The following is a 125,826-nucleotide window of genomic DNA, read 5'->3' as shown; positions in this document are numbered from 1 at the left end:
CCTTCTCCTCCCGCCCCCAACCTTTCCCAGCATCAGAGTCTTTTCCAGTGAGTCAACTCGTCTCATGAGGTGGCCAAAGTATTGGAGTTTCAGCCTCAGCATCAGTCCCTCCAATGAACATCCAGGACTGATCTCTTTTAGAATGGACTGGTTGGATCTCCTTGCAGTATAAGGGACTCTCAAGAGTCTTCTCCAACACCACAGTTCAAAAGCATCAATTCTTCGGCGATCAGCTTTCTTCACAGTCCAACTCTCACATCCATACATGACCACGGGAAAAACCATTGCCTTGACTAGACGGACCTTGGTCGGCAAAGTAATGTCTCTGCTTTTTAATATACTATCAAGGTTGGTCATAACTTTCCTTCCAAGGAGCAAGCGTCTTTTAATTTCATGGCTGCAATCAGCATCTGCAGTGATTTTGGAGCCCAAAAAAACAAAGTCTGACACTGTTTCCACTGTTTTTCCATCTATTTCCCATGAAGTGATGGGACCAGATGCCATGATCTTTGTTTTCTGAATGTTGAGCTTCAAGCCAACCTTTTCACTCTCCTCTTTCACTTTCATCAAGAGGCTTTTGAGTTCCTCTTCACTTTCTGCCATAAGGGTAGTGTCATCTGCATATCTGAGGTTATTGATATTTCTCCCAGCAATCTTGATTCCAGCTTGTGCTTCTTCCAGCCCAGCGTTCCTCATGATGTACTCTGCATATAAGTTAAATAAGCAAGGTGACAATATACAACCTTGACGCACTCCTTTTCCTATTTGGAACCAGTCTGTTGTTCCATGACCGGTTCTAACTGTTGCTTCCTGACCTGCATACAGGTTTCTCAAGAGGCAGGTCAGGTGGTCTGGGATTCCCATCTCTTTCAGAATGTTCCACAGTTTATTGTGATCCACACAGTCAAAGGCTTTGGCATAGTCAATGAAGCAGAAATAGATGTTTTTCTGAAACTCTCTTGCTTTCTCCATGATCCAGCGGATGTTGGCAATTTGATCTCTGGTGCCTCTGCCTTTTCTAAAACCTGCTTGAACATCTGGGAGTTCACGGTTTACATACTGCTGAAGCCTGGCTTGGAGAATTTTGAGCATGACTTTACTAGCGTGTGAGATGAGTGCAATTGTGCGGTAGTTTGAGCATTCTTTGGCATTGCCTTTCTTTGGGATTGGAATGAAGACTGACCTCTTCCAGTCCTGTGGCCACTGCTGAGTTTTCCAAATCTGCTGGCATATTGAGTGCAGCACTTTCACAGCATCATCTTTCAAGACTTGAAATAGCTCAACTGGAATTCCATCACCACCACTAGCTTTGTTCGTAGTGATGCTTTCTAAGGCCCACTTGACTTCACATTCCAAGATGTCTGGCTCTAGGTCAGTGATCACATTATCGTGACTATCTTGGTCGTGAAGATCTTTTTTGTACAGTTCTTCTGTGTATTCCTGCCACCTCTTCTTAATATCTTCTGCTTCTGTTAGAGAAATGTAATTGGCTTTTTAAAACATTGATCTCATAGCCTGAGTACTGGCTGAACTCATTAACTGGTTCTTTTATGTTTTATTTATCTATTTATTTTTGGTGGGTTCGCTAGAATTTTTGAAATGCAAGTTCATATTGTCTCTCAGTAATACCAGTTTTCCTGTTTCTTTTGGAATAGTGTAAAGAGTAAAAACTTAAATAACACCAATTGCTCTCACTCCTCCCTTATATGGGGTCACCATCCTGTTAAAGTCAATACAGGGTTGATTGGTCGAAATCCCAAGCTGCCTCAAATTCGTTCACGACTAGTGCCCGAGTGACAGTTGGTTTTGCTCCTGTGAGTCAGACCCTACAAAGCCATAGGAGGGCAGTGCTTGCAGCAGCCCATGTGGGCAGAAAATTCTGGCATTATTCATGTGCAGGTGTTGACTCCAGAGGCACTGTTTCTTGTAATTCCACACACACAAAAATAACCTGGAAGATTTTGATCAGTTCAGTTCAGTTCAGTCGCTCAGTCGTGTCCAACTCTTTGCAACCCCATGAATCACAGCACTCCAGGCCTCCCTGTCCATCACCAACTCCCGGAGTTCACTCAAACTCATGTCCATCGAGTTGGTGATGCCATCCAGCCATCTCATTCTCTCTCGTCCCCTTCTCCTCCTGCCCCCAATCCTTCCCAGCATCAGAGTCTTTTCCAGTGAGTCAACTCGTTGCATGAGGTGGCCAAAGTATTGGAGTTTCAGCTTTAGCATCAGTCCTTCCAATGAACACCCAGGATTGATCTCCTTTAGAATGGACTGGTTGGATCTCCTTGCTGTCCAAGGGACTCTCAAGAGTCTTCTCCAGCACCACAGTTCAAAAGCATCAGTTCTTTGGCGATCAGCTTTCTTCACAGTCCAACTCTCACATCCATACATGACCACGGGAAAAACCATAGCCTTGACTAGACGGACCTTTGTTGGCAAAGTAATGTCTCTGCTTTTTAATATGTTGTCTAGGTTGGTCATAACTTTCCTTCCAAGGAGTAAGCGTTCACATCTCCTTTAATTCAGCAGGTGGCACTTAAATTTCAAAAGGAATGTGATCTCTATTATTGTAAAAGCAGCAAAACTGATGTGGCAGTGAGAGGCTATGATCTGCAGAGAGGTATAGAGCTTGCTAACAGGACACGGTGTTCTTGGGGTCAAGAGAGATGGGCCATTCACAAATCTGTGCCTTAATTTTTATAAGCGAAAATGTTCATTTCTCAGCCATGTCTGACTCTTTACGACCCCATGAACTGTAGCCCTCCAGGCTACTCTGTCTATGGAATGTTCCAGGCAAGAATACTGGAGTGGGCTGCCATTCTCTTCTCCAGGGGATCTTCCCCACCCAGGGATCAAACCCAGGTCTCCTGCATTGCAAGCAGATTCCTTACTGTCTGACAGACAACAAAGATGAGTGAGCAGGAGGATGCAGGAGAGTGCTCCAAAAGAGTCATGACGTCTTCCCCAGTTCCCAGACCAGAGTTAATTGTCAGACACAGAATCCATTGACCAAAGGGAAGGAGGGATCCTTATGATTAAAAACTCTGCAGCACCCTGGCAGATATATGCAGCCATCATTCCCCAAGTCTGTCCCACAAAGAGACCCACATCGTTCACCTTGGTGACTGAACGCGGGCAAGAGAGGAAAGACGCAAACACTGTAAGGATGTCTAGAAACGGGATGCTGTGGGAAGTGATACTCAGGCCTTCACTCCGTCAATGTCACCAGTGGAGTGGGAGCATGTGTGCACCAGGAACATATGGAGTTCTGGCCTAGATCTGACCAAGAGAACTCCTGCCTGCCACCTCCAGAAGTGTGATTAGAACAGATGGGCTTGATGATGGGCACAAGCCCTGAATGCATGCAAGGCCATTAGTATAGACACTATCAGAGCAGGGGAGACCAAGTGCACTCCCTGCACCTTGACTGTGAGAGTAAATACAAACCAAGATTTCCTCTGGTTTGGGAGATGTGAAACATCAATGACACCCTTAACACCAAAAGGATGCAGGGAGGTGGTCCCCACCATACCTCCTCAGCGGTCTGGACCCTCCTCAAACCTATAGGCTCCTAAGGAGGACTGTGGACCACCACCCACTCGATAGCAGCTGCTTTGCCAGGTTTGTTATCTTTGCAGGAACACATGGCCACCTCCTCGCATACAGCATGCAGCCACTGGTCCTCATGAGCTAGGTTCTGTCAGAGCCACAAAGGGAGGCGACTGCAACAGTAATCCACCACAAAACAGAAGTGGCGTCTCTGAGGAGATCAGACCCAAGCAGGGCCATAGATTACAAGAAGGTGAGCTAAACCCCAATATGACCTGCAGATGTGACACAAGCACCTCTGCTGCAGTTTATTCCTGGAGATTAATGGACCAGGAAGCTCTTTCCTGACCAGCTGCTTGGGGTGTAGAAATGCTGAGCATAGATGAGGGATGGTTTTGATGAACTGAAAGTGCAGGTGGAAATGGACTCCTGCTGCAAAGCACCTCCACCACATGTGGCCATAGAGACAGTGGTGAGCAGATATCCGCTCCCAGTGGAAGCAACTTCAGATGATGCCTCTAGGGATCCACTATATATGGATAAAGAAAATGGCCCAAGCCAAGAATAAACATGGGCTTAAAGACGATGGAAAATGGACTGGACAGTAGGTCAGGTACTTAGAATGAGAAATTTTGGTAGGTTACCACTAGTAGGTTTGGAGAAGGGGTACATCAACGAACCTATAGGAAGGGACACCAAAAAGGAAGATATTTGCATTGCCTCTTACTACTCACAAAAGCATGCAGCACTCAAGAGGCGAGGAACGTCGACAAAGACCCAATGCCTGAAGAACTGAGAGCGCCCAGCCTCTGTCAGTGGTCCCTCAGGGCTGCACAGTGCTCTCATGTGTGGAGGAGCCATGGGGCCGAGGATGAGGCTGCATCTGGGCTCAGCAGCACAGGCGCCACCTGCAGGCCAGATGAACTATGGCACCTACCAGGTGTTTGCCCTGCCATGGACAGAGAGTGATGCTGACCCCTCAGTGGCACCGTCCCTCCAGAAGGTCATTGAGCCACTAATGGTGAGTTGATCACTACATCTCACTTCCATCCTTGAAGGAGGAGAAGTTTATTTTCACTGAAATCGATAGGTACACGTTCTAGATGTGGGTTTCGCTTTCCTGCTTGCAGCACCTTGTCTGGCACCACTATTTGAGGGCTCACAGAAAGCAGAACTGACTGACACAGGATATTTCACAAAACCATCCAAGACAGAGAGACCCTCTAACAGCACACCAGGGGCTCAGAGGGCAAGTGGTCATGGGATCTAAAGTCGGTATCTCAGCCCCCACCATCCAGAAGCTGCTGATCTTCTGGAACAGTGGATTGGCCTCTAAAGAGCACATGTAGCGTGCACACTGGGATATGAGAGCCCATGGTACTGGGGTGTCACCCTCCAGGGACTGGACATGCTCCACATCTGTCATCCTTAGTTCCCCATGAGGTAAGATGCATGGTCCTTGAACCAGAGGGTAGAGTGACCCCACTGATTACCACTTCCACTGACCCATGACCCCACCTTCAACCACTCCCAGAGATCTATGACTCCCCGTACAACCACTCCCAGTGACTCATGACCCCACCTGCCACCACTCCCAGTGACCCACAAGGGAAGTTGTGCTTCCTGTTCTTAAGAGTAAGTTCTATAGTTCCACAGCAGGGAAATCCACATTAGCCACATCTAGCAATTTACATTTGACTTCACATTATGTTAAGTAGAAGGCCAGGCCCTGGGACACACTAAGCACACTTGAGTTCACAATACCCAGGCTCATGTGGCTACTGGTTACCCTACTGCTGGTGGTGACACACGACAGGCTGTTCCCAAAGCAAGAAGGTTCCCCCAGGAGACACGATAACAGTCCTACTGACCCATGAGCCATGGTTCCCATCTGGGCACTTTGGGCTCCTCCTGCTAGGGGACCAGCACACACAGAGAACTGTTCCCGTCCTGGCAGGCAGAGCTGACCTTGATCCCAAGGAGTGTGCGGGTTACTCTGGCACAGGGGGAACAGCGAGGAAACATCTCTAACAGCCAGGTGATGTGTCTTGGATTCCTGCCCCATTTCTGTGGTGAATTGACAAGTCCAAGAACAAGGGTCTGAGAAGGGCATCGGGCCCAGGGCTTCAGAACCCTGAGGGACACAGTCTGTATAACCTCACCAGGGAAGCCACTGGAAATGGCCGAGGTCCTGACTGAGAGTGCAGGGGATTTAGAATGGATCTCAGGCAAGAGAGAGTGATGGTCATTTGTGGTGCAACACCTGCTGCAACTATGAGGGCCCAGCATTTGTCTGGTCTTTCTCTCTGAGCTTCTTTAGGAGGGTAGGAGACCAACAAGAATCCTCAAGGAGCTGTCCTCAGATGAGGCCATCTTTCCAGATGAAGGGAGTGTATGTCAGTGTTGGGAGGGGTGGATTATAGTGGATGCTGTGGTGCCACCCAGATCTCCTCTTTGTCACTAGCCCACTCATTTGCCCAGGGCCACCGGTGTTGGTGGATGAGGACTCAGAGCAAAAGTTACCCTCCACTGGAGGGGCTGCCTCCCTGGGGGCAGCTCGTTGTGAGAGACTACTCATGGGATCAGTGTGGGCGGGATACAGCAGCCTGACCCCCTCACCTTGATTAGGTTGATCTCTGTAGGTTCTTGACTTTCTGAAAATTACTATGACCACTGTGCTCTGAAATGGCACCAGAGGTGAACAACAGAAAGAAATGCAAGTTAGATATAGAGCCTTAGCCTTTGGAGGTTGAAGTCATGGGCAGGGGGATCCCTGTGCCCTGTCAGAAGTTCCAGGAGTATGACTCCCAAGTATTTGTGTTGGACCTAATCACAAAGCTGTATCTCAAGACTTCTGTGCCCTGATGGTTATTTTGGCAAGTCAGATCATCTTCTTGACCAAGTGAATGAACGGAACAGAACTAGTAAGCATTTCCCATTGCTATCATGATTGGAATATTTGTACATCACACAGTAATGCGGAGGAGTATGAACAAGCACTGCACTCTGTATTTCAAATGCCAGGGTTCCTTTACCGCTCCAGTGAGGAAACGCCCGAGACCCACATGTGGAAGAATAACACTGTGATGAAGCCAGCTACTTCCCATCCTCATTTGAGTCTGGGGATGATGTGGTGGGGAGCAGGCTGGTGACCACACCTGTCATCTGCTACAGCCTTTCATCTGCTCCACCTGTCTGTTTGTGGACACTGAGGTCCTCTCTGGCTCTGTGGTGGCTGACACACTATCCCGGCAACGCTCTTCTGGCTAAACCTCAGAAAGGACCATCTTCTACCACCCAGACTCACTGATCATTTTCATCAAAGATTGGGAATTAAGGAATCATTTGAATAGTCATCCATAATCATAACCTTTTGTCATTATTTACATTGCACAGAGTTGTTATTTACTAGACACCATGACACTCTCCAAAAGCGACCTCAACTGTCCACTTATCTGAATCACAATAATTGTGACAGGGGACTATCATCTCGGGACCTTCACACACCGACTTGCAAGGGAATGCCAACACTACGCCCATCTTGGGCTGGGAGGTTGTCCGGACAGGGACAGGAAGAGTAGAGCCCCGAGATGCAGAGAGTGAGGCCAGGTTGGGGACATTGGGTGCAAGGGGTCCACAGTAGGGGTGGACGGCTGCTTGGCTTTTCCTAGCACCCTGACAAACCTCATTTTTATTTGATAGTATAAAGCCTTCCCTGATTTTGAGGTTAGTGCCCTCACAATGATGAAAAAAATTTGTTTCACTAGATATTAAATTGTAGCTTTGTTAATTAAGGTCTGTGTTGGCCAAGGCTCACTTCCCAGTTCATTCCTTGCTGTTGTGTTACATTGTCAAAAAGTTTAATTGAGCTATTAACAGACACTCTAAGTTTGTTCCTAAAGCTTAACTCATTAATCTATCTTTGGATAAAGATCAGATGCCCTGTGACCTGCAACCAGAGAATTCTGAAAAAGACATAATTCAAAAGACTATCACCGACCTGGACAGACAGAGCCTTATCAAGGTCCTCTTAACTTAAGGTGCTCTTAATAACCTCATGCACATTATAACTCAAGGGAATTAACTCTTCAATTAATTTAAAATCACAAAGATTCCCTGCAATGGATTGGCCTATAGAGAGGACTGCTGATCTCAAAATCACCTTAAAACAGTGCTCAGAGGAAAAACTACACTCACATGAGAAAAAAAAAAAAAAGATGACATCAGAAGTGGACAACTTACCCAATATCCTCGACCTGCTTTGTATGGGTCTCATACTGTTTTCTTGACTTCTTGGACCTTTGTATGTGAATCAGATGTTTTTATATCATAAACATGACCACATGCTAGTTTTAAAAATCAATCCAATTATTGGGTTTGTGTCAGTTATCTGTGTCTAGCATTTCTGGGTTACTTTGGTGGGTTTATCCTCTCCAAGGCTTTAATTGGTTGACTCTTGGGAAATCTATCTCAAATGAAAAAATATATATAGTCATGTTCAGGCTACTATTGATATTATAAGACCCCGTCACCTTATCAGTTAATAATGCCAGCTCTGACCTTGGTGTTAAATATAAATTTTCCTCTATTGCGCAAGTTCAATCAGAGCAACAAACAAAATTTCAACCAAAGAATAAAACCTCTCACAACTACGGGATGGATTTATGTAGTTAACATCAGGCTATGGTAATTTAAAGTCTCCTCTATTCCTCTATGCTGGGAACGACTAAATCATACTAAAGATAATCAGTCTAGTAACACTAGAAAACAGGCTGGGTGCCTTATGGACAATGCCAATATATAGTTTCCCTAAGAAAGAAAGATTGGTACAGAACAGTCTAAGTCAGATGACTTAGGTACATACTGGGCTACAACTAATGGAGGTTCTTGACTTAAGTTCTTACTAATGATCTTACTATTGAAAATTGAAAGTGTTAGTTGCTCAGTCGTGTCTGACTCTTTCCGTCCCCATGCACTATAGCCTGCTGGGCTCCTTTGTCCATGGAATTCTCAAGGTAAGAATACTGAAGTGAGTAGCCATTCCCTTCTCCAGGGGATCTTCCCAACCCAGGGATTGAAGCTGGGTCTCGTGCATTGCAAGCAGATTCTTTACCATCTGAGACACAAGGGAAGCCCATGACCTTACCATTACTGCCAGCTATATTGTTTTCTATATTGACTGTTTAAAAAATTGTTGCCCCTTACATTACAAGTGTGTGACTGAGCACTGATAAAATGATAGTATACATGTTCACGTGAAATCAGTGATTGCAAAGGTGTAACTGTAGATATGGGGAAGAAAACAAAAGGGAATATTTTTGTGGACCAAGAGGCTAATAAGTACAGGCATTTCAGTGAATTTTAAATACTGTTTTGAACTGTTCTGAATTTTGAATACTGTTTTGAACTGTGCCTAATTCAGTAACAACACATTGCCTGTTAACATCATCTTCACAAGACCTGGGAATGAGCATTCCTAGCAACATGGGGAAATACGGTCATGTAGTGCCCCAAACCCATGGTCAGATTCATGACTCTTAAGGGACTCTGCCAGTTGGAAGCTGGCACTTTTGATCTATCTCTACAAAAGATTAAATCATGTCCACTGAAGCTGCTGATCATCAAAACCCCCTGAAAGCAATTCAGTGTGGAAATTAGGAACGAGGCACTCTGTGCTCTGGAAAAACTGGAAGAAGAGGCTTTCAGATAGACACTTTCAGGAGATTTTTATGAGCCTTTATTCTTGCACATTCTCATACCTAGAGAAATACTGACATCATTGAAGGTGACAGTCACTTAGGCTATTAAGGGAAAATTATGATTAAAGTCAAAATAGAGTAGCTGTTGTTGTTCAGTGGCTCAGTTGTGTCTGACTCTTTGTTACCCCATGGACTGCAGTAGACCAGGCTTCCCTATCCTTCATGCTCTCCTGGAGTTGGCTCAAACTCATGTCCATTGTCTTGATGATGCCACCCAACCGTCTCATCCTGTCACCCCCATTTTCCACCTGCCCTCAATCTTTATGAGCATCATGGTCTTTTCCAATGAGCTGCCTCTTCGAATCAGGTGGCCAAAGTATTGGAGTTTCAGCTTCAGCATCAGTTTTTCCAATTAATATTCAGGGTTGATTTCCTTTAGGATTGACTGGTTTGATCTCATTGCAGTCCAGGGGACTCTCAACAGTCTTCTCCAGCACCACAGTTCAAAAGCATTAATTCTTTGGTGCTCAGCCTTCTTTATGGTCCAACTCTCACATCCATACACGACTACTGGAAAAAACAAAGCTTTGACTAGACAGACCAGCAAACTGATATCTCTTCTTTTTAATAGGCTGTCTAGGTTTGTCATAGCTTTCTCTCAAGGAGCAAGTGTCTTTCAATTTCATGGCCACAGTCACCGTCCACAGTGATTTTGGAGTCCAAGAAAATAAATGCTGTCACTGCTTACATTGTTTCCCCATAGATTTGCCAAGAAGTGATGGGACTGGATGCCATGATCTTAGTTTTTTGAATGTTGAGGTTTAGGTCAGCTTGTTCATTCTCCTCTTTCACCTTCATCAAGAGGCTCTTTAGTTCCTCCTCGCTTTCTGCCCTTAGAGTGGTGTCATTTCCATGCTGTGCTGTACTTAGTCACTCAGTCATCTCTGACTCTTTGCAACCCTATGGACTGCAACCCACCTGGCTCCTCTGGCCATGGGGAATCTCCAGGCAAGAATGCTGGAGTGGTTTGCCATGCCGTCCTCCAGGGGACCTTCCCAAACCAGGAATTGAACCCACGTTTGCCCCATTGCAGGCGGAATCTTTACCGTCCGAGCCACCATAGAAGGCCTCATTTGTATATCTGAGGTTATTGATATTTCTCCCAGCAATCTTGATTCCAGCCTGAGTTGCATCCAGCCCAGCACTTTGCGTGATGTACTCTGCATATGTTAAACAAGCAGGGTGACAATATACAGCTTTGACGTTCTCCTTTCTCAATTTGGAACCAGTACGTTGTTCCACATCCAGTTTTGACTGTTGCTTTTTAATCTGCATAAAGGTTTCTCAAGAGGCAATTTTGGTGGTCTGGTATTCTCATCTCTTTCAGAATTTTCCACAGTTTGTTGTGATCCACACAGGCAAAGACATTATCGTAGTCAACGAAGCAGAAGTAGATGTTTTTCAGGAATGCTTTTGCTTTTTCTATGCTCCAACAGAGTTTGGCAATTCGATCTCTGGTTGCTCTCTGTTTTCTAAATCCAGCTTGTACATCCTGAATTTCTCAGTTCACACACTGTTGAAGCTGAGGTTGGAGGATTTTGAGCATGACCTTGCTAGCATATGAAATGAGTGGAAATGTGCGGCAGTTTGAACATTCTTGAGCATTGCCCTTCTTTGGGATTGGAATGAAAACGGACCTTTTCCAGTCCTGTGGCCACTGCTGAGTTTTCCAAATTTGCTGGCATGTTGAGTGCAGCACTTTCACAGCACCATCACTTAGGATTTGAAATAGCTCAGCTGGAATTCTGTCACATCCACTAGCTTTGTTCACAGTAAAGCTTCCTAAGGCCCACTTGACCTCACACCTCAGAACATCTGGCTCTAGGTGAGTGATCACACCATTGTGGTTATCTGGGTCATGAAGACCTTTTTTGTACAGTTCTTTTCTGTATTCTTGCCACCTCTTCTTAATCTCTTCTGCTTCTGTTAGGTCCATACCATTTCTTTCCTTTATTGTGCCCATCGTTGCATGAATTGTTCCCTTGGTATCTCCGATTTTCTTGAAGAGATCTCTAGTCTTTCCCACTCTATTGTTTTCCTCTATTTCTTTGCACTGTTCCCTTAAGAAGGCCTTCTTATTTCTCCTTGCTCTTCCTTGGAATTCTGCATTCAGATGGGTATATCTTTCCTTTTCTCCTTTGCCTTTCTCTTCTCTTCTCAGCTATTTGTAAAGATAGGCAAACATGTGCGTTTATTTTTCTTGGGATGGTTTTGGTCACTGTCTCCTGTACAGTGTTACAAATCTCGGTCCATAGCTCTTCAGGCACTCTGTCTTTCAGATCTAATTCTTTGAATCTATTTGTTACTTCCACTGTATCATCATTATGGATTTGATTTGGGTCATACCTGAATGATCTAGTGCTTTTCCCTACTTTCTTCCATTTAAGTCTGAATTTTGCACTAGGGAGTTCATTAGCTGAGCAACAGTCAGCTCCTGGTCTTGTTTTTGCTGACTGTATAGAGTTTCTCCATTTTCGGCTGCAAAGAGTATAATCAATCTGATTTCAGTATTGACCATCTGGTGAAGTCCATGTGCAGAGTCATCTCTTGTTTTGTTGGGAGACGGTGTTTTCTATGACCAGTGCATTGTCTTGACAAAACTCTGTTAGCCTTTGTCCTGATTCATTTTGGACTCCAAGGCCAAACTTGCCTGTACACCAGGTATCTCTTGACATCCTACTTTTGAATACCAATTCCTTGTGATGAAAAGGACATCTTTTTTGGTGTTAGTTCTAGAAGGTCTTTAGGTCTTCATAGAACTGTTCAACTTTAGCTTCTTTGGCATCAGTGGTTGGGGCATAGTCTTAGATTACTGTGATATTGAATGGTTTGCCTTGGAAATGACCCAAGATCATTCTGTCATTTTTGAGATTGCACTCAAGTACTGCATTTCAGACTCATAGTGACAATGAGGGCTACTCCATTTCTTCTAAGAGATACTTCCTCACAGTAATAGATATCATAATCATCTGAATTAAAGTCGTCCATTCCCATCCATTTTAGTTCACGGATTCCTGAAAAGTCTATATTCACGCTAGCCATCTCCTGTTTGACCACTTCCAATTTACCTTGATTCATGGACTTAACTTTCCAGATTCCTATACAATATTATTCTTTAGAGCATCGAACTTTACTTTCACCAGCAGACACATCCACACTGCTTGGTGTTTCTGCGGGGCTGTGTTCCCTCCCTGTAGTTTGACCTGGGACCAAACTATGATTGGGATAATGGCAACCTCCTTCAAGAGGAATTATGCCAGCATGCTGCGCCTCCCAGGACTGCTGCTGTCAGTGGCCCTAACCCCACGGTGGGTCACTGTTGACCCAGGCCTCCACTGGAGACTCCCAAACACTCACAGGCAAGTCTGGTTCAGTCTCTTGTAGGTCCACTGCTCCTTTCTCCTGGGTCCTGGTGCACCCAAGGTTTTGTTTCTGCCCCCCGAGAGTCTCTGTTTCCCCAGTCCTGTGGAAGTTCTGTAATCAAATCCCACTGATCTTCAAAGTCAGTTTCCCTGGAGATTCTCAATCCCTTTGTCAGATTCCCAGGTTGGGAAGTCTGTTGTGGGGCTAGAGCTTTCTCAACAGTGCCAGAACTTCTTTGGTGTAATTGTTCTCCAGTTTGTGGATCACCCACCTGGCAGCCCTATAGTGGGGTTAATGGTGACCTCCTGCAAGAGGACTTCTGGTACAAACAAAATAAAGTAGCTACGGAAATAACTAGGTGACAGTATGGTGTGATTTCAGACAAGTCCTTGTATTGTTAAGAATGTGAGTTTTCTGAGCTGTGTCAGACTTAGAATGCCATCAGCCATTCTAAAAACAAAATATGCCAACAGCAGGTGACAGCAATCTTATTTTTAAAGGTCTTTTGTTGTAACTGTTGTATGTTTAGACAATGAAATTGCTCTGGACCATATGTTGAAAAAAAAAAAGCATGTGTAATGAGCGATAGCCACATTAAAGGTTAAGATTTACTTAGATAAACCTAGACAAATAAATGAAGCTGAAGTTCCAATACTTTGGCCACCTGATGCAAAGAGCCAACTCAGTAGAAAAGCCCCTGAAGCTGGGAAAGATAGAAGGCAGGAGGAGAAGGATATGACAGAGAATGAGATGGTTGGATGGCATCACCAACTCAATGGACATGAGTTTGAGCACACTCCAGGAGGTAGTGAAGGACACGGAAGCCTTATGTGCTGCAGTTCATGGGGTTGGAAGGAGTTGGACACGACTGAACAACAACAGACAACTAGCCAGGCTACCTGGGTGCAAGTGTTAAATCTCAACTAGGATTCAGGCTTAACATTTTCTATTTTGTCTATTAATGTCCAGGTTGCCATTCCTCCAACTACTTCTGAGTCCAAATAGCTCGATTCCTTTGGACAGGATGACCCAAGCACTGACCCTACCAGGACCTGAATCAAAATTGTCATCAAATATAACTTGGTTCTTACTCTTTCATTGACCCCCATTTGCAATAATGCTTTTACTGATCTATGGTCTCTGTTTTTCTTTAAAAAAAAAAAACTGTTAAGTTTTGTCTCCTCCAGATGACAACATATTTATATCAAGATAATGATGATGTGGAGGCTCATGTCAATATATGGCAAAACCAATACAATAATGTAAAGTAATTAGCTTCCAATTAAATAAATTAAAAAATAAATTACTTTGACCAAAAAAAAAAATAAAAAAAATGCTTAAAAAAAAAAAGTAATGATGATATGGAGAGAAAACCCACGCCCCCAGAGAGATTACAGCCACTCCTTCGAAAAGATCATGTGGGAATAACCAAAAATGTCACCTTAGGGCCCCTTTATAAAACAAGGCAAAAGCTGTGTGACCCCAACTAGGCAGAGTCTACAAGTCCTGTATCAGCATTAAAGAGGATACGGAAGACTGAAGATCTGTCCCTCATTCCCCCAATAAAGATTTCTGGGGTTCATGTCTCTCAAGGAAGATTTGAAGTAGGAGATAGATGGGCCCCTGGGCTGAACAGCTGGTAATTGTCAAGTGGAGGAAAACTGAACTTTGTTCCTCCGTCAGACAAGAATGACAACTATTTCCCTCATCCATTAATAAGGAGGAAATAAAATGACAGGCGGGAGTTTGTTGCAGTGAAAAGGAAAAAAATAAAAATGAGTTTTTCTCTATCCCTTTCCTGAGAACAAAGAAGATAAAGAGAACAGTGAGCAGGCCTGAACGTTCCTAGTTTCTTTTCACTTTAACTGCTCCGAACTCTGCATGTCTGTAACTGTTTGCTTTTCTGCCCCCTAACTCTACAGGAGCTACACTTCACACCTAGTTTTCTTCGATTCTATGCTAAGTACATCCCGTATCTGGTGATTACCCTTACAACACCTTTCCCCTTGTAGTTACATATCAGAAAGAAGGTCACTGAGTCACTGAATTGCCAGGCTCAATTAATGGGTTACTGAGCCAGTCTATGACTGACTTTGAAACAATGCAAGAGAAAGGAATCAAGATCCTAACACCTTTGTTCCTCATCACTGACTCCTGACTGGGAGCCCTCATCTTATATCAGCCCCTAGATTCCCTACTTTGTCCCCAACTCTGCGGGCTGAGAATTAAAACGACCTTTCTTTCGCCTGCCCACTCTGTCTCTGTATTTTTCGTTTACCTTCGGTGGGCAGAGAAGGCCAAGATTTGGGCCAGCAACATGATGGAACTTGCCTGAACGCCTGCACAGGTGCCCTTGGGCTCCCTGATGGCTGTGACCTTCGTGAAGGGCAGGTATCAGACAAGAGACAGTGGGAGGACAAGGACAGTGGGGGGTTTCTTTATAAAATCTGGCTAGGATATGCACAGTGCACCACCCTTCACCTCCAAGGAGGATTCTGAGGTGTGTGAATTCAAGTTCAGTGCGGTTTTTATGACTTTGGGGTCTAACCACCTAGGAAAGCCACTCCATCCGTTTAAGAGTCCAACTTCTTTCAAAGAAGATCCCCATTAAAATCCTACAGGGAGACTGAGAGTGGTAACTAAAATGTCTTCAACTATATACTCCGAGACTCAGAAGACTATGTGCCAACCCCAATTCACTCACGTCTCATTTGGATCCTTTCGAGTGTATTTACACTCAGGCAGAAAAACCAGGTGTCTACCTGATCCTGATCAAAGCAGACTTTCTCTTTTGGACCCAGGAGATTCATCTCTGAGTAAAGAGGAACTTCTAATGGACGTGTCCCATTTCAAATTTTCTTCTCACCCATAAGACACCATTGAGAGGTCTGGTTGCTGCCACCACCAAGCCTTATCACGATCACCTCCTACAGAAGGAACCCAGCTTTCCAAAGCCCCAAACCGCCCTGGCTCAGGCACCAACACTCAAAGGATCCTCCTGGAACCCCACCACCCTGCCCCATGTTGCCTTGTTGTGTGGGACTAGGGGACATCTCTCCACCTTCCTCATGTGGCTTCAGCTCTTAGATCATCACTCTAGGTGTAGGGGTGTCCTGCTTCCCCTAGTGTCACCATTGCTAACAAGGCCTGTCACAGAGCACGGGTTCTGTGAAGTTCTGTGGAATAAATGAGCCAGGGAGCAGGGCCTTATTTAGTTGGATTAGTTTTCTCTTACTTTCTTAAATAATAACCTGGGAAAATCCAAATAAACTGAGATAGCTTAGCTATATAAAAAGACAGACAAAAAGTATAAGAAGCAAGATTTCGCTATAATCACATTTTATTTTCCAATTCTTTCACCAAGTACATTACTGCTAAGTAAGTTCACATTCCCAAAATAGTTATAAATCCAATCTCACGTTACCATGTTCAGGGTCACAAAATAAAATGGGAGAGTTCCCAATCTCTTTTAAAAACCAGCAAAACTCTTGTCCTTAAACTGGGTAAGCACAAATACATGTGCGAGCAATGTCATTCACGAAGTTAGATACTGAAATTTATTAAGCCTTAAGCTGAAATACACATTTGAAAAATTCCTAAAGAAAACATAGATCAATCTCCATGCCATTGCAGAGAACAGGAACCTAAAAATTCTACACACCGGGTTCCCCAAGTGGCGAGGCCATCACTCCTGAGAAGGCTGACCGCTCCTTCTTCAATCACAGAGGGAAGGATCAGCCTGGCTGCCGCTCTGGCTCAGGACTCCCCTTCCTCCTCCCTCACAGCCTCTGCAGAAGGGAGTTGGAAGGACCTAAAAGCCCTTTCGTTGACCCTGAGCAGATACTCCGTGAATTTCTCCTTGCTGGTCTCCGCAAAGGCCCGGGGACCCCACAGGAACTCGTAGCGAGCAGGGTGACTGTCAGGCACCTGCCGGTACTCCAGGTACCCCTCCCGCACCCACACTTGGGTCAGCAGCTCCCTGGGCTCCCCAAAGATGGAGTGCTCCCTCCCAACACACACCCCCATCCTGCTGAGTGCTCTCCAGATCTCCTCCTCGGGGCCGCAATCCCTATTCTGGAGGATCAGGCTGAGGACCACCACCAGGAGGCCGGCCTTGGGCAGGCCCTGCCCACCTCTCTGTGTCGCATCACAGGTGAGGCCCAGGGAGGGGACCATGATGTAGATGTGCTTCCTGGGGTCCACCTCCCTCACATCTACGCCAAAGACCAGCAGAACGCACTCAACCGCTTGGCGGAAGACCACCGGGTAGTGCTCCTGGTTATCCCTGAGGACCGTATTCAGCAATTCGTCATCGGATGTTGGCTCCTTGGTCCAATACTTGCGGAGCAAGAACTTCACCATGTTAGCCACCATTTTATTCAGAGCTTCCTGGGGCAAGGCCCCCTCAGGGGTGGATGAGGAGACTGGGGGGGAGGAGGCCAAGAGGGTTGCAGCCTCCCCCCCCTCAGCCCCCAGGAGCTGTGCCTCCTCCAGGCCCTGGGCCTTGCCTGGCTCCTGAAGGTCTTCCTCGGGCTTGCTCAGCTCACTCATCTCGACCACGAGCACGATGCTTGGGATCAAACCACAGACAGGAGTGAGGCAGGGGACATTGGGGACCATGAGCCTCGGCTGGGAAATGCACCCTGGGTGGTCGACACAGGTCACTTACAGGTCTCCTGAGGGGTGCTCTCGGCCTCACAGGGGCCCTCCCCCTGGCTACCCGAAGGAAGAAGGGCAGTGGCTCCCCTGGGTGCAGCCAGCACAGCCAGAGTTTCTGGGGCAGAGACGATGGGGGGATTATGGCTTTGTGGGGTCCCCTCTGTTCTGGGATGGGGAGCCCCTGGTGCTCATTCATGGCACCCTCCTCACCTTGACTCCTGTTAGTGCCTGGACCTCCTCTGTTCTCTGACCTCTGGACACAGGCCTCGGACCTCTGCCCTTGCCTCCTGGTTCCTGAAGCCCCTATGAGAAAAATGGTGGGGGGCCCCTCAGGGGTAGATGGTGGCACAGCCCTGGACTCTGAGGTCCCACCCCAGTTGTGGGAATAGTGGTCCCCTTGTAGCTCCTTGTAGTGCCCGACTGTCCCCTGCCAGGGCATGGACCCTGCCCTTTGGGGGCCTGCAGAGCGCCTCAGAACAAGACCTGAGTCTGAAGGGAAAGTGCTAAGGGGCCCTACATGCGGTCGCACCTGCCTAGGGCCTCCTGAGGGTCCTACCTAGGCTGGGGAGATGCTCGGTCCTCACCTCACGTCCAGCCTGGACTCCTAGCACTGACCAGAAGGGTGGGTTCAGTTGTGTCCAGGGAGGCTACCCTCTGTGGTTCTGAAGCCTCCATCCTCATCCTGAACACCTCATCTCCCGAGGCCCCTAAGCCAGAGGTCGACAAACAGCTCATCCTGCTCAACCCACTCTGGGACCTCTAAGACCCCCATCAAAGGCAAGGATCCCTCCTTGTGTTGGGGTCTAACTACCTCAGTCCTTCCCCGACTGGAGCCTGGATTCCAGGCAGGACCTGGAATTGGCCCGTCCTCCATTTTGAGGCCCCGCCCCTCTCTCTCGGTCCCCAGACTCTCTGAGACCCAATGTCAGGAAATGCGGCACGAGGTCGTCCTGCCTGGGGACTACCAGGGTCCCCTCTGTTCGGGGTCCAGCTCCCCTCACTCCTCCCTCAGGGTCCTCACCGTGACTCTTGGTAGGACCGGGGCTCCGTCCTCCCCCAGTTTGAGGCCCGGCTCCTCACACGAGGTCCCCAGTCTCTCTTGAGACCCGGATGTGAGAAAGTCAGGACAGGCGTAGGGTGCTCTTCTCACCCCAGGGTCTCCCAGGACTGATGACAGGGGCAGGGATCTGTGGGGCCCCATCAATTCTCCCTGAGGGTCCCCTCAGTCCTCCCTCAGGGCCTTACCTTGTCTCCGAGTAGAAGTTCAGATTCTCTCCTCTCCCCAGCTGAGGCCCCGCCCCTTATACCAGGTTCCCAGTCTCTCTGAGACCCGGATGTCAGGACGCCAGACCATGCCCGTTGTTCTCATCCTACCTCACAGTCGCCAAGGACCGACAACAGAGACAGCTTTCTTTGAGGTCAAGGGTCGCCTAGTCCCCGCTCAGGGACCTCAACTTGATACCGCACAGGACCCGGAATTCTCCTCTCTGCCCACCTGAGGCCCCGCTGCCTATACAGGGTCCCCAGTCTCGCTGAGACCCGGATGTCAGGGGATGCGGCGTGTGCTCATCCCACCCTATGTGCTCCCTGAGCCCACTCTGTGATGGGGTCCAGGTTCCCCTCAGTCTTTCCTCAGGGTCCGCACCCAGATCTCTTCAGAACCTACGATCCTCCCCTTCTCCTTCTAAGGCCCGCCCCTTATATCGGGTCCCCAACCTGTCAGAGACAGGGATGCCAAAGGTAGGACACGCTGCCAAGTGCTCATGCCGCCACCAGTGATGCCTAGGGCTGACAGCAGGGGTGGGACCTAAGGGGTACTTGTGTCCTCCTCAGGGTCCTCATCTTGAGCTCCGGAAGGTACAGGATGGCCCTGAGTCAACCCAAGGCTGGGCCTTCACACCAAAGCCCTCATTGCCCTGAGACCACAGCTTCCAGAGCTGCTGGTTTCCTGGAGCAGAGGAATGGCCTCTACGAAGCACATGTGAGGTGCACACTGGGATACGAGAGCCCGTGGTGCTGGGATTTCACCCTCCAGGGACTGGACAAACTCCACATTTGGCATCATTAGTTCCCTCATTGAGTAAGATACATGATCGTGGAACCAGAGGGAACAGTGACCCCACCTACCACCACTCCCAGTGACCCACAAGGGAAGTTGTGCTTCTGATCCCCTGTGTAGGTTCTGCAGTTCCTCAGCGTGGCTATCTAGCCGTTAGCCACTTCTAGCTATTTACATTGACTTTAGAAGAGAAGAAGAGAGAGAAGTCGCTCAGTCGTGTCCGACTCTTTGCGACCCCATAGACTGTAGCCTACCAGGCTCCTCTGTCCATGGGATTTTCCAGGCAATAGTACTGGAGTGGATTGCCATTATATTAAAGTAGAAGGCCAGGCCCTGGGACACACTACGCGCATTTGAGTTCACACTACCCAGCCTCATGTGGCTACTGGTTACTCTATTAATGGTGGTGACAGGACATGCTCTTCCCAAAGGAAGATGGTTCCCCCAGGAGATATCATAACAGCCCTACTGACCTATGAGCCATGGTTCCCACCTGGCACTTTGTGCTCCTCTCCGTAGAGGTTCAGGCACCAGTTCCCCATCCACATGTCTCCTCTTCTCCTGACCCGGACCTGCCATGTGACGAAGGGACAGGCAGAGAAGGATGGACTCCAGAAGGAGGGCAGAGGGCGAGGTCTGTGTGGTTCTCATGTGGTTCTGGCTTGAAGCTCAGCTCCAGACTCCTAGGCTGCATCCCTGCCCCTTGCTCCCAGGGCTCTCCACCCTCCTCAGTCCCTCAGGTCCTCACCGTTGGCCCTGAATGGATGGCGCCTGGACAGAGCTTCCATCAGTCAGGCAGGAGCCTTTCCTGCTTCTTGGGAGCTCAGCCCCACGGATGTGGCACCACCTGCATCCAAAATACCTTTCCATGCCACCCCAGGCATCAACACAAACGGGATGCTTTTTCCCCAAACAACATGCTATTGTTATTTAGATTAACCGGTTTTTTTTCCTGTCTTTGTATTAAAATCGGTGAGTTAATCATGTATTTATTTCCAAATTGTTGTAGGTTTACATAAGGATCCCAGGTTCCCTGTAGGCAGCTTCCAGGAAGCAGAGGGAGAAGAGATGAGAACAAGGACCTGGAGTCTCTCCCCTGCCTGCAGTGTACTCGGGGCTCAGCAGACAGCAGCCAGGGTATAGCTTGTGATGAACACAATTCCCGTCGTGTGTTAAGGAGTTTCTGAGAAGGCCAAACGTGCCTTGAATCTCCATTTCTAGTCACCACTCTGTATCATCGGCACTTGCAAATGCAAGATCTGATTTAGCTTCCAAGGCTCTTGGGAATGTCAGGGAGGGTCCCCCCGGCTCCCTCCAGTGCTCTTTCTGCCCTTCCCTCTGCAGTGATGCTGCCCACAGTCTCAGCGAGCTGAGGATGTGCCCCTGCCTCCTGATGCCAGACACAGTCTCCTGCTGGGAGTCCCGGCTGCCTCCACATGATTGAACTTGCCTGAGCATCTGCACAGGTGCCCACAGGCTCCCCGACAGTCATGACCTTCATGAGGGGCAGGTATCAGACAAGGGACGGTGAGAGGACAAGGACAGTGGGAGTTTTCTTATAAAATCCAGCTAGGATATGAATCTGCATTCACCTCCAAGGAGGATTCTGAGGTGTGTGAATTCAAGTTCAGTGCAGTTTTTATGACTTTGGGGTCTAACCACCTAGGAAAGCTGACCCATCAGTTGAAGTGTCCAACTGCCAGTTTCAAAGAAGAACCCCATTAATATCTTAGCAGAAGACTGATTGTGGTAATCGAAATGTCTTCAACTATATGCCCCGAGACTGAATAGACTGTGTGCCAAACAAAATTCGCTCATTTCCCATTTGGAAACTTTCGAGTGTATTTAGACTCAGGCAGAAAAACCACATGTCTATCTGCTCTGACCAAAGTGCATTTTCTTTTTCAGATCCAGGAGATTTATTAGAGAGAAGATGAACTTCTAAAGTGCATGTCTGATTCCAGATCTTCCTCTCACACATAAGACCCCGTCTATAGTCTGGCTGTTGCCACCACTCAGGTTTGTTACCATCATTTCCCACAGAAGGAACCCAGCTTCCCAAGGCCCCAAACCGCCCTGGCTCAGACACCAACACTCGAGGGCTCCTCCTGGAGCCCCACCGCCCTGCCCCGTATTTTTTTCTGTGGAACTAGGCATCTCTCCACCTTGTGTGACTGTGGCTCCTATACCATCGCTCTAGGCGTGGAGGTGTCCTGCTTCTCCTAGTGTCCCCACTGCTAACATGGCCTTTCACGGAGGCTTGAAGTACTGTGGAATAAATGATTCAGTGAGAAGGGGGCTTATTAATCTCATCAATTTTCTCCTACTTTCTTAAATAATAACCTCGCAAAATCCAAGTAAACAGACGTGGATTAGCTGTAGAAAAGGACTGACAAAACCTAAAAGAAGAATTCACTACAATCGTTTTTTATTTTCCAATTCTTCCACCAACTATATACTGCTAAGTAAGTTCACATATCCAAAATAGTTGTAATTCCAATTCCATGTGATCTTGCTCAGGGTCACAAAATAAAATGGGAGAGTTCCCAATCTCTTTTGCTGCTGCTGCTGCTGCTGCTAAGTCACTTCAGTCGTGTCCGACTCTGTGCGACCCCATAGATGGCAGCCGACCAGGCTCCGCCGTCCCTGGGATTCTCCAGGCAAGAACACTGGAGTGGGTTGCCATTTCCTTCTCCATTGTGTGAAAGTGAAAAGTGAAAGTGAAGTCGCTCAGTCGTGTCCGACTAGTAGCGACCCCATGGACTGCAGCCCACCAGGCTCCTCTCTCCATGCGATTTTCTAGGCAAGAACACTGGAGTGGCTCGCCATTGCCTTCTCCGCCCAATCTCTTTTACAAAACAGCAAAACTCTGGTCCTTAAACTGGTTAATTACAAATACATGTGTGATCAATGTCATTCACAAAGTTAGATACTGAAGTTTATTAAGGCTTAAGCTGAAAAAACACATTTGAAAAATTCCTAAAAAACAGATGAATTTCCATGTCATCACAGAGAAAGATGCTACAGCCCGGGCTCCCCCAAGTGGCCCAGGCCATCACTACTGAGAAGGCTCACCGCTCCCTCTTCAATAACAGAGGGAAGGATCAACTTGGCTACTTTTCTGGGTCAGGGATCCTCTTCCCCCTCCCTCACAGCCTCTGCCGATGGGGGTGAGAAGGCCCTGGAAAACCTTTGATGGTCTCTGAGCAGTTACTCCGTGACTTCCTACTTGCTCGTCTCCGCATAGGCCCAGGGACTCTACAGGAACTCTTATCGAGTGGGGTCGTTGTCAGGCACCTGCCGGTACTCCAGGTATCCCTCCTGCACCCACACTTGGGTCAGCAGCTCCCTGGGCTCCCCAAAGACACAATGCTCCCTCCCGACACACACCCCCATTTGCCAAGTGCTCCCCAGACCGCCTCCTCAGGGGTGGGGTCTCCATTCCACATGATCAGGATGAGGAGGCCGGCCTTGGGCAGGCCCTGCCCACCGCTCTGCATCGCATCGCAGGTGAGGCCCAGGGTGGGGACCTTGATGTAGGTGTGCTCCCTGAGGTCCACCTCCTTCACCTCCACCCCAAAGGCCAGCTGCAGGCACTCCGAGGCTTGGCTGAAGACCACCGGGAAGTGCTCCTGGTTATCCCTGAAGACCTTCTTCAGCATTTCCGCCTGGGAGGTCAGTTCTTTGGCTTGATACTTGAGGAACGGGAACTTCACCAGGCTCCTGCCACCATCTCATTAAGAGCTTCCTGGGGCAAGGCCTCCCCAGGGGTGGAGCAGGAGACTGAGGGGACAAGACTGAGGGGGATGCAGCCTCTCCTGCCTCAGCCCCCAAGAGCTGCGCCTCTACCCGGCCCTGGGCCTCGCCTCTGTCCTGAAGGTCTTCCTCGGGCTTGCTCAGCTCACTCATCTCGACCACAAGCACGGTGCCTGGGATCAAACCACAGACAGGAGTGAGGCAGGGGGACCGATGGGGACCACCCATCTTGGGGAGAGTCAGGGTGTGAGCAGCCTCGGCTGAGAAATGCACCCTGGGCAGTCTGACACAGGCCACTTACAGTTCTCCCCTTGAGGGGTGCTCTCAGATCTCACAGGGGCGTGCCTCCGGAGTGGCCAGTCCCCTGGCTACCTGAAGGAGGAAGTGAGGTTGTAAGGTATAGGCTGAGGCAGAAAAGGAGAGACAACCTCAACGGAAGTAGGTTACCTTTATTCAGGCAAGGAGGGGCGACAGTCGGCCCAACGACCAGGCTGACTGCCAAGAGAGATCAGGGAGGCTCCATATTTATAGGGGGTTTGTAGAAACGATAAGGGAAACGTTAATCAGGCGGGATATTTTGGGTAGAGATGGCATTTGTAGTTGGGCAGGGGGTGATAAGTCTTCTGGGCAGGTGTAGGGGGTGGAAGTTTTCTGGACAGGCTATGATAAGTCCCAGATAGATACAACCGGCCTGGAGTATCAGGGAGGGACCTAAAGTTCGGTTTTGTTTTCTCTGAAGTTAGATGATTCAGCAAGGGCCTTTGAGACTGTTGTTTTCTTTTCTAGGCCCAAAGACTCCTTCAGAGGTGGCTCACTGAGGTGCAAACAGCACAGCTCGAGATTTCCAGGGTGACAAGGTGTGGGAATTAGGCCCTTGTGGGTTCCCCTCTGTTCTGGGATGGGCAGCCCCTGGCGCACACTCAGGGCACCCTCCTCAGCTTGACTCCTGGTACTGCCTGGAGCTCCTCTGCTCTCTGACCTCAGGACATGGACCTCAGAGCTCTGCCTTTGCCTCCTGGTTCCTGCAGCTCCTGTGAGAGAAATGGAGGTGGGTGGCTCAGGGGTATATGTGGCACAGCCCTGAGCCTTCTCCGATGGTAGGAAGGGTGGACTCTGTGAGGTCCCCCAGTTGTGTGGTGGGAGGTCCCCTTGTAGTGTTTACATTTCCCCTGGCACGACCTGGTCCCTCCACTCTGGGGGCCTGCATGGAAACTCAGAACAAGATGCAAGCCTGAACAGAAAGTGCTAAGTGGCCCGCGGGTGCTAGGCTAGGGAGATGCTTGGTCCTCAGCTCCACCTCACATCCTGACTGGCCTCCTAGCACTGACCACAGGAGCGGGGGTCTGCTCAGTCCTCCCTCAGGGTCTGGGGAGTCCACCGTCTGTGGACCTGAAGCCTCAGCCCTCCTCCACCTGATCACCTGTGGTCCCGAGGTCCAGTCAAGAAACTGCTCACCCTCTTCACCCTGCTCTGGGCACTCCAAGAGTCCCCACAAGGGCCAAGATCCCTCCCTGTTGGGGTCTAACCACTTCAGTTCTTCTTCGCATGGGGCCTGGACCCCAGACAGGACCGGGAATTCTCCCGTCCACCATTTTGAGACCCCGCCACTTTCACGAGGTCCCCAGTCTCTCTGAGACCCGCATGTGAGGAAGGCAGACAGGCCTAGTGTGCTCTTCTCACCCCAAGGGCTCCCGGGGCCAAAGACAGGGGCGGGGATCTGTGGGGTTTCGTCAATCCTCCCTCGGGGCCCACTCAGTCCTCCTCAGGGACCTCGCCTTGCTCCAAGGCAGGACATGGATTCTCGCTTCTCCCTAGCTGAGGCCTTGCCCCTTACACCAGGGCCACAATATCTCAAAGATGCAGATGTCAGAAGTCAGACCATGCCTGTTTCACTCATTCTACTCCACGGTCGCCCTGGACTGACAACAGAGACAGGCTTCTCTGAGGTCTCCTCTGACTGGGGTCCACGGCCCCCTATTCCCTCCTCGGGGTCCTCAACTTGACACCTCGCAGGACCTGGGAATCTGCCCTGCTGAGTCCCCACCCCATATGCGAGGTCTCAGTCTGGGACCCAGATATCAGGAAGTCTGACCATGTCTGCTGCACTCATCCTACCCCAGGGATGCCAAGGACCAACAGCAGGGACCGACTTCTCTTAATTCTCCTCTGACTGGGGCTCAGGGTCCCCTCAGTCCCCCCTCAGGGTCCTCACCTAAACTCCTTCAAAACCTAAGAATCTCTCCCCCAATCTCTGAGGCCCCGCCCCTTATATCAAGTCTCCAGTGTCCCTGAGACCCTGTGCTCATGCAGCCAACAGAGTTGCCTCGGTCAGAAAGCAGGTTCCAGGACCTGTGGGGTTCCCTGTGTCCTCCCTCAAGGTCGTCATCTTGAGCCTGGCAGGTCCGGGATGCCCCTTGTGTAGACTGGAGACAGGGCCCTCACACCAAGGCCATCACTTCACTGGGACCCCAAAGGGAAGTCTGTGGGCATGACATCAGGGCTTCAAGCCCAGGGCTTCCCAGAGCTGAGACGATGACCCCTGAGTTCCTCAACCCTCCTCCTGCTCTTCACTTTGACTCGCAGCAGATCTGAGCACCACTGTCTGTCACTGACTTTGCTCCCCTTAGAACCAGGCCCTCCCCAGCCAGGACTGCTGAGAGGCAAGCAGGAGTAGGAGCTCATTCCTACAACCCTGCCGGGGTCTCCCAGGGCTGAGAGCATTGACGACCTGGATGGCCTGGGGTCCCACAGCCCCCCTCAAGTTTCTCCCTTGACTCCTAGCACAGCTGGGCTCCTTCACTCTGCTGACCTGAACCGGGCACCTGACCCAGGCCCTCACTTCTCCCCTCCCATCAGGATCAGTGATGTCACATCTGAATGCAATGCCCCCTGGTCCCCCAGGGCTGTTAGGAGGGCTGCACATGCATCCTCTGGGGACCCTCAGTCTCCTCTGGTCCTCACCTTGAGTCTCCACAGGACTTGGGCCCCTCCCTCTTGCCTACCTGAGACTGTGTCCCAAAGACAAAGCCTCTGACTCCCCGAGTTCACTGAGGAAGTGAGGGGGTGAGGGGTCTCAGCCTGACCACCCGGACTGGGGCCCCCAGGAGTCCCAGTCAGGGTGGAGTTGTATTGCATAGGATCCTCTGTTTCAGGGGCCTCCTTAAGCCTTGAGAGAAAGCTGGTGTCCTAGCTCAGATATTGGATGGGGACTGCTGTGCCCATGACCTTGGGGGGGGAGCACAGGGAATCGCTCACCTTTCCATGGGGGCCCCTTAGCATCACCAGACTTCAGAAGCTTTTGCATAAATGATACAGAAGCTGAAGAGGGTAAGCAGCGGCAAGTGAGTTAGTAAGAACTCAGCAGCCTGTAGATGGTCTTGGCTGCTCACAGTAACTTCACACTCCTGCTCTCTGGGTTATCCCCAAGGTCATCTCCCGGTGGCTCTCTTCCACTGATCTGCATGGATGTCCCCCCATTGGCCCTTTTTGTGCAGAGTGGCCAGGGGGGCTCTTGTGGGCCAAGAACTCATGAGTTGTGGGTTCTAAGCCCCACTGGTTGGGTGAATTTAGACTCTTCCCCCAGAAAGGAGAGACATTCAGGAGGAGGGTGGGTGGCTGACCTGCCCCTGGGACCCCTGAGGACCAAGGACTCAGCCTCACTGCACACTCCAGCCCAGGCCCCACGATGGCCTGGCTGCACCCCAGCCCCCCTACAACTCCTCAGAGCACTGCTCGGAGGCCGGAGGTGCTGCCTGAGCGAGGCTTCGGCATCCCCAGGTTTGCTGAGGGTGGGGGTGTGCAGAGTTCGTTGTCTGGGGGGTTTGCACAGGGCCTTGGGTGGCCCCTGGTTGGGACATCAGACCCTGGAGATGGGGACCCTCCCTCCCTTTCCAGAGGCTCAGTGGACGGCTGAGCACCTTGCTGCCTGGTCACGGGTCTTGCTTGTGGAGTCGGGCGTGGACAAGCCCCAGGCTGTGGTGTCTCGTCAGCCTCCCCTCCAAGTTTGTAGCTCGATCCATCCCAAGGTCTTTCCTCATGACAGTTCCCACGGAGTCCCAGGCAGTTCCTCCTGCAGAGAGCTGGCACTCCAGAGCACTGCCAGCTTTGCTCACCGCAGGCTAAGCCTTGTTTCTGTCATCCAGAAATCAGCCTTTTCCAACCTCCCCACCTCATCCCTGTTTGGCCATGGCACCTCCCTTTGTGAAGGGACAGACCGTGGAAGCCCAGGTGCCACTGAGGACCCAAAATGAGCAATGGACCGAGGGAGGCTCGGGCGAAGCTGGTGGGAAATGAGTTGGCTATGGATCACTGGCTCCCCCAGGTCTGCCCGTTTGGGCCTCCAGGGTCACCCTTACCTAGTTGGAGCACTTGTGAGGCAGGCCCCCTCTCTGAGACACCCTGTCTGCTTGAATTGCATTTCCAGTCTCCTAGACACTGTCGCCTGTGTGGCCCCGGGGACAGAACTAATCCTGGGCCTCTGAAGCCGCCTGGCCTCTCCTCTGGTGACCTGGGCACGCGTGGGGCTCAAGACAGTTTGACTGTCCAGGGCCAGCCCATCAAGGCCATGCTCCCTCCCTCCACTGTTGTGTGACCTTAGGCTGCCACCTCTGCCTGGCCCAGGAGAACGCGTGCTTAGCCACTTCACTCTGCAGACATCAGTCAAAATCTACCGCGGACTGAAAAATGTACCACATGAGTCTCTTTTGATGTCAGGCAGCCTTGACTTTGTAAATAAAAGGTGCCTTTTGTGACAAGCAGATGACTTGAGATTGCAATCTGCACATCTCCGCTTTCTCTATAGATTTACAGGTAAGCAGGTGCCACACATGCTGAGGTTTCCAGGCGTGATTTTTAAATAGAAGCATCTGCATGTGATTCCAGGTCAAGAGGCATATGGAAGTCAAGTCAAAAAGACGAATGAAAACTTCTCAAAAGGTAAGGTGTTGATCAGGCAGCGAACCTTCATAAGGGGCTGCATTTTGGCTTGGAAGTCAGCAGCCTAGTTGGGCGTCACAGCAGCTCAGTGCCGGGGCTGACAGAGGCCTGGCCTGCACCGCCCCAAGGCCTTTCTCAGGGGCCTCCTCTGCCTGCGCCAGACTACCAACAAGAGAGACCCAGCCTTCTAGTTCCAGAGGACCGGTGTGTGCGCTCTCCCCTCACCTGATCTCGGAGAGCTTGTCTCTGCAGCGAGACCCTGGAGGGGTATTTGCTATGCTCCTCAGGACAAACACTTTTAAGAGAAAGCACAGTATAAACTGGACACCCCAGTGAGCAGAGGGTGCTGAGGTGTGACACCCTCAGAGTGCTCAGTTGGAAAAGGAAAAGAAAAGAGAAACAAGAAAATGTTACCAGATATAGGCCCTGCAATGAAACCAAACCTTGGGCCTGCTGTCCAGACACCAGCGAGCCCCCAAACTGAACAGCTGTAGGCCTCAAGCAGGGACCACGGGCTCCAGCCCTGTGCGTCTCAGGACAACAAAAGCTCTTTTGGGGCCCCTGACAAGGGTAGGCCTAACTTCTCCTCATCTGTCAAGTGAGGAGCCTGCTGGACAGTGTCCCTGTGCCCATGAAGCCACTCCACCAGGCTCTTGTCCAGCCTTTGACAGGTCTTCTCAATGAGTGGGTGCGGGGTGTCTGAGGGTCTTCCCCAGGTGTGTACGAGGTGCCCGCATTGTGCCAGGGTGGGCGGCCATCTGTCCTGCCTTCGTGAGCAAGCAGCTGCCTGAGGGGACTAAAATGCTCAGCCAGGACCAGGACAGAGGCGCTGAAGACGTGTGCTGGGCGGGAGATCCCTCGTGTTTTCAGCCTCTTTATCACCCTGCAGTGTTCTGACCACAGGGCCACCTTTATCTGTCTGAAGAGGGTGCATGTTTGGGGTCCTCTGGGGGCCCACCTGAAGGGGTTTGGGGATTACGGGAAAGAATGGCCGGAGATTATGAGAAAGAGGGGCTGCCTGAACAGTAATAGAACGGGTTCTGGGCCTGAGAGGTCAAGGTCAGGTTGTGGTCTGGCCCGGCAGCCACGACTGGCATCCACATGGTGCACAGAGGCACCAGGGTGGCTACTGGGAGCTGCCCAGGGGCCAGCCTGAAGATCTGGGTGGGCACAGCGGTGGGGCCCACCACCACCACGGGAGGAACCATCTGGGCAGGAGGCCAGGTGAAGCAGAGCCTCGGGCTCTCGATGGGCAGGGCCACCTTATCAGGACAGGGACTAGGGAGACTGGCAGCTACATGCCTTTGGGCTGCCAGGCGTCAGGACCCATCAAGGCGGGCAGGGCTGCTGTCCCTGGACCAGCAACAGGGAGCATAGGTCCTGGCCAGGGCGGTGACGGAGGTGAGTTCCAGGTGGCTCGCGGTCTCCTGAGCATCCTCAGGGCAGGATGACAGGCCGTCCTGTGGCTGTGTGGTGCTGGGCGCAGGAGGGACACCCAGGGCTGCCGGCCTGCCCTCCACCTGCCGAGACGCAGACTTAACGGCCCCTCTCCTCTTCATCTTCCCCAGGAGGTGTGGGCCGTCTCTCTTAAACAGGGGACTGCACCAGAACTGTAACTGGGGCTCACCAAGAGAGAGAGAGAATAGCAAAGTCCGAGTCTCAAAAGGCTTATGAAACCAGCACCCTCCTGGCTGGGCCCCTGGGTGCCCTCACCCAGCCATCGCTAGGCTTCTTTGCAGGTCCCTGTCCCACAGGAGGCAGTGCCCCAGCTTGGCCATCCTCGACACTCACTAACTCACCATGGCCTCTCGCCCTTGGAAAATGACTCAGAGTGGCCCAAGAGTGTCTGTACAAGGCCCAGAGAGGGGACTTGGCATGTGCAGAAGCTTCTCTGCTTTCTATGCAGGGGTCGACCCCTGGCCTGCACTTCCTCGGCTGACCAGGACACTTCTCAGGAAAAGACCTGTGCTTCCCTGCACTAAACTTCTGTTCCACAGCTTTGGGAGTCATGTGCTTAGTTGCTCAGTCATGTGCGACTCTTTGCGACCCCATGGACAATAGCCTGCCAGGCTCCTCTGTCCATGGGGATTCTCCCGGCAAGAATACTGCAGTGGGTTGCCATGCTCTCCCCCCGCCACAGGAGATCTTCCCAACATGGGAATCGACCTCAGGTCTCCCACATTGCAGGTTGATTCTTTCTGGTCTGAGCCACAAGGGAGTTATGCGGGCACAGAAGGAGGACAGGCCGCCATCCTCTGGGCTCCACAACCTGTCCACCCCAGGAAGGCCTTGCTACACACATCGAGGTCCCAGGCATGCAGGAGGGGGCAGTCTCCCTGGGCCTTCACACACAGTGTGGCTCCCTTTTCTGTGACTGCCATCCACGGGACCTCCATCTGGCTCTGTGTCCAAGCCATGAAAGCTGCCATTCTGCTCTGGGGCCTGGTGCTCTAGCATCAAAGAGGTGGCCATGCAGGGTGGCCCACATTAGTGGCCCGCCCCAATAATGCCCCTTACCCCAACTCTGCTCCTGGGGTTGAGAATCTTCTGGAGATTTCCAGAATCAGAAACGTCTCTGACCTTGAGGTGTCAGCCATCCGGGGCCCAGGAGCCCAGCCCAGTGGGTGAGAGAGAGGGCTTGGGTGAGGAGATGCCAAGGGGGGCACTGCTGCCTTGTTGATTCCCAGCTGACGCCCAGCTGCCTGGCTCACCCACTCTGAGCCTCTGTTTCCCCACACAGGTAATCCTAGGGGCACCTGCCTCATGGGGTCCCGAGAACTTGGGGGAGGTACAGGAGGTGGCGAGGGTCCTGACACTTAAGTCTGCCACATGGTTAAGGGGAAGCATGCTGTGTCTCACAGCAAGTCTGCATCTAAGGTGCATAAGCACTGATCTCCCGGTGGATCTTGGCTCCATGCTGCAAGCCTCCCGTCACCAGTGAGGGGTGGGCTTCCTTGTCAATTCTTGCAAACTGGGCGCTGAAACACCACCTGAATTAAATGTCTCTAGACACAGCTTGGGCGAGCTAGACAGAATTGCCCAGTGTTTCCCATAGACAGACAGGGCACTACTAAGTGCCCTCCCACATGACCCGGGGATGCCTTGGACCCCTGAAAAGCCGAGTTCCATTTTAGACTGTCTGGGACCCCGCAAACACTCTCGGCTGCCTCCTCAGCTGTCAGGATTGTGGCAGGGTGCTCCCTGTCAATCGCTGAATCCCCCCACTTCCTCTCTATATTCTAGCTGCCCCAGCATACTCCTGAGAGACGCTCACCCACCCCTTCTCCACTCGGCTGTGCATGGCAGCTTGAGGTTCCTTTTTGCTCTGGCCAAAAGAACTCCCAGTGTCCTGGTCCAGAAAACTACTAGAGCTCATTGATGAATTCAGTGAAGTTGCAGTATATGACATTAATATATAAAAATCTATTCGCATTTCTGTACACTAACAGCAACCAGCAGAAAGAGAACTTCAGGATATTATCCCATTTGCCACTACGTGAAGTCAAGTGGGCCTTAGAAAGCAGCACTACGAACAAAGCTAGTGGAGGTGATGGAATTCCAGTTGAGCTATTTCAAATCCTGAAAGATGATGCTGTGAAAGTGCTGCACTCAATATGCCAGCAAATTTGGAAAACTCAGCAGTGGCCACAGGACTGGAAAAGGTCAGTCTTCATCCCAATCCCAAAGAAAGGCAATGCCAAAGAATGCTCAGACTACCGCACAATTGCACTCATCTCACAAGCTAGCAAAGTCATGCTCAAAATTCCCCAAGCCAGGCTTCAGCAATATGTGAACCATGAACTTCCAGATGTCCAAGCTGGTTTTAGAAAGGCAGAGGAACCAGAGATCAAATTGCCAACATCTGCTGGATCATGGAAAAAGCAAGAGAGTTCCAGAAAAACATCTATTTCTTGCTTCCTTGACTATGCCAAAGCCTTTGACTGTGTGGATCACAACAAACTGTGGAAGATTCTGAAAGAGATGGGAATCCCAGACCACCTGACAGGCCTCTTGAGAAACCTGTATGCAGGTCAGAAAGCAACAGTTAGAACTGGGCATGGAACAACAGACTGGTTCCAAATAGGAAAAGGAGTACGTCAAGGCTGTATATTGTCACCCTGTTTATTTAACTTATATGCAGAGTACATCATGAGGAACGCTGGGCTGGAAGAAGCACAAGCTGGAATCGAGATTGCCGGGAGAAATATCAATAACCTCAGATATGCAGATGACACCACCCTTATGGCAGAAAGTGAAGAGGAACTACAAAGCTTCTTGATGAAAGTGAAAGAGGAGAGTGAAAAAGTTGGCTTGAAGCTCAACATTCAGAAAACTAAGATCATGGCATCTGGTCCCATCACTTCATGGGAAATAGATGGGCAAACAGTAGAAACAGTGTCGGACTTTATTTTTTTGGGCTCCAAAATCACTGCGGATGCTGATTGCAGCCATGAAATTAAAAGACGCTTACACCTTGGAAGGAAAGTTATGACCATCTTTGATAGCATATTAAAAAACAGAGACATTTCTTTGCTGACAAAGGTCCAACTAGTCAAAGCTATGGTTTTTCCAGTAGTCATGTATGGATGTGAGAGTTGGACCGTAAAGAAGGCTGAGCACTGAAGAATTGATGCTTTTGAACTATGGTGTTAGAGAAGACTCTGGAGAGTCCCTTGGACTGCAAGGAGATCCAACCAGTCCATCCTAAAGGAAATCAGTCCTAAATATTCATTTGAAGGACTGATGCTAAACCTAAACCTCCAATACTTTGGCCATCTGATGGGAAGAACTGGCTCCTTAGAAAAGACCCTGATTTGGGGAAAGACTGAGGCAGGAAAAGAAGGGGAGAACAAAGGGTGAGATGGTTGGACGGCATTACCAACTCGATGGGCGTGAGTTCGAGCAGGTTCCGGGAGATGGTGAAGGACTGGAAAGCCTGCTCTTCTGTGGGGTCAGTCACAAAGAGTGGGACAGGACTGAGCAACTGAACAACTGAATATTAACACAGAAGTAGCTGACTCACAGACACAGAGAACAAACTAGTGGTTACCAGTTGGGAGAGGGAAGGAGGAAGGGGCAGGTTAGGGACAGGGGAGGAAGAGGTACAAACCAGTACGTATCAAATAAGTTACAAGGATATATTGCAAAACATGGGGAATATAGCCAATATTTTGTAATAGCTATAAATGGAGTATAACCTTTAAAACTGCAAATCACTATAGTGTACATCTGTAGCAAATAGTTCTGTATAGCCACTTCAATTTAAAAAATGAGTTTTCTCAATTGGTTCTGGGGTTTCTAGAATTAGCTCTGTAATTTGATTAGGGTTAAAACTGCTAATGACTCCGTAGTAAACACAGCACCGATAGTCTATGGCAAGAGAGAAATGCAAAATATCTGCTTTGGATATGCCTGATGAACCACTTAAAAGAAGTGCTGGGTGCAAGGTGTTCTGTGACTGTGTATATGATACTTTTGAACATTTTTGGAACACTGATAGATATAACGAGCTTTCTGGTTGCTCCCAATATAGTTGGAAAGAGTGGTGAAAGAAAAGGAGTAGCTCAGTCTACAGTAAAAGACCTAAAAGATTCTATGTGTACCCATAAGGAGACACTTATCTCCTGTAGATTCAGGGTTGAGATTTCTAATGATCACATGCGAACGCTCATCCTGCAACTGGTTGAATTAGACTAGCAGTTATATTCTGTCACTAAGGTGTTTCCTTTTAAAATGAGGGCGCTGACTTGGAAAGAATGGGATTCTGTACATTGTGATAGAGCTGTGTGGGGAGACCCTGATGAAGCTGGGGACACTGAGCCCATCAAGTCTGGTGAGTCATCCTTTCTAGGAGAAGAATCCTCCCCATCCTCAGTTGGGAGCAGCCTCCTGACCCCCAGTGGGATCAGCCTTCCCACATAAAGCTAGATCAGGCCAAAATGATTCACTAAGTATACATTCTGCATTTAGTATCGCAACTCAGGGAGTGAGAAAGGGCTCTTCTAAGTTTGTCTGGTAGGCTGAACTATGGACCAAAACTGGGCCCACAGTGAGTGAGTTGGAATTGTCAGACCTGCTTGGTTTAATACAGAGGAAGGCATTCAGGGGGTTACGGAGATTTGACTGTTAGTGTGGATTTGTCATTGAAGACATACTCATCCATACTGGGAGAGTCCTGAAGACACGCCTTTCACCAAGACTGTGAGGGGAGCCCCAGCACCCTTGAAGAACTCTGTGATTGCCCTTCTCTGCAGGCCAGAACTCACAGTAGGAACTGCAGTCGCTGAACTGGGAAACCTAAATGCAGTGGGAGTATTTAGATCCCCAGATGGCAGGAGCCAAGCGGGAGCACACAACCAGCAAGGGCCAGGTGGGCCTGCTTACAGGAATGGAGAGAAGAGTCAAAGCACCAATCGGAACAGTCTGGCTTGGGCAGCTCTATGGTTTTATCTAGTTGCTCATGATCTTCCTAGAAGTAAAAGAGTTAGGAAGCCCAGTCAGTTCTTAGTTGGTCTGTTTAAGCAGAGATGTCACAGGTCAAATGAACAAAAGTCTACTCTGAATCACAAAAACAGAGAGTCACAGCCTTTTGTTCAGTTCCCAGACTTGAGCCATTAAAACTCTCAGAAGAAAATGCAGAGGTACATTTTTATGACGTTGGATTTCAGAAATGGATTCTTAGATGTGACACCAAATGCTTGAAACACAAAATGTAAAAAGACAATGTAGGTGAACCTTGAAAACATCATGCTAGGTGAAGGAAGCCAGCCACCAAAGACCACATGTTATGATTCCATTTATATGAAATACCCAGGACAGGGAAATCTACAGATGATGAAAGAGAATTAATGGTTACCTAAGGCTGAAACTGCAATACTTTGGCCACCTCATGCGACGAGTTGACTCACTGGAAAAGACTCTGATGCTGGGAAAGGTTGGGGGCGGCAGGAGAAGGGGAAGACAGAGAATGAGATGGCTGGATGGCATCGCCGACTCTGTGGACATGAGTTTGAGTGAACTCCGGGAGTTGGTGGTGGACAGGGAGGCCTGGCGTGCTGTGATTCATGGGGTCGCAAAGAGTCGGACACGACTGAGCGACTGAACTGAACTGAAGGCTGGGGGCTTCCCACATGGCGCAGTGGTATAGAATCCGCCTGCCAATGCAGGAGACGCAGGAGATGCGGGTTCGATCCCTGGCTTGCGAAGATCCCCTGGAGAAGGAAATGGCTACCCACTCCAGTATTCTTGCCTGGGAAACCCTATGGACAGAAGGGCCTGGCAGGCTTCAGCCCATGGGGTTGCAAAGAGACAGACATGACTGAGCGACTGAACACACACACACACACCCTAAGGCTGGGGTGGGCTGGGGGGAGGTGGTGGTGGATACAGTGTCTGTGAATGTTCATCCACTTTGGATCTCAGTGGTGTGCTGGAAATGTTCTAAAACGGACTGTGGTTATGCTTGTCTGACTCTCCAAACACACTAACAATGATTGCATTTTACACTTTAAATGGATGAATTCTGTGCTGTATGAATTTGTATCAATAGATATAGTTCAAAGAATATTTAAAAAGAAGAAGTAGAATATCTAAATAAAACTTAAAAGTCAGGATTTCGGGGACTTCCCTGGTGGTCCAATGGTTAGGAATCTGCCTGCCACAGCTGGGAACACGGGTTTCATCTCTGGTCTTGGAGGATTTCATGTGCCAGGCAGCAAGTGGGCCCATGAGCCACAACTACTGAAGCCCGTGCATCCTAGAGCCCGTGCTCCACAAGAGAGTGGTCTCCAGCAGCTGCAGCTAGAGAAAGATTGCATGCAGCAACAAAGACCCAGCACAGCCAAAAATAAAAGAAATACAATTTTTTAAAAAGTAAGAGTTTCGAATTATGTAAAAATTATTTCTGCAAAAAAAAAAAAAAAAAAGCCCAGGTTCAGATGGCTTTAATTTTGGATTCTACCAAACAGTAAAAGAATGAACACTGATCCTCACACACTGTACCAAAATGTTAAAGAGAGGGGGAACACTTCCCAACTCATTTTACACAGCCAGTATTATATGCCAAACTGAATAAAGTCATCACAAAGAAAGACAATGATAGATCATGACAAATGTACAAAATGCTTAACAATATGCTAATCAACTGGATCCCGCACCACATAAGAGGGACGATACACCATAACCAAGTTGGGTTTATCCCAGATATGCAGTTGTTTTAACATGTGAAAATCAATTAGTGTCATGTATCACATTAATAGAACAAAGGACAAAAACCACAGGATTACCTCAATATATACAGGAAAAGCATTTAGTGAAATCCAACAGCCTTTTTTAATAAAAACTATTCAATGAGCTAAGAATAGAAGCATAATTCCTCAATGAAAACCTTACAGTAAGCATCACACTGAATACCAAGATGCATTCAATGATACACTGAAAATGAGTGAAGAGTGAATTCTCTGGTATGTAGAATATATGTCAATAAAATTGGTAGATCACTTGTTCGTCTTGGTCTCACGGGTGCTATTTCTGATTGGTAGAGAGAAAAAGCACCTACCAGGAACTTATGGCTTGCCTCTCTGGAGAGTAACGGAGCTTGGTAGCTTCCATCACCATGGCACTTTCTCTTCCCTTCACCCTTTCCTACCCACTGCCTGTTTCCACAGGTACCATCTTGGCTGGGTGCTGTGTGACCCTGGGAAAGGAGAGCAGAGAAAAGCAGAGGGAGTCATATGTGGGGGAATGGGGCTGGGAGACATGTCAGTATGAGAGAAAGGATGCTTTTAGCTTTTCCACAGTGGTTGCCAGCCACTTAAAATTCGGAGAGGCAACATCAAAATCTGGATTTAAAGCTCAATTTGAAAAAGAGGGGAAGCACTGACAACACTTGGCCCCTGTGCTGGGTTGGTGTTTCTCCTGCAGCTGGGCAGCTTCAATCATTTTTTTCAGCCACCGAGACCCCACCAGCATCTGCATTTGCGTGTTCCTTTTGTCTTGTCCTGTGCCACAACCTTCTGTTCTGGCCACAGAATAACCCTATTGCGACTTCTCACATAGGACTGCACTTCACATCTCTGGGTTAGCAGTGCATGCAGTGACCTTCCCCTCTCTCTCCTATTGCGAGCTCTTCATGAAGCCTCCTCCTGTTCCGCTATTCTTATCTGACCTCACTCTTCAGTCTCTCTTCTGAACCTTGCTCAGATCTGAGTAGGCAAACCCCACACCTGCCTCTGCCCTAGGTATCTGCATGCTGTTCTAGGGCCTCCACTAGACTCTCATCCTGGGTTCTGTCTTACTGATTGCTGCCTTCACTGCTGTACCCCCTAGATACCCGGTACACAGCAGGTGCCTAATATTTTACAGATTGGATGGTCCTGCTGGCCTGGCCTGATGCTGAGGAAGGAAAGTTGCTATCATCATAGGAAAAGATTCAGCACAGAAAATCATGGTACACTAACTCAGAGCAGTGACAATTTAAGGAATTTAGCAGCAAAGACCATGGGGAAACACTTCTTGCTTGAACGGACCTAAGTCTGTTCAGAGATATTCCAATTCAGAGATATTTCACAACGTGGCTCAGTGGTAAATAATCTGCCTGCGATGCAGGAGATGAGGGTTCGATCCCTGGGTCAGGAAGAGCCTCTGGAGGAGGAAATGACAACCCACTCTGGTATTCTTGCCTGGGAAATCCCATGGACAGAACCACCTGGTAGGCTGCGGTCCATGGGGTCGCAAAGAGTAGAACACAACTGACCGACTGAGCATGCAGGATCTCACCCAAACTGCAAGTGGCCTCACTCCTTCCAACAGCAATGCTCTTCTGACAGTGGCTCATATGTGGCATGTTGGCAGCTGAGGGAGTGAAATGTGATCTGGTCTGTGCAGTCAGTGCTTGCAAGTCTGACAATCATGTTTTCTGACAACTCCATGGGCAAAGCGCTACTTCTCCCTCTCACTAGAACAGGCTAGACTGCAGGGGTGACATGCAGAGCACAGAAATCACTATTTACCGCCTGTCTCCACCTGAGACAGTAGGAGAAAACCAAGAACAGAGGTTTGGAGGTGGGTGGGGGCTGGGAAGAGAAAACCTAACTTCTGTTTTCCTTTACATCATTAAGATCAAATTTTTTCTTCATAGTCCTTGCTCTTCAGTTCATGAAAAAATTTCTTCTCCAGAATGAATGAAATCACGCTCCTAAGGAACTGAGACCAACTCTTGCTAGGTGAGTAACTAACTGGAGCTTCCAGAAAGTCTCCACTGAAGATTACTTCTGAATATGCGTGCTTGCTAAGTCGTTCATGGACTGTAGCCCACCAGGCTCCTCTGTCCACGGAATTTCCCAGGCAGGAATTCTGGAGTGGGTTGCCATTTCCTCCTGCAAGGAATTTTCCAGACCCAGAGATCCAACCCTCCTCTCCTGCAGCTCCTGCATTGCAGGCGAATTACTCACCACTGGGTGGCGGTAGGGGTTAAAGAACCGCTTGCCAACCCAGGACAGAACTGAAGCGACTTGGCAGGCACGCAGGAGCCAATGGGGAAGCCTTTCCTGACTATGAAAGACACCATGACCCTGCATTCACAGACTATACAAGGCAGAGGACCACAGCACAAGTGGCAGTGAACACGTGGTGACTTGCCCCCTCCCCATCCTGAAAGTGAAAGTGTGAGTCTCTCAGTAGTGTCTGACTCTGCGAACCCAAGGAAGCCACCAGTCTCCTCTGTCCATGAAATTCTGGGGTTGCCATTCCCTTCTCCAGGGGATCTTCCAGACCCAGAGATCGAACCTGGGTCTCTCGCATTGCAGGCAGATGCTTTACCATCTGAGCCACCAGGGAAACCCCTCCCCTCCTGGGGATCTCGTTAATATGCAGATCCTCGCTGTGTAGTTGCGTGGAGCCTAAGATCTCAGTTCTCTTCTCTGCACCCAGGTGATGGGGATGCTGCTGGTCCAGAACCACTGGTGGGCTGCAGAGGGCAGAAGTTGGGGTGGGGGTGGGGAGGGTGGGTTGCAATGGAGACAAAGCAGCCAGAGTGGGCCTTGGCTCACCCCAGGCACAGGTGGATGCACCCTTTTGGACCTTGAGAAGGCTCGGGATTTGTTCAAACAGCCCTGGCCCATAGCGGCTACTTTTGGCTCCTCTCTTCTTCAGTTCAGTTCAGTCGCTCAGTCGTGTCCGACTCTTTGAGACCCCATGAATCACAGCACGCCAGGCCTCCCTGTCCATCACCAACTCCCGGAGTTCACTCATGTCCATCGAGTCGGTGATGCCATCCAGCCATCTCATTCTCTGTCGTCCCCGTCTCCTCCCACCCCGAATCCCTCCTAGCCTCAGACTCTTTTCCAGTGAGTCAACGTGTCGCATGAGGTGGCCAAAGTATCGGAGTTTCAGCTTTAGCATCAGTCCTTCCAATGAACACCCAGGATTGATCTCCTTTAGAATGGACTGGTTGGACCTCCTTGCAGTCAGTCCAAGGGACTCAAGAGTCTATTTCCTGGTGTCTCAGAATCGTGGTAAGGCACCTGCCTGCAGTGCAGGAGACCAGGGTTCGATTCTGGGGTCAGGAAAATCCCCTGGAGAAGGGAATGGCAACCCATTCCAGTGTAGCCTTAAGATTTCCACGGACAGAGGAGACTGACAGAGTTGGACACAACTGAGTGACTTTCACTTTTCCTTAAAGATCCACCAAAGGATGGTGACGGCCCTGGAACCGGTCACTGTGTGCAGGAAAATGTCAGTGTGTAGTGCTGGGCACGGGATGGGACGGGCTGGGACTAGTGTATGACCTCCCCAATGTGTCCTTTCCCGAAGTGCCACAGAGATGAGAGGGATGGTCTTTTAGGGATGCCCCGGGGAACATAGGGGAGACCCCCACACCTCTCCCCAGTCTCTCTCCTCAAGGAGACCCCGGGTCCACTCTGGAGGTGCCCCGCAGTGCCTGACAGTTCTCCCTCAGCCTTAAGATTCTTTGATTCCCACCGTCCAAGGGCAGAGCCTCCCGGCTGCACCACGGTGAAGGAGTCGTGGGTTGGGGGTCCAGGGGACCTGGTGTCTCCACCATACCGGGCATGCCCTTGGCCCCAAGGGCACAGGCACCCCTGGGATGCTGGCCCGCAGAAGATTCTTCCCTGTCAGGGCGTCTCTCCACGGGTGCAGGTGGCAGGCCGCACCACTCTCGTCGCTGTCCCTCCTTCAGGACCCCGCGGCGCCCCCTCGGTGAGACCATGCATGCCCTGGTCTCCCCGGTGACCAAGGCCATCTTCGTGGCTCTGTTCCTCTTCACTATTCTGCTCATCCTCTGCGTGATCCTGTGGTACATTTGCCGGGACCTGTAGGACGACTCCATCCCAAGCAGGTAAAGTGCTGCCTCAGCCCTCTGAGGCTCCCGCCCCGCGACCCTGGTTAGTCCCTGGAATCCGCATCTCTTACCATGACCCCGCGCTCTTCCTATGGATTCTCTGTTGATCCCCGGGACCCCAAGTCCTCTCCCAGTCCCGCATCCCTCCCCGTACTCTGGGTGCTCCCATCTCAGACCCCAAGCCTCTTCCTGAAACCACTTGCCCCTCCCTTGTTTCCAAATTCCTTCCCTGGACCCGGCACCTCTCCCCAGATTCCTTGCCCACGATCCAATCCCAAGCCCCACCTCTCAACCCACACGCCCCTCCCCTGGACCCCATGCCCCTTCCCAGGACCCTAGCGCCCTTTCTTAAGCTGGACATCTCTTCCCTGCACCCAGTTGCCCTCCCCAGACCCCCAGAGTCCTCTCAGAAATCCCCAGGATTCCATGTTCTTCCCAAGACCCTGTGGCTCCATCCTGATCTGTGATCCTGAGCCCTCTCCCTGGACGCCCCATCTCTTCCTTGGAGCACTCTCCCTTCCCCCAAGCCCCGAGGCCCTCTCCCCATCTCTGAAATCTGCTTATTGCCCCCACTCCCCACCACAGCCCTGCATCCTCTTCTGACCCCACACTCTGCAGCTTTCTGCAGACCCTGGAGAAACCCAGTGTCTTGCTTCAGAAACCCATAGGCCACCGGCCAGCACTCCTCATCCCTCCCCAGGCCCAGAATCCCCCTCTCTCATGACCTTCCCAGGACGCCTGGGCCTCCTCCCAAGCTTGTGCTCTTCCCGGGGTCCTTTGCCCTTCTCTGGATTCTGCCCCCACCAACTCCTGTCCCTGCTCCCCTTTCTAGCTCCTGGCAGGTGCCCAGGCCCACTTCACTGCCCCCTCCCACTCTACTGTTGGGTTTTGCGTCTGAGCAGCAGGTGACTGAAGGCCAGTGGGGGGACTTCTGGTGGCCAGGGGCCTCCTGTCCCCAACCCCATCCTCACCCGGTAGGCTTTCCACACTGCCCTGCTTGTTCCTGGCATCATCCCTCCCACAAGTAGAACTCCAGGGTTGCTTGAGCGTATACACCAGCAAGCAAATCATCATTTGACACGTCATTCCTGTGTCCTGAGTTGCCTCAGATGAGGTTCAGTCCCACAGAGAAGTTGCTGGAACTGAGGCTGAGCATGACCCTGGAGATTAAAGGGTGCACCAGAGATGAATTCTTTGGTGGACATGGAGTAATAGAGGCTGGTCCACGCTACTTAGCATCAGTCCTTTCAATGAATACCCAAGACTGATTTCCCCTAGGATGGACTGGTTGGATCTCCTTGCAGTCCAGGGGACTCTCAAGAGTCTTCTCCAGCACCATTGTTCAAAGGCATCAATTCTTCGGTGCTCAGGTTTCTTCACAGTCCAACACTCACATCCATACATGACCACTGGAAAAACCATAGCCTTGACTAGACGGAACTTTGTTGGCAAAGTAATGTCTCTGCTTTTTAATATGGCATCTAGGTTGGTCATAACTCTACTTCCAAGGAGCAAGCGTCTTTTAATTTCATGGTTGCAATCACCATTTGCAGTGATTGTGGAGCCACCAAAAATAAAGTCTGACACTGTTTCCACAGTTTCCCCAGCTATTTCCCATGAAGTGATGGGAACAGATGCCATGATTTTTCTGAATGTTAAGTTTTCTGAATGTTGAGCTTTAAGCCAACTTTTTCACTCTCCTCTTTCACTTCCATCAAGAGGTTTTTTAGTTCCTCTTCACTTTCTGCCATAAGGGTGGTGTCATCTGCATATCTGAGGTTATTGATATTTCTCCCGCCAATCTTGATTCCAGCTTGTGCATCTTCCAGTCCAGCGTTCCTCATGACATACACTGCATATAAGTTAAATAAGCAGGGTGACAATATACAGCCTTGATGTACTCCTTTTCCTATTTGGAACCAGTCTGTTGTTCCATGCCCAGTTCTAACTGTTGCTTTCTGAGCTGCATACAGGTTTCTCAAGAGACAGGTCAGGTGGTCTGGGATTCCCATCTCTTTCAGAATTTTCCACAGTTTATTGTGATCCACACAGTCAAAGGCTTTGGCATAGTCAAGGAAGCAGAAACAGATGTTTTTCTAGAACTCTCTTGCTTTTTCCATGATCCAGCAGATGTTGGCAATTTGATCTCTGGTTCCTCTGCCTTTTCTAAAGCCAGCTTGAACATCTGGAAGTTCACGGTTCACATATTGCTGAAGCCTGGCTTGGAGAATTTTGAGCATGACTTTACTAGCGTGTGAGATGAGTGCAACTGTGTGGTAGTTTGAGCATTCTTTGGCATTGCCTTTCTTTGGGATTGGAATGAAGACTGACCTTTTCCAGTCCTGTGGCCACTGCTGAGTTTTCCCAATTTGCTGGCCTACTGAGTGTAGCACTTTCACAGCATCATCTTTCAGGATTTGAAATAGCTCAATTGGAATTCCATCACCCACTAGCTTTGTTCGTAGTGATGCTTTCTAAGGCCCACTTGACTTCACATTCCAAGATATCTGGCTCTAGGTGAGTGATCACACAATCGTGATTATCTGGGTCGTGAAGATCTTTTTTTGTATGGTTCTTCTGTGTATTCTTGCCACCTCTTCTTAATATCTTCTGCTTCTGTTAGGTCCATACCATTTCTGTCCTTTATCGAGCCCATCTTTGCATGAAATGTTCCCTTGGTATCTCTAATTTTCTTGAAGAGATCTCTAGTCTTTCCCATTCTGTTGTTTTTCCTCTATTTCTTTGCATTGATCGTTGAGGAAGGCTTTCTTATCTCTGCTTGCTATTCTTTGGAACTCTGCATTCAGATGCTTATATCTTTATTACATTATTTAGCAACCTAGATGTCCATCTGCAGAAGAATGGATAAGAAAGCTTTGGTACATATACACAATGGAGTATTACTTAGCCATTAAAAAGAATACATTTGAATCAGTTCTAATGAGGTGGGTGAAACTGGATCCTATTATACAGAGTGAAGAAAGCCAGAAAGAAAAACACCAATACAGTATACTAAAGTATATATATGGAATTTAGAAAGATGGAAATGATAACCCTGTATAAGAGACAGCAAAAGAGACACAGATGTATAGAACAGTCTTTGGGACTCTGTGGGAGAGGGTGAGGGTGGGATGATTTGGGAGAATGGCATTGAAACATGTCTGTTGTCATATGTGAAACGAATCGCCAGTTCAGGGTCGATGCATGTAACAGGATGCTCGGGGCTGGTGTGCGGGGATGACCCAGAGGGAGGATAAAGAGAGGAGGGAGGTGGGAGGGGAGTTCAGGAGGGGGCACTCATGTACACCCGGGGTGGATTCATGTCAAAACCAACCAATATAATATTGTAAAATAATTAGCCTCCAATAGAAAAAAAAAAACAGTAAATTAAAAAAAAAAAAAAGATGAGGCCCAGTGATTAGGAGAATATGACTGAGAAGTAGAAAATCCTGAGTTTAGATCCTGGCTCTGTTCCTTTTTAGGTGGGTGACCTTGGGCAAGTTACTTAACCTCTAGAAGCTTTCATGTCTATAAGGCAAAGATTATGCCACCTATTTCACAAGGCTGTAGTGAAGTATAATGTGTACATGGGTATGTAAACACACACATAGAAACACACAATGTTTAACACAGTATTTGGTACACAGTGAGTAGGTTTTTTTTTTTTTTAATAGATGGCTATTAATGACCTTGCACCCCATAGGTACTCCTCTTTGGTCAGTATTTTAAACTGCAAGTGAAGTGAAGTCCCAGCCACTCAGTTATGTCCAACTCTTTCCAAACCCATGGACTGCAGCCCACCAGCCTCCTCTGTCCATGGGATTTCCCAGCAAGAATACTGGAATGTGTTGCCATTCCCTTCTCCCGGGGATCTTCCTGACCTAGGGATCAAACCCCGGTCTCCTCATTGCAGGCAGATTCTTTACTGTCTGAGCCACTAGGGAAGCCCTTTAAACTGCAAAGTTCATGTTAAATATTTTTTCTTAACACACTGTCAAGATTCCATTGCATGTGAAGTTTTATACTACTCATCACTATATTTAGCCAAAAATTCATTTTCTAAGCTACATTCTAGAAGAGTAGGAAAGACAACTTTTAACTTTCAAGCTGTGCCCAGATGCCAAAACTTGGGGTGTGAAACTATACAAGATCAGTTTCACTTCACATACATAACCCAATCCAGCATGATTTTCAGCAACCACCATTTCTTAAATACAGTTAAAGAAGCACTCAAGAATCTTTGGGAAAGCTAGAGTTTGTAAGACAGGATTGCTACAGCCTGTCAGCAACCAGAGCTTAATGATTAGTGACCATGGCCAGCTTCTTCTGGGAAGAAGGGGATAAGCTTCTCCTCAACCAACAGGTTAATTAATTAATGGCTGTAAAAGACATAATGAAAATGTTGTAATCCAGTACTGATCTGTTGGTTGAGCTGATCCTTTTTTTTCCCTAATGAAACATGCAGTCTTTTCTCCTTTGTGCAGTAGGTCAGAGTTTTCCCTAGGTTAAGTCATACATTATTTTTTAAAGTCCTCCTCTAAGGTTCCAGAACTTTCCATTAACAGTATCTGTAATCTTGCAGGAGAGGCTGCCTGAGAGCAGAGCAAGTTAATGCCACTGTCTCCTTTTGTCCTGTCTTGGGCCTCCCACAATGACGAGCAGCCACAGAGCAAATGTCTCTCTACATCACTACCCACAATGCCTCCCTTCCAAGACCCCTCATTATTTCTACACTCCTGGGCAGGCAAATCGCATGACCTTACCACAGACAAGCAAGAATTTCATCACTGCTCTCTTCTGAGTCTTCAATTTTCTGATGAGATCTTTGAAAAACAAAGAATAAATTACACTTTAGCTTTGGCTGCTCAAATTTATTCACTGAGTTATGGGGAATACAGGGTAAATAGTAGCATTATTGCTTCATACATTAGTGAAAGTGACCTGTGTGAGTAACATGGTGACAATAATACCATAGGAACACAATCTGTGGCAGCCCAACGATTTCTTCAAAATCAATCAGCAAGAACCTCTTCCCCACACATCAATTAAATCCTGAGGACTGTTACTGTTCTTCAAATGAATTGAAGAATATTTCCTAACCTGGGTATGCACAGAGAATAAACAGAGGGTGAATATAATGTGGTTAAGTAATGAAATTCCTGGTGAGTCTAAAGTAAATTCAGATTCTGAAAATATGAAACATGAACTTCTACTATATCTGAGTTCCAGGCAAAACAGATTTCTTAGGAAATAGTCTATTATAAGTTTGTCCTGTGACAGGTATTATATGGATCACAATAGCAGAAGCACTTTGCTCTTTTTTGAGACCACAGCCCAACTGAGAAGAAAACTATGCATGTGTTAAATAACTAAGAAGTCAAACAACATTTACACAGCGTGTTATCAGTTTGTTCAAAAAATCACCTTCCTAATGTAACTTATGAAAAATTTTCACCACACAAATGTATATTGCTGCTGCTGCTGCTAAGTCGCTTCAGTCGTGTCCGACTCTGCGCGACCCCATAGACAGCAGCCCACCAGGCTCCCCCGTCCCTGGGATTCTCCAGGCAAGAACACTGGAGTGGGTTGCCATTTCCTTCCCCAATGCGTGAAAGTGAAGTCGCTCAGTCGTGTCCAACTAGTAGCGACCCCATGGACTGCAGCCCACCAGGCTCCTCCGTCCATGCGATTTTCTAGGCAAGAGTACTGGAGTGGCTTGCCATTGCCTTCTCTGCAAATGTACTTTACTAACCCATAAAATCTACTTCAAACAAACCTTATAAAAATTACATTTCTTTTTCCTGACTTGGTCAAAGGGAAAAACCACTGACTAATGCCAACTGAATATATGGAATTGTCTCCCAGATCAATTTCCACAAGCGATTCCTTTGGGGACCTTCTGTGGATTGGGAGGGGTTGGTGGTAATTGCTCTGCAGAGCAGCACCACAGCGCCACAGTCCGCTGATGGATTTCAATCTCAGAAACTGCAGTGGGCCACCCTGAGCCCAAGCCACGAGGGGCAGAAGGGCTTCTCCTGGCTCCTAGGAGAGCTAGCAAGAGGCTCTTTGAGAAAGGAAAAGCAGTCGGATCAGTTCTGGCACTGGCTTCCAGTTTCTGTAAATGTTACTAAACCCTTTCAAAGGAAAAATGTCCCACCCTTCAGGTCAGAGGAATGAATTACTAACTACCACCTTTACAAGAATTGCATGTCACAGGTATGGAGCAGTGTGGGAATGCTGTCCAATAACTTAATTCTTGGTGCAGCAAAGCCTCTGAAACATGACCTTGATAATGAACATTTCAAAGAATAAGCTTTATTATTAAAATGATCTACTTACAAGGTTTCCATGCAGATGAAGTTACACTGAGAAGAGACTGGAAACCTGTGTAACCTAAGCCACCAAAAAAGGTTTATAAGATTATGCTGGGGCGACAGAACAGATCTGAGAGGAAATTAGAAGCTGAGAATGTTAGACATAAGAGCACCACCAAGGATTTTCAAGGCCCTGTCGGTATCTGTAGTGAAGTGCACCTGGTGGTGTCGCCTCTTGCTCAGCCCCCAGCAGACACCTGAGAGCCGTCCTCCAGCCCATGTCCCGATTTTACCCCCTCAATCACCACAATCTATACCCAGAACTCTCAAGTTTTTCTCTAGCCCCCGAATCTTCCCTGAGCTCACCCTGTGCTTCCATCTGCCTTCAACATGGCTCTAGGTGGTAATCTCAGAACACTGTTTCGCTCACGTAGGGATCTTACGAGGCCCTCAGACTCGACATAACTTCCGGTGACCTTCTCCTGCCTCCTGCCCTCAGCGGTACTCCAGTGTCTCTTTCCACTCGGCTTCACATCACCCTGTGGCTGTTCCCTGGCTTTCCAGTCACCACATCCTCCTCTGCTCTGCTTTCCTCCCCACAAGCCTCTCTGGGACGCTCTCACCCCCACAATGTACTTTAACCAGCTTCTAACCAGCTTGTCTCTGCTTCTCCTCCAGTATCTGATCTTCCGTTGATGCCAGGGTTCTCCTTCTACAACCCCAATCTGGTCCTGCCCTTCTCCAGAACCACACCTTCAGGGACTCTCCCACTGCCTACCTGAGAATTCGGAAGACTTCCTGTCTGCTGAGGAGCCCCAGGTCCACCCTGCTCCCACAAGGACCTGCATGGCACCTGGCGCAGAGGAGTGACGTGGGAGACAGGCAAACGGTGAGGAGCGTGAGAGGGGGGATGGAAGAGAGAAGGGCGATGCTCCCCCACTCGGCTTCCCTCCTCACCACTAGCGCCCCTGCCCAGCTTGATGCCAAAAGGCCCAGAAATAACCAGACTCCTTTTCCCTAGTAAGTGTATTTTTGCAAAATAAGATAAATTCTGATGATTTTACAATGTAAATAGCCATTTATGCAACCCAGTGATGGTAAAGTTCTCACATATCGAATCAAAACAGAGATGAAACAGAAGGGGCATGGGAGAATAAAGAACCACCTGTAACACGAATAAAGAAAGAAACACCTGTACCAAGGGAAAGCTGTACTTGCATCTTAAGGGCGCTGTGCTGCTCAGCAAACAAGGGAGGAAGAGAGAAACTCTGGAGAGAGAGGGCACCAGAGAAAGCCTGGTTGGACTCAGCAGTAATGGCAGTGACGAGGTGATGAAAGAGAAAAGGAAGTGACCCTAGGAAGGAAGACCCATCCCTGAGGGTCTATGCCAGCAGGAAGCTCTGGCCCAACTGGAGTCCTTTTGTTTTATTTCCTAAGGCTGCTTCTCAAGGTCTCTGCCTGGCAACAGGGCAAGCCTGATCCCATGATCCTCCAAGGGAAATGCCAAATCCTAGTGCTCTGGGCAAAACAATACAATGGCAAAGACTAGAGACCTCTTCAAGAAAACTGGAGATGTCAAGGGAACATTACATGCAAGGATGGGCACGATAAAGGACAGATACGGTGAGGACCGAACAGAAGCAGAAAAGATTAAAAAGAGGCAGCAGGAGGACGTGGAAGCAACCTAGATGGCCAGTGACAGATGAATAGATTAAGTAGTTGCAGTACATATTAAGTAGTTGCAGTACATATATACAATGGAAATCAACTCTGAATATTCACTGAAGGACTGATGCTAAAGCTGAAGCTTCCATACTTTGGCCACCTGATATGAAAAGCCAACACATTGAAAAAGACGCTGCTGCTGGGAAAGACTGAAGGCAAAAGGAGAAGGGTCATCAGAGGATGAGACAGTTAGACGGCATCACTGACTCAATGGACATGAGTTTGAGCAAACTCCAGGAGACAGTGAATCACAGGGAAGCCTGGTGTGCTGCGGTCCATGGCATTGCAAAGACTCGAACGTGACTTAGTGACCGAACAACAACAAAAGTGCAACGGGCAGATGTCTCTAAGTTTGAGAGGTCTTCGATATCTAAGGGTGCCTTGTCAGGACACAGGAATGTCAAAAGCCAGTGCTCCTCTACCCTTGTCCCTCTAACCATCCAACAGGACACGTTATCATTCCACTCCATCCACAGTAAAAACAAAACAAACGCCTGCCCTCTCTATAGGTTTCTCTACCTTAATTACAGGGAATTCCACCCCTCTATTTAGAAGTCACCTTTGATCACCTCCTCCTTATGGTCTCTTCACTGTATCCATCCCTGAATCCTATCAGCTCCGTCTTTGAGGCATCGCTCCCTTTGGAACACTTCTCACCACCTCTAATCCAACCACTGCTGCCCCAGCCACAAGATCTCTTACCTGCAGCCAGAGTGGTCTTGTTAACATGGAAGTTAGATCATGGTCCTCCTCTGCTCAAAACCCTCAAATGACTCCCCAGCATCCTCGGAATGAAGTCAGAGTCTCCACAGTGCTGCCATCTCTCACTGTCTTTACTCCATTTCAGTCTCTCTGGCCCTGCCTTCAATGCTCCCGTCCTGGGCCGTGCCCTGACTGTCCTCAACCCTAGAACACTTTCCCCCCACACTGCACATTGCCTCTTTCCTCACATCAACCTCTTGGAGAGTCCTTTCCTGACCCATCTCTCTACTGCTCATTTCCTACGTTATCTGTATAAAGTTTTCCACTGCTAACTGACATCAATCTGTTTATGAAATTGTCCTTCCCTCCTATACATCGGAATGGAGATTTCTGCCTCTTTTGTTCCTGGTTACAGCAGACTTCCAAAGAATATCAAGGGGAGATAAGAAAGCCTTCCTAAGTGGATAATGCAAAGTAATAGAGGAAAACCACAGAATGGGAAAGACTAGAGAGCTCTTCAAGAAAATTAGAGATACCAAGGTTCCATGTCATGCAAAGATGAGCACAATAAAGGACAGAAATGGTATGGACCTAACAGAGGAAGAAGTTATTAAGAAGAGGAGGCAAGAATACACAGAAGAATTACACAAAATAGATCTTAATGACCCAGATAACAATGATAGTGTGTTCACCCACCTAGAGCCAGACATTTTGGAGTGCCAGACAAGTGGGTCTTTGGAAGCATCATTATGAACAAAGCTAGTGGAGGTGATGGAATTCCAGCTGAACTATTTCAAACCCTAAAATGCTGTGAAAGTGCTGCACTCAATATGCCAGCAAATATGGAAAACTCAGCAGTGGCCACAGGTTGGAAAAAGTCAGTTTCCATTCCAATCCCAAAGAAAGGCAATGCCAAAGAATGTTCACACTACCACATAATTGTGTTCATTTCACATGCGAACAAGGTAATACTCAAAATATTTCAAGATAGGCTTTACCGGTTTGTGAACAGAAAACTTCCAGATGTTCAAGCTGGATTTAGAAAAGGCAGAGCAACCAGAGATCAAATTGCCAACACCCACTGGATCACAGAAAAAGCAAGAGAATTCCAGAAAAACATTTACTGTGTTTCATTGACTACGCTAAAGACTTTGACTGTGTGGAACATAATAATAAAGAGTGGAAAATTCTTCAAGAGATGGGAATACAAGGCCACCTTACCTGCCTCTTGAGAAACCCGCATGCAGGTCAAGAAGCAACACTTAGAACCGAACATGGAACAACAGACTGGTTCCAAATAGGGAAAAGAGTATGCCAAGGCTCTACTTATCATCTTGCTTATTTAACTTATATGCAGAGTACATCATGTGAAATGCTGGGCTGGATGAAGGACAAACTGGAATATCAATAACCTCAGATATGCAGATGACACCATCCTTATGGCAGAAAGTGAAGAAGAACTACAGAGCCTCTTGATGACAGTGAGAGTGAAAAAGCTGGTTTAAAACTCAATATTCAATAAACAAAGATCATGGCATCCGGTCCCATCTCTTCATGGCAAATAGATGGGGAAACAATGGAAACAGTGAGAGACTTTATTTTTGGGGGCCCCAAAGTCACTGCAGATGATGACTGCAGCCATGAAAGAAAGACGCTTGCTCCTCTGAAGAAAAGTTATGACCAACCTAGACAGCATATTAAAAAGCAGAGACCTTACTTTGCCAAAAAAGGTCTGTCTATTCAGAGCTATGGTTTTTCCAGTAGTCATGTATGGATGTGAGAGCTGGACCATAAAGAAGGCTGAACATGGAAGAAGTGATGCTTTTGAACTGTTGTGTTGGAGAAGACTCTTGAGAGTCCCTTGGACCGCAAGGAGGTCAAACCAGTCAATCCTAAAGGAAATCAATCCTGAATATTTATTAGAAGGGCTGATGCTCAAGTTGAAGCTCTGATACTTTGGCCACTTGATGTGAAGAGCTGACTCACTGGAAAAGATCCTGATGCTGGGAGAGATTGAAGGTGGGAAAAGGGGACGACAGAGGACCAGATAGTTGGATGGCATCACTGACTCAATGGACATGAGTTTGAGCAAGCTATGGGAGATGGTGAAAGACAGGGAAATCTGGCATCTGCCGTCCATGGGGTCGCAAAGAGTCAGATATGACTGAGCAACTGAACAACACCACCAACAGTCCTTAAACTTAGAGCACAACATCGTCCATAGGAAGCATTCAATAGATCTTTGTAGAAGAAATTAACTCAGGACCTTAAATTTCAGGGAGTACTATGCCAACCTCGCCAGATGACTGCTGCACAAGACTTCAACTTGTTCTTTGCAGTCAGCTCAACTAAGGGACCCTGCTTATACTCTAGAGCTACTCCCCTCAACTCTTCCATCATCCTCCGAGCTTCCTGCAGCAGTCCCTCCTCTTACCCCCTTGTCACTAAAATCCAACACGAATAACTTTCTCATATCAAACACTAAAGAGCTGGTGACTTTGCAAATATCTTAAATAAAATAACCAATGGTCACAACCACTCCTCATCTTCCCCTAAGAAATTATGAGTAAAGACCTGGTGACAGTTTTCAACCTGGCCAACTGTTTGACAATCATCTACACAATTCATGCTGCAGCAGAGAAGTAGAAAATTCCCCACCCCAAGAGATCTCCCAACGGAGACTCTCAGCCCTGAGAGGGCTAAACAGTCAGTGGTGTTTAGTTTCAACAAAAAGCCTTAGGCAGCAAGGCACAAGAGACGTTACCTGGATAATAGACTTTGTTTTACACCAGTTAGGTTTAGCACAATTTCTAGAAACTAGAGTTTAACTGCTATCCCTACAGAGGTTCCCAGAACTCTCTTAGTGAAAATTCCTTCATGAGAATTAGCGTAATGGGTTTCCAATTAAGTCTTTTCAAATGAAGTCTTTCAAAATGAAGCTACCATAAATCTTCCATATAAGAGAGAAAACCCACATACTTTACTGAGGTTTTCTCCAAAATACTTGTGCCTCAAGGTTCAAGAGCAACCAGTATCATCTTGGAGTTGGAAAACTCTACTTTCTTTTCAACAGTGGAAGAGGTTTCCTGGAATTTCAGGATGTAAACTGGAAGTATTTCTTACAGAAATATTTTCCAAGTAATACCAATTTACATTTGTATATTGATATAACTTTAAAAATGCACAAATCTTATCTACATCTGTCTCATGAACATGCATAGCATGTTCACCGAGCTGCCAGGAGCTACCTCTCCACACATAACACGGTTCCTAGCAGAAAATGTGTTAAATGCATCCAACAGCCATAAAATAGACAAAGGTTTGGAGTCTAGTGGTTCAAGAGGTGTAGACCATGAATAACTGGCGCATGCCAATCCAGTGGAGGTGCCACACATGGCCTTCCATGCACACGTGAGCCAGCACTATCTTGGGCATGGGCGCGCTGCACCCCACAGAGGGCGCTAACCATGTGAGACGTGGCCTCAGTCAGTTTCTATGTTAAGCTGCCATTAGTGCCACCCCAGGGCCTGTCATTAGCTTCTGAGTGCTTCTTACACACACAGTACACATCAACCTTCCCCTTAAACAATCTAGACTGGGACTTAGTGAAGGTGGTGCACACATCTGTCTCCAAATCAGAATTCGGTCAGGAAGACGGTGTGCCTAGGGAATTGGGGCAAGCCTGTCCCTATCTCCCACCCAGAGCCAGGCTGCCACTGCCCTGCCCTGTTTGGAAGGAGCTGAGGAAAAGCGCGCTTTCAGGTCGAATCTTCAACGACCCCAGCGAGAGGCTGGTGAAATTCTAGGGCATGGAACAAACCAGAACCAAGACAAACTATACAGGAATCTTTCAAACATGACTGCACAACAAACAGAAGATGCACAGCACACACATATATGAAAAGCAAAACCTACAGACTATTGAGTTGGCTTAGAAAAACCCATCGTTGAAATACTCTGCCAAAGCGAGCAAAAGTCACTTAGCCTGATCTGTGATTCAGAGGTGTCTTGGGAGAAGTGATATCCAAGGTGAGGTTCTGATGGAAAAGAAGTGGCCCTGGAACTTCGCAGGATGACCAGCACAGGGAAGTGGGAAATGGCGAGAGGCAAAGCCAAGGCCAGGACAGTCAGGGCACGTCTGCTACTGCTAATGAGTTTGGGTGTTATGCTGAGGCGTTTGGCTGAAAGCGAACAGGATAGAAGCGAAAGTAAGGAGAATACTGACAGGGTGAGGAACTGAGAAAGCAGGCACGGGAAGTCACCAAGGAGGGGCAGAACCTGCAGCCCAGGCAGAAGAGTGAGTCTGGAGCAGAAGAAGGGACTCGTCCCTATCACGTCAGGAAGAAATGACAGGTCAGCGGACAACGCCAGAATCCAACTTCTCCTGAGCAACCCAGAGTCCATTCCATCCTTGTTGAATGTCAGGCAACGAAAAGCACTAGGGACCTTTTTTTTTTTTTTCCAGAAATGTTTCCTGGGCCAGTTTAGTTTTTTTTCCTAAGAAACCATTGCCACCAAGTCCTCGACACCACGACAGAATGTTCTTCAAGGGGCACACAGTCAATCTCTACCACATCCAACACCTACGGCCCCCAAGAGGATATCTGACACTCAAGTACTATCCCACCTAGATCTTCCCGTAACACCTATAACCAGATAGGTTTATTTTGCTTAACAAAGCAAATTCCTATAATAAAAAGAAAAGGGGGGATGGTGGTTGCGTGACAATTGGATTTTATTTATTTGAAATCACTGATATCATGAATACAAAAACCTGTTCAAACTTCTCAAGAGAAGGTGACGTTTCATAGCAACAGGCTACTAGTTATGCTTATAGAGGAAATTTACCAAACAGGAGAAAGTTGTGAATGTGACAGGTTTCATTAAGGGTCCAGGACATATAGATACACATTCCCCTAAAACTGAATAAAATATCACTGATGTCACTTTTTCACACTGAAGATTTGAGAACTAATGTTTACTATTTAATTAAAGAGCTACATTTCAAATGCCGGCCCAAGCAAGCCTAAAAGTTTAATTTTTAAATACCTGTTAAAATACCTGTACTGTTCCTAAACTGATGTACTCTGATAGAGATAAGCAGCCTGTTTCCACACCTGGAGCAAGTCTCATCTGTAAACAACGGAAATTTTGGAGGACTTGGTTTTTCCTTAGGAGACGGAGTGATGAGTAATAACAAAGACTGAAATCGGCTGATTTCATAAGATTTTTTATGCAAACAATTTAGGGATAAATGGAAATTTTTCTTCACCTATGACCCTAATTCACTGCAGATGCTGATGCTGATTGCAACCAGGAAATTAAAAGACGCTTACTCCTTGGAAGGAAAGTTATGATCAACCTTGATAATATATTAAAAAGCAGAGACATTACTTTGCCAACAAAGGTCCGTCTAGTCAAGGCTATGGTTTTTCCCGTGGTCATGTATGGATGTGAGAGTTGGACTGTGAAGAAAGCTGATCGCCGAAGAATTGATGCTTTTCAACTGTGGTGTTGGAGAAGACTCTTGAGAGTCCCCTGTACCGCAAGGAGATCCAACCAGTCCATTCTAAGGGAGATCGATCCTGGGTGTTCATTGGAAGGACTGATGCTAAAGCTGAAACTGCAATACTTTGGCCACCTCATGCGACGAGTGGACTCACTGTAAAAGACTCTGATGCTGGGAGGGATTGGAGGCGGGAGGAGATGGGGACGACAGAGAACGAGATGGCTGGATGGCATCACCGACTCGATGGACATGAGTTTGAGAGAACTCCGGGAGTTGGTGATGGACAGGGAGGCCTGGCGTGCTGTGATTCATGGGGTCGCGGAGAGTCGGACACGACTGAGCGACTGAACTGAACTGATGACCCTAATACAAAACTTATGCCAAATTTCATCATGAAAAAAATTTTGAGAGATACTCAGAAAAGGTTTGTTTACTCATCCAGTATTTCGTCCTCTCAAAGGATCATAAAATGAGAGCCTAACCAGAAAAAGTCAAGAATACAAAGTGCAGTTTGGGGAAGCAGGAATGCAGACTTGCAGTTGATCTTTCCAGTTAGAAGGGGTTAATCTGGCACCATCTCAGAAATTAAGGATGCCAATGGATTTCTCATGGTGCTTAAACATGTCAGATAAAAAAGGACAAGTTGGGCAGGATAAGGAGAATAAAGGGGTCAGAGGTGATGCAGGAGTTGGTGGTGATGCTATTATTGTATATACAGTCCTCAGAGAAGACAGGGATCTGACTTATGGGAGTCATCACTGTGGAGCTGATATTAAAAATATGACTGAGTGACGGTGCATCCAGAGAGAGAGCAGAAAAAAGAAGACTGAGCTCCAGACACTCCCTGCTTAGAGGTCAATGTTTCTAAACATGGGTTTTATATTATGCAGGTATAGCGAGGGCAACAGGGCAGGAGATGACAGCCATAGAAGTGATTGGTCAATATGGGGAGAATTAATATCTAAACAATATTGAATCTTCCAATCCATGAACATGAATAGATCCCCTACTTAATTCCTGATTTTTTACAATCAGGCTTATGAAGCGTGTGACATACACTTTCATAAGACTTGCACCTAAGCATTTCACAGGTTCTTTTCTGCACCAGTACAGAGAAATGGGATTCTGTACATTGATCGTACAGCCTGTGATCTTGCTAAACCATTTATTAGGTCTAGTGGGTTTCTCACGGATTCCTTGGGATCGTCTCTGTATATAATTTATGTTTATAATTAGGTCATCTACAAAGAAAGATGGCTTTATTTTTTTCCTTCTAATCTGTATACCTTTTCTTTCTTTGTCTGGCCTTATTGCACTGGCTCATGTTGGAAACAGCGATAAAAGGCAATATATTAGCCTGGTTCGCAATCTTAGTGGAAAAGTATTCAGTCTTCTGCTGTTAAGTATGATGTAAGCTATATGTTTTACGTAAGGTTATACCAGATTGAAGAAATTCTCTTACATTCTTGGTTTACTGAAAATTTTTTATCATTAATGTTGAATTTTTAAAAATGCTTTCGTGCATCTGCAGAGTTTGTCATATACTTTTGGTTTTCTTTTTTGGACTGAATATGGTGGATTATACTGTGATTTTTAGATGTTGAATCACCCTTATATTCCTGGGATAATATCATTTTATGATGTATTATCATTTTTATATATTGCCAGATCCCATTCAGTAATATTTGTTACAGTTTTCATGTTTACACTCAGTTTCCTTTTCTTAACTTTGTCATAATAACACTGATCTCATAAAAGGCCTTCCATTACTTATATATATGTGGTCACATTTCTTACAAGGCTTTAGCACAGTTATTAACACAAACCTGAAGGTACATAAATGCTGTTAAGTAAGTCACTCAGTGGAAAGTCTTTGTGACAAGGGGGTGTCTTCTCTTAGACTCTCTATTTCCTGTCCCTTTTCCCTACCTGAAAACTAAGAGGAGCAAATTCAGTTACCTAGAAAGTCCCTTTCCAGATATAAATGTTTATGAAGCTAAATTTACAGAATTTCAGAAGTGTCAGCCAACTATGACAGGTATCATGCTCAATAAAAATCTTTATGTCCTGATAAAATTAATCTGGCTTCTTTACATAATATTTTGAGACTGTGATTTATTTATTTATTTGTTGTTGTTGTGAGACTGTGATTTAATTAACCTTCACATCCCCTGCCATTTAGCGGAGCTCTTTCTTTAGGACTAATGTCATAGAACAATGGATTTCAACCTTGGTGTGCCTCAGCCTCTTCTTAAAAAAAAAAAAAAAAAGTACTGACATCCTTGTCTTATCTCTCTAACCCAAACTCGATTCAGTAGATCTCAGGTTATATCTGCTTAATTTTTACGGTATCATGGTTGCAAACCATGGTTTGCTTTCTGCCTTCAGTTCACGTTGCTGCCACCAAGTACAGAGGTCTGCCCTTTGGGCAAGTTACACAATATTAATAATTCCTCGTCTGTAAAATCAGAACAGCTCCAAACGTTGTGAGCATTAAATGAGTCACACGTAAAATGCTCAGAATGTGGTAAGTACATGTAAGTGTTAAGTATTACTGCTATTTTATTATTATTGTCACCGCTTCCCTGGTGGCTCAGAGGTTAAAGCGTCTGCCTCCAATGCGGGAGACCCGGGTTCGATCCCTGGGTCGGGAAGATCCCCTGGAGAAGGAAATGGTAACCCACTCCAGTATTCTTGCCTGGAGAATCCCATGGACGGAGAAGCCTGGTAGGCTACAGTCCACGGGGTCGCAAAGAGTTGGACACGACTGAGCGACTAAACGGAGGTTAGGTTAGCCCAAGCCATTTGTTTCCCATTTTTAAGTAGTTGTGTGCTGTGCTCAGTCGCTCAGATGTGTCTGACTCTTTGTGACCCTATGGACTGTAGCTCACCAGACTCCTCTGTGGGATTCTCCAGGCAGCAATACTGGAGTGGCTTGCCATTCCCTTCTCCAGGGGATCTTTTTCACCCAGGGATCGAACCAACATCTCCTGTGGCTCCTGCCCTGGCAGGCGGATTCTTTATCACTGAAGCACTAAGATGGGAAGTCCATCTTATTAGAGTGTGTGTGTGGGGGGTCCCCTTTAGCATAGAAATAGATCAAAGACACATAAACTCTGTACCTGTTGACCAAATATACGACCAAAATATTACCATGAATTCAAGTAAATTGTATCTTACTTTTATCAGCAGCATCTATATACAGTTAAGTCATTCTCTTTATTCAATACAAAGATAATGCTTGGCTTCCCTGTAGATTTTCAGACCCCTGTAACCAATCTGAGTCTGATCCCCACTCCTCTTAAGGTTCTGAGTTCCACTGGTTGTGACCAACCGCTCCAGACATATCAAGCTGCCTTGGATTGTCTCAACATGCCACCCATCTTCCTGACTTCCTGCTCTCCTAACTGTACCATCTACCTCAAACACCCACCCATCTGCTTCATATTTAGAACATGGAGTCATGAATATCGACAAAATCCTCTTAACCCACTGGCCTGAGCTTTCCCTACAGTTGGTTAGTGAGGAATTGAAGGTGCCATCCAATTAAGTGCTCTGCTCACTAACAGGAACAACAATGAACAGGCATGGTTTTTTAAACAGGACAGAGGGAAGGTCAGGGATAGAGAGCAGAGGGTAGGTGAATGAATGGAGGTCTGTGGGCCTCAGGAGCACCAGAATGCCAGCACACATCCAGGAGGGCACATTGGCCAGGACCATGGGGCACTGATAAAGCCCAGAGAGACAGACCCAATGCCAGGCCCTGGCTCCACAATAACAGCTTACCCAAGTTACACTCCAGGGTCACTAGGCAAGATCAGTGGGCATGGGAAAGGGCCACCCTGACAGGAGATCACAGGGTCAAGGGCCCACAGCACCCACCATATCCCCAAAGGCTGTCTTGCTGAGGAGCAAGGAGAGGGCATAGACAGACTGAACATTTTAACAAACTATGCTCTGGAGCTAATCAAAGAAATGTTTTAAAATTCCCTTGCTAGAATAATTTTACTTACTCGATTAGGTTAAAATTATGGGGATTCACTTTTCTTTCTTTCTGGTGATCCAGCAGGACGGAGGCTCCTGTGGGGAACAAACAACAGACCGCTTAGAGAAAAACAAAGTTACATTTATCTTTACCTGCCTGAGTGCAGCATGATTTAAATTTTAGCAGTCCTCTGTGACTCTTTTAACAGCAGCATAAATGTTAGCTGCCCTGTAATTGGTAGAATACAGTTTTATGTACCATGATTCACAGACTCAGTTATTCAGAGCACCACCACTCCCTCCTCTGGGCAAGCTGGGAGGGTTGTAACACAGGTGGTTGAATTCAAACAGCCAAGATCCCACACAGCCTAAATTCTGCAACAAGTCAGTGTTAAGAGAGAAACATGTCTTAATTGTCCTGAAGGAATTATTAGGCTGCCTTTCCCTACACTGTGACTTCAGTATTCCTAAGCTCCCCACTCACTTTTCCTCCCCCCACACCAATAAAAAAAGAGTTATAAAAAAGTACATTCTGGATTACTTGATTTGGCTTTCAGTTTGAATAATTACCACAGTTGTTCTTTCTTTCCCCAGAGATTACCCTTGATAACCAATGCACTCACTTCTTCCAAATGATCTACTCAGCTTAGATACAAGAGTTATTTTGTATAGAAGAGGAATTTTGTTTCTTCACATAAGCCTAAAATCCTGCAAGAGTTCCATTTTCCTTCCTGATTTAAACATTTTATTTTAAATGGAAAAAAATCTGTTTTTTTTTTTCTTTTTAAAAATGCATCCTTAAAGAACAGAATCGTATTTACAAAGAGACAGGAGGTAGTCTCCTCACATAGTGTTAAAGGGATTAGAGAGAAGACAGCAAATTAGACTCCAGTGTGGAACTACACAGGCAGAACTTCGCAGCCTTCAGATATCAAAAAAGTTATTAAAAGAACCACAGGACTGGGTTTTCAGCTTGTGAACAGACAATGTGAGTTAATGAGTCAAGAGGACTTTAGAGGACATTTCACTAGAATGGGTAAAAATGAATGGATAATGTAGTGTAATGGATACTACACTATACTGAATGGGAAAAAATAATTTGATACAAACAGCGAGAGCAGTAAAGTACTAAAAGTGAGGACTTTCCTGTTGGCTCAGATGGTAACGAATCTGCCTACAATGTGGGAGACTCAGGTTCCATCCCTGGGTCAAGAAGATCCCCTGGAGAAGGGCATGGCAACCCACTCCAATATTCTTGCCTGGAGAATTCCACAGACAGAGGGGCTGGTGGGCTACAGTCCATGAGGTCAGAAAGAGTCGGACACGACTGAGTGACTGACGCACACACTACACTACACGAGGCTGCCACAGACTGCAGACATCACGGAAGCTCTCTGGTCAAGGCAGGACTTGGGCTCCCCCTTGAGGGGTGGGAAGAACCTGACCAGACAAGGAAACCGCAGAACCTCACAAGGACATGAGGGAATAAACAGCTGTGGGGTTCAGGCTACAACGAACGGACATCACCAGATTAGAACAGAAGTTATGATGGGATCATGTGCACTGAACCTTAGGAAGGGCTGTGACAACACAACTGGAAGAGGATGATGTTCCTGGACACCTTCCTTTTCTCTGACCATAGCTGATTCCACATCTGGAAAGATTACGTTAAAAAAATTTGGCCCAACACATTTTACCAGAGCTTAGAAGTTTGTTTATAACTCTAGTACAGAGGGAAAAAAAAAAAAGATATATTCTCTCCAGAAGAGACTTGCAGTGCGTTCAGTCATTCTGTCTTTTCATAGTTTGTACTTATGCTATGGGATTAAACAGGTCTATAGCTCCCCACTGCCAGTTTTCCCAGAGGAACTGTCACTCCCAAATGTGCACAATCACACCGAGAGAGAAAGAATGTGCTGACAAGGCACGCTACAGTGACTGTCAACTCCAAGGCATGGCACTATGTACGGTGACTGGAGTGACAAAAGACTGCATGTAATATGCAGTTAATATTAGGAACCAAATTTTTTCAAAGAGTTTCATTTTTAGAACCTGCATCAGACCTAGGGTTTCCCTGTAACAAGGTCCTCTCACTGGCATTCCAATCTGCTTCCTGCGTAGGGGAGAAAGGAGTGGAGCTAAAACCATGAGGACTGCTTGCAAGTTTACTGCAGACCCCCTTATGCCCCCATTACTCTGGGTACACCCATCAGGACTGCACACACTTCTGAGTTCAGGAAAGGAAATGGTTAAGAAAAGCTGCCAGAGAATGCCAGTCCATGGACTCACAGAAAGTCACAGCCACCTCTAGCTTACTCAGAAAGCTTTTTAAAGTTTACTGAAATGCTCTTTGACTTTTCCTGGGAAAGTTGTGGCATATATGAAAAGTATATTTCATTAGGGGACATTTTCCCTACTTAGTCGAATGACGCGTTCTATTTGAATTTGCTTTACCATGACAAGGTCCTCTATGAAAAGCAGCGGTGCCAGAGGCACTGAATTCATAACCATTTCAGAGTCAGTCTAACATTTTTATAGCTTCTGATTATCACATCTCAGAAGGGAAGCTAGAATGACCCCCATAACTCCTAGGCAAACACTCTAGCAGGTGTTAACAGCATGGGTGTGACAGCCAGACAGACATGGGACATGCCACACACCACGTGTGTGACCTTAGATAGGTTACCTGATCTGTATGCCTCAGTTTCCTCACTTTAAAATAACAGAAACTGCTTTATACAAGTCATCTGAAGATGAAATAACAAATATAAAGCATGTTGCATAGTTCCTGACACAAAGTATATTCTCTACAATCAACCTGTTAGTGTCTTATCCTGATATTTCTAACTTTTCTAAAAGCCTGTATTAACTGTTCAATATTGTTTTTTTGAATCAAGAGTAATTCATCTTTGCCATGGTTGTAGGTGTTTCTCCCTGAACCTATCTTTCTTACTCATGAGGATAATACCTCTTGCCCTCTAATCTCAATGTATTCTAGAAACTGAATATACAAAAGTTACTAAATAAAATTTTAATCTGAGATTGATTATACTGAATTAAGCTTGTCATGAATGCTGTCGATAAACAAAGGCATGTCAGATTCATCATATCATGACTCAGGTCCTGTTCCCAAACCTCCTCTGATGAATTCATTTTAATCATATAGTGACTCAGCATCTTCATGTGATAATGGTTCATGGGTTTTAATTTGCCAAATGTTGCTTCTAGATTATTTGCAGAAATGTCTGCTGAGCTCTTTCTTAGGAAAGTCATGACCTAGCTACAGGATAAGATGTTGGTTATTATTTTATTGCAACTTCAGCTAAATCATGTTTATTCCCAACTTGGATCATCTACTCATACAGCAATGATTAAATTAGCAGCAGTATGGTGCAGCTGGCAGGGTGTGGACTTCTGGGGTTTGAACACTGAACAGTCATTTACTAGCTGGATTGAATTTTCATCACTTTACCTTTCTGAACCGACATCTGAGAAATGGAAATAAAACAATTACTTTTTAAATGAGATGGTCTTAAAAAGCAGAGCACAGTTCTCGAAGTGAGAATAATTTTACAATGGAACAAAACAGCATCTACTTACAGTTCACAGATGCCAGCTTGACTGGGAATGAGAGGCACAAACAAGCTGCAGTAAGAGTCTGACACCGGTCTGGCACGCCTCTTCTCCTTCAAACTCCCAGTACGAGTAGCTACACTCACCAGACGAAAACGGCTAGAAAACATAAGTGTCCTGAAAGTATAAATGCTGGCCCACTGTTGGAAGCAAAAAAGGTGAGGATCAAGCAAAAAAGGTGAGGATCAGTTTTCTAAAGCATATTATTTAGAGAGTCACAAACCAAGTAATAAATTGAAAGGCCTACTAATTACTAGGGAGAAGCTAGGGATAGGACCATAATGAAGTCCATTCATGCTCACAATCACACTGAATGAAAAGGGACTTACTGACCAAGCTATTTTTATTATTTGAAACTTCAGTCAGCACATTCACATGGAGTTTACAACTCTTCTGCTTCAGGGACAGGTGAAATCAATAGCAATCCCAGGGAAGTATAAGCAATTTCTTTCTGTTTTCTTTAGTGTCCCAAAGCAGTACATTTCATTACTTAAATGGTACACAATATAAAACTATGCCACGTTTCAGATAGGTGGTTCTCAACAAGGGGCAACTGTTCCCCTCCCTAAGGACATTTAACAACGTCTGGTGACATTCTGAGTTGCCAAAACTAGGTGTTACTGGCATTGGAGACTGGAAGAAAGGGATGCTACTAAACATCCTATCATGTACAAGACAGCCCCCCGCCCCCACAACTAACAATTATCTGGCAGAAACTACCAACACTACCAAGGCTGGGATCAAGAAGTGGAGACGTTTCCTAAAAATACTAATATAAAATGTTTTGCAAACCAGAAACCTGAACCTCACAAGCAAGCTGATAATTATAATCCTCAAAGGCAGTTCGGAGAAGGCAATGGCAACCCACTCCAGTACTCTTGCCTGGAAAATCCCATGGACGGAGGAGCCTACTATAGGCTGTAGTCCATGGGGTCGTGACGAGTCAGACACTGAGCGACTTCACTTTCACGCATTGTAGAAGGAAATGGCAACCCACTCCAGTGTTCTTGCCTGGAGAATCCCAGGGACGGCGGAGCCTGTTGGCTGCCATCTATGGGGTCGCACAGAGTCGGACACGACTGAAGCGACTTAGCAGCAGCAGCAGCAGCAAAGGCAGTTAACCGCTTTTCTAAATAAGAGCATCAGGTGCTAGGTATGACCAACTAAGATGATACCCACATCCCCATCTGTACCACTTTCCCACAGCAGGACTTGGGTATGCCTTTCTGCAACTTACTTTGTTCTCTGACCCTCAATATGTATAACCTAGAGAAGAAAAGAGCTTCCCAGTGACCCAGCACCTGTGTGGTAGAGCTAAATAAAGAATCCAGGCTGCTAAACTTCTAATTCTTCAATTCCCTGGACTCAACAAAGAAAAGAGATATTCGCCATCTATTTTAGTGTCTGTGCTAAGTCACTTCAGTCGTGTCTGACTCTTTACGACCCCATGGACTGCAGACCGCCAAGCTCATCTGTCCATGAGATTCTCCAGGCAAGAATATTGGAGTGGGCTGCCATTTCCTTCTCCAATTTTAGTGTCTAGTTAACATCAATTTTCTATTTAAACAGTTTATTTTCATAGATCCTATTTCTAGCTGTTCATGATTCCTTACACAATTAAACCGGCATACACCTTCTATTCATATAGTCAGTTTCTGATAAGTATTCTAAGGATAGCAAGACAAATCACACATTTAGAGCAACTAAAGATGTCCACTGATCTTTTTTAAAAAATGTGAGCATCATTCTGAGTAGAGAAGAGATGGGGTAAGGGAAAGACTCTTACAGGTTGTAGTTAATGAATCAGCAAGTACCAAAAGGTGTAAGAAATAACAAAAGATGACCTACCACTCTCACTTATAAGAGAACACAAATATTTACCAGCAAAAACAATTTCCATCTAGATTACAATATAATCTAGAAAATCAAACACATTTTGGTCAGGCAGCTTAAGAGCTTCAGGATTCTGTGCCCTGAGAACACAAAATACTAACCTGATGACAGAATTCCCATGTCCAGCAAGAGCTGCCAGACCCCTATTGGCATAGATCTACATTGGATGAAAGGACAGAAGCCAGTCTACCAGTTCTGATCCAACTCAGCTTCTAGACAAAAGCAAAGCCATTCACAGTAAGACATGGTTGGCACCATTTGTCAAAAAAAGAAAAAGAAATTTAATACCATCCCTTTCATGTGCCTTTTAGACAAGCAACTCAAGAATAAACGACATGCACTTCTTATTCATGTTTCAGATTTCAGCTCAAATATCACTTTCTTACAGAAGCTTATCCTTTTATACTTTTTCTTTACGTCACCTAACATTTAACAATTACACATCTTTCCAAATGAATAATACCTGTTTTCTTCCTTTGAGAATAATTTTCAGGAGAACAGGGATTATGTATATGTAACTGATGAATAAACCTCAACATTAGAACAGTCCAGGCACACAGCAAGTTCTCTGAATACATTCAGTTCAGTTCAGGTAAGTCACTCAGTCTTGTCCGACTCTTTGCGACCCCATGAACTGCAGCACGCCAGGGCTCCCTGTCAATCACCAACTCCCGGAGTTTACCCGAATTCATGTCCATCGAGCCAGTGATGCCATCTAACCGTGTCATGCTCTGTTGTCCCCTTCTCCTCCTGCCTTCAATCTTTCCCAACAGCAGGGTCTCTTCAAATGAGTCAGCTCTTCACATCAGGTGGCCACAGTATTGGAGTTTCACCTTCAACATCAGTGCTTCCACTGAACACCCAGGACTGATCTCATTTAGGATGGACTGGTTGGATCTCCTTGCAGTGCAAGGGGCTCTCAAGAGTCTTCTTCAACACCACAGATTCTTCGGCGCTCAGCTTTCTTTACAGTCCAACTCACATCCATACATGACTACTGGAAAAACCATAGCCTTGACTAGACGGACAAAGTAAGGTCTCTGCTTTATAATATCCTGTCTGGGTTGGTCATAACTTTCCTTCCAAGGAGTAAGCGTCTTTTCATTTCATGGCTGCAATAACCATCTGCACTGATTTTGGAGCCCAGAAAAATAAAGTCTGCCACTGTTTTCACTGTTTCCCCATCTATTTGCCATAAAGTGATGGGAACAGATGCCATGATCTTAGTTTTCTGAATGTAGAGCTTTAAGCCAACTTTTTCACTCTAATCTTTCACTTTCATCAAGAGGCTCTTTAGTTCTTCACTTTCTGCCATAAGGGTGGTGTCATCTGCATATCTGAGGTTATTGATATTTATCCCAGCAATCTTGGTTCCAGCTTGTGTTTCATCCAGCCGAGCATTTCTCATGATGTACTCTGCATATAAGTAAGCAGGGTGACAATACACAGCCTTGACATACTCCTTTTCCTATTTGGAACCAGTCTGTTGTTCCATGCCCAGTTCTAACTGTTGCTTCCTGACCTGCATACAGGATTCTCAAGAGGCAGGTCAGGTGGTCGGGGATTCCCATCTCTTTCAGAATTTTCCACAGTTTATTGTGATCCACACAGTCAAAGGCTTTGGCATAGTCGATGAAGCAGAAATAGTTGTTTTTCTGGAACTCTCTTGCTTTTTCAACGATCCAGCATATGTTGGAAATTTGATCTTTGGTTCCTCTGCCTTTTCTAAAACCAGCTTGAACATCTGGAAGTTCACAGTTCACGTATTACTGAAGCCTGGCTTGGAGAATTTTGAGCATTAATTTACTAGCGTGTGAGATGAGTGCAACTGTGCGGTAGTTTGAGCATTCTTTGGCATTGCCTTTCTTTGGGATTGGAATGAAAACGGACCTTTTCCAGTCCTGTGGCCACTGCTGAGTTTTCCAAATTTGCTGGCACTTTGAGTGCAGCGCTTTCAAAGCATCATCTTTTAGGATTTGAAATAGCTCAACTGGAATTCCATCACCTCCACTAGCTTTGTGCGTAGTGATACTTCCTAAGGCCCACTTGACTTCTCATTCCAGGATGTCTGGCTCTAGGTGAGTGATCACACCATCATGATTATCTGGATCATGAAGATCTTTTTTATATAGTTCTTCTGTGTATTCTTGCCACCTCTTCTTAATATCTTCTGCTTCTGTTAGGTCCATACCATTTCTGTCCTTTATTGAGCCCATCTTTGCATGAAATGTTCCCTTGGAATCTCTGATTTTCTTCAAGAGATCTCTTGTCTTTCCTATTCTGTTTTTTTCCTCTATTTCTTTGCACTGATCACTGAGGAAGGTTTTCTTATCTCTCCTTGCTATTCTTTGGAACTCTGCATCCAGTTGCTTATATCTTTCCTTTTCTCCTTTGCTTTTCACTTCTCCTCTTTTCACAGCTATTTGTAAGGCCTCCTCAGACAGCGATTTTGCTTTTTGCATTTCTTTTTCTTGGGGATGGTCTTGATCCCTGTCACCTGTATAATGTCACAAACCTCCTTCCATAGTTCATCAGGCACTCTTGTCTATCACATCTAGTCCCTTAAATCAATTTCTCACTTCCACTGTATAATCATAAGGGATTTGATTTAAGTCATACCTGAATGGTCTAGTGGGTTTCCTCACTTTCTTCAATTTAAGTCTGAATTTGGCAATAAGGAGTTGATGATCTGAGCCACATTCAGCTCCTGGTCTTGTTTTTGCTTACTGTATAGAGCTTCTCCATGTTTGGCTGCAAAGCATATAATCAGTCTGATTTTGGTGTTGACCAAACCGGGGTTGCCTTCATGGCAGGCAGATTCTTTACCAGCTGAGCTACCAGGGAAGCTTCTTTATACATACATTTGAATAAGCAAAGGAATAAATTTAGCAGTCCTTTACTGAAATGTTTCTTCCTTGATAAGACAAGTGGTGATTAACTTTGGTGCAACCATTTACACATTTTTATCTCATCTCTTTGAGAACAAAATAATTCCAAGATTAGACCAAGTTATACCACAGTGAGGGGTATAATGTTTTGTTTTCTACTCTTCAAACAGAGATTAAGCCTAATATTTGTCTCAAAAAAATAAATTTGACTGTTATTATAGTCTGAGCAATCCACCAAGCAGCCTGCATCATAAACCCACAAACCTGGATGACAGATTCTGCTAACCACCTGAAGAAATACTTTCTGTAATCCATCTTAAAATACACAGCTGAATTCAAAGAATGCCCTAATCTGGGTATTACACACAGTATTTTTATGCCTACCTTTCCATCTGTATCAGCCTCAGATGAAAAACCAAATGAAGAAAACTTTCTGAAATAAGGTTCTTCAATTTGCAGAAATTTCATTGAAACCCACTCCCACATGAAAAAAAGTCACACCAAAATGTTTTTTTTAACACTTGTATCATGTAAATGACTATCTTTCTCTTATATTTTTTATTTAAGGACCAAAAGATGCCAACATTTGTTTGTATTTTTAGAACAGAAAAGACTGCCTATCTTTTATGACTGGAATAATCACAAATACCTAGAAATCACCCAGTAGCCAACAAAATGAAGAAATGTCAGGAGATGTTTTATTTTCATGGATAATGGAAAAATAAGGTAGTAAACATTTCTGTTGAGATATCTGAACAACTATTCTAGCTTTAGTTAAAAGTTTAGTTTCTTGGGTAAAGATTTAAAAGATACTCTGAGGTCATTAAGGCAATTCTAAGTTGTACCAACTATACAATTCCAGTTGCAGGTTAGCAGTAAGACAAAAAAGAGATTAAGAGTCAAATAAATGGATTTTTTTTAAAAACAACACAAGAAAACAGATTGCAACAAAACAGGCAATTAGGCCAAACAGTCAATACTGACTTCTAACTCTACGGGACAACCTTCATTAGTGAATGCTCAAAGTGTTAATTCCTCAACACCTCCACCTATTAGCCAGCATCTTTGGGTTTGTAAAGCACTTTTATCATCTTCATCCTCATTCTCAGAGCAATACATATGGCTTCCCTGCCTGTTCTGTGTCTGACACCACCTGGAACGTGGCAGGATACAACAAAACATTTATTAAACAGACTAAACTTTCAAAATGCAAATGGTGACTAGACAGATGCACTGGCGTGTTTCTTCACAGGTGATCAGGAAGACGTTTCTCAGAACAGGGCTTCCCATGTTTGTGTTGAGTGGGACTCACCTGGGTGACCTTGTTAACATGAAGATTCTGGTACAGCCTCAGAGCCCTCACTTCTAATGGGCTGCCAGGTGAGGTCAGTGACCCAGCCCTACCTTCTCAGTGGGAAAGACTCGCTCTGTCTTGGGGGTGAGGAGGAGAGGGTGGTGGGCAGGGCTGAGTCGATTTCCTAAAACACGGTGAAGCCATGAGTGCTGTCATGTGTAGTTATTACTTAGTAATCATGCTCCTGCTCTCCAAGTAAGCTACTGTTTCAGTTGTGCACGCTTTTTCTACCCCCACTTGCAATTTATCATATTGTGTTTCGAATCCCTTTCAACAATCCATTTGCACCGGGCAAAACATCACTGGGATAAAGATAAACGCTATCACTAATACCACCAATTCACCCACTCAATGGACATGAGTTTGAGCAAACCCTGGGAGACAGTGAAGGACAGGGAAGGCTGATGTGCTGCCGTCAACAGGGCCACAAAGAGTCAGACAAGACTTGGCAACTGAACAACAATACCACCAAAGCAAAGAAAATGAGGTGAGTGGCCACTGCTGTTAACCAACAACCTCCTTGACTCGTGGACCAGGTCAGCAACAATCCACTTAAAATCCCTGAACCTACAGGACCGAGAGGAGGGTGGTGGAGAAATCAGAGATGCCTGGAAGGGAGGAGTGTGAACACCCACAGCAGTTCTTACTCCCCACGTTATCTTCAGTCTTGTACTGAATGTAGAAGCTGTTCTCAGGACATGGGGATCTCACCAGTGCTGCGATGCTAGACAGGAACATTATGATATGGAGGTGATGGCTCCAAGGCCAATGTGACTGCCACAGCCAAACACGAATTTTACTAATCTCTCAAGTTGAATACTTGGTTTTTCTTGGCCTCCTTCCATCTCCGGTTACAGTTTAAGTAATCAGTTCATAGCAGTACAGACAGACCCTCATCTCACGCAACGGGACAGTGGTACTTAGATAATTACATGAAAGCTCAAAAAAGTAGTATGATTTTTCATATAGTACCAAATGAATGGAAAACATATCAAAACTGTGAATGTAATTCTCATGTGATACTCAATTTACTACCAGACAAATGAAAATGACCCAGCCTAGGCTATCACGTTGGCACTTTGTCTCTCAACCCAGAGCATTAATCAGTCCTTAGACTATAAACCCACGCTGTTGCCACATTCTACTCCCGATAAACCCAAAGTATGCTCTTGCTTGGATGGATGGTTCTTTTCCATGAATCTGACTAATGGACATCTTCCAATTCTTTTTTAGTCTATATCAATAAGCAAGAAAACTGATAGCAAAGACCAGTCCAACACACAGCCTTATATAGGATTAAAAAAGAATCCTATGAGTCTGCTCACAAGTAGGTCCAAAGACTGACACAGGCAGACCTCGTTTCATTGTACTTTCTTTTACTGTACTTTGCAGACATTATGTTTACTAACTGAAGGTTTGTGGCAAGTTGAATGTAGCAAGTCTACCAGTGCCATTTTTCCAATAGCACTTGCTCACTTTGTTTCTCTGTTTTTGGTACTTCTCACAACATTTCAAACCCTCCACTAACAAAAAGATGATGACTTGCTGAAGACTCAGATGATGGCTAGCAAGTTTTAGCAATAAAGAATTTTTAGTATTAAGGGATGTGTATTATTTTTACATATTTTCTCCAACTGTGGTGTTGGAGAAGGCTTTTGAGAGTCCCTTCGGTTGCAAGGAGATCTAACCAGTCCATCCTAAAGGAAATCAGTCCTGAATATTCATTGGAAGGACTGATGTTGAAGCTGAAACTCCAACACTTTGGCCACCTGATGCAAAGAACTGACTCATTTGAAAAGACCCTGATGCTGGGAAAGACTGAAGGTGGGAGGAGAAGGGAATGACAGAGGATGAGATGGTTGGATGGCATCACCAACTCAGTGGGCATGAGTTTGAGTAAACTCCGGGAGTTGGCAATGGACAGGGAGGCCTGGTGTGCTGTAGTCCATGGGGTCGCAAAGAGTCGGACACGACAGAGTGACTGAACTGAACTGCACTGATATTGTTTTTAGACATAATGCAATTGCACACTTGACAGACTACAGTGCAATAACTGTTACATGTACTGGGAAACGCAATAATCCATGTGACCCACTTTATTGTGCTACTCATTGCACTGGGGTGGTCTGGAACCAAACCCACAGTATCTCTGAGGTATGCTTGTACAGGCAGTTTTAGCTGTTAAGGAAAAAACAAATTAGACTTGTCTAAAGTTGATACCATCATCTATTAAAGAACAAAAAAGAGAGAGAGAGGTTCTACGTGATTAATGCAACTATCATCACAGCCCCTATCCCAGCCTGTTGCAACTACTTGACCCGGGCCCTAAGCTAGTGGCTTTCAGACTTAGGGGCTTCAGTTCCTTATGGGAGGATGTGGGTAGAGGTGATCTCGGAACTTTTTAGAGAGATTCGCAATTCCATGTACACAAAAGCATTGTTTCTCGACAGAATAAATCATGTCTAACCTATGTGGAAGGCATCAAAACCTACATAAATACTAGTAAGATTAATTAGACACGGGATTTTAAAGTGTTAATTCATTGTAGTTCTCTCATCTCCATTACGGACTTGTTCAGTGGTGCCTAAGATTACAGATCCTGCCAAGTTTTTGATTAGAAACAAGTTGTCAGCCTGAGACAGTGACTGATGTGGTTGGGACATGAAGACATCATCTGATCCCCTAGATCTTCCTGTAGGGAGAAGTCACATGAAAGTGAAAGTGCAAGCCACTCAGTTGTGTCTGACTCTTTGTGACCCCATGGACTATACAATCCATGGAATTCTGCAGGCCAGAATACTAGAGTAGGTAGCCTTTCCCTTCTCCAGGGGATCTTCCCAATCCAGGGATCAAACCCAGGTCTCCTGCATTGCAGGTAGACTCTTTACCAGCTGAGCCACAAGACGTATGTATAATAATTAAAAATTCATCCAGCTGTACCCTTAGATTAGTGCATTTTACTGTGTGTAAACTATGCCTCCGGAGAAGGCAATGGCAAGCCACTCCAGTACTCTTGCCTAGAAAATCCCATGGATGGAGGAGCCTGGTGGGCTGAAGTCCATGGGGTCGCTAAGGGTCGGATGCGACTGAGCGACTTCACTTTCACTTTCACACATTGGAGAAGGAAATGGCAACCCACTCCAGTGTTCTTGCCTGGAGAATCTCAGGGACGGGAGAGCCTTGTGGGCTTCCGTCTATGGGGTCACACAGAGTCGGACACGACTGAAGTGACTTAGCAGTAGCAGCAGCAAACTATGCCTCAACAGAAAAGGGCGGGTCTTCTTACTCAAATAGGTTAGGAAGCACTATCCCTCCAAATCCAGGCCATGATGAAAATTTTCCCATCTTTGGCAAATGGAAAAAAAGAAAATACCATAAGGAGATGGTGATAAAGCTATGTTTAGTTAACTCAAATAAATATCTTTATCCTGAGAATCTTTCCTACTTTTTTTGGCATCATTTGTTCTGAATATTCTTTCCTATATTTCATGGTATTGTAATCTCACTTCTGTAAGAACAAACAATGACAATAAATCATAGTGTTTTTTTGTTTATTTTTGTAGCTTTAGTATTGTTTGCTGTGATTGAATACCTTTACTTGGAAAAATATTCATAAAAAGCTGGTCATTCACTTTTGTTATTTCTTTAAATGACTCCATGAAATGAAGACGTGTGCCCTGAACTTTCTCCGTGACCATCTTCTTGGTCCAGATGTACTTTAAGCTGACCATACGCCCATCCGTTGACTCTAACACCTCCACCCTTATTCACCTGCCAAGGCAGAGAAGTGCCACCCCTATGCCCACCTGGCCCTCCCCACCCCCACCCCTGCAGCTCCTGAAGGGGCAGCTCACTCGTACCTGGAGAGTCAGAGAAGTGGCCCTCTCCCCCAGGGAGCTCCAAAGGGTCCTCACAGAGTTCTGATAGAGGGGACCTGTATTTACAGAAGGCCCAATGCAGCACACACCCAATAAAGACATTATAAAACATCACGTCTTGGAGGAAGCAGAGCGGAGACTCTCAGGAGCCCACACACACCTGCAGCTGAGCATTCCTTGCCTGATCTTCAGACCAGGAGTCCAGTTGTCCACCACTCGGCTCCTTAAATTACGAGAGAAGTCACCGCCAGTCTCCCAAGCAGACACTTCAAACCCCACACCCCTCCTATTCCTGGTAATAGCCCAGCTCTCTGTGATCAAGGTTATGACTTTTAACACGTTTTCAGGTTTCTTTTTTGTTGTTCCTCAAGGAGAATTTCTGACTAGGTGGTTGGAAACTGGTACCTATAAAACCCCTTGACGTTCGCTCTGTCCTTTATCAGGTCAGCTGCCTGAACGATGATAATATCCCACAACGCCCTTCCTGGACAAGAAGAATTCTCTCCGTAAATCTACATAGAAAAGACAGAGACTCACTGAGAACACAGAACAATGTGACAATTTGTGAGCTGCCGACGACACACTACATAGAAAAATTACGGCCAAGTCCCTAAGTTTAAAACACTTATATCTTAGCATATGTAGCTAAGATAATAGCTATGTAACTACCTATTCTATTTATTTATGTGTTATTGGACCACTTAAGCTATTAAGTTATAGTAACTACTTTCCAAATGCTAAACTGCTTTAACTGTAAATAATTTCCTTTTACACAAAATTTCCAGGCAAAATATCTGTTTGTTTTTTTTTTTTTTACATACGATGTTTCTATCAATACAGTAAACTGAAGAACATTTTTATACGAATTCGGCCATACTGATAATTATACATGTCAACGTCTAGGAAGATTGGAAAATAAAATTTTTCCTATCTGGTGAGCATCTCGCACCATGATACAATTTGATAGCAGGTTGCTGTCTGCTTTGCTTTTAAGCTTCACTCAACTGCAGAGTTCACAGTTAGTTCCAAGCATCCTGGGTTCACCTACTTCATGATTCCATCGAGCAGATAAAAATTTCATATAGCTTCTTTTTTTTAATTTTCTGATTTGCCCATATGCATCTCTCATTCTTGGAGGATGAAGGAGGGTGTCCCTTAGATCTGTAGAGGCCTATGTCCCAATTTGTAAACTACCTCCTTTCTCTGTATTTGGAAACTTCATCCACAGGGCAATGTTGCCTCACAAAGGAAATGAAATGAACTCTCTTCCTAAGTAAAGGCTCATAAAAATGAAGATATATTGAGGGTGCATGCTTACATCTGTTTGCTTGTTTCTTGCTGAACTCTTTTTGCAGCCACAAAGTTTTGACAGAATATTTTTATCTTTTCCCAATATTGACTATAACTTAATCCTGAATTCTTCAACCCCATCCTTATACTTCCTTAATTTTTATACTATCACCTCCTGAACACAACCTAGTGAGAAGATGAGAAGGACAGGAAATGATTTTATTTTTAACATGCTGCTGCTGCTGCTGCTAAGTCACTTCAGTCGTGTCCGACTCTGTGTGACCCCACAGACAGAAGCCCAGCAGGCTCCCCCATCCCTGGGATTCTCCAGGCAAGAACACTGGAGTGGGTTGCCATTTCCTTCTCCAATGTGTGAAAGTGAAAAGTGAAGTCACTCAGTCGTGTCCGACCCTTAGCGACCCCACGGACTGCAGCCTACCAGGCTCCTCCATCCATGGGATTCTCTAGGCAATAGTACTGGAGTGGCTTGCCATTGCCTTCTCCGTTAACATGCTAAACCCATGAAAAAAATAAAGTCAGACAACAGAAGGTACTATTGTAAAAGAAGTGTGAGTCAGCTGACACTTGACTGGTCCTGACAGTGTTCATTCACTCAGCCATTCAAAAACACTGAGCAGCAATCAGCCCCATTCTAGATGCTGGGCTACAGTAGCGAACAAGACCAAAGGTTCTGTCCTCCAAAGCTCACAGTCTCCTGTCTTCATAAAATATGCAACCCGGTCAGCAGATTTTTTTTTTCTTTTAGTCAGCTGATTTTTTAACAACACAATGAAGGGAGCCCCACCTTCTTTCAGTGAGCATCTGCGGATATTCTACTACTAGATACCTATGAATAATCCCCCTTTTCACAAAGTTTGCAGAGTAAAACATCCCCTATTTTTTAAATACAGCATTTCTATCATTCAACAAATTGAAAATACTTCTATTATATACAAACTCTGCCATATTCATAACGAGTTCATGCAAAGGACTTGGAAAATGGGGGAACTTTTCTCCCCTTATATAGTGAACATCTTTCTCCATGATAACAGTTATCAAAGCATTCCAAACACCTTCGGCCATGTCATTCCACATGAAGGAGACGGCATGGTTATGAGCAAAGGGCAGATTCCTAACTAGCAAGCACTACGCCAGGATTTGAGAACTATCGTTTCAGAAATGCTGTAAGGCAGAAAAGAATCATACTTGGGAAGGAGTATGTTCAAGGTGTGGATTGGAAATTCTTCTTGATAGAGTCTATTTGGAAGGAAAGAAAAGGGAAAAATTAGAACCAAACAGTTTTTTGGTACCACTGTACCATTAAGAACACAGTACACGCAACCGTAGCAAGTCCAGCAATTGTCCGAACCAAAAAATGTCAATGGCCACCGAGGATTAACATCCTTATTCTCATTCGAGGTAAATATCTGATCAACATTCACTCCAACGGGACAGGATTTTCTACCAGAATGGCTTCCACAGCTTTAAAAACTGCAACAGGACAACGGACATTTGTGTCTGTGTCACTTTATTCTCAATGTGATTTTGATTCCACTTTTCCTTTCCCTTCATTGTCACCTTTCACCGATCTAATTCCAGCTCTCATCCCTGCACCCATGGACTGCTGTTTCAGCCTCTCAATGGATTTCCCCAGGCTCCAGTCACACCCCCTCAGGCCATCCTGCAAACCTCAAGTGAATAAAAGTCCCTGTGTAGCCTCTTCAACTGAGGGTGGGTCTCTCCTTGCTTATAGGAGTCAATGAAAAACCCCTGCTTGCCCTTCTGGGCCCATCAGAGTCGGCCTCCAGAAGATTTCTAGTATTCTCCCTCTACCTCCCCACGTGGCTTCTGTGATTCAACATGAAATTCACTTATCAGAACACATACCTGCCTCTGCTCATACCCTTCTCCACATCAGAAAGCCCTTCACCTTCCTTGACACGGCCCTGCACCCCAGTGAAGCCCAGGTCTGTACAGTCACCTGCTGGGTGAGGCTCCGTCCTCCTCCACTGGGGTGGTCGCTCTTTGGAGCTCCTCGTTTCTGGCTATTTCCGGGGCAGCTCCTGGGTGCTCTGCCTCACTGGCTGTCCTTCCACATGTGCATTTGCCCACCTAATCCATCAGCTCCTTGAGGGAGAGCTGGCAGCTTACCCGGCTTTGCTTTCACAGGCTCTAGCACACAGCTGTGCACAACAATGTTGAATTTTTCTACTCATCTATTACAGATTATTTATATCTCTGTATCAGCTGAGTATTTGCTGGATGATTTGAATTGTAGGAACTCATTTTCCCTAACAATCCAGTAAGCGGCACCATCACCCACGCGTGTTTAAACACAATAGAAAACTATTATCATTTTCTGTTGCGGTTTAGGAAAAAGAAGAGAAATGAACATTTGCTGAGCTTCCAACCCTATGTTTAAAAGCTCTTTACACTTCTATTCTGAAGCTTGCTATCTTTTGAGATCCCACAGATTTTTGTCTGCTGCTTCCACTCTTAGACACACTTACTAAACATCCCCTGCCATTCAGTACCTTCCAGCCTCTGAACCTTCTACCAGACTTTATGGCAGAATTTCCATTTTGCCTCTGGCCTACTCCACACAGCTCCCATATTACTTATCTTCTAATTAAACTGAAATAAATATATGGACTCTATATCCAGAAATGTCATTTGGTATATTCTGCCAAAGACATGCAATGGCTCCCCTGCACCAACCCTAGAAACTGTTTCAGTCAGTTCAGTTCAGTCGCAGTCATGTCCAACTCTTCGCGATCCTAGGGACTGCAGCACGCCAGGCTTCCTTGTCCATCACCAATTCCTAGAGCTTGCTCAAACTCACGTCCATCTAGTGGGTGATGCCAAACAATCCAGAAATTGTTTAAGAAATGCCATTTTTAATTTTTTAAAATAATTTTATTTATTTTTGGCTGTGCTGGTTCTTCACTGTTGCAAGGGCTTTTCTCCAGCTGCAGCGATCAGGGGCTACTCTGTAGTTGTGGTGTGCGGGCTTCTCATTTTGGTGGCTTCTCTTATTGCAGAACAGGAGCTCTAGGGTGTGCAGGCTTCTGCAGTTGCAGCTCCCAGGCTCTAGAGCACAGGCTCAATAGTTGTGGCACACAGGCTCAGTTGCTTTGGGGTATATGGGACCTTTCCACACACCAGGGACCGAACCCGCATCTTCTGCATTAATAAGTGGATTCTTTATCACTGATCCACTCAGGGAAGCCCCATTTTTAATTGCCATGTATTAAAGTAAAACATCCACTCACCCCTTCTGGTCTGCTGCTGCTGCTAAGTCACTTCAATCATGTCCGACTCTGGGTGACCCCACAGACGGAAGCCCACCAGGCTCCCCCGTCCCTGGGATTCTCCAGGCAAGAACCCACTGGAGTGGGTTGCCATTTCCTTCTCCAATGTGTGAAAGTGAAGTCGTTCAGTCGTGTCCGACCCATAGCGACCCCACGGACTGCAGCCTACCAGGCTCCTCCATCCATGGGATTTTCTAGGCAAGAGTGCTGGAGTGGCTTGCCGTTGCCTTCTCCACCCCTTCTGGTCTAGTCTATACAAATTCCCAAAAGGCCCTTCTGAGGCCTTTTGTCATCTGAGCCTAGGCTTTTGTACTCACTGAAATACTGAACAGTGTGAAATTTTCGTCTACACCAGATTTATAATTCGAAGATGAATCATCATGATAAGTGATTTTTTCCCCCCAAACAGACCTTTAAAAGACAATATGGCAGGCCAGGATTGACCATTTTTATTACTCATCTAATTGCCTAGATCAGCTCAGAAAAGCAACTATGTCACCTGATCTAGTTAAAAGGAAGGCTTCCAGATAGAAACAAGCTCTGAAGAATTAAGTGAGGGCACTTCCACAAAAGAAAGCAAATGGCTTCCTTTCTCTCTGCTGCCAGCCCCAATCTAGCTGTCTCAACACTAGTGTTATACTTGCACAACTCCATTTCACAGAAACTTCCCCCGTGGGGGGCTTGTTACAAAAGATTGGTAAGGTGAGTCAGTAAAGCCATGGGGTCCTTCCATGCCGACTAGACAACAGTGTTAGATGAGCTCCCAGCCCACGGGGAATTGACCAGGAACTGCCTTTGCAGCACACAATACCTAGGCTTGTTGTCAGAAATGCCTTAGGAGCCTGCTCACGACTGGTCCCCAGGGAACTGTGTTTCCTAAACGTTCCAGACAGCATCTCTCAAACAGTACCAGAAAGGACTGATTTGTTCAACTGAAAATAACTACCATAAGCCTGTGCTTTTTCTGAGACCACTTTATGTCAACTGTTGGGACTGCCTAAAAATTTCAAGTGCCAACGACTTATTTAAAAAGAACATCGAGGGACGGAGCATCCATCACCTCATTTTTTCCACAGACCTCGTGAAAGGATTGTCATGGAATTTTACTGGGAGAATGCCATGGGTCAGCTTACAGGACTCCAAGAACCACTGCTCTAAAGCACCTCACAAACTTGCTCTCCCAGCCCTTCCCTGAAAGAGGAGCACAAGAAACCTTGACGATGCACCTTCTCCATTCAACATTCTTTCCCTGATGTTCATCCCATCCTGGACTCCCTCGGTTTTGTTTCTCCTCTCAGCATTTCTGGGTTTCATCTCACCACTCCCGTGACAACTAACTTCCCTTACATTCCTTATGAAGCACCTTTTGAGCTCCTAGTCCGGCAACTTGTCAGGTCCAGAAACAGACATGTGAACAAGATACCATCCTTTAATTTAGAAATCAATTTACTGAAAGACACAGTATCTAAACAACACTTTAAACCCACAAGAGAACTCTTCCTTCTTCCCAATGTCCTATCAATTTTCTCTATAATCTTGGGTGGCTGGTCCAATTCATGCGGTGTCCTCTTTTCAATGTTCTCACCATGATATCTCAAATAGAATGCCCAGATGAGATGATTCTTTTCTCCCCTTTATTTTCAATTTCCTAGAATTACTTAAGCTAGATGCAATGATTCTTTTACACAGGACTTTATAGGGACCATAGAGAGAAGACTAGTACAAACAATACAAATGAAATTGGATTTTAATTCAAATTTATTTCTTCTCCTTTCCAATTTAATGAACCATAGAAAATGATTCCCTAAATGATTCCCTGCAAATCTCATATTTTAAACATGTGTTAGAAAATTGTAACCCTTTAATAGTCACAAATGAACTTCCAGAAAATAAACAATGGCACAACTCAGAAGGATAACTGGGAAGCAATCATATATTACTTCCCATTTTTTCTAAGCTAAGTGCCCACTAAAGTTGAACTATAATAGACTGTGAGGCTGGGTCTAAATCAAACACTTTAGTGTCACTGGACTTAACGCACACTTTTTAATCAGCTCTTAAGTGACATGTCTTAATATTCTCCTTGGATTGAATTAAAAAACTCAGGCTACAAGGGGAGAGAGAAATGAAAAGAAAAAGACTGAATCACTTCAATCACCACAGAAGTATGATCTGCTCTATTACAAACAGGAACCAACAAGAACTATCAAACGTGTTGATAAGTTAAGAGTTCAGCTCACAACACAACTTTCTGTCATCTTCAGCCACCATCTTCTACTCATTCTGGCTGACAAAGTAGAAATGAAGATGTTAAAATGGGTAAGTATACTTCAGTTCAGTTCAGTCGCTCAGTCCTGTCCGACTCCTTGCGACCCCATGAATCACAGCACGCCAGGCCTCCCTGTCCATCACCAACTCCCGGAGTTCACTCAAACTCATGTCCATCGAGTCGGTGAGGCCATCCAGCCATCTCATTCTCTCTCGTCCCCTTCTCCTCCCTCCCCCAATCCTTCCCAGAATCAGTCTTTTCCAGTGAGTCAACTCGTCGCATGAGGTGGCCAAAGTATTGGAGTTTCAGCTTTAGCATCAGTCCTTCCAATGAACACCCAGGATTGATCTCCTTTAGAATGGACTGGTTGGACCTCCTTGCAATCCAAGGGGCTCTCAAGAGTCTTCTCCAGCACCACAGTTCAAAAGCATCAATTCTTCGGCGATCAGCTTTCTTCACAGATTTCTTATAATTCTAAGAAGCCAGAAAGTTCCATAAGCAACTAGAGGGTGCATGTGTTAGGAGACTAGGGACTACAACAATAGAGGCTGTGCAGTAGAGTTCTACGACCTGGGGTGGGGGTCCTGTTTAAGCCCCAGGATACCCTTGTATCTCAGGCAAAGCTTGACTCAGGTAAAAAGGACAGAATCCCACCCAGCCAGGATGTTGGCTTAAGAAGAACAAGGCCATCCCAAGTTCAGCATAATGCACACTGGAGACACGAGCCAAGTACTGATATGGAAGTGCAAGACAGGGCAACCCAACTCTATCTGCAGACTCTGGTCCAAATTCAGGCCTAACCATCCCTCAGGGCTGCAAGGGTCATGCTCCCAAAGTCAGTCACAGCCACAAAGGCCATTTCTGACAGTGTCTTCTCCACACAGCCTGGCCAAACCAAAGTCAATGATTATCTCAACATGAGATTTTTCCACTGCCTTGTGATGAAATGAGAAAACAGAATGAAAGGGAAGGTGGCAGAAATACTTACTGAGCATCGCCTTTGGGCTTAAGCACTTTCCCACACTAGGATGTGCACCCACCTGTTCATACAGCTATAGACAAGAGCCCTGAGGGTCAGAGAAACCAGGGAAAATTCTTCCAGATATGGGAATACCAGATTATCTGACCTGCCTCTTGAGAATTCTGTATGCAGGTCAGGAAACAACCGTTAGAACCGGACATGGAATAACAGACTGGTTCCAAATAGGAAAAGGAGTACGTCAAGGCTGTATATTGCCACCCTGCTATTTAACTTATACGCAGAGTACATCATGAGAAACACTGGACTGGATGAAGTGCAAGCTGGAATCAAGATTGTAGGGAGAAATATCAATCACCTCAGATATGCAGATGACAGCACCCTTATGGCACAAAGCGGAGAAGAACTAAAGAGCTTCTTGACGAAAGTGAAAGAGGAGAGTGAAAAAGCTGGCTTAAAGCTCAACATTCAGAAAACTAAGATCATGGCATCTGATCCCATCACTTCATGGCAAATAGATGGGGAAACAGTGGAAACAGTGACAGACTTTATTTGGGGGGGGGGCTCCAAAATCACTGCAGATGGTGACTGCAGCCGTGAAATTAAAAGACGCCTACTCCTCGGGAGAAAAGTTATGACCAAACTAGATATCTTATTAAAAAGCAGAGACACAACTTTGCCAACAAAGGTCCATCTAGTCAAGGCTATGGTTTTTCCAGCAGTCATGTATGGATGTGAGAGTTGGACTATAAAGAAAGCTGAGCACTGAAGAATTGATGTTTTTGAACTGTGGTGTTGGAGAAGACTCTTGAGAGTCCCTTGGACTGCAAGGAGATCCAACCAGTCCATCCTAAAGGAAATCAGTCCTGAATATTCATTGGAAGGACTGATGTTGAAGCTGAAACTCCAATACTTTGGCCACCTGATGCGAAGAGCTGACTCATCTGAAAAGACCCTGATGCTGGGAACGATTGAAGGCGGGAGGAGAAGGGGATGACAGAGGATGACATGGCTGGATGGCATCACCGACTCAATGGGCATGAGTTTGGGTAAACTCCGGGGGTTGGTGATGGACAGGGAGGCCTGGCGTGCTGCAGTCTGCTGCAGTCCATGGTGTCAGAAAGTGTCGCACATGACTGAGTGACTGAACTGACCTGAAGGTCCCAGAGCTGGACAGTTATACAGCCAGGGCTGGAGGAAACCTTTCACTGATTCCAAAGTCACCACTCCACTGTAATGTGCTGCATGTTACTAAACAATAAATGTGTTTGTACCCTGAGCTAGAGACTGTACTGATTATTGTACATGTAACATACTGCTTAACTTGGGAAAAACTCTGAGGTATTATGACTCTCATTTTGGATGATAAAGTTAGACTTGAAGAGGTTAAGAATTTCACCCATGTTTGCCACCCACGTCTGTCTGTAGTTATTTTCCCATCTATTTATCTTATAACGCAGAATATGCCAATTTAAGAATCACATGACAAGCAAGCCTATGTGACTGCATGAAGACGTCACAGAGAGTTGTCTCTGCTAGATCCAGAGGCGCTTAACCCTGGATGAAAATTAGAACCATCAAGGAAACTGAAGAAATAATCAAACAGGAGTTCAGGTCTACAGAATTAGAACCTAGAGGACAGAAGCCTGAGTAGGATTTTTCTAAGCTCCTCAGGGTAGCTTTTAATGCACCCTGGCTTGAGAAAAACTGAAAAAAAATAATAAAGTGGTTGAAGCTCTTAGTACCCACCTCCACTGTGAAGCTGGGCGCACTTCTCGAGCATATTCTCCCTCACATGCCCACCGGAGATTTAAACACAGCAGAGGTGCAGGCCACCCAAACAACAGCCCTGGGGTCTGTGTCTGAGCTTGTGACTCTGGCTCGTGTAGAACAAAGAGGCAGTGTCTCAGCGAATCGCACTCTGCACCTGTTCTTGTGGTGTGTGTTTTCTATCTGCCCCATCCCAGACATAGCCCTAAGCCAAGGTGCCTCACGTCTGCAGAGCGGCACCCTACCTACGCACCTTCTGAAAGGACATCCCCCTTTTGATGGCATCAGGAACATTAGACTTAATCTCCATTTCCCACTATTGAAGCATTCTCTTCTAGTATAAACCTGTTTGCCCCACTTAAAAGCCAAAGGAGAAAATTAAAGTGGGGCCTAGGACTATTTATATATATTTCACAATCTTGCCTGCCTAGGGAGATAAATCGGCAGGAGCCAGCAGCTTCTGGGAAAAAACAGACAGTAGGTACCTTGGAAACAAACCCCAAAGTGTCATCTACTTGATTTTTTTTTCTTTCCTGGAAAAATATCACTCTTTTCATCGTGTGTACAAACAAGAACATAACTGCCTAACAGGGTGGGCTTCCCCAGTTAATGCAATCATAGAAAAACCTTTACAGGTTAGGAAGCAGGTGACTAAAGATTTTGGATTAGTAGTTAATTGGCAGCTTACTTATCTCCACTTGTCACTGAATTCCCTACCTGCGGTAACATCCAACCCCCAGTCACACCTGGACTCCAAGATGAACCCTTTTCTCAGCAGCCGATGTGAAGAAGCTCCCACCTGCCCAATCTAGGACTTGAGCAGCAAAACAATGCAAGTATTACATTATACCAGTAGGATAAATACCCAGGAGTCCAGACTGATCTAAATCACTGAATAAACAAACATGGGGCAGAGGGCACAGTGGGGAAACAGCTCTTCCCTATAGAATTCTTTCAATTACTAAATGCAACAAGAAGAGGCAAAGAATATCACCACTAGGCAAAGAACACAGAACTAAGTGTTGCAGGCAAGAATCATCAAGGGATGCCAAAACGAGAGAACAAAAGTATGACTGAGATACAGGACATCTGCATAGTGTCAAAGTGTTTCTCCAGAAGCTATTAAGAAATCGAGGAAAGAACAGTAACTTTCCAGTGGAGCTCAGCAGATCCATCTTAATTAAGTGATAAAAGTCATCACCAATCATGAGACTTGACATCACTGTCTTGCTATTAATAATATGATACACTGAGAAAGGCACTTTCAGGGTTTTCTTTTTCTTTTTTTTGTCGAAAAAAAAAAATGGTACGTATTGTGAGAAAACATCACACAACTCAAACCTGAGGGACATTCTTCAAAATAACTAGCTCGTACTCTGCAAGAATTGTCAAGGTTAGGAAAGACCAAGAAAAACAGAGCATCTATCCTAGACTGGAGGAAAACAAAGGAAACTGACAAGGAAAGACAATCCGATCCTGAGTACCATCCTGGACAAGGATAAGGACCTTAGTAGTTCAGCTGGAAGAAAGTGAATGAGGTCTATATTTGAGCTACTTGAGTGTCAATGCTGGTATTAACACGTGCACTGTAGTTACATAAAATGTTAACATTTGGGGAAGCTGGGTAAAGGTTATAAGGCTTTCTTTGTAGTATCTATACGTTTAAGTCTGAAATCATTCCAAAATGAAACAAAAAATGTTTAAGTAATAGCCTCTTTCCTCCTCACAAACAAAGCCTCAAAAACCAATCAAATATTATTTCAAATACAGCATCTATTTCCGTACTAAAAGTTGCTCTCTCCACAACATTATCATCCTGGGCTGCCCAACAGATTGACCCTCCTGGCCCCCTGACCACTCTGGCCTCTAGCACCTTCACACAGGTCATATTAACCTATCGAAAATGTCTCCTTACGTACTACTTTTTTATTTAAAAAAATTATTTTAAAACATGCATTCCCAGACAATATTCTAAGACTTTACCCAAGCGGCCAGTCTCTCAATGTCTACTTAATCCTGGCTGCATGTCTCTTCTGCAAACTCCCCACTCTAGCCAGACAGCTGGTATGATTTTCAATCTGCCAACAGTGTGCATTCTCACCTCCATGCCCAAGCCCTTGCCATGACCTCTGACTCCTATATTTCTTTTTACTTCCACATCCTGCCCTTCCTTCAACCCACACAAATGCTGTGTGACGCTCACCCAAGTCTTGAGCCTTCTATGACCAATCTCTTCCACTAAACACTTCCTAGTATTTGTCACTGATGTGTCTCCTGGCTCCATCTGCATATATAGCTCATCTCTCCTTAAACAGCCTTGCAAACCCCCAGAGGGACTTCCACCTTCTGTCAGTCTGGGACTTTCTACAGAGCACAGCAGGGGCCAGACAGCCAGTGGTGACTTCCTCCCACTGCCACATCACCTGGTGACCCAGACTCCCAGGCCAAGGAATAAGGCAGGATATCACCCCCTCAAAACCTATGAAACCCACCACCATCTCTGCCATCCTTCCCAGCTTGCTTTCTCAAGCTTCTCAACTCTGTTGTAAGTGGTCGCATATGAAAGACACACATAGAAACAGACACACAGACATGAAACATATACACATATACAGAGTATATTTTTATACACTGAATAATATATGTGCTTGCTTTAAAACTTAAAGATCCACTTGAATGCCAGTTATTTCTTTGCAGTGGAAAAGACTTCAATAAGTCACTTTGTGTGGAGTCTGCAAGAGGAAATAACGTTCACTTTTCATTTCCTACACCACTGCCAAGTCAGAAATGTGCAAAAGAAACACACCTTGGAGTAGGTGTCTTCTCTTTGTTGGCTCTGGAAATAAATCAGTTTCTTTAACGTTTCTTGTTAATTTGTACACAAGTTTTTGAAAGCTGCAAAAATCAATAAAGGTGATAGCGTACAGTTCTCTGGCAGAAGGAAGACTTAGAAACTAGTTCGAGTTTTTATTTTTCAATTACTCACCCAAGCCATACAGAGCACCTCTGTTGGCAATTTGAAATACAGTACCAGAAAGGATACCCGGCGGTCTCCAGACCATTCCACAGCCTTCATCTTAGTGATCTGAGGCTGGAGGGATCAGGGGTCACAGGCCAAACCCAGTTGCTGTGCCAGGTTCATGGTATTACTGGAACACAGCTGTGCCTCATGTACCTCTGGCTATTTTCCTGATAAAAATATTTAGTATCTGGCCTTCTACAGGAAAAGTTCACCAATCCTGGTCTAAACTATCAAATTTTACAGAGCAGGAGGAGCTCTGTAAACCCCCTAGCAATATATGACAGTGAGTAAACGGTTATCAGTAGGATTTTTTTTTTTTCATTTGGAACCAAATAATCTTTTGCTCCCATTTAAGATTATTTCCTTCAAAATTGTTTAAGACACATCTCCAACTTCACTGACATATTACATAAACATGAGAAATAGGTCAAAACAATTATTGGCTCCCAAGACTAAAACAAACAAAAGCAGTTAGTTTCACTACTTTTAACTAGGAATTACCAATCTATACGGTAATACAGAATACGCCTTGTTTCAAACATATGAATCTTGCACACAGTATCCCCTATGCCTGGAATCCCTTTCTTCTCATCTAAGTTTCCATACAGTTTACGCTGTTTCCGTACAGTTTATGGTTGTCTGAGGAAGCCTTACAAAGAGCTGAGAAAAGAAGAGAAGCAAAAGGCAAAGGAGAAAAGGAAAAATATACCCATCGGAACACAGAGTTCCAAAGAATAGCAAGGATAGATAAGCCTTCGTAAGTGAACAATGCAAAGAAATAGAGGAAAACAATAGAATGGGAAAAATTAGAGATCTCTTCTTCAAGAAAATTAGAGATACCAAGGGAACATTGTAACATGCAAAGAAGGGCACAATAAAGGACTGTAGCCCACTAGGCTCCTCTTTCCATGGGACTTCCCAGACAAGAATACTGGAGTGGGTTACCATTGCCTACTCCAGGGGATCTTCCCAACTCAGGGATCGAGCCCACGTTTTCTGCATCCCCTGCATTGGCAGGTGGGTTCTTTTCCACTGTGCCACCTGGGAAGCCCTCTTTACATCTGAGGTCTACTGAAAGCCCACTTTACAGCCATACCAGGGTCCATCACGTCCTCTTCTCTCCCAAAACGTTCTAACAGCCACACTGCGGAATCAGAACTTAGTTCACATCTTGTGGGGATTTCCTTTCAGTGTTTCCAGCAATGACGCCCTTCCCATCACGTCTCTGAGTGTGCTGACACAGCAGATTTCACCATGTGCAGGGTTCAAAACAGGGTCGCTTGCTCCCCAGGTTCCCTGTCTGTAATGAGCGGAGTCTAATGGGCCTTGTGCTGCATCGGTGCTGTCTGTCGAGGTTCCTGCCCTGACTGTACGCTTACTCTTTCAGTTCCCTGACGCTGATTTAGGTCTCCCTCTCCCTCCCCTTTCAGAATGTTCCACAGTTTATTGTGATCCACATAGTCAAAGGCTTTGGCATAGTCAATGAAGCAGAAATAGAGGTTTTTCTGGAACTCTCTTGCTTTCTCCGTGATCCAGCGGATGTTGGCAATTTGATCTCTGGTGCCTCTGCCTTTTCTAAAACCTGCTTGAACATCTGGGAGTTCACAGTTCACATATTGCTGAAGCCTGGCTTGGAGAATTTTGAGCATGACTTTACTAGCGTGTGAGATGAGTGCAATTGTGCGGTATTCTGAAAGAGATGGGAATACCAGACCACCTGACCTGCCTCTTGAGAAACCTGTATGCAGGTCAGGAAGCAACAGTCAGAACTGGACATGGAACAACAGACTGGTTCCAAATAGGAAAAGGAGTACGTCAAGGTTGTATACTGTCACCCTGCTTATTTAACTTAGATGCAGAGTACATCATGAGGAACGCTGGGCTGGAAGAAGCACAAGCTGGAATCAAGATAGCCGGGAGAAATATCAATAACCTCAGATATGCAGATGACACCACCCTTATGGCAGAAAGTGAAGAAGAACTAAAAAGCCTCTTGATGAAAGTGCAAGAGGAGAGTGAAAAGGTTGGCTTGAAGCTCACCATTCAGAAAACGAAGATCGTGGCATCTGGTCCCATCACTTCATGGAAAAAAGATGAGGAAACAGTGTAAACAGTGTCAGACTTTATTTTGGGGGGCCCCAAAATCACTGCGGATGCTGATTGCAGCCATGAAATTAAAAGATGCTTACTCCTTGGAAGGAAAGCTATGACCAACCTTGATAGTATATTAAAAAGCAGAGACATTACTTCGCCAACAAAGGTCCGTCTAGTCAAGGCTATGGTTTTTCCCATGGTCATGTATGGATGTGAGAGTTGGACTGTGAAGAAAGCTGATCGCCGAAGAATTGATGCTTTTGAACTGTGGTGCTGGAGAAGACTCTTGAGAGTCCCTTGGACTGCAAGGAGGTCCAACCAGTCCATTCTAAAAGAGATCAATCCTGGGTGTTCATTGGAAGGACTGATGCTAAAGCTGAAACTCCAATACTTTGGCCACCTCATGCGACGAGTTGACTCACTAGAAAAGACTCTGATGCTGGGAGGGATTGGGGGAAGGAGAAGACGGGGTCGAGAGAGAATGAGATGGCTGGATGGCATCACCGACTCGATGGACATGAGTTTGAGTGAACTCCGGGAGTTGGTGATGGACAGGGAGGCCTGGCGTGCTGTGATTCATGGGGTCACAAAGAGTCAGACACAATTGAGCGACTGAACTGCACTGAACTGAACTCCCCTCCACTGAATCCCCTCCTTTCTAGTCTTCCCACCAAATCATTTCATCTAACCCCTCTGGACATCCTTTCCTTTCTCTAGCAAATCATCAGAGTCTTTTCCTCAAATGTTTTCCCTTCTCCCCCACAAAGTTCTACTCTAACACAAAGGCACATGACAGTCGCAGCAAACAGAACCAGTGATTCCTTCAGCCAGAACAAGACAGAGCACACACCCCGCAGCTCACCCAGAAGTCCTGGAGTTCAAGGGGATCTAGTTCCCTAGCTTCCCTCTGGAAACCCCCCTTTCAACATAAGAGGCATCAGCAACTTCCAATCAGTTCACTCGGCCCAGAAGGGAACCTTCTGGAAGGTTACTAAAACCACCTGGCAAGTATTCAACTTGCTCGGGCCCCAGGTCAGCGGCTACTAATCCACAGTTACCTAGCTCGTTCCTCCATATGGTCTGTGCGGCAGCAGTGGCGGCATCACCTGGGCACTTGTGGGAGACGCAGAGTCTCATGGGCCACCCGAAATGCACCTAGTTAGGAGATGAAGCTTAACGAGATCGCCAGGTGAATCACCTGAAGGTCAAGTCTGAAAAGCATTCATCCACACCCCCTAGATACAAAATCCTGCTCTGCTACAAATGTTTTTAGACCAAGACCTTAACAGTGAAAGTCTCTCAGTTGTGTCCAACTCTTTGTGACCCCATGAACTATACAACTGATCCTTTTGAACTGTGGTATTGGAGAAGACTCTTGAGAGTCCCTTGGACTGCAAGGAGATCCAACCAGTCCATCCTAAAGGAAATCAGTCCCGAATATTCACTGGAAGGATTGATGCTGAAGCTGAAACTCCAATACCTTGGCCACCTGATGCGAAGAAGTGACTCATTTGAAAAGACCCTGATGCTGGGAAAGATTGAAGGCAGGAGGAGAACGGAATGACAGAGGATGAGATGGTTGGATGGCATCACCGACTCAATGGGCATGAGTTTGGGTGGACTTCGGGAGTTGGTGATGGACAGGGAGGCCTGGTGTGCTGCAGTCCATGGGATCGCAGAGTCAGACACAACTGAGCAACTGAACTGACTGACTGACTTAACTACACAGTCCATGGAATTCTCCAGGCCAGAATCCTGGAGTGGGTAGTCTTTCCCTTCTCCAGGGGATCTTTCCAACCCAGGAATCAAACCCAGGTCTCCTGCATTGCAGGTGGATTCTCTACCAGCTGAACCACAAGGGAAACCCAGACACCAACAGAGCTCCTCCTAAAAAAGGTATTAAACAGGCAAAATGAGTTTGGAAGATGTTTCTTACTTTATTCTCCCTTCTTAAAGTTGAAAAGTGCCCCTAAGCAAATTAAAAATGTTCAAGAACTCCTAGAGAGCTTCCCTGCTGGCTCAGCGGTAATGAATCCACCTGCCAATCAGGAGACATGGGTTTAATCCCTGATTTGGGAAGATCCCACGTACCACAGAGAAACCTAAGCCCATGAGCTCCAACTATTGAGATCCTGTTTCAAGAGTCTGGGAGCCATAACTACTGAAGCCTGCATGCCCTAGAGCCTGTGCTCCGCAACAAGAGAAGCCCTAACAGTGAGAAGCCCGAGTACAGCAACAAGTAGCCCCCGGCTGCCATAACTAAACAAAAGCCCGCGCAGCAATGAAGACTCAGCACAGTCAATAAAAATAAATTTTAAAAAAAATTACTGCAGTAAATAAATTCTGTTTAATCCAACATTTCTCAAAAACATCTGACCAAGGAATTTTAAAAATTTATCTATTTTTATAGATATCTGTTGCCATCTTAAAGCACATTTATTGATGTTAATAGAAAACAGTAAGTTGAGAAGCCTTTCCCAGAGCCTAAGCACTTCCACTTGATAAAGCGCTGCAGCGACTTCTCCAAGCCTCTCCTGCTGACCCACTGACTTTTAAGTGCATCTATTAATCAAGGTCAGAAGTGATGTTGCTGCCTACTTTCTTGGTGGGGGAGGTCAAGCAGACAGCAGCTTTGGCCCCAAAGGCGGGACATTATAAGGCCAAGATGAACAAAAGAAAAAGGCCAAATACCAGAGCTACCTAGCCGTCTGATTAAAGCAGCCTGCTACCACTCCAAACTTTCTGGACATATCTTGACTCCTCTCTTTACTGTTGTTTTCGCGAAGAGGAAGACATTCAGAAAACTGATTTACATGTGTTCGGCTATATAAGATCCAAGAACAACTTCAGTTTTTTGTGTTCATCCCTCTTCTTGAAGCATAATTATTGTGAGAGGTACCTCATAAGGGATTCCATTTTTAGAACTTCCTCAATTTTTAGTTTCAATCAAATTCACTTTTTTTTAAAACTTCATTTAAACACCTACAACTGGACTCTTTCTCTTTTACATCTGCATAAAATAAGGTAACAAACAATATTTTTTCTAACTTCGCAGAGCTGCTGCTGCTGCTAAGTCGCTTCAGTCGTGTCCGACTCTGTGCGACCCCATAGACAGCAGCTCACCAGGCTCCCCCGTCCCTGGGATTCTCCAAGCAAGAACACTGGAGTGGGTTGCCATTTCCTCCTCCAGTGCATGAAAGTGAAAAGTGAAAGTGAAGTCGCTCAGTCGTGTCTGACTCTTAGCGACCCCATGGACTGCAGCCTACCAGGCTCCTCTGTCCATGGGATTTTCCAGGCAAGAGTCCTGGAGTGGGGTGCCATCGCCTTCTCCTCACAGAGCTGAGATAGAGTCAATAAAAACCCTAACTTATTAAGAGGCTCTTTTCAAAGTGTGTTAACATTGATCAACTGTTTCTAGACGAAAATTAATAAAGTGCCCCACATTCCAGAAGTAGGTGACTGCAGAGTTAACTGACACAACACATATGAAGGACAAAGGAGGAGACGTTTTGCTAGGGGATTTTTTACTAGTTGAAAGGGTTTTACAATCCTTGGTTATCTAAAAACTCAACATGCTCTGTGACTCCTCGACCCACGCTCCCCTCCCCCTTTTAACAGTCCAGGAACCCAGCGAAATGTTATGAAGTCATTAAAAGCATTGTAAAGAACCTGTAATACAGTGAAGTATTGGTGAAAAGCTTTTTTAAAGAAGTAAGTAAAACTAAAGAGACAGTATAAGGTCAACAGCACTTAAACAAATAGAAAAGAATACATCAAAATGCTAATAGCAATGGTCTTCGTGGGGCTGGCTACTGGTAGATTTGTTCTTATCTTTTCAAACTTTCAATTTTTCTATATTAAATATATTCCTTTTATAATTAGAAAAATATAAAACCTCTACTTCTATCACCATCCTCCACCGCTAACCCTAAAACAGAAAGGCAGTGTTACAGAGATGCAAATGGTGGTTCTTTATATATACAGGATTCAGAAAATGTCTACAGTCAGAAAGAAATCCAAACTTAAATCAGCTCTAATATAAGTATGTTTGGGTTCATGAGAGGGAGATAAATCACTAGGTAAATAGCCAAGAAGATACGACAGATGAAAGATTCTACGAGGAAAGACGTTTTCATTCGTTCGCCCTCTTTCTTCTCCACGGAGTCCACTTCACACCCTCCCTGGCTGCCCTGAAGAGGCAGGAGGCTGGACAAGACCCATGGAGAGAAAAAGGCAACAGAAGACGATGAGAGAGTGCAGAGGGAGGGAGACTGAAAACCCACAGCGAGAAGAGACGGGGCAGCCCTTCCATTTCTAAATGACCCTTGGCGGTACAGGATGTAGACCAGGCTCTGCCCAGAGTTCCTGTTCTAATAACATCAGTACTCGGTCAGTGTCTGTTTTGTGGCCAGTTTACTGAAGTGTTTAGGATCACTTTCTCATGCCATCAACCTCTGAATACTCAGAGCTAACAACATCTACAGGAAACAGTGCAAGAAGTAAATACCCAAAGTCAAATGTCAATAATTTTGAGGTTCCCTGTGTTTGAATTTAATCGTCTATACACAGCCAGGTAAGATATCAGCGTCCAAGGGAAGAATGTGAGCTACAAATGGATTATGGTGTAATAGCTACCTTTAATACAGGATATGAAGCCACATGGTCAATGCAGTTTCTAGTAAAATCTAACCCCCTTCTCTGTGCCAGAGAACGGACACTGCATTCACCACTCTCAGGTATGCAAACAGCACATCAATTTGTTAATGAATTGTGATGCTCATGTACAGGACATTGTCATCAGAGCCATCAGCAAAAATGTGATGGTCCTGGCCTCATGGGCTTCCTCGTTCATCACACCCATCCCCGAGTCGTGGACAAGTCTCTTGTTCAACCCAAAACAATGTCAGTAGTCAGACCTCAACATGCAGGCTGGGATGAAATCCTCAACCTGTAAGAGGAAAAGGAGTTCTAAAAGCCTTTACGCACATATCCCATTAACAACTTCCATGAAGAGCTTTCACTGAAGGTAAGGTTAAATCACCGAGAGAGCTGTTTGCAAAGCAGTTGCTAAGCTAGAATGAGAACGATTTTACAACTCGTATATGGATGCCACATAAAACTGAATTAGACCAAAAGCTTTGCAAAACAACACAAGATTGAAACCTTTTCATTTTTCCCAAGAGATATGACCCCCTCCAGGGAATGAGTCCTACAGAAGAAAGTATTAATATTTCCACACCATTTTGAGTCTGAAATTTTGCATGTCTCTTGCAATAAAAGGTCATGCATGCTTTCATGCTAGGTTGCTTCAGTTGTGTCCAACTCCTTGTGACTCTGGGGCTTCCCTGGTGGCTCAGAGGTTAAAGCGTCTGCCTCCAGTGCGGTAGAACCGGGTTCGATCCCTGGGTTGGGAAGATCCCCTGGAGAAGGAAACGGTAACCCACTCCAGTATTCTTGCCTGGAGAATCCCATGGACGGAGAAGCCTGGTAGGCTACAGTCCACGGGGTCGCAAAGAGTCGGACACGACTGAGCGACTTCCCCCTTTCCCTTTCCCCCCGCTTGTGACTCTAGGGACTGTGGCCCACCAGGCACCTCTGTCCATGGGATTCTCAAGGCAAGAATACTAGAGTGGGCTGCCCTGCCTCCTCTAGGGGATCTTCCCAACCCAGGGATTGAATCTATGTCTCTTAAGTCTCCTGCATTAGCAGGCAGGTTCTTTACCACTAGCACCACCTGGGAAGCCTGAAATAAAAGGTCAAGACTCCTTTAAAAGTAATTACAAGAGAAACTGAGTTGACCAAGAACTTTCAAGAAAGGAGTACATTCAGAGAGGGGATAGCAGTGAACAAGTAACCAAGGATTTCCTTCTATTTCTATTACATATTTCAGAAGCATGAATTAAAAAACACTGGTGGAGTAACAGAAACACCTAGAATAGTAAAACATCATTAAAATCCTAGAGTAAAATCTTACTTACATTAAAGCTCATATACCATTCTGGCTTCAAACCCGTGCATGATTCTGGAGATTCCATGCATAGCAATGTGAGTGTGCTTAACCCTATAGAAATGTATATTTAAAAATGGTTAAGATGGGCTTCCCAGGAGGCTCAGTGGTAAAGAACCTGCCTGCTAATGCAGGAGACATGGGTTAGATCTTTGATCCGGGAAGATCCCTCATGATGCAGAGCAACTAAGCCTGCGTGTGTGTACTCAGTCACTCCATCATGTCTGACTCTTTGTGGCCCTATGGACCGTAGGCTACTGGGCTCCTCTGTCCACGAAATTTTCCAGGCAAGAATACTGGAATGGGCTGCCATTTCTTTCTCCAGGGGATCTTCTCAACCTGGGGATCGAACCTGCATCTCGTGTGACTCCTCATTGGCAGGGGGATTCTTTACCATTGAGCCATCTGGGAAACCATGTGCCACAACTACTGAGCCTGTGCTCTAGAGCCCCGGAGCCACAACCACTGAAGCCCGCTCACCTAGAGCCTGTGCTCCACAACAAGAGAAGCCACAGCAATGAGAAGCCCACCACCACAACTAGAGAGTAGCCCCCGTTCGCCACAACTACAGAAAACCTGTGCAGCAATGAAGACCCAGCACAACCAAAAATAAATAAATAAAATTATAAAAATTAAAATTAGAATATGGTAATGATGGTAAATTTCATATTTCATGTACTTTACCACAATATAAAAAAAAATTTTTAGGGCTTCCCTGGTTACTCGTTGGACACACAGAAGGAAAACTTCCTTTGGAAACCTTTCCAATTATGAATTAACGCCAGATTCATATCAGGCAATTCCGTTCACACAGCTCTCACTTAGCTCCTGTGTCTCAAGTTGGACAACCAACACTTGACCACCATCATGGGCTATGACGCACCGGGTGATGCATTCCCTTTAAACCACCTTCTCTCCAATTTTCTCACCCTTCCGTGCCGGAGGGAGCAACCCACTACAAGGTGAGCACAGACAAAACTGGAATAAGCTGTGGCTGTTTGTTTGTTTAATCACTGCCTTGTAAACTTTTCCAACTACAACCCACAGTAGGCAGTACATTTTATGTGGTGGCCTGGGTCACGTAAACATATGTGTATTGGTATGTAACTGAAACAAAACACGTTTAATCATCTCCTTATACAGCCTGCCAAACGAGATCACACCTGAACCCGTTGTTATTTTACATATATTCATATTAAATGTTAACAATCAATTGTAATGCTTCTACAATGTTCATGTTAAAGAGTCAATGAGGGGGGTTCGGGAGGGGGAAGTCATGTACACCCGGGGGCGGATTCATGTCAATGTATGGCAAAACCAACCAATATAATATTGTAAAATAATTAGCCTCCAATAAAAATTTTAAAAAAAAAGAGTCAATGAAAGAACTAGTTAGCTATTTAAATCTTTAAAATGTTCAATAGATAAACAGTTGAGTACTCACATATTTACATAATCAAAATCAGGCTGAACTGCATGACCATATACCTAGATATCATATATCGATTTGTGTGGAGAAAGAGAGAGTAACCAACTAAACTTGAGACCCAAACAGCATATTCAACACGTGGACTACACCAAGTCATTAACTTTTTGCTTTTAGGTAAAGCTTCTCTGTAAATGGACTATGCCCTAGCTTGCCAAAGCAACCAACACTCTTAATAATTTTAAAGGAAAGATTCTTTCAATAAAAGAATAGATAGATATAATTGTCTTTGAACAAAATCAAAGAGGGAAAAGAGTATTACAGAAACCTATTTTTAAAAATATTTACTATGAATAATAGTTGATAGCAACAATAATCAATTATGTTCATTATTAATATGTTTAAATATTAATGCTACACTTAAAAAGGGGAGAGGACTCCTAAACCATTCTCAAAAGTAATATGGTTTATCGTGTCTGGCAATCTCCATTTTGGCTGTTATCTCTGAACAGAATAATAGGAGGAAAGAGTAAAGGGGATGCTAGTAATGACCATGAAAGCATAATATCAAACAAAAGAAGACAACTGGCAGAAAAAAGTTGATTACACTATCGCTCAGGGTGACCGAGTAAAACTGAAGCCCCGAATGTACAGGCCGTGATTTTTATGTGCTTCTGTTGGTAATAGTGTCCCAGAATTGATGCTTCTGAGGGAATCACAAAGAACTGAAACAACGTCCTCGAACAAACGTTTGGCCATTAGCAATAAGGGAGAAACTAGTTTCAGCAAAGAAACAGTTGGGGGCACAGAAGCAAAGCCTGAAGCCCAGAGAGCAATTATATTTACCAGCTAAAAGCCAAAATATATGTATATGTATGCACAACCTCAACTAGAAATGCATACTCACCAAACACTGAGATATTGCTTATTATTTGCCAGTCACTGTTTAAGTACTTCTTCTAAACACAACGAGAATGCATTTCTCACTGACAGCTATCTCCGGAGGTTAAGAGATGTGTCCGGAGTTGTTTAGCTGGCGCATGACAGAGAGACACAGACTTGTTGTTCTTGACATTCATGCCTTTTTTTTAAAGGATTTTTTGCATGTGGACTATTTTAAAAGCCTTTCTTAAATTTGTACAATGACAGTTTCTGTTTTATGTTTTGGTTTTTTGGCCACAAGACATGTGGGATCTTAGCTCCCAGACTGGGGATCAAACCCGCAACCCCTGCATTGGAAGGTGAAGTCGTAACCACTGGACCATCAGGGAAGTCCCCATTCATGCTCCTGATTGTTTACATTCTATGGCTTCTTCTCTGGAAACATCCTTGGTTCCTGCGCCGTCTGAAGCCTACCTCTCCAGCCTTCCAACAATTCTGTAGGATGACCTACAACACCTCCTAGTAATTTCAGAGTCGGTTGCTCTTTTTCACAATCAAAACCCCGATCGACTCGGTCCCAAATCCAACTACAGAGACAAGTGTAAGTGAACACAAAAGGCTCCTCTGGACTCTGGACCAGCAGCAACTCAATTACCTAAGGACTGAGGTGAGAGGGAGGTAGGCTTGGAGGCGGGGTACACATATTTATGGGGCTCATGTTAATGAGCCAAATTCTCATCCTACAGGGTCAGAAACAGGAGCTGTCAGGAAACTTATGAAAGCAAGAGAGGTGTTTGTTTTTCTCAGTGTCAAGCAGGTGGATTTTGAGAGGTCAGCCTTGAAAAACTTTACAATTTTCTACCTGAGTCAACTGAGACAAGCAGCTACGGGTAGCTTCAGGCCACAATTCCCTGGACTTCATAGAGAAATTTAATAATTGAAAACAAGCAAGATTAAAGGATATACTCTCCTTTCTACGCTCTCCTACTTAACCTTCCTCCGCCTGACCCGAGGTGGGCTTGGAGGGCAGCTGGCACAATGCTCAGCCGGCACTGAAGGTGGAGACCTGGCGTTGAGCAGATGCAGCCTGAGGACAAGGCTAGGAGGGAGGGGAGGCGAGGAGGCACCCATTTCCATCTGCCCGAGGTCACAAGGCAAGAGCAACCCTGAGAGACCCAGCAGAATGGAAGCAGACTGCCCTTCAGCTCCTCTGCCCCAGCCAAGAAGTGGAAATTTCAAACTATGTCCTGAAGACACACACTTCTACTTAGTCACTTAAAAAGAATCCCCTTTCCCTCTTTTTTCAATCACAAAAGCTGACTTACACTCAATTTTTCATTCAAACACACACACACATTCTCATAATTTCTAAGAGTCCTTCCGTAGAGAATAGACACGACCTCTGGTCGTACTTCTGACAGTTACATTCCTTTCAACACCAGGAACTTATTCTGAGTCCTTGCTGATTTTTAGATCCCCATGAAAAGTGAGAGGAAATCACTGAATCCTGGCATCCTGACCTTCCCCCACCTTCAGACCTCTCACTCCCAACAACTCCATCTCACACCAGGCCCTCAGCTTCTGTTACCTGGACAACAGCCCCCAACGGATTCTGCTGCCTTCAGCCTCTCCTTTCTCCTTTCTGCACCCCATCCACCTAGACTAAACTTGAAGAAATGTTTTTGTCCATCGATGGTGACTGCAGCCTTAACTATTGGATCCCATCCACATATAGTTCCCACATTATTCTGTCCCCAAACCCATATGTGTACTGCACGGAGTGGTTGTCAACCCAAAATTGGGTGCCCGGCACATCTCACCAAGAGAATGGCCTTTGTATAAAGACTTGAAGTAGGTGAATAGGTATCTGGAGAAAGAAGACTTTAGACAAAGAAAACACCAGGTGTTTTCTAGCCCTGAGGTGGGAGGATGCCCACTGTGATGGACAACCAGCAAAAAGGCCAGTCAGGCTAGAGCAGTGAAAGAGGGTAAGGATGTGGCTTTATCAGATCTGAGGACAAGCCTGTCTCCTTGTCTATAAAGTAAATTCTTTGCACTGTTAACACACCACTCACATTTATATCTAATGTAAAGTGTGTCAGGATCTCTCAGCAAATCAAAGTACAGTACATGCAACCTTTGCTGCCTAATAACTAACCTTGATTGTTATTTTACACCTGCTTTGTTCTCTTCCTACTGTAACAGCAAGCTTAAATTTTGAGATCAAAGAACTGTCAGGAGCATAACACTCTAGGAGAATTAGAGCAGCAGCAGAGCAATGCTTTCAAGTCTCCGTCAGAAGGATACTGTGTTTCAGTTTTCATAGGAACAGGCAGATCTCTCCTCTTGCTGACAGCCTGCTTTCACTTTTTTCTTGAGGTCTTAAAGAAAAGATAAGCCTACTTCTTGGGGCTGTATTCCAAACACTAGTTTCCCTGGGATGCAGCACACAAGATAAGGCCAGACACCATCCTCAGCAAAGTAAGGAGACCTCAAGCTAGCAAACAAAGCCCAGCCCTGATGTCACTGCCACTGGAAGGTTTTCCCTCGTCTCCAGCCCAGGGAGGTAGATGCCCCACTCTTCTCTGTGCTCTTAGGTGCTTTCTGTTCTATCACAGTCATTACCTTGCTAATTTGTAATCTGTACAGTTTTATAAGACTATATTGTAATACTACGAACCTGTTTACCTCTCCAGCTGGACTGCAAGTCTGGGATTATGCCTTTATTCATTTCTGAATTCTCAGTTTCTCAAGCCTGAGGTAGGCATTCCTAATATCTGTGCCTCACTTCTCCTTCAAAGCTCCTGGGAAGAGGACACTTCCCCCACGCCTTGAAGTGAATGAGGTCAGGTGACTTGCTCTGGCCAATCAGATGCCAGCAGCACACCCTTCAGAGAGGTGTATTTAAATGCCCTTGTGGAGTTCCCCATTCTTTCTTCACATTTTGCAGTCATAGTGGAAGGTGATGATGATGCAGAAATGTCCTACGATGGAGGCAGAGCCACCACACGGAGGACAGCTCCCGTGGTGAGCACCCAGACACCAAACGGTCTTCCAGTGAGTAAGAAATAAACGTCTATGGTGTTAAGCCACAAAGATTTTGCAGTATTTTTGTCACTGCTGCAAAACCTAGACTATCCTGACAAATCGGATGATAGGTACCTTACACGGATTTTTAGAAGGAAGAAAAGATATCAGGAAATGCAAAAGTGAGGGTGACTCACTGGACAGCAGTCTGGGATGGGAGGGGTGTGAGTGTGTGTTCAATGCTCAGTCGAGTCCGACTCTTTGCGACCCCATCGATTGTAGCTCGCCAGGCTCCTCTGTCCACGGGATTCTCCAGGCAAGAGTACTGGAGTGGGTTGCCATTTCCTTCTCCATACAACTGCCTCTGTGTGTGTGTCTGTGTGTGCGCGCTATATTGTCATGAAGCTGCCTGTGGTGAAAGAACTAATTAACAAAATCATTAATCCACTTTGTTATCTATCTAGCCTTGTACTCCCAAAGCTAATTGCTTAAATGAAGGTTCTACATTTATTACTGCCATTAAGGAATGAAACTGATTTTGCATTTCACAACCTTAGTTCTTGTAAACATCTTTCGGACCAAGACAGAAGTCTCTATTTAAAGGAGGTAGTTTTGAAAATGTAAAACTAATTAGAAATCAATGTTTGCAAACTCTGCAGCCCCCAGTGCAGACCAGTGAGACAGTGGATATCCAAGCCCATGCAAAAGTTCTTCTCCTGGGAAGTTAAGGAAGAGAGGTACATATAACTGCTGTAAGAGCTTAAATTACCTAAAAAAGAGGGGACCTTTAACATGTAAAAGTGGGTTTGAGTTACCCAGATTTCTAAAAGGGGCTTGTAGCATCCCCGTTTATATGAAACAGCCCTCAGTTGGAGCCAGATACATGGTAAAAGGATGAAGAAACAAGGAGGGCTGTGCAGGGAAACAAGGAGAGCAGACAATAGGGAGAACTGATTCACAGAAGATGAGCTGGGAAAACGGTCCACCAGAACAGCCTTAGGGAACAAAGCTGGGGGAGGAGGAGAGAAAAACAGGCAACCGTAGAGCCAAAGGAAACCAACCAGTAATGAAGATGGATAGCTCATCCCAACCCCACTGCAGTACTCTTGCCTGGAAAACCCCATGGTCGGAGGAGCCTGGTGGGCTGCAGTCCATGGGGTCGCTAAGAGTTGGACACGACTGAGTGACTTCACTTTCACTTTTCACTTTCATGCACTGGAGGAGGAAATGGCAACCCACTCCAGTGTTCTTGCCTGGAGAATCCCAGAGATGGGGTCGCACAGAGTCGGACATGACTGAAGCGACTTAGCAGCAGCACCTCATCCCAAGGGAAGTGAGTAAGGAGATGAGTCCTCAAAATACCAGGAGGAGGCTCCCAGAGATTTCCTGGGGCCAAACCAGAGATGGAGATACTAGCGAGAGAAAGGCTCTTTCCCCAGGGAGGGGGATAGGGAGGACCCCTACTCAAGGAGGTGGAAACAAAGCAGATCAGCAAGAAACATCCTCACCCCAGGATCCAAGACTGGAAAAGAAGCCTATGCTGGGGGCCCCCATCCTCCATGTCGGGCTCCTCCTTGTTCCCTGGACAGGATATGGCCTCTCTGAGGATCATCTGCACTAGGAATCCCCTTATTCCTCAGGTCAGTTTCCACTAACAGCAGACGCTCACACATCACCACGTTAAGGCAGCCTTCATCTAGGAAGACACCACGGCCTTCCTGGTGGACTCGGGATCCTCTCCTCTGTGGCGTGTCTTCTCAGGGTGTCCAGCCACCATGCCCTCAGGATAAATAACCAGAAAGGAGGGAAAATTCAGCAGAAACAAAGGGCTCATGCACCTGCAATCTGTGCCACGGTAACATGAAGTGATTCACCATGGTTTGCCTCAGTTGTATAAGGTCACAATCCCAATTCCCTCACAAAGTCATGTTTTCTGACAGAGGGATGTGAAAACACAGAAAGGGAGGAAAAAAAGTCCAGAATTCATTTCTCCTCATCAAGAACTTTTCGGCTTCCTGAAGAATTGTAATAACGGAAAATCTGAGATCAAGGACCTGTTTTATCTTTTACACATTTAAGACAAAGTATTAAGACAACCTTTACTACCCACCCCACCCCAAAAAATCTCTAAAAGCTGTTGAACAGTTTAAACCTGGGCGTAACGTTTCAATATAAAAGAACCAATAAACACACAGAATCAGTACGCGTCTGTGCTATGGTACTGCTTCACGGCAAGTTTACCGTAGAGGGTGATGTAGCTGACTACCAAAACCATGAACAGCATTTTTCATCTTACTGACATGTCCATCACTGGAACTCATGGGCAAAGGACTGAAGGCGTGATTATTCTGTTCAACTAGTTGTTACTTTGTGAATTCAGTTCTGGCAGGCACTTCAGAATATGTTCAACATACTGCAACGAAACTGAGCAAGATCAAAGTGCCGCAGAAAGACCTTATGACTCTTGTGTAGAGACTAACACCACTAAGGGGTGTCTGGGGGAACGGCAGGGGCAGGAAAGAAAACAACAAACTTTTAGGCAATTGTCGAAGAGGAATGTAAATTCTTCATAAAAAAGCTCCTTTGACTCTGAACCCTCATCGTGCAAGTTTACGCTTAGGGATAACATTCTGCACATTCTAGCAGTTGTAGCTTCTCACCCAGGGACCTCTTGGGACCTTCTTTGATTAATCCAGAATCAATTTAAAGCCAGACCCCTTTCCTGCACTCCTCACCTCTTATTGTCTTATTCAGTCACAAAGTCATGTCCAACTATTTGCAACCCCACGGAATGCAGCATGCCAGGGTTCCCTGTCCTTCACTATCTCCCGGAGTTTACATAAATTTATGTTCCTTGAGTCAGTGATGCCATCCAATGATCTCATCCTCTGACATCCCCTTCTCTTGCCCTCAATATTTTCAAGCATCAAGGGCTTTCCCAGTGAGTCAGCTCTTCACATCAGGTTGCCAAAGTACTGGAGCTTCAGCTTCAGCATCAGTCTTTCTAATGAATATTCGGGGTTGATTTACTTTATGATTGACTGGTTTGATCTTCCTGCAGTCCAAAGGACTCAACACAGTCTTCTCCAGCACCACAATTCGAAAGCATCAATTCTTCAGTGCTCAGCCTCCTTTATGGGCCAACTCTCATGTCTGCACATGACTACTGGAAAAACCATAGCTTTGACTATATGGACCTTTGCTGGCAAACCAATGTGTCTGCTTTTTAATACAAAGTCTAGGTTTGTCATAGCTTTCCTTCCAAGGAGCAAGTGTCTTTTCATTCTTTGGCTGTAGTCACCATAGGCAGTGATTTTGGAGCCCCTTGACATAAACTTCACTGCCAATGCCCACTCCAATCATGATGTTCTCTTCATCCAAGGCTACACCTTCTACCATCACTCTTCCCATCTTTTGGAAGCTCTTCTTATGCTCCAGGATCAATCAAGGGTCCTCTCAAAAGACAGCCTATCAAAGCTGTGTGGGCGAGGTTCCAAGACCCAGCAGGAACGGCTGCAGAACACAGGAGCTAGGAATGACAAGCCTTTAACAGCCACAGGCAGAAGAGACCAGGGAAGACAGAGCTCTGCTGGAGACTGGAGAGAGCTGAAGTGATGGAGGTGAGGCTGCCCTGTTGACACTGGTAATAGACAGTCACAGGCACTGCCGGTACTACACGGAAAGGAGAAGCAGCAGAAGGGACAGACATCCACCCCTGACTTCGCTCCTCCCCTGGCCTTCCACTGACTGAACCCAAACCAAAGCCACATGGTGGGAGCCCTGGTGATGAACATCCAGAGGGCAAGCTCCAAGGTGTAGACTGGAACAAAACGGAGAGGACAGGGGATGGACAGAAAATCACTAGGTCAGCTGCCATGGACCTTTTAGTTTCAAGTGCTCACGACTTTTTCAATTGCTAGTTACTTTGTGGAAACCAATCAAGGTGAGTTTCCAGTATTATTAATTCTAATAAAGTTCTTATAGTCATTCATGGTCTTCCATCTTGGTTTGTCCTTCCATCAGTGAGTTGACAAACAGAACATCAGCTAGACTCCTGGCCTCAGTAATTTTCTGACATTGAAGGGAATCAAACGTTTAAGGCCCTTTAGACCAGTGTGAGTAAGTGTGGTTCATGTCCGAGTAGCAACAGCATCACCTGGAACTGCACAGAAATGCAGGTTCTTGGGCCCCATCCATGACCTATGGAATCAAAGTCTCTAAGATTGGGGCCCGGGAATCTGTATTTTAAAAAGCTCTCAGGGATTCTCATGTATGTATATGCAACAGCTTGAGGAGTCCTCCTTTAGACCCCATCTTTGAAGCTTTAGGGAGGACAGACCATGAATATCCTATCAGAGATCCTTCCAGTGTAAGGAGCCATTGACTCTGAACTTCCCCGCTATGACCTTTAGCAAGATACCAATGTTTGAGCTTTGGTTTTCTTACTTAGGTGCCCTCACTATAGCCAAGAAAATCTATTTCAGCTTTTCAAAGGGCTTGATCTTGAAATTCCTCAGATTTGTCATTTCAGGGGACAATGATGATGGCAGCAATGACAACAGCAGCAGATCAAACTAAGCATTCTCCATACAGCCAAAGTCATCGGAAAAGTGCTGTGCATTTTAACCTATTTCCTCTCCTAACCTGTGAGGCGGGCACGATCTTTGCTTCACAGATGGTGAGGTTGTGGCCTATGGAAAAACTCAGTAAATGGTTTTGTTTGTATAAGAAAGGAATACCTAAGATCAGAGGAAAATGGCGGAGGAACAGGACAGGGAGACCACTTTCTCCCCCAAAAATTCATCAAAAGAACATTTGAACGCTGAGTAACTTCCACAGAACAACTTCTGAATGCTGGCAGAGGACATCAGGCACCCAGAAAAGAAGCCCATTGCTTTCAAAAGGATGTAGGAAAAAATATAAAAGATAAAAAGAGAGACAAAAGAGGTAGGGGCAGAGATCCGTCCCAGGAAGGGAGTCTTAAAAAAGAGAGAAGTTTCCAAACACCAGGAAACACCCTCACTGGCGAGTCTGTGGCGAGCCTTGGAACCTAAGAGGGCAACATAACTGGGAGGAAAAATAAACAGACAATAATTTTTTGTTTTATTTTGTTTTCTGAATATTGAGGGTTTTTTTTTTACTTTATTTATTTTAATTGGAGGCTAATTACTTTACATTATTGCATTGGTTTTGCCATACATTGACATGAATCTGCCCCGGGGGTACATGTGTTCCCCATCTTCAACCCCCCTCCCACCTCCCTTCCCATCCTATCCCTCTGGTTCATCCCAGTACTCCAGCCCCAAGCATCCTGTATCATGCATCGAACCTGGGAGGAAAAATAAATAAATAATTAAAACCCACAGATTACGTGCCCAGTGGTAACTCCCAGCGGAGAAGCAGCGCAGACGCCTGCATCCCCCACTAACAAGCGGGGGCTGGGCAGGGAGGTGCAGGCTGCACTGTTTGAGTAAGGACCGGGCCTGAATGCCCCAAGGGCAATCTGAGGGAACTAACTTGAGAAAGCAAAGCAGACTGTGGGATAGCTATCAAGTGAAAAGGCGAAAAGCCCAACCTAAGACACCGTCAGATCCAGTCACAGAACAAAGGACTGAGCAGAGCTAGCCGGCTGCGGACGGCCCATCCCCCACCGAGACAGGCAGGGGAGGGCAGCCAGGGCCGGAAAGGGGCAATCGCAGCCCCAAAGAGGCATCATCTACCAAACTGTAAGCAGGCTTCATTGCTAATCAAGACTTCTTGGGATTCTGGCCAGTCGACATCCGCCTGAGAAGGTGCGCTGGTTGCACACCCAGAAAACTGAGCAGCAGAGACTGGGGAGGAGATAAGTCGCAGCGACCACGCTCGCCAAACACCTGGTCACCTGAGCTGCTAGGACGGGGAAAGGGCATAAAACGCAGGCCCAACCAAGTCTACGCCTTTGTGGACTACCCGAGAACCTGAACCTGAGTGGCTTAGACCTAGGAAGTGCATGTAACCCAGGGCCTGCCTCAGTTCCCAGCAGAGCAACCCTGAGCCTGAGCAGTATAGACAGGAAAAGCACACACGCCGTGAGCGGGGGGCCAACCAAGTGTGGCCGAGACACTGCGAGCACTCCCTACAGACACCAATATTTATGTGCAGCATTCCTCCCTCCCAACAGCACAACTGAACAAGTCAGCCTTAAAAAAGTGATCAACACTGCCCCCTTGTGTTAGGGCGAAATTAAACACTGAAGAGACAAGCAAACAGAAGAAGCTAAAACAGAGGGAACCACTTTGGAAGTGACAGATGGAGAAGTCTGGAGGCTACTGCAAGAAAAAGACTGAAAACAAGAGGCAGGAGGCTTAAGTAAAAATCCTGAGAACACCAGACTCCAGACTCCAGGGAACCTTAATCAATAGGAACTCATCAAACACCTCCATACCTACACTGAAACCAAGTACCACCCAAGGGCCAACAAGTTCCAGAGCAAGACACACCACGCAAATTCTCCGGCAACACAGGAACATAGCCCTGAGCTTCAATATACAGGCTGCCCAAAGTCAGTCCAAACCCATTGACATCTCATAACTCACTACTGGACACGCCATTGCACTCGAGAGAGAAGAAATCCAGCTCCACCCACCAGAACACCAACATAAGCTTCTCTAACCAGGAGACCTTGACAAGCCACCCGTCCAAGCCCACCCATCCAACCCCACCCACAGCGAGGAAACTCCACAATAAAGACAACTCCACAAACTGCCAGAAGAAGAAAAGGCCACACCAAACACAGCCATATAAGCAAGATGAAGAGGCAGAGAAATACCAGCAAGTAAAGGAACAGGATAAATGCCCACCAACCCAAACAAAAGAAGAAGAGATAGGGAATATACCTGATAAAGAATTCTGAATAATGACGGTGAAAATGATCCAAAATCTTGAAAACAAAATGGAGTTACAGATAAATAGCCTGAAGGCAAGGATCAAGAAGACACAAGAAAGGTTTAACAAGGACCTAGAAGAAATGAAAAAGAGTCAATATATAATGAATAATGCGATAAATGAGATCAAAAACACTCTGAAGGGAACCAACAGTAGAATAACGGAGGCAGAAGACAGGATAAGTGAGATAGAAGGTAGAATGGTAGAAATAAATGAAACAGAGAGGGAAAAAGAAAAAAGAGAATGAAGAGACATGAGGACAATCTCAGAGACCTGTGGGACAATGTTAAACGCCCCAACATTCGAATCAAAGGAGTCCCAGAAGAAGAAGACAAAAAGAAAGACCATGAGAAAATACTTGAGGAGATAATAGTTGAAAACTTCCCTAAAATGGGGAAGATAACAATCACTCAAGTCCAAGAAACCCAGAGAGTCCCCAACAGGATAAACCCAAGGCGAAATACTCCAAGACACATATTAATCAAATTAACAAAGATCAAACACAAAGAACAAATATTAAAAGCAGCAAGGGAAAAGCAGCAAATAACACACAAGGGGATTCCCATAAGGGTAACAGCTGATCGTGCAACAGAAACTCTTCAGGCCAGGAGGGAATGGCACGACATACTTACAGTGATGAAAGAAAATAACCTACAGCCCAGATTGCTGTACCCAGCAAGGATCTCATTCAAATATGAAGGAGCAATCAAAAGCTTTACAGACAAGCAAAAGCTGAGAGAATTCAGCATCACCAAACCAGCTCTCCAACAAATGCTAAAGGACCTTCTCTAGACAGGAAACACAGAAAGGGTGTATAAACTTGAACCCAAAACAATAAATTAAATGGCAACAGGATCATACTCATCAATAATTACCTTAAATGTAAATGGGTTGAATGCCCCAAACAAAAGACAAAGACTGGCTGAATGGATACAAAAACAAGACCCCTATATATGTTGTCTACAGGAGATCCACCTCAAAACGAGGGACACATACGGACTGAAAGGGAAGGGCTGGAAAAAGATATTCCACGCAAATAGAGACCAAAAGACAGCAGGAGTAGCAATACTCAGATAAAATAGACCTTAAAACAAAGGCTGTGAAAAGAGACAAAGAAGGACACTACATAATGATCAAAGAATCAATCCAAGAAGAAGATATAACAATTATAAATATATATGCACTCAACATAGGAGCACTGCAATATGTAAGAAAAATGGCAACAAGTATGAAATGGGAAATTAACAATAACACAGTAAGAGTGGGAGACTTTAATGCCCCACTCACACCTATGGATAGATCAACTAAACAGAAAATTAACAAGGAAACACAAACTTTAAATGATACAATAGACCAGTTAGACCTAATATTCACACCAAAACAATGAATTTCACCTTACTCTCAAGAGCACACGGAACCTTCTCCAGGACAGATCACATCCTGGGCCATAAATCTAGCCTTGGTAAATTCAAAAAAATTGAAATCACTCCATGCATCTTTTCTGACCACAATGCAGTAAAATTAGATCTCAATTATGGGAGAAAAACTATTAAATATGCCAACATATGGAGGCTGAACAACACGCTGCTGAACAACGAACAAATCATAGAAGAAATCAAAAGAGAAATCAAAATATGCATAGAAATGAATGAAAATGAAAACACAACAACCCAAAACCTCTGGGACACTGTAAAAGCAGTGCTAAGGGGGAAGTTCATAGCAATACAGGCACACCTCAAGAAACAAGAAAAAAGTCAACTAAATAACCTAACTCTACATCTAAAGCAACTAGAAAAGGAAGAAATGAAGAACCCCAGGGTCAGTAGAAGGAAAGAAATCGTAAAAATTAGGGCAGAGATAAATGCAAAAGAAACAAAAGAGACTATAGCAAAAATAAACAAAGCCAAAAGCTGGTTCTTTGAGAAGGGAAATAAAATTGACAAACCACTAGCCAGACTTATCAAGAAACAAAGGGAGAAGAACCAAATCAATAAAATTAGAAATGAAAATGGAGAGATCACAACTGACAACACAGAAATACAAAGGATTATTAGAGAATACTATCAGGAATTATATGGCAATAAAATGAATAACCTGGAAGAAATGGACAAATTCCTAGAAAAATACAACTTTCCAAAACTGAACCAGGAAGAAATAGAAAATCTGAACAGACCCATCACAAGCACAGAAATTGAAACTGTAATCAAAAATCTCCCAGCAAACAAAAGCCCAGGTCCAGACGGCTTCACAGCTGAATTCCACCAAAAATTTAGAGAAGAGCTAACACCTATTCTACTCAAACTATTCCAGAAAATTGCTGAGGAAGGGAAACTTCCAAACTCATTCTATGAGGCCACCATCACCCTAATCCCAAAACCTGGTAAAGACCCCACAAAAAAAGAAAACTACATGCCAATATCACTGATGAACATAGATGCAAAAATCCTTAACAAAATTCCAGCAATCAGAATCCAACAGCATATTAAGAAGATCATACATCATGACCAAGTGGGCTTTATCCCAGGAATGCAAGGATTCTTCAATATCCGCAAATCAGTCAACGTAATACACCACATTAACAAACTGAAAAATAAAAATCATATGATTATCTCAATAGATGCAGAGAAACCCTTCGATAAAATTCAACATCCATTTATGATAAAAACCCTCCAGAAAGTGGGAATAGAAGGGACATATCTCAACATAATAAAAGCTATATATGACAAACCCACAGCAAACATTATCCTCAATGGTGAAAAACTGAAAGCATTTCCCCTAAAATCAGGAACAAGACAAGGGTGCCCACTCTCACCACTACTATTCAACATAGTTCTGGAAGTTTTGGCTACAGCAATCAGAGCAGAAAAAGACATAAAAGGAATACAAATTGGAAAAGAAGAAGTAAAACTTTCACTGTTCGCTGATGACATGATCCTCTACACAGAAAACCCTAGAGACTCTACCAGAAAACTACTAGAGCTAATCAATGATTACAGTAACATTGCAGGATATAAAATCAACACACAGAAATCCCCTGCATTCCTATACACTAATAATGAGAAAATAGAAAGAGAAATTAAGGAAACTATTCCATTCACTGCTGCAACGAAAAGAATTAAATACTTAGGAATATATCTACCTAAGGAAACAAAAGACTTGTACATAGAAAACTATAAAACACTACTGAAAGCAATCAAAGAGGACACTAATAGATGGAGAAATATACCAAGTTCATGGATTGGAAGAATAAATATTGTAAAAATGAGTATACTACCCAAAGTAATTTATACATTCAATGCAATCCCTATCAAGCTACCAAAGATATTTTTCACAGAACTAGAACAAATAATCTCACAATTTGTATGGAAATACAAAAAACCTCGAATAGCCAAAGCAATCTTGAGGAAGAAAAATGGAACTGGGGGAATTAACCTGCCGGACTTCAGGCTCTACTACAAAGCCACAGTCATCAAGACAGTATGGGACTGGCATAAAGACAGAAATATAGACCAACGGAACAAAATAGAAAGCCCAGAGATAAATCCACGCATCTATGGACACCTCATCTTTGACAAAGGAGGCAAGAATATAAAATGGGGAAAAGACAGTCTCTTTAACAAGTGGTGCTGGGAAAACTGGTCAGCCACTTGTAAAAGAATGAAACTAGAACACTTCCTAACACCATACACCAAAATAAACTCAAAATGGATTAGAGAGCTAAATGTAAGACCAGAAACTATAAAACTCCTAGAGGAGAACGTAGGCAAAACACTCTCCGACATAAATCACAGCAGGATCCTCCATGACCCACCTCCCAGAATATTGGAAATAAAAGCAAAAATAAACAAATGGGACCTAATTAAAATCAAAAGCTTCTGCACAGCAAAGGAAACTATAAGTAAGGTGAAAAGACAGCCTTCAGAATGGGAGAAAATAATAGCAAATGAAGCAACTGATAAAGGATTAATGTCCAAATTATACAAGCAGCTCCTGCAGCTCAATTCCAGAAAAATAAATGACCCAATCAAAAAATGGGCCAAAGAACTAAACAGACATTTCTCCAAAGAGGACATACAGATGGCTAACAAACACATGAAAAAATGCTCAACATCCCTCATAATCAGAGAGATGCAAATCAAAACCACAATGAGATACCATTTCACACCAGTCAGAATGGCTGCTATCCAAAAGTCTACATGCAATAAATGCTGGAGAGGATGTGGAGAGAAAGGAACCCTCTTACACTGTTGGTGGGAATGCAAACTAGTACAGCCACTATGGAGAACAGTGTGGAGATTCCTCAAAAAATTGGAAATAGAACTGCCATATGATCCAGCAATCGCACTCCTGGGCATACACACCGAGGAAACCAGAACTGAAAGAGACACGTGTACTCCAATGTTCATCGCAGCACTGTTTATAATAGCCAGGACAGGGAAGCAACCTAGATGTCCATCTGCAGACGAATGGATAAGAAAGCTTTGGTACATATACACAATGGAGTATTATTCAGCCGTTAAAAAGAATACATTTGAATCAGTTCTAATGAGGTGGATGAAACTGGAGCCTATTATACAGAGTGAAGTAAGCCAGAAAGAAAAACACCAATACAGTATACTAACACATATATATGGAATTTAGAAAGATGCAAATGATAACCCTGTATATGAGACAGCAAAAGAGACACAGATGTATAGAACAGTCTTTGGGACTCTATGGGAGAGGGTGAGGGTGGGATGATTTGGGAGAATGGCATTGAAACACGTATGTTGTCATATGTGAAACGAATCACTAGTTCAGGGTCAATGTATGTTATAGGATGCTCGGGGCTGGCATGCGGGGATGACCCAGAGGGAGGATAAAGGGAGGAGGGAGGTGGGAGGGGGGTTCAGGAGGGGGAACTCATGTAAACCCGGGGCAAATTCATGTCAATGTATGGCAAAACCAACCAATATAATATTGTAAAATAATTTGCCTCCAATAAAAAATAAATTAATTAAAAAAAAAAGAAATAAAGGTATAAAATTAAAATCAATAAAATGAGAAATGAAAATGGCGCTATCACAACAGACAAAACAGAAATACAAAGGTTCATAAGAGACTGCTGCTGCTGCTAAGTCACTTCAGTCCTATCTGACTCTGTGTGACCCCATAGATGGCAGCCCACCAGGCTCCCCTGTCCCTGGGATTCTCCAGGCAAGAACACTGGAGTGGGCTGCCATTTCCTTCTCCAATGTGTGAAAGTGAAAAGTGAAAGTGAAGTCGCTCAGTCGTGTCCGACTAGTAGCAACCCCATGGACTGCAGCCTACCAGGCTCCTCCGTCCATGGGATTTTAGCAATTATATGTCAATAAAATGGACAACTTGGAAGAAATGGACAAACTCGTAGAAAAGTAAAACTTTCCAAAACTGAACCAGAAAGAAATAGAAAATCTTAACAGACCCATCACAAGCACAGAAATCAAAACTGTAATCAGAAATCTTCCAGCAAGCAAAAGCCCAGGTCCAGACGGCTTCACAGCTGAATTCCACCAAAAATTTAGAGAAAAGTTAACACTTATTGTACTCAAACTCTTCCAGAAAATTGCAGAGGAAGGTAAACTTCCAAACTCATTCTATGAGGCCACCATCACCCTAATACCAAAACCTGACAAAGATGCCACAAAAAAAGAGAACTACAGGCCAATATCACTGATGAACGTAGATGCAAAAATCTTTAACAAAATTCTAGCAATCAGAATCCAACAACACATTAAGAAGATCATACATCATGACCAAGTGGGCTTTTTCACAGGGATGCAAGGATTCTTCAATATCCGCAAATCAATCAATGGAATACACCACATTAACAAAACGAAAAATAAAAGCCATGTGATTATCTCAATAGATGCAGAGAAAGCCCTTGACAAAATTTAACAATCATTTATGATAAAAACCCTCCAGAAAGCAGGAATAGAAGGAGCATACCTTAACATAATAAAAGCTATATGTGACAAACCCACAGCAAATATTATCCTCAATGGTGAAAAATTGAAAGCATTTCCCCTAAAGTCAGGAACAAGACAAGGGTGCCCACTCTCACCACTACTATTCAACATAGTTTTGGAAGTTTTGGCCACAGCAATCAGAGTAGAAAAAGACATAAAAGGAATCCAAATTGGAAAAGACGAAGTAAAACTCTCACTGTTTACAGATGACACGATCCTCTACACAGAAAACGCTAAAGACTCTACCAGAAAATTACTAGAGCTAATCACTGGAGCTCAGTGGAGAAATAACTATAGAAGGAATAAAGGGATGGAGCAAAAGCAAAACCAATACCCAGTTGTGGATGTGACCAATGATAGAAACAAGGTCCGGTGCTGTAAAGAGCAATATTGCATAGGAACCTGGAATGTTAGGTCCATGAATCAAGGCAAATTGGAAGTGGTCAAATAGGAGATGGCAAGAGTGAACGTCGACATTCTAGGAATCAGTGAATTAAAATGGTCTGGAATGGGTGAATTTAACTCAGATGACCATTATATCTACTACTGTGGGCAGGAATCCCTTAGAAGAAATGGAGTAGCCATCATGGTCAACAAAAGAGTCCGAAATGCAGTACTTGGATGCAATCTTAAAAATGACAGGATGATTTCTGTTCGTTTCCAAGGCAAACCATTCAATATTACAGTAATCCAGGCCTATGCCCCAACCAGTACTGCTGAAGAAGCCGAAGTTAATCGGTTCTATGAAGACCTACAAGACCTTTTAGAACTAACACCCAAAAAAGATGTCCTTTTCATTCTAGGGGACTGGAATGCAAAAGTAGGAAGTCAAGAAACACCTGGAGTAACTGGCAAATTTGGCCTTGGAGCACGGAATGAAGCAGGGCAAAGGCTAATAGAGTTTTGTCAAGAGAATGCACTGGTCATAGCAAACACCCTCTTCCAACAACACAAGAGAAGACTCTACACATGGACATCACCAGATGGTCAACACCGAAATCAGATTGATTATATTCTTTGCAACCAAAGATGGAGAAGCTGTATACAGTTAGCGAAAACAAGACCAGGAGCTGACTGTGGCTCAGATCATGAACTCCTTATTGCGAAGTTCAGACTTAAATTGAAGAAAGTAGGGAAAACCACTAGACCATTCAGATATGACCTCAATCAAATCCCTTATGATTATGCAGTGGAAGTGAGAAATAGATTTAAGGGACTAGATCTGATTGATAGAGTGCCTGATGAACTCTGGACGGAGGTTCGTGACATTGTACAGGAGACAGGGACCAAGACCATCCCCATGGAAAAGAAATGCAAAAGAGCGAAATGGCTGTCTGAGGAGGCCTTACAAATAGCTGTAAAAAGAAGAGAGGCGAAAAGCAAAGGAGAAAAGGAAAGATATAAGCATCTGAATGCAGAGTTCCAAAGAATAGCAAGGAGAGATAAGAAAGCCTTCCTCAGTGATCAATGCAAAGAAATAGAGGAAAACAACAGAATAGGAAAAACAAGAGACCTCTTCAAGAAAATTAGAGATTCCAAGGGAACATTTCATGCAAAGATGGGCTCGATAAAGGACAGAAATGGTATGGACCTAACAGAAGCAGAAGATATTAAGAAGAGGTGGCAGGAATACACAGAAGAACTGTACAAAAAAGATCTTCACGACCAAGATAGTCACGATAATGTGATCACTGACCTAGAGCCAGACATCTTGGAATGTGAAGTCAAGTGGGCCTTAGAAAGCATCACTACGAACAAAGCTAGTGGAGGTGATGGAATTCCAGTTGAGCTATTTCAAGTCTTGAAAGATGATGCTGTGAAAGTGCTGCACTCAATATGCCAGCAGATTTGGAAAACTCAGCAGTGGCCACAGGACTGGAAGAGGTCAGTCTTCATTCCAATCCCAAAGAAAGGCAATGCCAAAGAATGCTCAAACTACCGCACAATTGCACTCATCTCACACGCTAGTAAAGTCATGCTCAAAATTCTCCAAGCCAGGCTTCAGCAGTATGTAAACCGTGAACTCCCAGATGTTCAAGCAGGTTTTAGAAAAGGCAGAGGCACCAGAGATCAAATTGCCAACATCCGCTGGATCATGGAGAAAGCAAGAGAGTTCCAGAAAAACATCTATTTCTGCTTCATTGACTATGCCAAAGCCTTTGACTGTGTGGATCACAATAAACTGTGGAACATTCTGAAAGAGATGGGAATCCCAGACCACCTGACCTGCCTCTTGAGAAACCTGTATGCAGGTCAGGAAGCAACAGTTAGAACCGGTCATGGAACAACAGACTGGTTCCAAATAGGAAAAGGTGTACGTCAAGGTTGTATATTGTCACCTTGCTTATTTAACTTATATGCAGAGTACATCATGAGGAACGCTGGGCTGGAAGAAGCACAAGCTGGAATCAAGATTGCTGGGAGAAATATCAATAACCTCAGATATGCAGATGACACTACCCTTATTGCAGAAAGTGAAGAGGAACTCAAAAGCCTCTTGATGAAAGTGAAAGAGGAGAGTGAAAAGGTTGGCTTGAAGCTCAACATTCAGAAAACAAAGATCATGGCATCTGGTCCCATCACTTCATGGGAAATAGATGGAAAAACAGTGGAAACAGTGTCAGACTTTATTTTTTTGGGCTCCAAAATCACTGCAGATGCTGATTGCAGCCATGAAATTAAAAGACGCTTGCTCCTTGGAAGGAAAGTTATGACCAACCTTGATAGTATATTAAAAATCAGAGACATTACTTTGCCGACCAAGGTCCGTCTAGTCAAGGCAATGGTTTTTCCCGTGGTCATGTATGGATGTGAGAGTTGGACTGTGAACAAGGCTGATCGCCGAAGAATCGATGCTTTTGAACTGTGGTGTTGGAGAAGACTCTTGAGAGTCCCTTATACTGCAAGGAGATCCAACCAGTCCATTCTAAAGGAGATCAATCCTGGATGTTCATTGGAGGGACTGATGCTAAAGCTGAAACTCCAATACTTTGGCCACCTCATGAGACGAGTTGACTCACTGGAAAAGACTCTGATGCTGGGAAAGGTTGGGGGCGGGAGGAGAAGGGGACGACGGAGAATGAGATGGCTGGATGGCATCACCGACTCTGTGGACATGAGTTTGAGTGTACTCCGGGAGTTGGTGATGGACAGGGAGGCCTGGCGTGCTGTGATTCATGGGGTCGCGGAGAGTCGGACACGACTGAGCGACTGAACTGAACTGAACTGAACTGAATCAATGAATAAAGTTGCAGGATATAAAATCAATACACATAAATCCCTTGCATTCCTATACACTAATAATTAGAAAATAGAAAGAGAAATTAAGGAAACAATTCCATTCACTGTTGCAATGAAAAGAATAAAATACTTAGGAATATATCTACCTAAAGAAACAAAAGACCTATGTATAGAAAACTATAAAACACTGGTGAAAGAAATCAAATAGGACACTAATAGATGGAGAAATATACCACGCTCATGGATCAGAAGAATCAGTATACTGAAAATGAGTATGCTACCCAAAGTAATCTATAGATTCAATGCAATCCCTATCAAGCTACCAACGGTATTTTTCACAGAGCTAGAACAAATAATTTCACAATTTGTAAGGAAATACAAAAACACCTCGAATTGCCAAAGCAATCTTGAGAAAGAAGAATGGAACTGGAGAAATCAACATGCTGGACTTCAGGCTCTACTACAAAGCCACAGTCATCAAGACAGTATGGTCCTGACACAAAGACAGAAATAGAGATCAATGGAACAAAATAGAAAGCCCAGAGAGAAATCCATGCACCTATGGACACTTTATCTTTGACAAAGGAGGCAAGAATATTCAATGGAGAAAAGACAATCTCTTTAACAAGTGGTGCTTGGAAAACTGATCAACCGCTTGTAAAAGAATGAAACTAGAACACTTTCTAACACCATACACAAAAAGAAACTCAAAATGGATTAAATATCTAAGACCAGAAATTACAAAACTCCTAGAAGAGAATATAGGCAAAACACTCTCTGACATAAATCACAGCAGGATCCTCCATGACCCACCTCCTAAAATACTGGAAATAAAAGCAAAAAAATAAACAAATGGGACCTCATTAAAATTAAAAGCTTCTGCACAACAAAGGAAACTAAAAGCACGGTTAAAAGACAGCCTTCAGAATGGTTGAAAATAATAGCAAATGAAGCAACTGACAGAGAATTAATCTCAAAAATATACAAGCAACTCCTGCAGCTCAATTCCAGGAAGGTAAAGGACCCAATCAAAAAATGGGCCAAAGAACTAAACAGACATTTCTCCAAAGAAGACATACAGATGGCTAACAAACACATGAAAAGATGCTCAATATCACTCATAATCAGAGAAATGCAAATCAAAACCGCAATGAGGTACCATTTCACACAGGTCAGAATGACTGCTATCCAAAAGTCTACAAGCAATCAATGCTGGAGAGGGTGTGGAGAAAAGGGAACCCTCTTACACTGTTGGTGGGAATGCAAACTAGTACAACCACTATGGAGAAGAGTGTGGAGATTCCTAAAAAACTGGAAATAGAACTGCCATACGACCCAGCAATCGCACTCCTGGGCATACACACCGAGGAAACCAGAATTGAAGGAGACACATGTACTCCAATGTTCATCGCAGCACTGTTTAGAATAGCCAGGACATGGAAGCAACCTAGATGTCCATCTGCAGACGAATGGATAAGAAAGCTGTGGTACATATACACAATGGAGTATTACTCGGCAATTAAAAAAAAATACATTTGAATCAGTTCTAATGAGGTGGATGAAACTGGAGCCTATTATAAAGAGTGAAGTAAGCCAGAAGAAAAACACCAATACAGTATACCAATGCATATATATGGAACTTAGAAAGATGATAACGATAACCCTGTATATGAGACAGCAAAAGAGACACAGATGTATAGAACAGTCTTTTGGACTCTGTGGGAGAGGGCGAGGGTGGGATGATTTGGAAGAATGGTATTGAAACATGTATATGTGAAATGAATCACCAGTCCAGGTTCAATGCACGATACAAGATGCTCGGGGCTGGTGTACTGGGATGAACCAGAGGGACGGGATGGGGAGGGAGGTGGGAGGGGGGTTCATGATGGGGAACACATGTACACCCGGGGCAGATTCATGTCAATGTATGGCAAAACCAATACAATAATGTAAAGTAAATTAGCCTTCAATTAAAATAAGTAAATTTAAAAAAGAAGAACCAAAGAAGGGCTAATAAAGTACACCTTATTCGAAGTAACTACACTCAGAATAAATAATTAGAGCAAACAAGTATTTTGTCAAGGTACACCACAACATCATCCCAGGCGGAGGGAAACACAAGCCTCTATGCAGATGAACACTCCAAATCTATTTACACAGAGACCTCCTCACAGGCTGCCTGGCTGCCCTCATGGTGTCAGTATTCTGTGCAGTGAAAAAGTAACTGTCAAGCATAACAGGAATACAATTTCACCTACTTTCCCCTCGACTCCTGGAAAGTCTCTACCTCTGATTTTTGTGTTTATTTAGCTATCACATTTTTGGGACACAGTTCCTTGCTTTCTTTCCAGGCAACCCTGTACTCCGCACGTTAAGGTCATTTGCGGGTAATTCCTAAACTCCCCTGGTCATTTGACCTAAAGATGTCCTATTACTGCTTCGCTAATTCTCAAAACACCCTTCTGAAGTAGGTCATGTACAGTCATCTCTATGTGGGAAGAATTCTCAGGGAAAGAGAAACACAGCCTAGAAAGGCAAAAGACTCAATTCAGTCTTCTGAGTCAGTTCAGACTCTTTCCTGCCCAAAGGAAGCCATACCAAACCCAGTGTTTCTCCCTGACTCTCAAGTTTCACAAACCTATCTTTCAAGAGCTGAAAGGCACCCAGCAAGACCTTTTAAGGCAGACAACTAAGACTTCTTTTTTAAATTACAGACCAAACTATCTACCTGGTGGTACCTTCTCGGTATAGTCTCCTTCGCGATCCAAGATTTTTTAAAGCTAAGTAAAATCCCCCAAAGGTGCCCAAGGCCCTGGCGAGCAGGGTCACCCAACAAGTCAGTAAGCAGGGCCTGCTCGCTCAGTGACTTATGAGAGATCCCAGGCCGTCCCGCTTTTCTTCACCACAAAACATGTATGAGCTGCTCCGGCCATTAGATGCACTTAGAACTCAACGAGGGACACTCCTCCACCAGGAAATCCTATCGAACACATCAGCAGGTGGTCAGTATTTCAGTTTCTGGGGGCGTCACCGAGAACTAAGTGCTGGTGACCGGGGATCCCAGGAGCTAGAGCTCGCCCCAGAACTTCCAACCCAGCGTCTGTCCCTTGGCCATGGAGGGGGCCAGAGCCAGTGTCAGTGCCAAAGCTTAGTTCTCGGAGACGCCGCCAGAATCTTAAATAATGGCTTTTGCTGGTGTGTTAGGTAGGATTTCCTGGTGGAGGAGTGTCCCTCGTTGAGTTCTAAGCCAGTGCCGGTGCCCAAAGTTGCAACTAGGCGTCCGACAGCAGTGCACACGTCTCCGGCCTCCTGCAAACTGAGGTCCTGCACGTGGGACCTTGGGCTCGCTGTCGAGACAAGGCCGGCCGTTAGGCACTGGGTACCTGCAGGTCCCCCTCTGGGACAGGCAAATGGCCCTTCTTCAGGCAATGCTCACGGTCCCGCAACCAGAATCCTGGCGCGCTTGGGCTAAGTCACGTGCATCTAGGGGAAAGAGAAACCGCTGCTCCGCCGGGGACACCCCACGACCCCGCCTTCCCGGGGCCCCTCTTCTGCCTAGGCCGGCACAAGGGCTCCACCCCCGGCACTTCCCCAACTTCCAGATGCCCCCCTCGGCCGCCCCGGAGCGAGGGCGCGGGCTCCTCGAGCGCGCCTCCCACGCCCACTCCCGCCGGGCAGGACCCGGCCGCTCACCCGGCCCCCAGCGGCGCCGCGCTTCCTCCGCAGGGTGAGCCCGCCCCGCAGCAGCGCCAGCAGGTCCCGCAGCCGCGGCCGCGGAGGCACCGGCAGCTGCTCGCGCCCCGGCCCGCGCGCGCTGGGGCCGCGGCCCCTGGCGCCTTCCGCCGCCACCGCGGCCAGGGCCGGGCTCTCTCACGGCGGCTGCATCTGGACAGAGCCGTCTTCACGCGCTGACGGCGGCTGTGGCGCCGCCAGCTCCTCCCCACGCTCGCCTCAGCGCGCCGTCCGCGACTTCGCCGGCAGCGAGAGGGCGATAGGTCGCTTCCGGCGCGTGGCGCGCTGCCGGCCGCCGCCCATTGCCCCGCGCCGCGGCCCCTCCTGGCCCCGCCCTCGCCCCGCCCTCGCCCCGGCACATCTCAGCCTGCGGACCAGGCCCCGCAGCCACACTCTGAACCTTGAGCACCTTGTCTTCCACAGGTGCGCGCTTTCCAGAATCCACCACCAAACCCACTCCACTGCCCGGCCCATCCCCCTACTCCCTTTAGGCTGAAAAGTCCTGCTTCACCCCCTTTTCCTGTATGCCAGCCTTGACTTGAACTTCCGACGAGTGACCTAGGAACTGTGGAACACTACCACCCTGCCAGGGCTCACAAAGTGTTTGTTTGTTTTTTCTTCCCTTCACAGCCTGGCCCCAGGCCACTATTCCCAGAAATGGTTTTCCCCGAAGAACTTCAAAATGGGCTCTGTATTCTGCTACAAGTCAAACATCACTGAACTGGAATTGCTCCCACTCTGTCCTCTCTTTGGCACATTCATCATTAAAGTGAAAAACTTTTGTTCATTATGACAGGTGCTGGGCAAAATAGATGCAAGTCTGGTGACCTGGAGGTGATTCTCTGTGAACAAGTTGGAACCTGACCTTCCCTGAAAGCCTGATGAATGTGCTTGGTAAAGCGTAAAGGCCTACCGTGGCGTGAATCATTGTTCACACCATTCCAGGAGGCAGGAATAGTGGAGCCCTGGCGGCGAGACTCTTCCAACAGGGCCTTAACGTCCAGATGGCTGTGAACCTTCACCTCCCAGATCCATCTCTCTTCAGCAAGGAGTAGCCACTGCTTTTACTCCTTATCAGTAGAATGCAGGGCCCCGATCCTTGCCTAAGACTTGACCCAGGATTAGATACACACATAAAAAAGCAAAGATATCGTGTTGTACTCTTGATAACTGCAAGTTCAATTCAGTCGCTCAGTCGAGTCTGACTCTGGGTGACCCCATGGACCGCAGCACACCAGGCCTCCGTGTCCATCACCGACTCCTCAGTTTACTCAAACTCATGTCCATTGAGTCCGTGATGCCATCCAACCATCTCATCCTCTGTCGTCCCCTTCTCCTCCTGCCCTCAGTCTTTCCCAGCATCAGGGTATTTTCAAATGAGTCAGTTATTCGCATCCGGTGGCCAAAGTATTGGAGTTTCAGCTTCAGCATCAGTCCAAGTGAGTGTGAATAACGAGCACCGCAGCTAACAGAAGCAGGGAAATGCTTCTGGCCTGAGACAGGAAAACAAATGTCGATGAAAGGAGTTTGAGCTGTGCCCTGGAGCTGAGTGCAGAAGATTCAAGATTCAATCAGGCAGAAAAGAGGATGTGCGTCCTCCAAGTAAGAAGGGAAAACGTGAGAAAAACACGAGGGTGGTAGGACACAGAACCTATTGGGCCCTGAATGTGTCCTGTTGGTGGGAGAGGGAGATTGTGTGATGGAGGAGGAGGAGAAAATGTCAGAGTAGATGCTGGTGACATATTGGATGCTTTACATCCTGTCACCAAAAGCTGTGAGTGTTTACTGGAAAGGGCCCTGAGGTCAACTATATCGGACATTACAGTTTGCAAATACCCATTACATATATTTATTCAAGGCTGAAATTCCACTTGTACGGACCATATCAGAATGTACTGGCTTATATAATGTTCAAATACTTCTTCTCCCACTGGGAATTTAGGCATTGCCTTGAGCCCCAATGTCATGGGCTTCCCTCGTAGCTCAGTGGGTAAAGAATCTGCCAGCAATGCAGGAGACCCAGGTTTAATTCCTGAGTCAGGAAAATCCCCTGGAGAAGGAAATTGAAACGCACTCCAGTATTCTTGCCTGGAGAATCCCATGGACAAAGGAGCCTGGCAGGCTACAGTCCATGGGGTCACAAGAGTTGGACATGACTTAGCAACTAAGAAAAAAACAAAAACCAAAAAAAAAAGCCAGTCATACTCCATACTCCAGATTTCCTCCTGAAATACCAACTAAAAAAAGTTCCCTAGACCTTTGGTCCTGGCCCACTAAAGGCACTCCAGGACACTTGTGACCAACTGTCCCTCTGATGAGTGGATGCTTGTGCCATGTCACCCCTGAGAACACCCTTTGAATCACACCATGAATCTACTCTGCTCTAAAACAGAATACACATGTTCTAACTCCTGGTCCAGATCCTTGGACTTCATGCTCTTTCACAGAGTTACTCTGCTCTAAAGCAGAATACACATGTTCTAACTCCTGGTCCAGATCCTTGGACTTCATGCTCTTTCACAGAGTTACTCTGCTCTAAAGCAGAATACACATGTTCTAACTCCTGGTCCAGATCCTTGGACTTCATGCTCTTTCACAGAGTTACTCTGCTCTAAAGCAGAATACACATGTTCTAACTCCTGGTTCAGAACCTTGGACTTCATGCTCTTTCACAGAGTTTCTCAATGCAAGACCAGGGAGTTTGGGGCTTGACCCTATGGCATTGACCGGCGGTCTAAAACTTAATATCAACAAAGGCCTTTGGAAAGTTGGCTTGGGGTAAGGCGCTAAATGACAATAGCCGTATAGCTACGGTATAAGACAGACAGTAGGGCATAGCAGGAATGTGTGAGCAGAAGAGCAGTGCCACTGTCTAGCTCTTATCAAGCAATGTCCCACCCACCCCAGGACCTTAGCACTTGCCATCCCCTCTGCATGGAATACCCCACCTCTGAAATTCTGTCCACTACAATTCTCTGTAATGGTGGAAATGCTCTATATCTGCTTTGCAGCCACGAGTCATCGGTGACTTTTGAGCACTGGAAATGTGGCTAGTGTGCCTGAAAAACTGAATTTTAAATTTCATTTTATTTTAATTAATACAAATTAAGATAGCCACATATGGTTGTGGGCTACTCTACTGGAAAGCAAAGTTCTAGAATTCCATGTTACCCTTTCTCTACTCCTTACGTTTTTTAACTGAAATGTCTCCATTTCAGTGAGGTCATCCATGACCACATGATTTGAAATTGTAGCCCATCCCATCTGACCCCCGCCCTGGCTGCTTTCTAGCCCTCCAGTGTTGCCATCCATCAGTCTATCTATGTTATTTATCCACTTTCCCTATTGTCCATTAAATCCCACAAGAGTCTGAATGACTTTTCCTTTTCATTCAGTATCTAGCACATATTAGTCAAAGAATGCAATTTTTCTATATATGAGGACCTAGTTTTTCAAAAGGAGCTTAATCTGAATCTCCTGATTTTGCAATGTTGAAAGTTAAAAAAAAAAGCAAATCCTATATATGCTAACTATGCACAGGTCAAACAAAACCACTGGGGATATCAGATCTGATTTTTACTTAGGAGAATGACATCATTAAAGCTAAAGTTTATGTAAACACCAATGTTAAGAAAGTTTCATTGGCTATTTGCAGTGAAGGAAAGTGGGATACCGGGAAAGTAACTCTGGTAGCAGGTTTGAATGAGTGGGGTTAGTGGAAACAGGGAGAGGTCAGATGTTAGACATTATAAAAGAAAGCTCCTCAGGCCTTGGACATGTGTTAGGAGAAGTAAAAAGGCTACCAGGACTTTGATGAATCCTCCTTGGAGCCCATCCCTTCCCAACATCCCTTGTTTTAATTTTTCCTCCATTTAAGATGTTTTGCATTTCTTTACCAGCTACTAGAAATAGAAAATCTAAATACAGTTTTGCCTCTCTATTCAAGCCTGTTAGTGCTTTAATATCTAATGATCAAGATGCATTGAATGGGACCTTCCCAAGGACTAAGGCTGAAGTGGGAGATCAGAGGCAGTGCTCGCACTTGAAACCCAGTACTGCCCACCCTGCCTCTGTTGAGAATGCCACGCAGAATTGTGTGCTTGGTACTAATACTATTTTTGTGTTTTCTTATGGAATGAATATACAATTGAGATAAAAGTCACAAAATAATGAAACATGTTTCAAACCTAAAAATGTTAAGCCTTACTCATTTTATTTTAGTTTTCAAGAATCACAGATAGGACTATCTGCCATCACAGGGTTCCTGACAAACCTGTGTGATGTTGTGCTATTATTTGTGTACTATATCACGTGCTATGCATCATGCAAATATTCCCCTCGGGGATGACACATTTTTTTCTTACACTATTTGCCTTGGTGGCTCCAGCCAGAGACCTTGAGTTGGTGCCCTTCCTTGTAAGCTTGTCTTCTATTCTTTACACTCATAATCTTGAAACAAAATCTGTCTGTTCATGCCTTTTCATATGCCAATGACTGTTATCATGCTGGAAATTTCCTTTTTTAAGTCAGGTGTGCACGTTTACCAGGCCCTTGAGTATTTAGGACACTGGTTAAAAAAAAAAAAATTCTTTGTGGTCAAAAGTCCAAGAAGACACAAGGAGAAGGCAATAGGAAACCTAACTTGACCAAGAGACAGCAAGGTAGCCAAGCCAGTCTTGTTATGGAAATCTACTTATCCTTGCACAGATTCAACAGTACCCCTCCTGGAGGTCTGGTATACTCTGCCCATTGGGATTAATTCTTCCTCAGGTAAACCTCAGAGTTTACCTACAATTATGAATCTACTTTCACCACCTTTCTTATCACAGTTAGTCTTGTATTTGAATTTCATGTGTGCTAAATCGCTTCAGTCATATCCAACTCTTTGCGACTTCATGGACTGCAGCCCACCAGGCTCCTCTGTCCATGTGATTCTCTAGGCAAGAATACGGGAATGGGTTGCCATGCCCTTCTCCAGGGGATCATCCCAGCCCAGGGATCGAACCCATGTCTCTTAGATCTCCTGCACTGGCATGCAGATACTTTACCACTACAGCCACTTTTGCATATAAGACCTAGATGGGGTTATAAAACCTTGGAGGGTAGAGATGACTTATTTTTGTATTCCCCTCTACTGTCCCATGCAGTGCCTAGCACATTATAGATGCTATGTTACACAATGCACACATGAATGAATGCTGGATGGATGAAGAAATGAATGAACAAAACTCTGATTAGCCAAACGCTGTCATCCTAGGTTGAGGAAAGTCAATCAGAGGTCTTAGCAGATGCAGAGTCTCGAAGGTCTCAGGAAAACACATTACCCCAAGAGTGTGGGAGGCTATACATGGACTCCAGATGGCGGCATGTTCAGATCAGCAAGGAAGAAAGATGATTTTAGCATCGGTATGTAGAGTGCTTTAACATAGGGAGATCCCGAAAGCTGGGCAGCCAGCAAAGCAGGTTACAGAATCCCAGGCATGGAGTATTAGCATGGTAATCCATAAAATCGGGTAAAGAGAAACATCTGTGTTTTCCTTATACTACTCACATCTGTGCATTATGTGCATAGACGATGTATTAGAAAGCAGAGACATCACTTTGCCGACAAAGGTTCATCTAGTCAAAGCTATGGTTTTTACAGTAGTCATGTACAAATGTGAGAGTTGGACCATAAAGAAGGCAGAGCAGTGAAGAACTGATGCTTTTGAACTGTGGTGTTGCAGAAGACTCTTGAGAGTCCGTTGAACTGCAAGGAGATCAAACCAGTCAATCCTAAAGGAAATCAACCCTGAATATTCATTAGAAGGACTGAAGTTGAATTCCAATACTTTGGCCACCTGATGTGAAGAGCCTACTCATTAGAGAAGACCCTGATGCTGGGAAAGACTGAAGGTAAAAGGAGAAGCAGGCAGCAGAGGATAAGATGGTTAGATAGCATCACTGACTCAATGGACATGAGTTTGAGCAAACTCTGGGAGATGGTGAAGGACAGGGAGCCCTGGCATGCTGCAGGCCATGGGGTTGTGAAGAGTCGGACACAACTTAGCGACTGAACGAGAACAACATTCTGTGCAGAGTTTCCATGCTAATTAAATGAGATGATGTTTACAAAGCTGTTTGCAAACTTCAAAGCACTACACCTAGAACACTGCCTTTCTGTGGGGGTGAAAGAGAAGGGATAGATGAGATGATGCCTTGGAGAAAGCAGAGCCTGGACCAGAATGGCAGAAGGAGTGGGAAAGTAAAAAGGGTGTCAGAGATCATGCCCAACCAGAAGACGGAGACCTTTCACAATATGTTTCTTCCCGTCTGGGAATGTGAAGCGTTTGTAGCCCTGATCTAAGCCAAGCACAGAGTAAACCATGAGAAAATCTGCCCGAGTGCATTCTGGCAACAATGTATGAGTTCAAATTGGCATTTGAAGATCTGGATGAGAAGATACAGATGTTGGGCTAGAGAACACTCAGAGCAGGAAGGTCTCCTAAGTCCTTAAACATAAAGGAGGTCTTCTGAAGAAAATGACAGCAAGGGACAAGGCTGTTGTTTTCATGTATGTGGAATATACAGAGGAGAGATTGGATTCATTCCAGTCGGAGTTAAGATTGAAGATGAAAACTACAGAGTAAAATTTCTGCTCAACATAGTAAAAGCTTCTCTATCCATTTAAATCCATGTTGAACTTAAACAGTCCGTGTGTGTGTTTGTGTGTGTGTGTGTGTGTGTGAGTCGCTCAATCGTGTCTGACTCTTTGTGACCCCATGGACTGCAGCCCACCAGGCTCCTTTGTCCATGGGGATTCTCCAGGTAAGAATACTGGAGTGGAGTGCCATTTTCTTCTCTAGTACTCTTCAGTTCAGTTCAGTTCAGTTCAGTCGCTCAGTCATGTCCGACTCTCCGCAACCCCATGAATCACAGCACGCCAGGCCTCCCTATCCATCACCAACTCCCGGAGTTCACTCAAACTCATGTCCACAGAGTCGGTGATGCCATCCAGCCATCTCATTCTCTGTCGTCCCCTTCTCCTCCCGCCCCCAACCTTTCCCAGCATCAGAGTCTTTTCCAGTGAATCAACTCGTCGCATGAGGTGGCCAAAGTATTGCAGTTTCAGCTTTAGCATCAGTCCCTCCAATGAACATCCAGGATTGATCTCCTCTAGAATGGACTGGCTGGATCTCCTTGCAGTATAAGGGACTCTCAAGAGTCTTCTCCAGCACCACAGTTCAAAAGCATTGATTCTTCGGCGATCAGCCTTCTTCACAGTCCAACTCTCACATCCATACATGACCACGGGAAAAACCATTGCCTTGACTAGGCGGACCTTGGTTGGCAAAGTAATGTCTCTGCTCTTTAATATACTATCAAGGTTGGTCATAACTTTCCTTCCAAGGAGCAAGCGTCTTTTAATTTCATGGCTGCAATGAGCATCTGCAGTGATTTTGGAGCCCCAAAAAACAAAGTCTGACACTGTTTCCACTGTTTTTCCATCTATTTCCCATGAAGTGATGGGACCAGATGCCATGATCTTTGTTTTCTGAATGTTGA

The 125,826-nt window shown here is 45.5% G+C and overlaps 1 protein-coding gene, 1 long non-coding RNA gene and 1 pseudogene across 5 annotated transcripts; all 3 read right to left on the bottom strand.

The window, feature by feature from the left end:
* Positions 1-16,045: 16,045 nt before the first annotated feature.
* On the bottom strand, positions 16,046-17,243 carry LOC148773487 (melanoma-associated antigen 10-like). Its single transcript, XM_088833812.1, has one exon. It carries the CDS (start codon positions 17,223-17,225, stop codon positions 16,431-16,433), a length of 795 nt encoding a protein of 264 aa, XP_088689938.1. The 5' UTR covers positions 17,226-17,243; the 3' UTR covers positions 16,046-16,430.
* Positions 17,244-22,135: 4,892 nt separating this feature from the next.
* Positions 22,136-23,545, bottom strand: LOC148773486 (melanoma-associated antigen 10-like; annotated as a pseudogene).
* Position 23,546: 1 nt separating this feature from the next.
* Positions 23,547-118,486, bottom strand: LOC148773485 (uncharacterized). 4 transcript variants are annotated; one of them, XR_016036857.1, is made up of 5 exons: positions 62,276-63,266; positions 58,705-58,771; positions 45,205-45,264; positions 36,641-43,292; positions 23,547-24,179 (listed from the first exon to the last, which is right to left on the bottom strand). It is a non-coding gene; the product is annotated as an uncharacterized LOC148773485 (long non-coding RNA). The 4 variants fall into 4 exon arrangements; XR_016036855.1 differs by lacking the exon at positions 23,547-24,179 and adding an exon at positions 118,243-118,486 and having other exon boundaries at positions 35,991-43,292; positions 62,276-62,448; XR_016036856.1 differs by lacking the exon at positions 23,547-24,179 and adding an exon at positions 118,243-118,486 and having other exon boundaries at positions 35,991-43,292; positions 62,276-62,407.
* Positions 118,487-125,826: the final 7,340 nt, after the last annotated feature.

Source organism: Moschus berezovskii, chromosome X (genome assembly GCF_049115385.1).
Source record: "Moschus berezovskii isolate FMDL1 chromosome X, NW_MosBer_1.0, whole genome shotgun sequence".
Classification (NCBI taxonomy): domain Eukaryota; kingdom Metazoa; phylum Chordata; class Mammalia; order Artiodactyla; family Moschidae; genus Moschus; species Moschus berezovskii.
Note: the sequence above shows the minus strand (reverse complement) of the source record. Positions and strands in the feature narration are given on the sequence as shown.

Excerpts from the sequence above, each read along its gene's own strand:
- LOC148773487 (XM_088833812.1), bottom strand. The coding sequence starts at position 17,225 with ATGAGTGAGCTGAGCAAGCCCGAGGAAGACCTTCAGGAGCCAGGCAAG.